The sequence below is a fragment of the Aedes aegypti genome, chromosome 1 (assembly GCF_002204515.2).
Source record: "Aedes aegypti strain LVP_AGWG chromosome 1, AaegL5.0 Primary Assembly, whole genome shotgun sequence".
Lineage (NCBI taxonomy): Eukaryota > Metazoa > Arthropoda > Insecta > Diptera > Culicidae > Aedes > Aedes aegypti.
In genome coordinates, this window is record NC_035107.1 from 142872654 (window position 1) to 142987400 (window position 114747).

Genomic DNA, 114747 nt, shown 5'->3' on the forward strand with positions numbered 1-114747 from the left:
TAATTCCATTAATTATGTAAGACAATTTTAGCGGCTTTTCAACCCCCCCTACCCCCATGGTAAGATTTTTTGTATGAAAATCAAAAATAATTTGTATAGCGCGTAAGAAATCTTCAACCCCCCCTTCCCCCCATAAACCCTTACGTAATTAATGGACCACCCCTATGTTGCTTCATCAACAAGAAATATTACAAATTTATCTAATTTAGTGAAGTTGTTAGCGAAAGAGAGGATCGATGGAGAGAAATCGCTCATGTCAGTTAGGCCCTATTAAAGTAACTGCACAGAATTATGTATGCTTATATGTAGCATACTATCTACATCTACTTTTTCTAGTGTCAATGCAAATCCAAATGATTTTCATTGAATCGAAGTCATGAGATGAATAAGCAACGCTAGTAAATTTAAAAGACGGCTTACTTCGTTTTTAAAATATCGAATATTTAGGCTTATAGAGGTCTCCAAGCAAACTGCCACGAATACCAACGCACAATCAATTTTACAATGTCGATTTCCTCAGAATGAAAACGTATCGACGTTTGTTTGACGTCATTGAGCTTTCGGTCAACGTCAGTCCAACAAGGAAGTGGATGTTTTGCAGCAATTCTGTTTATATTTGTATTCTCACAGCAAACAAAAGCAATGTTGTGACAGTTCTCACAGCAAACAAAGAAAATTTTGTCAACATTGCACTACAGTGGGGATTCGCTCGTTGGAGCTCCGCTACATGGAATGACTCGATGGTTGGATGTTCGCTGGTTGGAAAATATTCCAACTAAAAAGCACTCAAATGTCAAGAGTTGATGTCAAACTGACATTGACGTCTGAGCGCCGTTGCATTGAAGTCTCCATATATAGAACAAATGTGAATGTATATGTGCAAATCGTGACGATTGGCTCTCCAGCTGCTTGAGTATGGAACATTTTCACCAGCTGTCAGTTGTTCCAACTAACGGGTCGGATTCTCTAGATGGAAGGCAGTCGTGTTCCAACCAGCGAATTCCCGCTGTACTACGCAGGCCACTGGATTGGTCTATACACTGAAACAAGCGTTGAGTAATGAGAACCATGAACAAGTTCTTAAATTTACTATTTGGTCCCTCTCAATCCAACTGCATCGATAGCCGAGCGGTAAGCGTTCGCGCTTGACAATCACAAGATCCTCGGTTCGATTCTGGCTTGCTGCAAGTTTTAACCATGATATAATTTTTACTGTCGAAATGGTAAATACCATGGTAAAATTGAATGCACAAAATATTTGAAATAAATGCAAATTTAGTCTGCACAAATCAAGTGGCGTTGTGTATTTAATTTAACCCTCTAATATAGTTATTTCAACTGCAACGCTGTTCTCAGTGTATAGATAAATATATTTACACACTCCCAAGTAATCATGTCAATCTAGTACGTTGGATGCACATAAAAGAAGCGAGTTAAATGACGTGAATTTGAGACTTAAAGTGACATCATTTTCGCGTCAATTAACATGTAAAATTACATTTTTTGTTCAATACATCTTAAAGAACACATTTGTGTGTAGTTTTATCATTTATATCATGTGCCATGTGAATCACGTCCACAGAAATGTTCATTATTTTTAAGGGCGTACCTACAGAGTGCCAAGGCTAAGATCTCACAAATGTCCAGCCATTGTTGGGGATCCTGTACAATTCATTAGTAGAGCCTTCGGAACAATTCCACACTCCTGTCCGAACAAGGCACCCCCGCAGTTTTGGCATCTTCAACCATCTGTAGAACACTCGGTTCTGGAACAAAACTAGTTTGTATGCTGTTCCGGATACACGGATACGCCGGCTATTTGAACCTAATTAAATCATCACTTTTACTTTTATTTATTTATTTATTTATTTATTTGATTGATGATTTTAACTGACCTTCTGGTCTTATTAAAATGTTTTTCTTAAAGTATATAACAACGACTACATATTAGCTGATGATAATCAATTTTACAACACAGGCGATAAGATAAACACACATTCTTCAGAAGTTTTTAACAATGAGAAACATTACATAAATCAAATTAGCTGTGACTAGGTTTCCAGATGGCACGACGGTTTACAAATTCTCTATACCTTAGATATTTAGGCCAAGTTGAAGGTTGCAAAGCCAAGGATTTCCATTTTCTGTCCAAAGTAATTTTGAAGGATACACACTTAGATTTTTTCTCATTGTTCAGTAAATTATCTTACCGGAAACGTACTGTAAATAAATATTTAACTGAGGTTTCGGTAATGCAGACCAGATTTACCGAAAAACCTTAAATGTATAAAAAAAATCAAAACAATATTCCACGAGTTTTACCGAAATCGTCGTTTCATTACCGACAAAACTGTAAATCGTTTAGATTCGCCGTAGACTGTAAGTTTTTACCGTACTTCAGTTCAATATGCTCAATGCTTTACCGAACAAACGGTAATTTGAAAATTCTGAGGCCACCATGTTTGTGAAGTGCTAATCAACAAGATCAGATGAATAGCATCTGTTTTTTTAACTACAGCAGCGCGATTAGCGTCCGGTACGTGTTTTACGTAAGTTTGACCAGAGTGTTTCTATGAAGATGGAAATAAATGTTTTCGTTGTAGTATACAGCCGCCAATTTACGTTCCCGGATTGCAGCATCACGTTACGAGCACAACTACCCATGACGGAATCGCACCGGCAGCGGTTTTCTTCATAGGGGGTAAACAGCCAGGATTGTTGTCCGATGTCCTACCTGAGCCCGCTAACGGTGTTCAATGGCCTACTGTTCATCTAAAGGAAACAGCAGAATTCGCGAAATAAATTGATTCATTACATTTGATTCCAATATAAATTTCGTTGTTTTTTTTTTATAATTCTATTCTATTCTACCTGCTGTTACGAACAAAGCGTTCGGTAATTTATTTAACATTTCGTTCGGTAATGGATCAATGCACGAGTTCACTATTTTGACGTTTAAGCGGTGCCGAATTCACTCGTTGCCATGGTCACGTAAATAACACGGCACCGCTAAAACGTCAAATAGTCAACCCGTGCATAGGTCCATATTCTACGAACATACTGTAAATTTTTGACAGCTGTGTGTTGATTAAAGTTACAGATTATTCGGTAATTCTTAACTTTACCGAAAGCATTACCGAGCGCTCAGCGGTTTTTATTTCGGTAAAAAATTTACCGAAGTCGGTGATATTTTCTAAGTGTGTATGTAGTCTAATTCATGCAAGTTCTGGTTCGATACAAGCTTTTTTACCCTAAATTCATCATGATCATCCGTATTCAAACATTCGCATACAAGCTTGGAAATATCATCATCTGTTGTTACGATCAACGTTGGTTATAAACAAAGAGAACGTATCTCTGAAATCATTTCGAGCCTCAAATGTGCCTTTGTCGCTACTGCTCATAGATTCGCGCGCATTCGTTTCTTTGGTACCGTCAAACAGATGATCACTTCTCAATGAAGATAAAACAGGAGTGGATGCTGCTGGTGATTGATGATGGTTGTGCGCTCCCGGTTGTGAACGTTGAGATACCATAGTAGTGAGTACATCGATAACATCGTTCACTTTCGTCTTCAATTCCTCGATCTCGGCTTCGCATTTCGACTGATGAGTGCAGCAATCATGAGGTTTCACATCCTCAGCGCTGGCGTCACGAGTATTGCAGAAGTCCAACAAACATTCGTCACACATCCACAGGATGTTTTTGGAGAAAAGAGCGCTTATTGTTGCTTCTGACAAGTCCACACAAGCAGCATGGTAGCGTTTCGCACACCTTCCTTCGCAGATAGTGTAGCGCTCGTTCTTACGATCGATAGCAAATAAGCATTTGTTGCACTCCATTATTTTGATCGTGATCACTCACAAATGTATGAAATGGTGACTGTTGATTAAACGGAGCTCTGCAGTCAATTGTTGTCGACGTTTTAGGCTCAATTAAGGCTGATATTCTTCGTGCATTCATCACAATACTACAACTTTGATCAGCAATGCACATTGGGGAATTCCGAACCCAAAGGTGGAAAAAATTGATAAATTTCACAATAGAAAGATAAAAAATAAGTTTTATAGCTCATTCGAAAGGAAATTTTCTCAGGAATCGATTGGTGATGGTTTCATGAATGTGGGGCCACTCTGGGATAAGCTATGGTGCCCGTTTTGCCCCGATTCCTTGAAAATTTTAGATTTTCATGATGTTTTGAGTAAAACTATTTTATTGTGGAGATTATTTCCCATGAAATCCAACATTTCTAGTCCATTCAACAATGTTTCACAGAGAACGTTATAAAAAGATGGAAATTTAGGGGATTATGGGGCCAAATGTTCAATGAAGTATTTTTGAAGAGGAATTTTTGTTTTAAATTATTTCAACGTGTTTTTATATTGGAATAAATTCAAAAAAAGTCAAATAATCATGAATATAGCTTGCAGAAATATGTTGTAGTAAAATTTTTAGAATATGTATGATAATTATGTATGCTCTATGCAACATTTTGTGAATAATTTACCTTTTTATGTCACAAATTCCAAACATTTCCAAACGATGTGCGATAGTTTGGGTAAACGATATTGATCTAAATGATCGATTGCAGTTAGCCTCATTGATAGGAGATAGTGGGAGCATATAGTTTTTTGGCTATTTTTGCCCCAATTCCCCTAAACACGATTTCTTTCGTAATTAATTAAATTTTTTCTCCCAAATCAAATTTATTGTGTACTGAATTGTTTATTCTGTATCTGATACAATATTTATATCATAAAACATAGGAGATTTTGGGGATCTTTTACACATAAACAAAAAAATAACCAAAATAAAAAAATCAAAAATGAATCTATCAAGAAATCATCAGCCGTTTTTTCTGATTACAATAAATTACTCAGGATCAGGTTAGTTACTCAATCATTACTGTAGCAATTTCGTGAGAGCCAAATTGCATTTTACAAGCAATTATTCGGGGAATAATTTTGTCTTTTTATGGATATTTGGTATTCAATATTCTAATTGCCATCATACACTACAGAAAAAGTTATCATAAAAACGATAATGAAGTTGTTAATAATGCTCAATTCTAGATTTTTCCAAAATCGATCATTCATTTCATTAGTATAATTTATAGTTACTATGTTTGTTATGTTGCCTCTACATTTGCTGTTAACAGATTGCTTGTTGGTTGACATCAACGTTCCTCATGGTGAACCATACTTTGTTAATATTGTAAACAGTAATTATGGTTACATCTGTTTGACTGAATTTCACGCAAGAGCCTTCTAAAATGCATAACATGAAGAAATTTATATTAATTAAATCATTACGCGTGGTAAAAATGGACAAATTATGGGTGAAAATATGAAAAAAAAACACGAGCTCGGCTGGGATTTGAACCCAGGACTTTTGTATGCTAGACGAGTGCTTTACGGGCTCGGTAGCTTAGTTGGTAAAGCGCTCGTCTAGCATACAAGAGTCCTGGGTTCAAATCCCAGCCTAGCACGTGGATTTTTTCATAATTTCACCCATGATTTGTCCATCTTTACCACGCGTAATGAGTTAATTAATTTAATAATCATGCGGATTGGAATACCGAACAGCTCAATATAAGCGTCAATTTATTTTGAATTAAGCACTATTAACTACTACATCTTCAATCAAAATGTGCCATATTGAAATATATGGAAGACTTTGTTTGTTTATGATCACTTTTTCAGTAGTAGGTGCAGGCAGAGCTACTTGGGCACTTCCACGCAATTTTATTCCCAAAATGCAATTTTATTCTCATGAAATTTCTTCAGGTATGATTGTGTAACTAATTTAATTCTGAGTGATTTGTTTCAATCAGAAAAAAAACTGCAGATGGTTACTTAATGGATCCATTTTTGAGTGTTTTTATTTCTTATTTTTATTTATGTGTAAGATATCTGTTCAATTAATTATGAAATAAATCGTTTTTAGGGGAATTGGGGCAAACATAGCCAAAAAACTATATGCTCCCACCATCTCCTATCAATGAGGCTAACGGCAATCGATCATTTAGATCAATATCGTTTACCCCAACTATCGCACATCGTTTGGAAATGTTTGGAATTTGTGATATAAGAAGGTAAATTATTCACAATATGTTGCATAGAGCATAAATAATGATCATACATATTCTAAAAATTTTAATACAACATATATCTGCAAGCTATATTCATGATTATTAGACTATTTTAAAATTTATTTCATTATAAAACACTTCGAAAAAATTTAAAACAAAAATTCCTCTTCAAAAATACTTCATTGAACATTTGGCCCCATAATCCCCTAAATTTCCATCTTTTTATAACGTTCTCTGTGAAACATTGTTGAATGGACTAGAAATGATGGATTTCATGGGAAATAATCTCCACAATAAAACAGTTTTAATCAAAACAACATGAAAATCTAAAATTTTCAAGGAATCGGGGCAAAACGGGCACCATAGCTTATCCCAGAGTGGCCCCACATTCATGAAACCATCACCAATCGATTCCTGAGAAAATTTCGTTTCGAATGAGCTATAAAACTTATTTTTTATCTTTCTATTGTGAAAGTTATCAATTTTTTCCACCTTTGGGTTCGAATTTCCCCAATGTGCAATGATCGGTTTTAGATTTACACACAATTTATGCAGATGCAAAAACACAAATTTTAGCAGAAAAACTAGTAGAGTAAGTCAAACAAACAAACAGTCACAGAAGCAAGCCTGCCCAACCTACAAACTATTCTCAAATTTAATATTTGCAAAAAAAAATAAACATTTTTATCACTTTACAAAACTTAACTACTTCATAAAACATTTGCTAGGGACATAGTACCATCATCCGATTCTATTTCAAAGCATGTCCGTTTCCCCTTTGAGAGCTAACTTTACCTCTGAATTCTGCACCGCGTTGTTCTCTTTGTGCTTCTGTACGTGCCCGTTGCAATGTTCGTCTAGCCCGAAGAGAAATCGCTCGAAGATTTGCACTTGATTCGCACCACCAGTACATCGGCGGCATGTTCTCTCTAGGAGGGGCTTTTCTCGACACGGAAGCATCATACGCACAGCAACTAGCTCTTTACCGTTTAGGTTCAGAGTGTTCCGTTCGCGCCTCAGGGCGTGAATACCTTGCCGTCGAAGCGCGCTGTTTTTCAACCTCGGACCTGGGAGTTTCATCTCACTGCCCTCCGCCTGCCAAACATTATACTATAGCGTATCGCTTAATGATCGCTTTGAGTGTAGCCGTCATCAACGCGCCAATTCATGGTACCTAAAAGGTTTGGTCGATAATCGATTTTGCACTATTTCTGCGGAAGGAACTCACAGTACCCACATTTACCAGCTCTTCATTTAATGCGTCGAGGGATTCCTACAATAGTTGGCCTTTTTGGTTGATGCAGCGGCTATTCCACTCCACTGTCCATGCGTTAAAGTCACCAGCTATCACTACTAGCTGCCGATTAGCTAGTTCGGCTATCATCCTGTCAACCATGTGGGAAAATTCCTCAATCGAGCAACTTGGGAGCGCGTAACAACTGCAAAATAACACGTCGTTAATTTCTGCTATCGCAAAATCGTTATTTGAGATTAAGACTACTTTTTGGATTGGGTATCGTCCTGTCGTCCTTATAGCTGTTGTGTGCTCAGCCGGCTAACGGACCTTAAGTATACCCAAGTTCTTCGCTTTGTTGGCATCTGCAACCGGTATCCTAACTGCCGCCACCTGGGTGCCCTGCGGGCCATTTGAGAGATTTCCATGGATGGCCTTACGGGCTACGTCGATGTCACACTGATCTTTGAGGGCAGCCAAGACCTCCGCTACATCGATGATTTTATCCAGATTTTTACACTGGAGAGTCACTTCTGCAGTCAGGGATTTCACGTCAACATCATCGCCAAGTACTTCTTATGCTATTTGCTTATAGGCTACACCCTTTTGCTTTGCGTCCTTCTTTAAGGTGACACGGGAGACCTTGTTATTTTCCCTATCTTTTGTCTCACTCTAACAATTATCATCAAAACTTTGTGGAAGCAAATCTCGAGTTTTAGTGAACCGATGAAGCTGAAAATGTATTGGGTTGTGCTCTACATATATAGAATCATAGTGATACATTTTTCGCATCGATATATGGTGTAGTTCTTGAGATTTGCTTCTTCAAATGGATAGGGTGATTATGATGACGTCCCGTGCGGCCTTAAAACTAAAATCATTTCACCAATCCTAGTAAGCCTTTTGCTCCGCATATCTGCGCACAATGACGATAACTTCTCCGTGCTTCAGAATCTCGGCGTTATCCGCCACCTCCGTTCTGATAACGAGGCCCTCGTCTAAGTTCCTACGTTTCACTGTCTTCGGTTTATGATTCTCCTTGGTCGCTTTTTCCGGGGTTCTCTTTATTGCTATTGCGCCCGTGGCTCGTATGGAAGCGCTGCCTGTTCCGGGTTAACTAGTGGCTCTTTTTTCTTGGCCTCTCCACTGTTGTCATGTCCTCTTGATCGCGGAGCTTGGCTGATGGCAGCTTTTCCGATCAGGAGGACGACCGCGCAGGTCACTCTTTTCTTAGAAATCTTGCGCCTTTTTGCCACGTATTCATCATTGGAAGGTTATCTCTTTCGCAACGCGAATCGAATAATATCATCTGATATATGCGCATTTTCCTGGCACGATTTATTGTATTTTTTTACTTTTGCCTTGCCGAGTTGTTCCTTGGCTTTCTCGTAGTCCTGCTTTGCAGCTAAGACCGATTGCCGCAATTTTAGCAGACTTGTTTTCAAGTATATTGCCTTTGCTTTTGACAAACTCGATGATGACATCGAGTTGCTCAGCAGCCACCTGCATTTTCGGATCCATGGCCTTGATTATTACTGGGCAATCAATCACCTCACCTGTTGCACTGTAGTGGTCAGTACCTGCCGTCGTCTCAGTGTCTAGGCTTTTGCCCTCGCTGCTTTCACTTAAGTTGATGTTGGTCGCCTCCTTTTTTGGCGGGATCCTTAGCCGGTTACTGATGGGTCCAGAAGCCTCTCCTTCACATTCCGCTAGTTGTTTGTTTTGATGGATCATCTCTTATGGGTCCCCCTAAAAGCCGCTATCCATCTCCGCTGGAATAGTCGCCTTTGTGATCCCATGGTTATCTATGCAAGCCGGGAGGCCATACTATAAGGTATCAGAAGGCCGGCTAGAAGAGGGAATATCACATTAGTGAAATGAGAGCATGTAGCTCCATACCACAATGGGTTCAAACAGCGCCCTAATAAAGGCACTGCAAAACGCATGGGCGTAAAGAGAGCCTACAGCTCACTACCACAGCGGGTTGAGAAAAACTGAATGTCCTGAGAATTCAGGTTTCTGAAATCAGTTTCACTTGACAGTTACATATCAGATGATACTGTTGCGGGAGGTGTTGGCTATCATTTTCGGACCACGACAATAATGTTGGCATTCATCAGCTAAAAAGCTAAAAAATAAGGGGATTCATTTAACAGCGTAAATCGCTGCGTATGTCATATTGACTATTTAAAAATTTCATATACCGACAGCGAAACATTTCAAAATCTCGAAATTCAATGGTCTATCAATCGAAGAGCGCTTTGAATATCTAACAAATGTCAATAAGAACTCCAAACAAACAAACATTTTTCATTTTTTTTTCTCTTGAACGGTTGGGAAAAAATCTGAGAACAAATGAAAGGACGACACGAAACTGAGGCAAATAATGGTAACTAATGAGGAAGCTGAGGAAATTGGCAATGTATACAGAACATCACTATGTGGGACAATCATTATCTAATAGTTCCCCATTAACATTGGTCTTGAGATTTGAATGCAGTTTAACCCGTTTAACCGCGAACCTAGAACCTCATAGTATATGGGATTTGAACTAGGTTTGGTTTTACATTTGTCTATAAAGTTGTGTGATTCTTCATGATTAAACAAATTTGAAATCTAATCTAATCAGGAGAACCGTCAGGTAGCGTTCAAAGGCAAAAAAGAGCACATTGAGCTGCCTCTTCCCCACAGAGTAATAATACAAGATGATCCCGAGCTAGCTGCAGGTGCCCGACGGAAGTGATTTTTTCGAGAAGCACATTTGATCAAATCATGCTACCCATCAACCTTTTTTTGAAAACATTTTCATTAGCCAACAGCTTACCCTTGTTTGGATAATTTGCCTCCGTCTGAAAAAGAGGCGAAATGGTGAGTGCTTGTATTTTAATTATTTAAATTACCAAATTGATCCTGAAAAAAATCAAATCTATTTTGGGTTGGAACAACAACCTTTCAAATCAAATGATTGACGTTTACAGCGGGTAACTAGATCATTGATCTCATGTTTGACATTTGAAAAGGAATATTTCATTCGAAATATTTCGTAGTGGGAGATACGCAGAATTACATTTTACGCAGGTTTAAGTGAATACCCCTAATATGTTTATTTCTAAAACTATTCCTTCTAAATAGCCTACTTACAATTTCGGTGCCTTGTTAACATTTATCCAAGGGAAGATGATTGCTTCTATCGTGTGTAACAAACACCTCCACACCGGACAAACAATTTATCTTTGCACAAAGAATACCGATCAGTACTGATCGTTAGGATGTTCAAGGCAAAATTTAAGGTACGAAACTATTCGTAACAGATACGAAGTTCCATAATTGGAATCACAGCTATCACACACAAATGAATCATCACGCTGAGTATTTGCCATGCCAATGCTTTGACTTAAAGACTGCAATTCTGCTTTTACAGATCTGTTAAATAATTTGCCACTTTTGGGGATGGTTCGTCAACACGTGACTGATTCTGTTCGAGCAGAGCATTATGTCTAACACTTCTTCTCTAGCAGATACCATGAAGGTTGGGCAATTGCCTATGATAAGTAATCCAAGATCTGTACTACTTAAGTATTCGATCAGACTAGAGCTTCTCAAATTGATATCTGAACTGCTCCAGATGATGCGATGAGTATTAGCATCACTGCCCATAATCAGCAGAAGGGCTCTTCTTAGGCAATGTACGACAATTCGTTTAAAATCATCCGTTGGGGATGGTTCATCATGTGGTAAATACACCGAACGATAGACGTATTTCCTATTGTAATCACCAACAGAAACTTCAATTGTGATAGCACATTCATTTCTGGTTGTTAGCTCAGAAATGAGTGTAGCAAGGATTGCTTTATCAACGAGCACGTTTGCACGAGGCATGACAACCGAGTTCGCCATTTCAAGTTTACTGGAAGTAACAAAAACTGTGTCCACAAGGTTACCAAGATAGAAATTTTGCCTACGAATTTCACTTCGGCTGTAACATAGGATTGAGACTGAAGAAGGGCAGCCGATTATCTCGGAGAAACACAAGGTCACCTGCACCCTGCACCATTCAGTGTTGATAGATTCACACTCAAATCTCAATCAATACGCTCTCCCGTGAGAGCAAACTCATTAGAGATCTGCTTCGCAAATCTCACGCTTGAGATTTTGATGCAAAATTACGCAATCAACTCAAACCGTAAAAAAATATTCAGTCGCAAAACCCGTCAAAAATTAGTGAAACCCGAATGTTGTTGTTTACGTTAGAAAGGATCACTATAATTTTACCAGACCAACAAGAAACTATTGTCGTGTGTGAGTAAACTGTGGAAGTACGATACAATGAGTCAAAAAGGTGAGCCAACTCATCCATGATTTTTTGACTGCTGAGTTGCGTGATTGACAACCCGAGGAGGAAAGACTTAAGCGCTCGCACCGGCAATTTTCAGCAGACCCGAAATGCGCTTGATTTTACCATGTCTGTTGTCGAAATCAGATTGTTGTAAATTATTTCTGTCAAATGTACCAGAAATGTGGTGGGATGTACCGTAAACATAGTAAATTGGTCTGAAATTCCATGGTAGTTTCAAGAATGGGCGTAGTCAGCTACAAAAGTAATTTTTACCACAGAATTTTTAACACATATTCATACACTCAAAAAAATCCAAACGTCATTGCTAACGTTTGGATTTTTTTGAGTGTATGAATATGTGTTAAATGAATGAATTGTTGAACATCTATACAAATAAAAATGGAATGGTGTTTTGTATGTCACGAAATAACTTGAGAACGAGTTAACGGATTTACCTGATTCTTTCACAGGTAGGCTCTCGAAGTGTTCCGACGTGTTAGTGTGCATAAAAAGTCGAAGTGCTTCACGGAAAAATTAAGAAAAACAGGAGTAGAAAACTGACACTTTTTTCAATGGAATTTTGTTTCACGATATCAACCAGCCTACTTCGGGACAAAACAAGGTTTGTCGGGTCAACAGGGGTCAACTAGTATAAAATAAAATTGAGCTTAAATTTGAATCGATAAATTCAATCAAACTGATCACAAGGTTGTGCCTTTGCTCAGGGTTAATGAAGAAAGTGTTGTTGGATCTTTTCTCTATTCAGTGTAGTACAACACAGCTCCTAATAGCTATCTTCATTTATTGTACTCTACCACTTACTCCTCCTTAAAAGTAATCGAACCACTCTTGAAGTTATGAATATCTTCATGCCAAATGTCCTCGTCGGCATATAGGTCATTCTCTGACTCAAAATGCGTTGGAAAAGCCGGAGCTTCTTTGTACTTACGAAGAGGCAGGATTGTATCGTAGATATAAACTAAGCCATTGGTGTCTCCGGCAATATTGCTTCCCTGCACCCACATTACGTTGTACTTGGTGTTGATACGCCAGATTTTCAGGCCTCGCAAATTGCGCCATCGGTTACCCATATGACCGGGCATTTTGGTTCCGGGCCAGACACGAGCCTTCTCTCCGCCGGCACCGATGTTACCGGGTTTGCGGTGGGTTTTTGTCACACCATGAGACGCCGGCATTCCCTTGAAGCCGTGTCGTTTCACAACCCCTTGGAACCCGTGATCCACACTGAAAGAGCAAGAATAAACATGAAGAGAAATATTATAAGTAGTGTCTTGATTTTATTGACGGATTTTACGCCAACTCGCCTTCGCTGTTCGTAACACTTTCTCAGAATTTCATGAATATTTTTGGTGTAAAAACTCCACCAACTCTCCATATAGCTACTTCCTAATAAATAAACTTACGTTTTTCCTCGCACATCCACATAGTCACCGACTTTGAAGTGGGTAACGTTCAGGGGCGTTCCCGGCAACAGTTGCGCTTCCGGCGACACAATAAACCGACAGAGATGCTGTTTGGGCAAAACTCCCGAATCTTTGAACAGGCCACAGTACTCTTTGGTGAATATCGACGGATCCTGACTTTGGGCTCCGACCAGCAGGCAACCGTACGGATTTTTCCAGTTCTTCTTCTGCCTTGGTTCCAGGGGAGGATTGAACTCTGCCGGGGGTATGTACTTGACCACGTGGTTGTCGATGACCTGAAGTGCGATAGGAAATTTCAATTTTTGAGTTTCATTTTAATTTTTGAGTTACCAAACTATGAGATCCAAATCACAGAAAAACAAACTGAAAAGTTTAACACTTCAGTCGTCGCGCTATTGTATTTTGTACAACACAGATGAAAAAACTTCGCTTTTCGCATACAGCAGCAGCGTGGTGGTTCTGATGGTGGCAAACCGCGCGACGACTGGACGGAGAATTTGAGAGTAAAACTATTGTGAAAAAAATGTTCGATAAATGCTACTAAGGGGTCATGCACAAATTACGTCACGCTCTAAGGGGGGGAGGGGGTCAAGCCAAGCGTGACAAGCCATACAAAATTTTGGGAGGACTCATACAAAAAACGTGACAAAGGGGGGGGAGGGGGTCCAAAAAGTTGAAATTTAGCGTGACATAATTTGTGTACCATCCCTAACACTGTCTGGTCAAACAAATCAAGTCAAGAATTTCTAATAGGACCCCTGCAGAAATTTCTAGAATAATATCTGGAGAAAATCCCGGACGAATTTTTGGAGGAATAACTGAGAAAACCCTGAAGGAATTTCTAGAATAATTCCTGAAGAAAATTCTGGAAGAGTCGCAGAGTGAATCCCTGTATAAATTCCTTATTTCAGGTGAGAACTCCACCTGAAGGAAGAATTCCTGAAGGAATCCCATAAAACAGGATTGCCCGTTGGCCCGTTGACTATTGTACCAATCCGAAGTTAGAACATACCAAGACTATTTGGTCGTTGTTCAGACAGACTGGACTAAGTGCTTTTTTATGGTTTCAGAAAAACCTACTCCAGGCATTCGAAATATCAAAATATTTGCATTGTTTGTTGTAAAAATGGTACTTTTCTATTTGATAATACATCTGTATGAAAATAGCATCGAAAAATTCCGAATTGATGGTGCTCTAATAACGTATTTTTAGACCTTCAAAATATCATCTAGTTCGGTCAGTCTGAACACCGACCATTTAATTTTCAATTTAGTTGTAAAGCCATAAAAACAAATGATCCAATTTATTCTTAAATCCTGATCCTCCCCAGGAAAAGAGCTAGTGCGAGCCTTGGGTTGCCAGTTTTTGCTTCAGATAATTATCCACCTTTACTTTCCTGGCGGACCAGCTTCTGGCTTCATTACGGTGTCGCTCAGATACCGGAGGAAGCTCTGCCGGCTGCCGGCCACGGACCTAAGGATCTGGTTGGCCTGTATTTCGATACAGGCTTCCGATCAGTCGTTCCTGGTTCTTTCTAAGAAACAGATGGCCCTTCTGCCAATACTGTTAGCCAATTTGTATCGAAAAGGTAAGACTCCGGCTTCGGCACAGGCCGAGTCGGCTGGCGTAGAAGGCAGATGTCCGAAGATTATCCGGATCGCGTTGTTGTAGATTCCCCCTAGGTTGCTGATCAGTTCGTCGAAGCGTTGACCCGTTATTTCGATCCCGTAAAGCAATCGGCTGTTAACGATTGCGTCGGCAACTCGGTTTCTGGACGTTCGATCGCTTCTTTTCCTTTTTCCGGATATCAGCCTCAGCAAGTTGATTTGAGACTTGCATGCCGATCGGGCATTATCAAAGTGGGCTTTGAAGGAAGGGTGTCGATCGAGGGTAATGCCAACGATCTTAACGGTTTTCTTGTTTGGCATGGCAGTTACTGTTGACCGTGAACGGCTTTTTCGGTGGTTGGTGTTTTGAATTGCAGATGTGTAGTCTTGCGCATTTGGTTGCTGAGATTTCAAAGCCCACATTGTTTGCCCATTTGGCGACTGCATTTACGGCTGCCTGCAATTTTCGCCTGACCATCTTCGGGTGTACCGACCCCTGTGGCTAGCAGCAAAATGTCGTCGGCGTATACCAGTACGTATGCACCTTTCGGCAAGGATTGGAGGACACTATTCATTCCCACCAGCAGGCTTGATAATGCTCATCAACATCATGAGTTCAGTGAAATACTCTAGAGCAGCGTGCTGCCTTTGCTTCTTTGTGAGGGAGCGAAAAAATGCTAAGCAGAGAGGCAACGAAAAATGAGCGAGGAAGATGCAGCACAAAACACAACGGCCTCTGCATCGTTTTGATTTTGCATGGGATTTTGACGTTTACTGGCCTTGTTGTATACAAATTTTATGAAAGAGTGAACGAGAAGGAATGGTTTTTGTGCAGAGCCCCACAGAGTAAAAATCAATCAAAAGAAGGGTGCACTCACAACTCCCCGAGGACTGTTTGTTTGGGCGGCAGACTCAAAAGGTGAGCATCGCAACAAGAGAGAGAGAGTACCTGAAAAAATCCTCGCGTTTTCTTGCACTCTCACTCAAATCGCTTGAGGATCTGTATTGAAAATTTTGAGTTCAGTTTTTTCTTCTCAGAAAAACGGCAAATTCGCCTCCTCTTTGCCTCGCAGAGGATTTTCTATCAAGCCTGCCCACCAGAAAGAGCGTAACGGCGATAACCGATCCCTGTGGAACACCGGTTTCTTCGGGGATTTCTTTGGATTGATGATTCCCGATGCTGACCCGGAAACGACGGTTGGTAAGACTATTTTTCACGAATCTGGCAAGATTCCCAGTAACATCCCCGGGGTCCAGGCTCAGTTGTAGGCCTTGGCCAAGTCCAGGGAGGTCATTTCAACGTGTTCATTTCTTTCTAATGCCCCATTGAGAACATCCCCAAGAGCCGCGAAATAGGTTCCGGTGCCGAAACCTGTCCGGAAAGCGTGTTGAAACTGGTTGTCCAGAAGATCGTTTTTCTCGAGCTACTCCACCAGCCTGCGATTTGCCATGCAATCCATCATTTTTGCCAAACAGCTTGTTAAAGCTATTGGGCGAAAATCGCTGGGATCGTAATTTTTACCACAAGGCTTTGGAATGGGCACTACCAGGCTGTATTTCCAGCTGTAGGGTAGGGTACCAGCTAACCATTCGCTGTTGATTAGATCTAGTGCCTTGCTTTCCTATCGGGGGTAATTTTTTCAACTTCGGATAGCCAATTTGGTCCGGACCAGCGGATTTTCCTTTGCCCTTGCTGAGGGCAAAGAGGAGTTCGTCCATCGAAAACTTGTTAAAGTTCTGAATGGGGAAACCTGGCACTTGTGTCATAGCCAAAGCGGCATTGGTGGGTTGGTGTTTTATTTTATTTTTTTTTGAAAGTCGAGCGGGTATCGATGAAAGGACGAAAGGTTTCCAAAGTAATCGGCCAGGACATCAGCAACAACGATTGGATCCCGGGTCGTCTGGTTACCGGATTTGAGGACTAGACCTCTGATTTGGCGCTTACCCTGGATGGCATTCATCCTACTCCATAATTCCGCGGAGGACTGGTTATCGTTGATTTCGCAAAGGAAACTGGTCCACGATTTTTGCTTGGCTTCACGGATGATAAACTTGCATCTGTTGTTCGCGTATCGCTATTTTTCCATCGCGGCAATTTTCTACGGGTGGTCGGCCGGTAGTCGTCTGGCTACGCGGAGTGCTTTGCGTCTTGCTTTGACTGCTTTCTTTGTAATTTCAGACCACCAACAAAGGGTCCTTCGCCCGGGGGTGGGATTAGTCCTCGGAATGGCCGCCGTAGCGGCCTCGATGATGCTTTTCTAGAATTGATCGATAGACGACGGAGGAGAAGACTCCAGAATTTCCTCCACTCTGTCTTGGAAGATTTCTCTAGTGGCTTGGTCATAGAGCCAGCGAGGTCGACGGGAGGTTTCTGGCGGTGATGAGTTAGGTTGGATCCATATTGGGAAGTGAAGTGATCGCTCCCCAACAGATCGTTGTCCACGGACCCAAGCAGCTGATCGATGATGTTGTGGGACGCTAGCGAGATGTCAATGGATGTTTCTACGCGACCACGGATGAAGGTTTTACAGCCATCATTCAGGACGCATAATCCTGTTTCGGTTGCGTTTTCAAAAATCGTGGAACCTTTGGCGATGTTAATGTCACTGTCCCAGGTAGTATGGTGACCGTTGCGTCTCCAAGGATAATCTTTGGATCAGGTATCTTATCGAATGTATCGATCAGTCGGTTCTTTAGGTTAGCTAATTTACCGTTGGGAAGGTGTAAGCTGACGATTGCCATCAGGAAAGGCCACGAAATTTTAATAGCTGCAATGAGTAGATCGGTGTCCAATTGTAAAACCTCGTAACGAATTTCGTTAATAGTCCCTAACGCAACCGAGTGGTAGAAATTGGACCCTCGAATTGCGGGCCAGGAGTACTTTTTTCCCAATCTGCTGTTCGTAATATCTACAGAGGCTGCAAAGCGATGACGTGTTGATTTACCAACATTTCCAGGTCCAACAAATTGTTGAGAAAACCGTTTATGTTTCACTGGAGAATCAGCCGAGCGTTTCGATTGACATTAGGATGCGAGTGCGTACTAGAGTGGGTCTAAGAGAGGCTTGAAGAAGGGGAAAGTGCAAAGATGCATCTTCCATCTGCGTTTGGGTTGTTACCTGTCTAGGATCCTATTTCGCCTGCCGAGTGTTGAGGTCGGTTCAACCGTTCAAGTCCCCATACAGCTTCTGGTCGGCTGTCGCCCCAACTACTCGTGACCCCCAGGTTGCAGTTGGAATTAAAATCAACGTCGGCAAGGCAAGTTGTCGGGACGTACCACCTAGGTTGGAGTGCATAGGGTGCCCAAAAAGGTCGACAGCCGAACTTGCTCTGTTGGTAGAACAACAAGGAGCCAATAAAGCGCCGGGGCCCAGCGAAGAAGCGATAAAACTATCGTAATTTTCGCTGTTGGTGAGGCAGTCTCAGGGGAGTTTTCTGATTTTGCTTGTTTGGTTTGGTTCGACAGTCGACCTAGGTCCTTCATCAGTGGGCGACACCGAATCCTTGGAGAAGGTGCCCAAAGATGCGTTGACGTGTGAAGTGAATTTGAAAGTTTTTCAGAGATTTTTTTTATTCGAATAGCCGAAGCGGAAGCAAATGGGGAAAAAAACTTTCACATTTGCGACCATCTTCCGGCTTTCGCAAGAAAAAATCCCTGAAAACTACCCATCTTACCAACGGCAAGCTGTTTGCTGCCGCGCGGGAGATGATTGACAGTTCCGTTTTCATCGATCCCCGCACAGCCGAAGGCCAATACGTCGGGTACTCACAGAATGAGCATACACAGAATTTTTACTCAGTCAGCCAGTTTTGCATTGGTTGCCTCATTCGGTGTAGTTTGTACACATGCGCTGCGTGGTGCTGGCTTAGCGTGTGAGCTGCTGTGTTAGATGGGTCTATCGAATCGAGAGCTCAAATTTAAAAAGTCAATTAAATATAACGGCAACGGTCACGTCCTTACGATGAAGACAAGGAATGTTAGTTAGACAACCTTTGTTATTAGTAGAGTTAGGAAAAGTTCTGAGATTCACACTACAGTAGGCAAGCATAGCAAATCACAGTCAGCGAGGGAGGTACAGATACTACATACGAAATTTGATACAAAGTTTTTCCAAACTGCAAGATCTAATATCTAAATCTAATATCTAATTCCAATTTACATTGATTATGTTTTAATTGCTTGATAATCATTCCCTTTCTTTTTTTAGGTTTCCTCTAGATCGCCGCTATACCTTTTGAGCTGTAGGCCAAATCTTTCAAACAATATAGTGCGGTGCAAAACTTCCGAAAATGAAATGAAAATCAGTCAAGGAATTGTTGTCTGGAAAATTGAATATAATTTGTCGTGAAAATTGAAATCTCTACTACTGTGCAATTTGCAACAAATATTGTGAGAACATCTTCCTGGATTTTATGATAATATTACCTACAATTAAAATCGTGTTTAATATTACGTTGGACTCTAGCTTTGGATTCTAAGAACAAATCTTTCAAATCTGTGAGAATGATTTCCAGGATTTTGCAATAATTCTAGGATCTCGCCAAATAACTTAAATAAAGCTTCGAGTTTTGTAAGAATACTGTAGAGGATTTTGCGAAAATCTTCAGACTTAAGTAACAATTCTTCCTAAGATAAACTTTTCATCAGAACATTGTCCAAAATTATAATCTACAATCCTGTCATGGAATCTGTAAGGATGTAGTCCAAGATTTTATCATAATCCTACGCAGAAATATGTGAAAACTATGCTTTGAACTTTGTGAGAATTACGGCATGAAGACATGCTGCGTAAATTCCTTCCAGGATTGTATGAATGTGATAAAACTTTTAACATGATTCTTTGAGACTTCCTCCTATGACTTAGTGAGGATATGTTTGTTCAATGTTTTTGAAAATTTGTGAGTCTTGGTCTTGCGAAATTCGAAAAGCTAAGCCGGGTCTTTTAAATATCTTCCTTCAAGTTGTTGTGAGGTATGTATGGTAAACCAACTTCATCCTCATCAACTTATTCAAGCCTAAAATAAAATAAAGAATTGTTCATAATTAAATTTAACTTGAGAAATATTACAATAACAAATCATGATTATTTCCGCAAATCAAAAAAAAAAAAAAACTTTGTTTGGCAGAAAGAAGAAAACAATGAAATACGACTGTTCGTCACGGCATGCTGAGGATATATTTCCAAGTTTCAGTTCAGTGGTGGAAGTCAGCTTCTGTCAAATATTTTATAGCATATTGATTTTATGGCGAGCGTAAAAAACTGGATAACCGCATTGTACGCCGAACAAATGTTTGTCTCCCAACCCTGCAGGAACAAGTGATGCGACCAAAGGATCAAACACTACTCATATAAAATCCAAACCCATAAATTCCAAACAAAAAACAGGCTTGTGATAAAATTTTCTTACGAGTTTCTTGTTTCGGATGAACTTCTTGGCTAAAATTAATTGAAAATTGTAGACGAATTTCTTTGAAAATTCGTGGGACAAATTTCAGATGAAATTCCTGTCAGAATCCAAAAAAGGGTTCTCTTGGGAAATTTCTAACAGAAGTACTGTGAAATTGAACCTTTCCGTCCTCATAATAGTTCCAAAGCGCCATTAATTCGTAGCAAACTCAATCATATGATTGTTGTGCACTAGTAATTAGAGAATAATTCTCTGAGTATGACAAAAGTCAAGATTTCAACTGAATATCTCAATAAATCATCGAATTATTGAAAACAGTCATGTTACTATCGATAACTTGTAAAATTCTTGGAATCATAGAAGAATTTCTTACTAAATTCCTAAATGAAGTCAAAGCGTTAGTCATTGATGAGTTTATGAAAAATTGAAAGTTTGCCTTTAAAAAAAAATGTTAAGGTTCTTTCTGAAGGTAGAAGATTAGAGCACGAGCATAGATGACCGTACAATCTGTACTTGTAAATAGGACCCCAAACATTCGACAATAACGGCCACATCCTTACGGTCATCGGCGAAGGGAAGGAATGTTAGTGTGACATCCATTGTTTCTAGAGACCGAGATCAGCTGGGGAGGAGGAATCATAGCTGCATGATCAGGATTAACCTTGGTAAATGATGCGATTCATGCAACCACAGTTCAAAAGTCACCTAGACGTCAGTACTTTAAAGACAACGTGAACAAGTCGACACTTTTAGCGTCGAACCATTCAAAGGTTTAATGATAAAAAGGATAAAAATCATGTAATAGGGAACATTCCTACTGTTGTCATGATAAAAATCCTTTAATCATATATAATATAAAATAAAAGCACGAAACGAGCTCACCAAATTGATCATCCATCCTTGACTGAGCCGTAAGCTACTTTAAACATTAAACTAAATAGCTAAACCTGATATTTATCTATTATAAACTAACATTTACCTGAAGCAAAGTGGTCCTAATTTTGGTGCCATCCTTCATCCACAGCGGGTACTGCCCTATCTTCCGGGCGATCACTCCGGTTCTTTTCAAGCCCGGTCGCCACTGCACTGCCGGCAATTCCTCAGTACGGATCAAAGACTGGTTCGACTGATCGAACGTTAGCACTCCCTTTATCAGGGCAGGAGGACCGAATTTGTCGTGCAGCACCTCCTTCACAAAGGAGGTATTCTCCGGGGTGAGCATTTCATCATGAACCTGCAACAAGACCAGGTTTCCAATGCAATCTGTTCAAAATTAATATTAACTAAATAAAAAGGGACTCACCGTTCGTTCCTTTCTGACAAACCAAATCGGGTTTCGTAACCGAGGTCGATTGAGATAGTTTTTGTTGCGTGTTTGATTCAGGCTGAAAAAAAAGCTGGTTTAAGTTTGATTTGTCGGAAATATACGACCAACGATTAAGCTTACCCAGTCAGGAACGTTGTTTGCCGGAAGAGGCGCGCAGTCAAAAGACCTGAATTAAGCATTTCTGAGAGTAAAATTCAGAAAATAAAATTTAATTTTCTACAATGTTCAACATGCGGCTTCGGCAACTGGGACGACGATGGATGGAAAGCAAAACAAGAATCGTTTTGACGATTTCAATTGGTACACACTCGCTTCGGCTAACTCAAATTTGAGTAATTTCAACCCACAATTATAATTTCTTATTAAACGCTACACGCTCTGAGTAGAGGGTTTATTCACAAATTTCTGATGCTGAAAATAGTGATTCTTGATATCAACTCACTCCTTCGTAACGCATTTTGTATGAATATTCTTTTCGAATTATGTGTGAGCTGTAAGGGTTCGTTCAAATATTACGTAACGCTACAGGGGGAGGGAGGGGGTCTTACATGATGTTACGGTCCATACAAAAATTTAAAATTTTCCATACAAAAGTTGTTACGAGGGGGAGGGAGGAAGTCTAAAATTGGCAAATTTTGCGTTACGTAATATTTGAATGAACCCTAACATCCTTACGAAACCCACTTAGGTTATGAAATTTTTGAATGGACCCAAATAAAAATAATAACCAGTTCCGCTTACCGTTGCCGTTCCGCTATTATTGCGTTCGGGCCTTAATACTATTAATAAGCGGTTTCTACACCACCGCTTAGGCCTTAAACCTGGTTTAATTTATGGGTAAACGTGGTTTACGGCTTAAGCAAGGGTGAAGAAATTGGCCCAAAGTCATACACTGGTGTGAAAACGTCGTAAATAATCGAATAAAACGTGTATCATTTTGTCTTTTTTGTGAGAAACAATAGAAACTCCCTAGTTTTGTGACCGCGAGCTGATTTCATGCTAAAATTAAGCGATTTACACGGCAAAAAATTGTTGACAAGAGGATTCATTTTTAAACAGTTCTAGCTAGAAGACAGTGTTGTGAAAAACTCAATTTCTCATAACTCACGCTTGGGATTTTTCATGCGTGTGTTGTTAATCACGCAACTCAGGAGTCAAAAAATCATGGATGAGGTGGCTCACCTTTTTGACTCATTGTCTCGTATTTCCACAATTTACTCACACATGGCAATAATTTCTTGTTAGTCTGATAAGATTATAGTAATCCTTTCTAACGTAAACAACAACATTCGGGTTTCACAAGTTTTTGACGGGTTTTGAGACTGAATCATATATTTACGGTCTGAGTTGATTGAGTGATTTTGCATTCAAAATCTCAAGCATGAGATTTGCGAAGCAGATCTCTGGTGAGTTTGCTTTCACGGGAAGAGCGTATTGATTGAAATTTGAGTGTCTATCAACACTGTTAGATGACAGGTTATGATTCTTCTTTTTTTTTTTCAAATCATTTATTTGGTAGGCTCATTTGTTTTCTAAAAACTCTACGGAGCCGAATATCTTTACAGAACAATTTGTTATTCTAAAAAAAAATCATACTAAATTATCAATAGCGGGTCTTGCGAGCGACCTTGGTTTTTGGCCCGGCACCTGTACTGGAACCCGAACCAGAACGTGAAGCCGCAAACTCGGCCCGCCGTTGGGTTGCTTTTTGAGTTCAGCATCGCTCGTGGATTGCTTTGGCCACTTCTCCCAGTTTTTTCCATACTTTCTTTCCGCCGGCGCTCTTTTTTCCGAATCAGCTCCTGTGTCACATACGGATTGCTCTATCTGTTCCGTTTCTAATTCTTCCGTGGATTGGTCGATGTACTCTTCTTCTTCTTCCTCTTCTTCAAGGACTTCGATTATGTCCTCCTCCAATGCTTCCGACATCTCCAATGCTTTTGATGTACTTGCTTCTCCAGACACAACGTCAGCATATGAACAAGTTCCAGAATTTCCATGTTTCCTCTTATCCTTGTTGTTTTCGGCTTTGCCGTTGTGGGCAAGAGTCCTGCGGTGTCCCAATTCTCGACACAGGAAACACGTGTCCTTCAGACCTTCATAGAAAATCCTCCCTTTCCTATGACCAACATCGATTGATGGTGGGATATTCGTTTTAACGACCATGTACACTCCACGCACTCCTGTGTACATGTGGTCGAGGCAAGGTCCGACGGAAACTTCTCTCGGACCACATACTCAATAGTACCAAACTTTCCGAGCACCGACGACAAACTATCGTCCGGCAGTTCAGGTGGCAAATCAAACACACGGACGTATTGTGTATTTGCACCCGCTGTCGACATCCTCACCGTTACTGCTTTTCCGTTCGCATAAACGAATTGCCGTGGATCCACATTCTTGCGCAGTGATTCCGTCATAGCCTCTTTCGACGTAAATTTGATGAACAGCGAACGGTCTTGCGCTGTTTTATACGCAGTTTCCATTGACATCAAGTCCGTGTCCAGCTGCTTTAGGAAAGATGCTACTTCCACCCATGATGGTTGTGGACAACCCACCGGAAAGCGAAACTGAACGGTATTGATTACTTTTTCACTCATGCTGTTTGTACAGCACAAAAAAGCACCGCGATAGGTGTAGCAACAGTGAACGACCGTGAAACAAAGCGCACTTGGAAACTCTGCTAATAATAAACGAGAAACCGATCAAGAGGGAACACAAAACTTGCGTCCGTGCTCGACGACGGCAACGAGAGAACTGATGATGATTCTTCTTAATTTTCTCTTAACCGTATGAAAGATACCGGAAAGCTATTTACGTCGATTTAAAAAAGTAATCGAGAATAGGGTCCTAAAGCCCTGTCCAAATTTTAGCAAATGTCAAATAGGAACAACCCCAGGGTGAAAAAGATAAGCCCCTGTGGCGTTTTTGCCAGGGTGGTTGTACAGCTGTCAACTACAAACAAAGCTCGCCTAACAATCATCTCTCGGGCGGGTCGGCCCAAACAGCATCATCTCTCACGCGGGCCGACCCAAACAGCACAGGTCGAAACGCGGGCCATGCCACGCAGCAGATGCTGATGCATTTCAACACTCAAACAGCGGGATGTCTAGCAGCGTTTTGATCCAAACGAATACACCCACAAAACATGAACGGTAGGCGCACCTCGTTGCGTATACCCCCCCTGGTTTTTGCCGACTCAGTGAATGTCAAACATGATCTAAAGTGTCAAGGGTCAAATCTGAACCTATTTTTTAAATTAAATTTTAAATTTGATATAATCGTTATTTGAACAGGAAAAAACTGCTAAAGTGGTTGCAAGAACATGCTCTTTCGTCTTATAAAATTAAAACAAGATTTCATTAAAAATTTTAAGACCCTATTGATAATATTCTTAACTTTTTAATGTAGAGGACTTGAATCATAGAAAAATTGATCTCCGTGTGAAGAAGTTGAGTGGTTTTGTTGAAGAATTTCTATGAAAAGTCGAGCGTTCGGAATTTGAGGCAAAACAGTACTCATGAAAATTTGCAATGAATAATCTGTTTGTAACTCACATTTCAAGGATTTATGATCCGCTTCAAATAAGTGTGCAAAGCATGAAACGATAAACAAATCTCACAAATCCCAACAACAACAAATAAGTGAAACACGCCGAATATTCCTATTGGAATAGTCTTATCAGTTTACTCCGAAGCTCTTTCTCACAGATACGCAAATCTTTCGTAACGAAAAGTTTTCCAGATTTTCAAATAAACTGCAAAGCAACATTACAACTAACTTGCTTCCACTATCAGTATGGCAACCATAGCCCCAATCACGAAGATATCCCCCAGATTGATTCGGATACTGGGCTGCAACCCGGGACCCATGACCCTGCAGGGTACCAACACCTACATCATCGGTACCGGAAAGCGGTAAGTCATCCATCATAGGGGTTGAGAGAGAATGATACCAATATCAGGGCTGGTGAAGGTCTTTGTTAAGAGACTTGGACACTATTCCAATGCAAGTCTCTGAAATTATATTTCTCTTTATAATAAGGCTCAATAATCCATCATTCAATCATCGAAAACTAAAATCAGTTTTTCATTTAAATATAAAGAAATCCTTATGAAAATCTATCATTTAATTATAGATAGTAAGTGCAATGTAATGATGGATTTTCATGAATATTGCTACGATTGTGAGCGAAAAAAATGGTTTGAACAATTTGAAAAACGATGATGGTTATTTTTCTCATAAATCTTGGTTCAGAATTTTTAGGAGGCTCACAAGAAACCGTTACGCGATTATTTTTCAGGAATTTCTTCTCAGATTCTAGAAGGAAAAGCCTCCGGAATTCTTCTAGTGATTTCACTAGATATTTTTTTGGCATCCTTCCATAAGTTTCTTCAGAACATATCCTTTGAATTCGTCCAGAAATGTTTCAAAAGGTGTTTAGAGGAATTTCTCAAGTATTTGCGCTTTGGAAAATTCAAGGCAGCTATCTCTAGTAATTCCTCCTAAAGATAAAAAAAAATCCTCCAGGTTTTTCCCCCTATGTAGCAGCCCTAGTAGTTACTCTATCAAATTCCTAAAGGAGTTCTGTCTTGAAAATTTCCAAAGGTTTATTCAATAGTTTTTGCAAAGCTGGTAGCGACTGAGTGTCTTAAAAATAGGAGCTTTAGAGTTCTCTTGCCTGATGAAAGAAACCGAGAAGCAGCCAAACCAAGAAAACAAAACGAAACCTAACAGGGTTCAGGCAGAAGATTCATTTCATTTATTTAGTTAACATCTAGACAAATAACACTGAATCAACAATTTCACGCCACAATACTCGGTTCGTGGCCGCATCTCTCCATCCTCGGTTCTGCCCCACGCTCGTCAAATCGATACGCACTTGATCCGCTCACCTGTCCGGCATTCTTGCAACATGCCCTGCCCATCGTATCCTTCCAGCTTTAGCCACCTTCTGGATACTGGGTTCGCCGTAGAGTTGAGCGAGCTCGTGGTTCATCCGTTTTCCGCCACACACCGTTTTCCTGCACACCGCCGAAGATCGTCCTAAGCAACCGACGTTCGAAGACTCCAAGTGCTTTCAGGCCCTCCTCGAGCATCGTCCACGTTTCATGCCCGTAGAGGACTACCGGCCTTATGAGCGTTTTGTACATGGTACATTTGGTGCGGGCGTGAATCTTTTTTGACCGCAGCTTCTTGTGGAGGCCATAGTAGGCCCGACTTCCACTGATGATGCGCCTCCGTATTTCACGGCTAACGTTATTGTCAGCCGTCAGCAAGGATCCAAGGTAGACGAACTCGTCGACCACCTCGAACGTATCCCCGTCTATCGTAACACTGCTACCTAGGCGAGCCCTGTCGCGCTCGGCCCCACCAGCTAGCATGTACTTTGTCTTGGTCCACTCACCATCAGCTCAACTTTTGCTGCCTCGCGTTTCAGGCTGGTGTACAGATTTGCACTTTTTTTTAATGTTCGGCCGACAATGTCCATATCATCCGCGAAGCAAACAAATTGACTGGATCTCGTAAAAACCGTAAACCGGCTGTTAATCCCGGCTCTCCGCATAACACCTTCTAGCGCAATACTGAACAACAGGCACGAGAGTCCATCACCTTGTCGTAGTCTCCGGCGGGATCCAAACGAACTGGAGAGTTCGCCTGAAACCTTCGCACAATTATGCACACCTTCCATCGTCGCTCTTATCTGTCTCGTGAGCTTCACGATAAAGCTGTTGTCGTCCATGATTTGCCATAGCTCTACGCGGTCGATACTATCGTATGCTGCCATGAAATCGATGATAAGGTGATGCGTCGAGACCTGCTATTCACGACATTTTTTTGAGGATTTGCCGTATAGTAAAGATTTGGTCCGTTGTCGATCGGGCGTCAACGAAGCCGGTTTGATAACTTGCCACGAACTCGTTTACTACAGGTGACAGATGACGGAAGATAATCTGGGATAATACTTTGTAGACCGCATTTAGAATGGTGATCACTCGGAAGTTTTCACAATCTTACTTGTCGCCTTTCTTGTAGATGAGGCATATTACCCCTTCCTTCCACTCCTCCGGTAGCTGTTCTGTTTCCCAAATTATGCCTATCAGCCGGTGCAGACAAATGGCCAGCCTCTCCGGGCTCATCTTTATGAGTTCAGCACCGATACCATCATTACCAGCAGCTTTATTGTTCCTTGAGCTGGTGAATGGCATCCTCCCTCAATGTGGGGGCTGGTTGGTTTCCATCGCCTGCAGTACTGACGAAGGCATTTCCTCCGTTGTCCCGTCCTTCATTGCCTGTGCTCTCAGCGCCATTCAGGTGTTCGTCGAAGTGCTGCTTCCACCTTTTGAACACCTCAGGCTCGTCCGTCAGAATGCTCTCATCCTTATCCCTGAACACTCGGCTCGCGGCACAATGCCGTTGCGGGAAGCGATAGAACTTCTGATAGAACTTACATGTTTCTTGCGACCGGTACAGCTGTTCCATTTCCTCGCACTCCGTCGCTTCCAGGCTGCCTTTTTTTTTCTCCCGAAAGAGGTTGGTCTGCTGTTGCCGTTTCCGTCTATAACGTTCTACGTTCTGTCGGGTCCCTTGCTGTATCATGACCGCCCGCGATGCATTCTTGCATCTGTCTACATTGCTCGTCGAAACAATCGTTCCGTCGACTCCGTCCCACACAGAGGACTGACACGACTGTCATCCTGCATACATTTCGGCTCTTCCTCACATCATTTTTGGTCCTCCGCGTTTTGGTACCCACTTTCTGGTCGGTTTGCCCTAACGTGCTCCTTATTTTAGAGTTTACGGTCCATGTGCTGCTAGTGCTAGTTTCTGGCAATTAAATATAGTGCGTTCAATCGTCGTATTTGATGACGATTTTCCTCTTTTCAACATTTTGTTAAATGTTTTACGCATCAGTGAGGTATCATTGATGTCTCCTATCCAAAATATCATATGTTTTGTCAGTCCCAAAATATTCAAAACAAAAACATTGGACGCCATGTTAAATCTATGTTGGGCTCATTTCATCCCCCTGGTCCCACATACTCGACATTTCTCTCAGCTGCATTGTTGATGGCTGCTTTTAACGACGTTCTCCAGCAGTCCTCAAGAGGAGCTTCATCCAGCTCACCCTCTTCCGGTAATGCAGCCTCGAGGTGCTGCGCGTATGTAGCTGCGACATCCGATTGTTTAAGGTGATTATAGAACGAAGCCACACCTCAAATTTTCAAGAGCGCAAGGCTTAAGAACCAAACAGCGCTTCGCGTTGAAAATTTATCCCCTGGTTTACCAACCAGCAAGCAAGTAATTTGATTAATTTTCAGCGCGAACTGTTGTCAGATTCTCCAGTCTTGTGCACTTGAAAATTCAAAGTTTAGCTTCGTTTTATAATCACCTTAAGCAGCTCTAGGTCATCCCGGGGCGGCCGTCGGTACCGTACGTTGTTAACGATGGAGTTTTGAGCGCAGTTTAACCATCACCAGCTAGATAGTGGTCAGAGTCGATAGGTCCTGACGTCGATAATGTCGGAGAAGTACCGGCCATCAATCAGAACGTGGTCGATTTGTGATTCTGTCTGCTGTGATGATCTCCAGATGTATCGGTATGGAAAGCTGTGCTGGAAGTAGGTGCTACGAACAGTTTTGTGAAAAATTCAATTTCTCATCACTCACGCTTGAGTTGTCAGTCACGCAACTCAGCAGTCAAAATATCATGGATGAGTTGGCTCACCTTTTTGACTCATTGTCTCGTATTTCCCCAGTTTACTCACACACGACAATAATTTCTTGTTAGTCTGGTAAAATTATAATAATCCTTTCTAACGTAAACAACAACACTTGGGTTTCACGTGTATTTAACGGGTTTTGCGACTGAAATATTTTTTACGGTTTGAGTTGATTGAGTGATTTTGCATCAAAATCTCAAGCGTGAGATTTGCGAAGCAGATCTCTAATGAATTTGCTCTCACGGGAGAGCGTTTCGATTGAGATTTGAGTGTGGGTCTATCAACACTGGCTACGAATGGCCATATTCTTGGAGGCGGCGAAATCAATTAGTCGTAAGCCGTTTTCGTTCGTCAGCCGATGGACTCATCCTCCTGGCCAACTTGAGCGTTTAGATCTCCTATGACGATTTTGGCGTTGTGGCTTGGACAGCTGTCGTACTCGCGTTCGAGCTGCGCGTAAAAAAGCGTCTTTCATCATCAGTGCGGTACTCCAATCTACTTTTAAATCTCTCTATTGAGATTCTGCTCAGAGGAATACATTGAAAAGAGTAACAATGTATGTTGGAAACCAGTAGCGCGGGCTTTCAAGACTTCTTTGAGAAAATATCAAAGAATTATTGAAGATTTTTTTTGTAGGAACCTTAGAAGAAATTTTTGGAGCAATTGCTGAAGATAGTATTAGAGAAATCCTTTGTAGAAGTTTTATATAAATTCAGTAAGGCAATTTAGTAGGAAATCGCTAATAAATTTTTTAGGCATGTATGGACAACTTATTGATTGAATTTTTGAAAATGTTTTGACTTGAAGGATGTTCCAGTGAAATAGATGGATGAATCATTGGATAAAATTTTAGAGGAATTTTTACTTTCTTGAAAAATTTCATAATGAATTTTTGGAGGAATTCTGATGATTTCGAAATGATATTCGGAGCAATTCCATTTTTGTTGTTTTGGGTAAATATGGGTAAATCCTTGGTTATCCTAAACAATTTTTTTTTTCGAAAATTTCCTCAAGAAAATTCGTCGAACTTCTTTAGAAATTTCCAGAGTAATATCTAAACATTTTATCTGAAATTTTTCTGTTCAAATTCCTAGAGTAAATCATGAAAAAAACACATACAGTAATACAAAATTACAAAAATGTCTTCGATCTTTGAGAAATGTCTGGTATGCTATGAATATTTTTTTCAGCATTTATCCGATCAATATAAATTATATAATATTTAAAAAAACAAGCCAGTCTTCTAAGAATTATGTTATTTTTCTGTTGTTTTCCACTCATGAAAATATCGTTAATCCCTCTACCGGCAGCTTCATTTTTTACCGCAAAAGCAAAATTTGAATCGCTATAAACTTTTTATTTCTCGATATTTTTGCACCATGTTTTCACAGGTCCTCAAAAACTCTTCTAGTTTCAGAATCTGTGTTTACTCCTTGAGGGACCGACGCGTAGCCGTAAGCCACTTAAATTTCACAGGCTACAGAATTTTTATCGTATTCGAATTTTCACTCTTCGGAACAATACAATAATGAGAGTGAAAAATGAAGCAATTTGGTGAAGCCGTCTTTGAGAAATGAGCATTTTGGTGTCTGGTACCACGCTAACCAAATAAAGAAATTGAAATGAATGCTCAACCGATTTGTATGATTTTTTTTCAGAGTAGCTCTTTATTACCTGTCGTTATATAGTCCACATTTTATTTATTTATTTATTTATTTATTGATAAATTGGCCAAAAACAAAATGGTCGCCAAAGATACTTTGTATGGAGAATGTCGGTCCCTCAAGGAACATCGGAATATCTTCAAAACCAGATCACCAATGATTAATATCGACACGGAAGAGTTGTTTGATAACTTGTGAAAAAATGGTGAAAAAATATTGAGAAACAAAAAACTTATCACGATTAAGGGTTAAAAAAGGGATTAAAACGCTTGAAAACAATAGAATTTCCCAAACTCAAAACCGACCAAAATGTCGCTCAAAAATAAGCTTAATTAGATCTCTTAGCGTTTGAGTCCCTCAAATAACGTACCTTTCAATTTCCAGTTTAGGATTAAAACATATTTGCCAACGTTTGTCCTATCCATTGTTTCGAACGTGGACGCGCCTTTGTTGGAAACTCAAAGTGTTTTAATTTTACAGTCAAGGCTTTATGTAGAATGCTTTTTCTATATCTAGCAAGACCAGAAGAATAGCTTTCAGATTTGTTGAAACGAATCAAATTTTCGAAATCCGAACTGTTCATTGGTAAAGAATTGAATTTTCGTCATTCTGTTCAAAATGACCTTTTCAAAAAGTTTACTGATGGACGAAAGTGAATTGATTGGACGATACCTAGAAGCTTGTGCAGGATGTTTGTCCGGTTTTAAAATTGATACAACCATGGCATTTTTTTTTCATTTTTCAGGAAATTATGCCAATTGAAAACATTTGTTAAATATATCTAGCAAGAGTGGTAAACTAACTTATGTTGATCTTCTTTTTCCATCAGTCGCATTCTATTGGACGCAGGCGATGAAAACGTCCCCGAGTACATAGGACACCTGAAGAAGGTGATATCCGATGAGCGGATTTTGATTAATGATATCATCGTGTCACACTGGCATCACGACCACATCGGAGGAGTGGACGAGGTGCTAGATATCATCGAGAATAAAGGTAAGTGTTTAATAATTAAACTGCATAATTTCAAAAATAGGGGCCCAAATAGCCGTAGCGGTAAACGCGCAGCTATTCAGCAAGACCAAGCTGAGGGGCGTGGGTTCGAATCCCGGTCGAGGATCTTTTCGGGTTGGAAATTGGAAATCTCGACACCCCTGGGCATAGAGTATCATCGCACCTGCCACACGATATGCGAATGCAAAAAACACACGTAGACTAGCATACGCTCGCCATACACAGTTTGTTTTTGTTTTCCTCAAAGAAACTTGCACACACTTTCCAGACTTATCAAAATGCATATGGAAATATTACCCAATTTGAAATATTTACACCCGGTTTCTGGGTGTTTTTCTAAACTGAGTACATATTGTTTTCCTCTAAGGTTCACAACTACATCTACACTAGGGCATTCATACCATTGGGCGTGATAACCACTATAACTGTGGAAGTGCTCATAAGAACACTAAGCTGATGAGCAGACTCTGTCCCAGTTGGGATGTAACGCCAGAAAGAAGAAGAAGAAGAATTTCAAAAATCTTTAGCTATTAGTAAAGAAACGTCTGATTGTAAACATGTTTGAACTGGTAATATGAATGTTATAATAAATTTGGAATCAGATCAAACCTTTAAGGTGAAACATCTCGGAATCCAAAGATGGCCGGCACAATGGCCGACTTCTCCCCCTACTCACGTTTTCAAAGGCACAAAACTGGAGAAATAGTTGGCAAACGTTCCTGATCTTCTTATTTTAAGAGTTCTGCTAGTGCACAAAGCCAAAATAAAAAGTGCACTGTTGTGGGATGCTTTCTTTGCGAGATTTGTGGCCTTGAAGTTTTAGTGCAATCTTAGAAATTGATTCTGTGATAGCTTGAATTAAGTACGTCCACTCTCTGTAGGTGCATACAATAATCTGAATTTATTATTTCCAAATCTAATCAAAGCCTACTAATACACAACGATAGCACAGATTCCAAACTGTTTCACCTTAAGAACACTGTTAGCGATAACAAGAATTTTAAGATTTTCGCATGCTTCATACAAAATCAACCAAATTACCTAATCTTTTCCCGAGCAAATATTCAATTTGAGTTATTTACCGAAAATATCAAAAAAATTCTGGAAAAAATATTAAATTTTATTCAAACCAAGCCTTCAAGAGTTCTCGATTTTTCCGTCTCTTACCCCATTTGCACAACTGACTAAATGAAAAAAACTGTTGATTAGTTAAGCAGAACGAATGTAAAAGTAATAAGAATTAGTATGATTCTCATGCCAAAAGGATGTCGCTAGCCATTACAACAATCAGTTGTAATCTGCCAGTTACTGGAGTACCATCAGAATTCTCACATGTGTGCATAATTTTTTTTTACATTTAGGTTTTCTTATTTCGGCATTATACAGAGCATTTCTTTTCTGTTTCTTGAATACTAAACTCTTATGTCTTAGATTCCTGCAAGGTTTGGAAATTCCCCAGGGCCGATGCTCCGGACGGTACCATACGGAACGCCAACATCAACCACCTGAAGCACGGTCAAAAGTTCAACATAGAAGGAGCGACACTAGAAGTGCTGCACACCCCGGGTCACACCACAGACCATGTCGTATTGGTGTTGCACGAAGACAACTCGCTTTTCAGTGCAGACTGTATCCTGGGCGAGGGAAGCACGGTCTTCGAAGACCTGTACGAGTACACGAAGAGCTTGCAGGCCATTCAGGATGCGAAACCATCGGTTATCTATCCCGGTCACGGTAACATTATTCTGGTGAGTGTTCATGTTCCACACGAATCCAATAAATACGCGTATTTCAACTTTTGGTAATTCGCAAATGTCCCCTTTCAGGATCCGGTGGAACGCATCGCCCAGTACATTAGTCACCGCAATCAACGGGAGTCGCAAATCATGTCGGTATTCGAACAACAACCAAGCACTCTGTTCGACGAGATGGACCTCGTTAAGGAAATCTATAAGGATACCCCGGAACACCTGTGGAAAGCAGCAGCCTACAACGTTAGTCATCATTTGCGGAAGCTTCACATTGAAAAGAAAATTACTCAAGATGGTGACAGGTGGAAGCTGGTTCCGCAAGCGTCACTCTAACAATGATTTATCTGAAACATTAGTTGTTATGTGGTTGTATTATTTTGTTGCTGGTATAATGTAGAACCTTTGATGAGCTTAAATATATACAATTTCAGTTTACACCCTGCACATAATTTGAACATTTAAAAAGAAAATTTACACCATCAGTGAAAGATTTTTTTGTTTGATGAAATTCGACTTGGGCGGGAATCGAGCCCTCATTCCGTACCAAAGAATGCTTAAATGACAGACGCCGTTTTGGCCATTCCTCAGCCTAGTGACAAAATCCACAAAAGCAGGAAGTTTTTCAGCCAAGTTTTTCCAGGATTCATTATATAGCTTTTTATTCCTTTATCATTCTGTATCATTTCAAACATTAAATACATTAATTTCTCAGATCTAGCTGGTCTTTGTTAAGCTATTATTAACATTTTGTCAAAGACACATTTGCCGTAGTAGTTCAAAAATTTTACAGGTGAATTTAATTACCCGGCTTATTAGGGACTCGTTTTGTTATAAACTTAACCTAAATATATAAACACTCTGTTTGTGTCCGCATATTATCCGTATAAACTTTGAACTTTTTCCAATATAATTCCTACATAGTTCACTATTTTGAACTATTATATTCTCAAGCACACCCCATGACTCGCTTTGTTTAACTTTGTCTGTGGTTCAACTGTCTGACGTCACTAACCGCACGACCATGAAGCCCACAGATTTGTTTGAAGACCCGAAGAATGTACTTTAATTTAATATAAAACTACCAATTTGTCTTTGTATATCTTTGTATTTTTTAACACTTCAGTAGTCACGCTATTGTATTTTGTACAACACTGGTGAAAAAAGCTCGCCTTTCGCTCACAACAGCAGCGTGGTGGTTCTGACGGTGGCGAACCGCGCGACGACTGGAAGGTTAAGAACTATGATCAAAAATTAATAAATGATTTACTTGGATTGCATACGGAAAAGTTGTAGATCTAGGTAAAACCTACAACTTTGCTGAAGGCAGCATACCGTTAACTTTAAAATCTTGTGAGTTACAGGCGAATTTCTTGTTTTTAAGTGTATTAACTCAAGAGCGGTCGCGCATTCAGCCATCACCAGCGCCATCTCGCTCAAGCTGTGTATGAAAAGCGGGCTGTTTTCAAGGTACGTGTACTCAGTACACGCATGCGACCGATCTTGGGCTAATGAAGTGTATTTTCTCAATTTACAAAAATCACGTTCTCACAGTTTTTGCAGAAAAAGTTTCCTAATGTGTGGTTTTTCGAATACTGCTAAAAAATATCGAACCAACTCTACGAGTTATGGACGTCTAAAGATTTCATAGTTTTTCAAATAAATTAGCTTATAACTTCAAAATCACAAGCATTACAGACTTGCAATGTTCAGCTAAAATGTGTAAGTTAGACCAACATAACTGATTTTTCTGGTCCACCCTAAGTTAAAACTTTCAGAATTAATTTATTTAGTTCAAATGAAGAGCAATAGCAGAAGTGTCTTCGACAACGTTGTCGTCAAAAGAAAAGGCTTGAGTTAAAATTTGAACTTAAATAAGGGGCACCCTATTCAACTTTTTCCTTGAACGATACAAAACTCAATTGCAAATATAACTTCTCTAAAGATATCGAACGTCTAAAATCGACGAGAACAGAGAAAACACTTTTTTCCTTACTAAATTGTCGATTCGGACCATTGTGCAATGTTCTCACAGGTAATTTAAATTCCACCCCTTTTCTTCCTACAGGAATTTTTCGTGGAATAACTTACGAAGCAATTCCAACGGAAAAAAAATATTTGATGAGTGCTATTCAGGATATTTCTCAATTTAATACCCTGAAAGTCCTAGTTGTGTTTTCCTCTTTTAGAAACCCTTCTAGGATTGATTTGGTATTGACTGACTCAGTCAACTTTGAAGCCAACAGGTTAATCATGCTTTGACTCTGATCATGTCCCTATTTCATTTCAAATATCCTATGAAGCGATTCTCAATCCTATCAGCTCCACTTTCAATTATTTACGAGCCGACTGGAATACATGACTGCACTTAGATCCAATTCAATAAGAAATGGGACTTTCCGCCTACTCTCGAAGTGCACATTTTAGCAGCTCTTATATTATTGATCAATAACTGCGCCGGCCAAGTCTTTACAGTTAGGGGGGTCCGTATCCGCCTTGATGTTCCGCTTTCGCTTCATAAGCGGAAGGTCATGGGTTCGATTTCTAGCCCCTCCACAAAAAACCTGTCCAGCCATCAGAAGACGCCGCACGGAGGACCGTTGTTTGGGGAGCAAATCCATCCTCCATCAGTATCAGATGGTGACTGAGACAAACTGACCTTCTTCGCAGGCAGCTAACTTCAAAGGACTCAGGAACACGGCAAAACGAACCACCGCAAGAGCAATGGACTATGGCTTATATGGAAATCGATTGGACTAACAGCAGATCACTCTCCTACCTGATCGGTGTGAGAGTAAAAGAGTAGAAGAGAGTGAAAGTAGATGTAAATATAGATTAGTTGAAAATAGATCTGTATCGATAAAGAAGATACAGATTGACTATGATTCCGGCACAGTGGTGGCCACGAGTACAAAGTGCCTTCAAATTCTCCACAACCATCACGGAAAGGGTGTTAGTGAGAGATAAAAAAGATCTGCGAATCACCTGCGATCCATGGACAAGGAAGAAAAATATTACTCTTACCTAAAATTAGTTTTGAATTATTGTATCGCGGTGATAAGATATTGGTAAAAGATAAAAAAAGTACGTTGGCATACATAATGTCGAGCTTTTCAAAAGTTGTTTTTAGTACTTACTTGATACTTGATGGGCTACAATTCGCTACGATGAATCTGCGCCGAATGGATGAGTCTTCTACACTGGGCTCGGTCCTGGGCCAATCGCTTCTAGTCGCCCTGAACGTTAAGTGCCCTAAAGTCCTCATCAACTGCAAAAAGCCATCGTGTGCACGGTCTACCACGAAGTCGGCGGCATCGTCCGGGTTCTCTGTTCAATTTTATCTTTGCTTGTCGTTCTTCCGGCATACGGGCAACGTGATCAGCCCAACGCAGCATGCCGTGTTTAATGCGCTTGACAATATCCACCTCTTTATACACTTGGTACAACTCGTGATTCATGCGACGCCGCCAGATGCCGTTTTCTAGTTTACCGCCGAGTATGGTTCGCAGCACTTTACGTTCAAACACCCCGAAAGCTCTCCGGCCGACTACCTTCAACGCCTATGATTCATGACCATATAGGACAACCAGAAGGATCAGTGTCTTGTATAACGCGAGTTTTGTTTTCGTTTGCAGGCTACGGGACTTCAGCTGGTTACGGAGCCCGTAGAAAGCCCGACTCGCAGCTGCCATACGTCTTTTCACCTCGCGGGTAACATCATTATCATCGTATATCACTAGTGTTCCAAGATAAACAAATTCTTCGACCACTTCAAACTTTTCACCACATAGCACCATTTCGCTACCACTAACACGTCCGGACCCACGTTGACCACCAGCTATCATGTACTTCGTTTTTGTAGTGTTAATCGTGAGCCCGATCCTCGCTGTCTCCCTCTTGAAAGGCACGAACGCCTCTTCGCGTGTGCTAATGTGGTACCGCTTCTCTGCACACCGAATCTCCTGATAGCACCTTCGAGCACTGTGTTAAGGCCGCACGGGACGTCATTATAATCATCCTATCCATTTGAAGAAGCAGATCTCAAGTACCACTCCATATATGGATGTGAAAAATTTATCACTATATTCTATATATGTGGTGCACAATCGATTCAGCTTCATCGGTTCACTAAAACTCGAGATTTGCTTCGGCAAAGTTTTGATGATAATTGTTAGAGTGAGACAAAAGATAGGGAAAATAACACGGTCTCCCGTGTCCCCTTAAACAGCAAGTTAGAAAGAGAGTCACCCTGTTTCAATCCATCTAAGGTTACGAACGATGACGAAATCTCGTCCACCACTCACACACTTGATTTCGATCCATCAAGCGTTGCAGGAATCAGTCTAATCAGCTTTGCCGGAAAGCCATGTTCGGACATAATTTGCCATAACTCGTTTCTCTTCACTTAGTCGTACGCTGCTTTGAAATCAATAAACAGATGATGAGTCTGCAAGTTGTACTCCCGGATTTTATCTAGAATTTGACGCAGGGTATTCATCGTTGATCGGCCCTCTCGAAAACCAGCTTGGTATTCGCCGACAAAGGACTCCTCATACGGTCTCAATCTGTTGAACAGAATTCCAGACATGATTTTGTACGCCGAATTAAGGAATCCCTCGATAATTGGCGCACTCCAGTCGATGCCTTTTCTTGTACAAAGGGCAAATGAGACCTTCCAACCAACTAGTAGGTTCCCATATCCTCCAAATGATACGGTGGAGGAGTTCGTGCAGCTGCTCACTTCCGTGTTTGAGAAGTTCGGCCGGAAGCACGCCCAGGTAACCATTAAGCACTGTTATAAGCGGAATATGAGCCATTTAACGGCATTTCAGTGCCTACTAGCTTCATAAAACATTTTCAAATGCTAATAGGCACTGTGACCCTCAGGCACTGATATTGGTCTTATATGGGTATATAACGCTTTTTTTAGTGCTTGTAAGCCCTGTGTAAATAAGCTGTTCAAACGACTGTCAATGCTGTTCAACGGCCTATTGTCATGACGTTTGCAAACCAAAACAAAAATTAAGCGGGATTGCGAAGCCAAAAGAAATTTCATATCGCGCTCGCACCTACGAAAAATATCGTAGGCAGCTGGCAACGCATGAGAAAATATAGTGAAACACATTTATCTGCCTCTTTTTCTCACACCCAAGACAATGCAAATAATGTATCCACGAATGCATCTTCGAAGTCCCGAAAAACTTTCAGAACGAATCTGCGGTGGAAGACGTTGCCATGAATGCTTTGATATATGCTGCATTGCTGCACTATTATGATGCTGGAGATTTTTAGTTATAAATCAAAATATGTACTAAATCGATTGTAAAGGTTTGGGAAGGGGTGGAGGGGGGTTGGTTTGTTGGATGATTGGCGGTTAGTTTTTCTGTGGATTTAGCTTTCGCCGCCCTGGTATGTGGTAATAAACATCTAGACGCATTCCATCAGGACCTCGCCGGCATAACCAGCATTGCTCATGATTTAGCAGGAAAAATATACACATGCCGCTGCAATGTTAACTCTTTCAAATACGATGTTAAACCTACGAAATCACTTGTGCATCAATGGAGCAGATGGGAAAACGACGAGCATTACCGATAAGAACACCGACAACTGCAGTTTGAGCCTGGATCACGCAGCAAAAAATACATCCCAGAGGAAAGCATGAGAAACAGAAACATTTTTTTTTTCTTTTTTTGCCGCTTGCTATAAAATTTTGACATCTCTCATTTTAGTGACTCGGTACGAATAGGCTGTTTATCAGCCGAATAATTCGCCAAAAATGGCTTTTTAACAACCCTTAATTATGATATAGATCCTGTTAGCCCTGTTGGCTATGCCTTTTATTCGACTATAGAACCGAGTTGGTGCTAGTTTTTACGGCTTATTGGTTACTTGGGCGTCTTTCCCTGCAGCCTTGTTGTTCTTCAGCCCATTTATAGCTTTCTTTGCCTCATCTTGCGTTGGATATTCCACAGCCTGTCCATCGTCATCGATTTGGATTCTGTTACCAGATCCACTTCCGCAATCTCCGTTTAACGATGACTCGAAGCACTCTTTCCACCTGGCGGCCACCATTGCTTTATCCGTCAGCAAGTTTCCTTCAATGCCGTTGCGGGAGACGGCGCTGTTTTTCTCCGCACACCATTGACGGATTCGTAGAACCGTCGCATGTCATTCTGTTCCATAGCTTCTTGCGCCTGAGTAATTACTGCCTCTTCATGCTCCTTTTTCTTTCTGCGATGGATCCGTTTTTTCGGCTGCCCTTGCTTCCTTGTACCGCTCTCTGCTCGTACGGGTACCAGACACCAGCATCCGGCTTCTAGCCAAGTTCTACTCGTTCGTAATTCTCTGGCACTCCTCGTCGAACCAACCGTTCCTTGGTCTTCGTTGAACAGTACCTACCACTTCTCGCGCTACTGTGCTGGCCGCTCCGTGGACTGGCTCCTACAGATCGCTGAGGTTGACGCTTTCGTTGATTTCGCTAATCCGATCGTCCAGCTTTTGATGGTAGTCCGCTACTACACCATCCGCTGACAGGCGCTGCATATTGAAACGCATTGATTTTCGATTCCTAGAACTCGAAACGGTTGATAATTGCGCTCGAATTTTGCTTACAACGAGATTGTGGTCTGAGTCGATATTAGAACCCCTGAAAGTTCTAACATTGATGACCGTTGTCGGCCGTCTACCAGACCATGGTCGATTTGGTTGCAAAGTTCGCCATTTAGGTGTTGTGCCGTGTTTTGGGCATTCTCTATATGTCTTGTCGATACATTCGTAAAACGCGTCCTTCACGTCATCTGGTTTGTCGTTAGTCAGTGCATAGACGTTGATCGGGTTGTAGTGGAAGAACTTGCTCCGAATCCTCAATACGCAGATCCGCTCGTTGATCGACCTTCACCTAATAACGCGTTTCATCTGCTTCCCGATCACTATGAAACCGACTCCGTGTTCAGCTTTATCGCCACCGCTGCGATAGATGTATTTGAATGCGGTGTTAGCGACGGGGTCTACAGCTCTGAATTCACGTTCTACAGATCTTAGCCAACGCACTTCCTGAATAGCAGCCACGCTGCCATCTTAGTGTAGCTGACGTGATACAGCATTTCATACTCAATCGTGTTTACCTCAGTTTGATGTTAATTCGATCCGTGTCCGTGCTGATCTATATGGGTTGGCTTCTACCACAACGTTTGATACATACGACAGATTATTTGCTCACTCGTGATGGTGTTGTTGTTAGTACACGAAAAGGAAGAAAGAAAGCTATAAGTATCAGGATTGAACAGGAATTATCGAGTTATTATTGAATTACGTTTGACTACATCGCTGATTATAGTCAACGACATCAAAAACTTTGTGTTGACTATTGATCTAGTTTTTCTCAATCCCGTAGGTCAGTATTGCTATAGGTCCTTTGTAACATGCTTATTGGTATTTATACTAATGATTTTGGTCAGTTTGTTTTATTCATTCATTCATATTCAAATCTGCTCTCACCTGTTTTCATTTAAATCGTCGTAAATGAATTTCTATGTGTTAGAAACTATACTATCTATTTATTATAATATTGCGAGAATGAAGTTATTGTAGTTTTATGATACCAACATAATAGATGTGGTTTTCAATTATGATTCTAATAAAAGAAGCATGACAAATTAACATTTGTGTCACATTCTACTCGATGGATCCTTAGCCATTCTCCTCATTAGTCAAGATTATAACCATTTAAACAAAATCTATCCTATCTGCATCAAAGCGTGGCTACGGCTCCTGTTGTCCCGATGCCTGGTAACAGGATGGCCGTTAGATCACATGCGTAAGATTGATGCGTCTATGCCAGATGGTTGATGACACGGCATTAAACAAATATATCCTGATGTGATACTACCACGACTGGACATGTCTTTGGTTCCCATATTAGTGATAATGGGGTAAGCCCACCCATCGCGTCAAGATTACACGTCCTACCCAAGTAACCAGTAAGCACGACAATGCGGCACGGTAACATCATTATATGCGCATATAGGGCAATCATTTAATGCATGTTAGTTGTTAGTGTTGAGAAAAGTCAGTTGTTTTCGCCAGGGCGAATATCTTGTGCTTTCGCGTACGCAGCCTTTGCGTTCGCGTATGCGGCCAAGCGGCTGGTACACGAGGTAAATAAATGAATGAATGAAAATGGATAACTCGAATAGTATGCAAAAATATAATAATATGATTCTACTATCTGACTAATTCATTTTGATGGTTTTTATTCTTTTGAGGGATTGCCGTTGCCACACTTTGATCCTTGTTTTATGATGATGAACATTCCTCATTTTGCGTCTAGAACCTGCGACACCCATATTGTTAAAGTCTTGCTCCTTTGCTCCTTCGACCACATAAGATGAATATTATTGGGAAGAAAAGTGACCAATTTAAAACCATCACTTTTCCCTGTCATAAAACCTGCGATTGTAGTAGTGAGAAGATTTATTTTTGGCTCCCTCTTACCACTATATGCAAGCACAAAGCACGTGGAATATCTGTCAAAATACTGGAGGGCATTTAAACATGCCCTTTATGCAAATATAGAGCTAATATAGTGCATATTTAATGCCTGTATGCATCAGGCTTAGAAGCATTAATGATGCAGTAATAGGGTTTCTACGCAGTAGAAGTGCTATTATTGGGCGTGTAAGCATTTGTAGTGCTATTACAATGCATGTATGCATCTATGATGCTGATTAGGGCTTATTATTAGTGCTTATGGTTAGGGGAGGGAATTAGTAACCTATCTTATATTGAACATGAATATCTATCTTCTCGCACTCGTATAATGCAAACTGGACGCGAATAATCTTGATTCCGTCACTTGCTCCAAAAGAACATGCAACAGAATAAAAACACACACACACTACTCTTTTCAATTAAGAAACAACCATTTTGAAAATAAAGTCAAAAGGCTCAAAGCCCTTTTGAAATTAATCTAATATTGAAATAAAAACAAAGTCCATACCGACATTGAAAGAGGGAGACAAAATATTACCAACTTATTGCGAATAGCAGTTTGAAAACACGCACAATTTTATTTAAGGACTCACTAGTGCAATTGAAAATCAAGTTACTCAGGATGTTGAAAGTAATCAATCAAGAGAAAAATTTATATATTAATATGAATATAAAAGCCCCTGGCAATGATGGAATTTTTTACATCAAATGTTAGAACATAATAAATGTCAACAGAAAAAATACATAATTCTTAGAAGACTGTTCACTGACACCCCTTTGCTTCTGGCTCCCTCATTTTCACGCCAGTGGTTACCACAAGACTAAGAAAGATTTTTGTCATTACAGGGTTAGTAGCGATTGAGTGCTTTAACAATAGGAAATCAGTGACCTCATGTCTGAAGAAAGTGACCTAAAAGGAACCAAAAAGAGGCCGAATAGAGACCAAACATGAACCAACAAAACAAAACGAAACCTAATAAGAGCCAAGAGATAAGAGTTTGATTCTTCAAAGCTTCAGACAATTTCGCTTGGAATTTTATCAGCTATTTATTCAGATTTCCTCGGGAGAAATTTCGTAGAAATCTTTAGAAGATGTCCTAAAGTAGCAACTGAAGAATTCGGTTGAAGGATCATTGATAAAAAGTATCTGGTGGAAATTCTAGGATAGTTTTGAGAAAAAATCGAAGTAATACATGAGAAAATTACATGATTACATTTTTCTGGAGCATCCATTGAAAAATATCTGAAAGAATTTATGGGAGAATTGGTAGAGAAATATTTGGAAGAATTTCTGGAGAGATTCCTGTAGGAGAGCCTGAAATAATTCTAAATAAAATCCCTATGTTAATTCCTGAAGCTTTTCCTCGGAAATCTGATACGAAATTCTTGAAGAGCCAGTTGAACTCGTTATCTGTTGTCTCTGAAGGTTTCTCTGTAGCCTATGCAATTTTGTATCTGGAATCAATGCAGAATAAGGAAAGTAGAGACTTTAGAGAAAATTTTGGTTAAAATAGAGACTTTGAAGACTGAAGACTTGCATTACAATAGGAACCAAGTCTCTTAAAAGAAACCTGCTACCAGCCCTGTCTCTAGGATCAATCATTGATTCAACTTGTGTTATCATTCATATTAAAATATATAAGTATCCTTGAGATTTATATCCTTTTTAACTCAACTTCATTCAACAAATTTGACAAAAATTGATCGAACTACTTGTCTTTACAACCAGTGAGGCTTTTCTTCCTAGATAACAAATTGTTAAACAGCAAAAATGTGTGAATTTATGTAGTTTTTTTACTTTGCACCGAAGTGACCCAACTAATCCCGAAATTTTCAGAAGAAACTGGCGATTTTTGAAAAATGTATCATTGAGCAGAAACTTTATCAAATATATCACTAGAATTTCTTCAACAAATCTGCAAAAAGAAAGCTTTCAGAAAACTGTCATAATCTGCTCTTAATATTTTTATGAATGATGTCACAAAACATTCCTGGGAACGTGATCAAATCGTTTTTCAGGAACTAATTAAAAACTACTTCCAGAACCCTCTATGGCAGTTCTGAATCAGCGAAAAAACTTTTAGAGAGTGTGCTCTGGGAGTGCTATAAGCATTCCCTTGAAAATTGTCAAGAGATTCAGCATTTACTTTGACAAATTATATCAAGCGTGATCACACGCTCTGAAATCGTTAGCTCCATTAATCCATTACTTAATCCATATACTCTTCAAGAATCGTCTGATTAATTACTATGGATGTTCCAGAAACTGCTTAAGAATTGCTTCCAGGAATGCTCATGGAAATTTGTCGCAGGACATATACAGGGATGGTCGTAGATATTTTTAAGAAACCATCCATTGATTCATTCAGAAGATAGAGGATAGAGGACTGCTTCATTTGTTTTTCTAACGTTTAAAGTAATTTCTTGTAAAAAATAGTTTGATTTAATTTTACAGCTTTTTTGCTTTTCAAGAATCGTGGGTAGGACAATCCTTTGACTGTCCTACTCAGGTGTTTTTATGCGTAGTACATGTCACCCCTGTCCCGCGCCACTGGTTGGCATATTTTTGTGATTCATAAAAAAATGCCAATTTTGGAACAGGACAAAATGCGATAGAGTACATGTCGAATAAAATTGTCAATAGTTTTAGAGAAAAATCGTTGCCATTTTCTATTGCTAAGTGAAAAAACACTGACAAAATTGTTATGGCAAATGAAATGTAATATGTTTTCAACAAAATGGTTAGGGGAAATTCCTCTATGCCTGGACACTTTTTGTTTTTTGATAATATCTCAGAATCTACATTAGTTTTACCGTTAATTTTTGTACAGTATAAAAATATCACATTTCATTCATTTATTTAGTTAACATCTACACAGATAACACTGAATCAACAATTTCACGCCACAATACTCGGTTCGTGGCCGCATCTCTCCATCCTCGGTTCTGCCCCACGCTCGCCAAATATCACATTATTTTAAGTAAAAACTCACATGAGAACAAAAATAAACCTTTACAATTAATTTTTATGATGGATTACATTATGTACCAAAAATGGTGTGCTCTGAAATGTGTCCTCTATGGCCGGACACTATGTCCTCTATGCTCGGACACTATAATTTTCACCATCAAAGTTTACACCATACCCATAGAAAGGCCAAGGGGTGCTTCGTATGTCAACACATGCTTTTTTTTCTATCTTTATTAACGAGATTTTTAGCCCTGGGCTAGTTCATCTTGGGACCAACGGCTTTACTTCCCTTCCGAAGGAAGTCATCACTATAACTTTTTACGTCATAGGTGACTATTTTGGGGATGGGATTCGATCCCAGGTCCTCGGCGTGAGAGGCAAGTGTTCTAACCACTACACCAGGTCCGTCCCCTGTCAGCACATGCCTTGTGGGTTCAATCTTTGCATGATGTACAGCGTATGGAGAATATTAGCGAGATCATAGGTCAGTTCCATAAACTCCTTGATCAGCGCCATAGATCGATTCGCCATATGCCGCCGTCTATGTTGTATAAGCGGTTGCTCGTATTCAGATGAAAATGTCTTCGAGAATTCAACGCGTTTATAGTTCTTCACAATTTCTTTGTCAGCTCGAAGGTTGAAGTGTGCTCTTATGTACAATCAAGTCTCCCTTACTCGACCTCCGTATCTCAATATCTAGTTAGAGAACCATAATAAAATTTGATGTTCATGGCTACCTGGATGGTCCCTTGAATCGCAGTTATGCACTGTTGCAGTATTCTGTAATACGATATCGATGGTCCCTTCATTATCGAATTATGGCGAGATGATTGTACATCATATCTTGTGGCTGCTTCTCGTGCGCTCATTTGCCTTAAAAGCATCATGTTTACAACACTTTATAAGGCCTCCAAGGACCGAAAATTTTGTTGTTTATGCTTTATTTTTGTTGCTGTTTGTTTTTTGCACCCTACATTTATGAAAAAGCGAATTATAAATTAGATCCCAGTTATTAGGCTAACATTTTCACTGTCCGGTCATAGAGGACAAGAGATGTCCGGCCATAGAGGACTTGCAATGGTTTACAAAAAAGGTTGCTTTCCTTTGAAATTCTACATTGTGATTGATGCAAAACTTACTGAAGTCAACGAACGGAGACAATTCAGCTTAAATTATAAGAATCATTTGTGGCTACACTTGTATGAAATTTTATCGTTTCACATTTTTTTTTTTGGTAGATTGTATCAGAGTGAAACTTTTAACAGCTATTGTTTGTTTACGTTTAGAAATGAAAACGTCATAGTTTGTATACACCGCAAAAATATGTTTTGTTATAATCCTGGAATACTAAAATCTTAATATCATTATTCGTTTTTGGAAAATTCAAACTGTCCGGGCATAGAGGACTTCCCCCTATAATTGACTAACACAAATGTTCTGTCCTAGGTGTTATGTTTGAAATGATACTAATAAAAAATGAAGGAACGGCTCCAAAAGAGTATCGAGAAAAGATCAGTAGGTATAAAAGTTGCAGTGAAAAGTATTAAGAACAGCACGAGGGTACACGGAGTACAAGACGAGCTCAGAACCCGACCATAAGTAAATTTCACCCAGGTCCGAATAATTCCAACTGGCAATGTTTATCCTGAGTAAACTCGAACGCACAATTCATGCGCTTATTTTCACTACTATAACCGATGTCTACCTACATCCATTCAGTTTTGCCTACTCACAATATTGACCGCTAATTTCTCGGTCAGTCTTAAGTTGACCGGCCGCGAATCCTAACACGTGGTGTCGAGCAGCCAACCATGCCAGTGCAATTTCGCTTTGACCTAGAAGAACCCGTGCTGTGATTCAGAATAAACATTGTGCTTGAAAATGCGCTAAAAGATTCAGTTGATGTAAACACCACGCGATATTATTAAAAAAAATGGAGAAGCCAAAAAAGTGTGATTCGGAGACTAAGATTGATTCCGCCAAGAAATCCGGTAGTTTATCAAGCGCGCACCGTGAGTCAACGTCGACAGCTTTGCCGGAAAGTGCCCCGACATCACGACCGCAGAGAAGTACCACCACGCGACGAGCTCACCAAATTGATTCCGCGCCATTGCCAGTTACAGATTCGAGGGTACGTATACAGTATTGGACAAAACATTTGCAACTTTTTCGATTTCCATACGAAACTGTCAGTTTGTGTAGGCTAGATATCAGTTATTTATGAACCGATTTGAATGGAATTTTCATAGTTCTTCAGACATAACTTGAATTTAAATCAAAAATATAAAGATAAGCAATGAGGGCGGAATAAAATGGTATAAACTCAAATCTAGTTTTTTGATTCTCTTCAACATGCAGCGAACTGGACTATCGAATTTCATACATTTTGCCTTATGAAAAGTGGAACGATTATTGCAATACGAACGCTTTATGTATCGTTTTAGCATCAGTCCACATCAAGGTGTCGACAGGCGCGTGGTGTACGCTCGGGCCTATCGATCGCATGGTTCTTGGTTCGATTCCAGGTTGCCGCGATAACGTTTTTTTGTTTTCAAATTCTGGTTTCATAAGGCAAATTTATGAATTTCAATCCGATTTCTTGCGGCGAATTTTCATAAGGGGTTCCTATGTTTATCGATAATTTATTTGCCTGAGTGAATGAATTTTAACACATATTTTTGAGCGATTTTTCCAATAACAAGTTCGAGCAATACTGGCTTGACTAATATAGTGATTTTTTCGACAAATTTTATTGATTAATATAACTCAAGATATTGAAGGAATATTATCATGGTAAGGTCTGCAAAATTATATAGATTTCGACAACATAAACAAGTTTGCCAAAGACAGTTATCGAGTAGGGCTTTAATATTTTTAGATTTTTTGTTAACAAACTCACTTTAATCAAGTCGTTATTATGCGGTCTTTCAATTTACGTCTGATGTGCTATGAAAATTTCATTCAAATCGGCTCATAAATAACTGAAATCTTGCCTACCACAGTTGATCATTTTGTATGCAAACACGAAAAAGTTGCAAAATTTTTGTCCAATACTGTATGTTAAGGGTGGAAGATCGCAAAAACTAACCGTATTCTTGTTACCTTTTATTGCTGCTCTAAATTATTTTCCCAATTGCACGCAAAACTAGATAGAATGTTGTGTTTTACTTATCCCAGATCATCTAAAAATATTTTACGACCTTTTGGCGGCTCATATAAACAATTTATATTAACAATTGATAGGTGATGTGCGCCGTAGGAGTGAATTCCAACTTTCCAATCGTTCACTGTTTCGGGTTAGTGTAAACAGTTTTGGGTACGGTTGGGGAAAAAATGTCGTCTTTGCGAATGTTGAGCCAAGGAATAAACGAATAATTTATAACTTTATTTTGTAGAGTATAGTATAGTGACGATATCGATAATTAGCGGGTCGCAATTATCGTTACGATAACCGATATAGGTTCTCGGTACCAATAATTGTTATGTACCAGTAGATTGGACTATGGAATAAAACGTTTATTTTTCGATTGAACGACATGCGCTATTTTTGATCGATAGAACGCCTCTAGTTTAGTCGGTTTGCCAAATTTCAGCTTTGTATTTTATCAAAAAGTCATATAAATAATTAAGTTTTCGTAAAAAAAATCAGCTCCCTTGCACCAGTAGTTTCCGCCGTTTACCAGTAGTGGACCAACTGATGGAAGCCTTTTTTCAAATATATGTATACAAATGAAGAAATGTCCCAGCTTCATTCGAAAGATTTTAGTTGCTGAGGGAAAAATGCTAAACCTGTATAAAAACCAACTCTTTTGTATAAAATCTCTTGTATAATTTTCGAACGTCTACACACTTAAACGGAATCCCCGAGAACCCAACAGCTGATATCACGGTAATAATTTGACGATTCTCGGTAAAACTCGGTATTTCCAGGAGCGAGTGATAGCTGACAAGTATCGCAAAGCTGTTAGACATCATTCTCGAAAGTGTCGCAATAGTGGTAGACGCTGCCTTCTTCTTTTTCTTGGCAGCCTGCTTCTCAGCTTTGTGCTTTTATGAACACTTCCACAGTTATTAACTGAGAGCTTTCTGTGCCAAACTTGCCATTTTCGCATTCGTATATCGTGTGGCAGGTACGATTATACTTTATGCCCAGAGAAGTCAAGGAAATTTCCATTACTCCTGCATCTTGTTCGACAGGGACTTTAATATCTTCTTTGGACAGTCCATAAACCACGTGGTCATTAATCGGGTTAACAGAGCTCTGACCAAAAACTACGGATCATAAAATGTGTGTGGATGGAAGACCACGAGAGGGTAGGAGGTCTGGAAATCCAAAAAACTGACTACGTGGTTTATGGACAGCCTCTTCATGTTACATTATATAACGGTTCTCCGACATTACCCGGAAAACCATTACCCGGAATGCAATTTACCGGAAGACCATTACCCGGAAAACCATTTACCGGAATGAACCATTTACCGGAAAACCATTACCCGGAAGGACCATTTACCGGAAAAAATTATATCTCCATTTCTCGACTTTTTTCATTAACGTCCTTTAAACCGGTTTATGGTCATTCATGTCAGTATGTTGACTTCAAAATATTTAAAATGACCACCAAGGATAAGGTTCTTAGTTAAACATGCACCAGAGAGGAGTCTAAGATATCTTTATACTTGATCATGTCAATATGCACCATCTTCATATATTTGCATTTCATAAATAATTCACCCTTCTTTTAAAAATAAGCTGTTCTTTCAACTTATCTTTTAAGCTTGTCTTGGCTGAACTGGCTTTATTTGGCTACAATTATGTAACTTTACGTTTAATATTCGACCGTCGATGTCCAAATGTTAATATATAAGCAATGATTAGAATTTTTAATACTTCTTGCCGAGTGTCAATTCGCCGAATGGCATTTCCGCAAACGTCATTCAACCGATTGTAAATCCCCGGTGTATTCCTTTTTCTAGAATGACCCATTTCGGGTCATCTGATATTCACCCTTCTTTATTTGGTTGGCGGTTCTTTCGAGTTCCACCGATCTCGGCATTTTTGGCAAAATGTGCTTAGTCGAAAATGACCAAATGTCCCTACTCTCAATCACCAAGGCTTTCTTAGTTTTTGTCTTGATTTTTTATCTTTCCCCAAACCATAAAGCTGACATGAGAATTGAACTTCTGTATGTTGCTTCCCTCGCAAGATAAGTGTTTTTTTTATATTTTGGTCAATATTAAAATTGGATTCTGATCTATTCTAACGTGAAGTAATAAGAAAACTATCATAACTCCAAACATTTTTAAATGCTGAGATGTTCCATTTACTCAAATAAAACCTACCTTATTTGTTAGGCTTTTTTCGATTTCGATGTATAATGATGGTACCTTCCAAGTGGTCTCGGACATAAAAGAAAATTAATAATTATTTTCATTCTTTCTATCCTTGCCTGCAATATTTAGTTTTAAAGCCTAAATTTGAAGACATAGTTTTCCGATCTATATAAGGCGATTCTTTTCTAATTAGGTTGCCAATAAAATTACATGTTCAATCAAATTTTGGTACCGTGATATTCGTTCATAGTTTAAGGTTTACGATGCGGCAAAGTGAAGTTATTCAGTAAGATCAAGCTGAGGTTGGCAGAATTGAATACCGCCGGTTCAAAATTATTTCTGGATGACAAATTTGACAACGTTTCAGAGCTAGAGTACTTACATACTTGTCAAACTATGAACGAATGCAAAAATGGTCGGTTGACATAGGCTCTCAGCTATTAACTGTAGAAATGCTCCTAGATAGAACAGCTGAGAAGCAGGTTTTGTCCCAGGTGAGTCGTAACGCTAGCAAGAAGATCAACATATTTGGTCCAAAGCTGTTTTGAGATGTCTTTTGAAATAGTGTTTATGGAAACCGAGGGAGTCGAGAATGTCCATGGTTAGCGTGACATAATTTGTGCTGCGCATCAATGAAAGATCGTCGAAAATGGAAGATTTGGCTTTCCGGGTAATGGTGCATTCCGGTAAATGATACATTCCGGTAAATGGTCTTCCGGTAAATTGCATTCCGGGTAATGGTATTCCGGGTAATGGTATAGAATCTATATAACAATTGGTATGTGAACTTCTTGAAATATTTTTATTTTATTGACGTACAAGGGGGTCAGGGGCCAAGTCTCCAGCATAAGTTTGAAAACTCATACCGTCCATAATATACCGGTGGATTTCTTTGGATTCCCACGATAACAATCTCCATGGACCTTCCGAGAAACTCAATGGCAATGATCACTGTACGCCATGTGTGGCATTCAGGACATCTCAACAAAACTGACGATGAACAACAAAAAATGAATCCGAAAGAGCGACAAAAACAACAGTTACAAAAATAACACATCCGTTATTTTTTGATATAATATACAATTTTATTTTGTCTTTTGAATGCCGTCAAAAGATATTTTTTATGTTTGCTCCAATCAGAGATATTCAGCTCTAAATCGGTCAAAGAGATACAAAAAAAACTTTTTTTTCGCAAAGTTGCTTGAAATTGAATGGTCTACAGTTTTGATGAAGCATGTATAGTATAATTTCTACAAACAAGAAAGTTAGTTACACAATTTCTATGAAAATGTGGTCCACCCTAATTTTAAATAACACCAAACTAAAGACTTTACTAATACAAACAGCTTTGTAGAAGACCGTTTTCGTCTAATGTTTCATTCTAAAGCTCGAAATCCATCTTTCCGCGTAAAACTGATTCCTGGACCATAATGCAATGGCCGCACAGGATTTCGATCGGCCGAAATCGTGAACTTAATTCTGTAGCACCTTTAACCCGTATAGGCCTGAGTGAAAGCAAAATCACTGAAACCCTCACCGCTCAGAGAATTCTTAACGGGTTCATATGATTTTTTGTCAGTTCACTGGCCCACATATCCTGTTTTTAGAAGTGGCCAGAGGAACTCGGAAATATTCCTGTGGCCGGAGTTATTCCGATGGGTCACTGGGTCAAGTCGGGTAAAAAAGGGCTATTTTTTGGGACATGTCAAGTTACCTCTATTTATTTGCAATGGCAATCATTTTAATTTGCATAAATCATTAAGATCGGATATTTAAAATTATAAATGAAGAGTTTTGCACCGTTTAAAATATACCAGATGTGGCCATTCGAACGTAATGCCCGGAAGAACCGGCTATAGATTTGTTGGATACTAAACCGTTTCAGTTCTCGGAAAGTAGAAATCAAACGTAATTGTGCACTAAAATGCGTACCCATAAGCTTATCAAAGATGTTCAGATACAAATTGGCCACTTTGTCGTAAGTTTGAAGCGTCCCGGGACCCGAAAATGGTCATTTGTGGGATTTATCAAATACAAAACTCATAGTTATCCAATTCAATCGTTTCTCAAAAGGTTTACACTGATGAAATTTTCTTGAAATTCCGTCATGAAGTGGCCACATTATAACCGATTCCGTAAATTATCTGTGACTTGAAATTTGCCTACCTCCAGGGGCACAAACACACAATACCTCTCTCACCCGACCTGACCCAGTGATCCATCGGAATAACTCCGACCACAGGAATATTTCCGCGTTCCTCTGTCCACTTCCAGAAACTAGATATGTGTGCCAGTATACTGACAAAAAATCATTTGAATCCATTAAGAATTCGCTGAGCGGTGAGGGTTTTAGAATTTTTGCTTCCACTCAGGCCTATACGGGTTAAACGTGATTTTTTCGGAATGGTGTCTTCGGACGAAAATTTTCTAAAAATATAGCGCATATATTGACGGTAAATGTTAGTTCGCAACTTTGCCACGGGTGGCGCTGCGAAAATATTTTTTTTTTAAATGACGATCTTTAAATATGATGTCTTCGGCAAAGTTGTAGATAATTGAAATACAAACAACTTTGCCAAAGACACCTAGTGTGTATTCAGCCGCATTTCCAAAATACGGGAGTATTTTATGAACGACCCCCTAAAACTAGTTTTTCTCGTATATTTTGAAAATGCGAAGTTTCCGGTAGCAACAATGTTCTACAAAATTGTGTAAACAGTCAAAATGATTTTTTTTTTAATTTCTTTATTAGTATCATTCCAAACATTGCATTCATTTCTTATATCTAGGTGTTCTGTGTTATTAGACAACACTATCATCCTAATTTGGTAAAACAAATTTAAGATTTAATTAACATTTTGTTAACAACATATTACATTTCATTTGCCGTAGCAGTTCAGATTTTTTACAGGTGAGTAGATTTCACCTGTTTATAAGAGAAAAAAAACGCTTTGAATATACTTAACCTAACTTAACCTAAACATATAACGCATTAATCGTGGCAATCGAAGATAGTAACGATTTTTGCCTGAAATTATTTATTATTTTATTTGACATTTGTTCCAATGTTTCAACATTGGATATTCTATGTAACTCATTGGTACTATACCAGGGAGGAAGTCTCAGAATCATTTTCAAAATTTTATTTTGAATTCTCTGCAGAGCTTTCTTCCTGGTATTACAACAGCTAGTCCATATAGGTACAGCATACAACATGGCTGGCCTGAAAATTTGTTTGAATATCAAAAGCTTGTTCGTAAGACAAAGTTTTGATTTTCTATAAATAAGGGGATAGAGACATTTTACATATTTATTACATTTGGCTTGAATGCCCTCAATGTGATTTTTGAAAGTTAAATTCTTATCTAGCATGAGCCCTAGATACTTAACTTCATCTGACCAATTTATTGGAACCCCTCTCATCATAACATGTCTACTTGAAGGTTTCAAATAAAGAGCTTTTGGTTTATGTGGTAATATTATTAGTTGAGTTTTGGAAGCATTAGGAGAAATCTTCCATTTCTGCAAGTATGAAGAAAAAATATCCAAACTTTTCTCGCATAACCTGTGATCTCGCCCTAAAAGCCATTGGTAACCGAGTGTGTAGCTTGTTGTCACCGAGCAAACGAATGGATTCACACGTTATTCAACAATGCTACGATGAAGAGAAGATCCTCCTCTATCTCCCAGTGGTGAAAATTTTCATCCTGGTCCATTCATTTGCTTAAAAACAACGAGCTACACACTCGGTTACCAATGGCTTTTAGGGCGAGATCACAAGTTATGCGAGTTTTTTGCAATCGACTACAGATGACACGCAGGCTTCGTTCTTTGGCGGAGAGGCCTGTGTCATCCGCAAACAAAGAGTTTTGACATCCCTGAGGTAACTCAGGTAAGTCAGATGTGAAAATATTGTATAATATTGGTCCCAAAATGCTGCCTTGAGGAACACCAGCTCTTACAGGAAGTCTTTCAGATCTGGAGTTCTGATAATTAACCTGAAGTGTACGATTTGACAGATAACTTTGAATTATTCTAACAATGTATGTTGGAAAATTAAAGTTTTTTAATTTTACAATCAAACCTTCATGCCAAACACTGTCGAATGCTTTTTCTATGTCCAGAAGAGCAAGACCAGTAGAATAGCCTTCAGATTTGTTGGAACGGATCAAATTTGTTACACGTAAAAGTTGATGAGTGGTCGAATGTCCATGGCGGAATCCGAACTGTTCATTGACAAAAATTTTCGTTGATGTGAGCCATCATTCTGTTCAAAATAACCTTTTCAAAAAATTTACTGATGGAGGAAAGCAAACTGATTGGATGATAGCTAGAAGCTTCTGCAGGATTTTTATCTGGTTTTAAAATTGGAACAACCTTAGCATTTTTCCATTTGTCAGGAAAATATGCTAATTGAAAACATTTGTTAAATATATCAACTAGAAATGATACACACTTAGAACAAAGTACCGACTTCGGTAATTCGTTTACCGAAATCTCAACAGCTGAGCGGTCGGTAATTGGTTCGGTAAACGAAAAAATTACCAAAACGTCTGTAAATTGGAGTAGAAGCGGCAGCTGTCAAATTTACAGACTAATCGGTAACATTTACCGAAAAAAAGTGTGTGGTCTGTAATATATTTTACCGAAAAAACTGTATTTTTATTGTAGAAATCATAAATTACCGATAGAATTGTAATTTTCAATTTTATTCCATATGTTCATTTAGAATGAAAAACGCAAAAGTATCACAGTTACTATTTTATTATAGTATTTCTTTTAATGTCACTGATTAAAAATTCACTTATTCTGCCTCTCAGGTTCCATGTCCGCTCAGTTAGTTGCTTCTTGTTAACGACCCTGAAGCAATAAAAAATCCGGAACTAACATCCGTCCATCTGCTCTATTTTCTCGCCATCTGAAATATTTGGTTTTGTTTATGTATAAAAGGAAACTGATTTTATTTCTTTCCTACCTGACTACATGGCCGCTTCTATTTTGCACAATATTTTCTTTGTGAATTATGTAAAATCTCCATCAGCACACAACTTATTACGGGGCAGATAAATTTAACTGGAACACAAGAGCTCGCAAGAGTAACATGGCGGACTTGACGTTTCTTGATGCCATTTTACCGATCTCGGTAATGAACGGGTTCGTTTACCGAAAATCAGTTAATAATTTCACCGACTTTGGTAATTTAGCTGATTTACAGACTGATCGGTGAGATATTTCACCGTGTTCGTTAAACGTGTCAGAAATCGCTGACGTTCCGTATTTCGATTTACAGATGTCGGTAATCAGGCTAGGAAATACCGATTAATCTGTAAATTTTTTGATTACAGATTTATTCCGGTAATTTATTTTACCGAACACTGGCGGTCTGTTTAAGTGTGTAAGCTACTTTCTGGAAGTTTCTTGATGAGGATGTAGAAAATTCCATCATCACCAGGAGCTTTCATGTTTTTTAATTTTTTAATAATAGTTCTCACTTCTTCCAAATCAGTCTCACAGGCATTTTCGAAAACGATTGATTGAGAATATTTTCGAACTCCTGAGTAACTTCATTTTCAATTGGACTAGTAAGTCTTAAATTAAAATTGTGCGCACTTTCAAACTGCATAGCAAGTTTTTGAGCTTTTTCGCAATTAGTTAGTAATAATTTGTTTTCGTCTTTCAATGCCGGTATTGGCTTCTTAGGTTTTTTCAAGATTTTAGATAATTTTCAAAAGGGCTTAGAGCCAGGGTCCAATTGAGAAATTTTATTTTCAAAATTTTTGTTTCTTAATTGAGCAAAACGTTTCTTGATTTCTTTCTGCAAATCCTGCCATATAATTTTCATAGCAGGATCACGAGTGCGTTGAAATTGCCTTCTCCTCACGTTTTTAAGACGGATCAAGAGTTTAAGATCATCGTCTATAATCACGGATTCAAATTTTACTTCACATTTTGGAATTGCAATGCTCCGGGCTTCAACAATGGAATTTGTTAAAGTTTCAAGAGCATTGTCAATATCAAGTTTAGTTTCTAAAGAAATGTTAACATCAAGATTAGAGTCAATAAATGTTTCATATATATTCCAGTCGGCTCGTAAATAATTGAAAGTGGAGCTGATAGAATTGAGAATCGCTTCTTGGGATATTTGAAATGTAACAGGGACATGATCAGAATCAAAATCAGCATGAGTAATCAGTTGGCTACAAAGATGACTAGAGTCGGTTAAGACCAAATCAATCGTAGATGGATTTCTAGAAGAGGAAAAACATGTGGGGCTATCAGGGTATTGAATTGAGAAATATCCTGAAGAGCACTCATCAAATAAAATTCTGCCGTTGGAATTACTTTGAGAATTATTCCATGACCGATGTTTGGCATTAAAGTCACCAATGACAAAAAATTTTGACTTATTGCGAGTCAATTTACGCAAGTCAGTTTGGAGCAAATTAACTTGCTGTCCAGAGCATTGAAAAGGCAAATAGGCAGCTATGAAAGTATATTTACCAAACTGTGTTTCAACAGAAACACCTAAAGTTTCAAAAACTTTAGTTTCAAATGATGAAAACAGTTGATGTTTTATACGCCTATGAATGATGATTGCAACTCCCCCACATGCCCCATCAAGTCGATCATTACGATAAACAAAAAAGTTAGGATCTCTTTTGAGTTTAGATCCAGGTTTCAAATACGTTTCGGTTATAACTGCTATATGCACGTTATTAACCGTAAAAAAATTAAACAGCTCGTCCTTTTTACCATTCAGAGAACGAGCATTCCAATTTATAATATTTAAATTATTATTTGGATCCATTAGAAAAACGTAATCCAATAACAATTTGATTTGTAAATTTTACACCTACTTGGACTGCTTCAGTCATAGTGGTGGCTTTGAACATTGCATCAATCATTAGATTCAATTGTTCAGTTAGAAAATTAAAATCAGAGGCAGACATGTCATGTGATTTCCCATTAGAATTTCCGGTAGACGAAGATGCGGAGTTACCTGTGGCGGTAGGGTTTTTTCCATTTGATTTGAAACAAGTAGAATGGGTACCCATGGATCGAACAGGGGAGGAGTTCGAATTTTTTCAGTTTTGTCGTCATAAGTAAAAAAATTGTGCTTCTTCTCTTCAAGATGTTTGAGAAGAAGTTCGCGATCTTTAAGAGTTTCCGGCAAAACGCGACAGTCTCCTTTCTTTGCGATTTGGAAGGACACCTTGATTCCCTTGAGTTCAAGATCTCCTGCCTAAATCCCGCAAATTCGGAACAACTGACCACGATAGGTGGCACTCTTTGCTTCCTCACTTGAATCAAAGAGCCTGGGCTAGAGGCTGCTTCGATTTGGTGTTCGGAAAATTTGTCTAGAGCATCGAACTGATTGCTCATTTCAATACAATTATTCATTTCACCCTTGGAAGAAAGCTCGCATTCCGGAGAAGCGTCCTTTCTTCCATTCTTGCCACGTTTAGTGACAGTTTTAAATCCCACTTTTTTGGAAGGAAGTTGTGAATTCAGAGATTCACCCTTCCTTTTATTTGTTGTTGCAACCATGTTTAGTGAATAAGAAGACGTGACCTTCGAGAGGTTTTTTCCCAAGACGGTGTCCAAGAAGGATTACCACCGCTAGCTTTCGCCAACGGGTCCAACGAAAAATCGAAGGCACGGGTCCAAACAAGGATCGTAAAGGGATCAATAGTAGAAAAAAGTACTAAAAAGTACTGTTTTAGTAGCACTGAAAAGTACTGTTTTGAATTTCAGCACTGAAAAGTACTGTTTTTGTAGCACTGAAAAGTACTGTTTTATTGCTTTAGGTAGTTTTTAAGAAAACTTCCAAGAGCAGAGAGAAATCGTGAACGCACAGCACGAAGGTACGATGCGCACTTAGTCAAAATGAATCATTCTCTAGAAGACACTAAGTTTCAAAAGATCAAGGAAAAGCAGTTATAACCATTTAAGTGCAAAAATCAGTCATTTTTGGGGTCCGTGTATTTATTCGGGTGGCAGGTGGTGGCAGATGAAACCTAGTAGGATTCATAATACATTATAAGTAGTTGTAAATGTCGATAGTGTCATTATTATCCACGAGTATCCCTTTTACTTAGAGGAAGTTTCATCAATGACTCTTAGTTATATCAATGAGTACTTAGTTATATGATGGGTAGAGGGCTATGTGGCTCCATACTTCTACTTTTTCTTCTTCTTGACACATTCTTCATCATTACGCACAACCAATAGGTTCCAAATACATTATTGAAGAAAGTTCTCAATCTCGAGAAATGACGCTTTACGAAATGACTCGCGCTACAACTATTTTTCACTTGAGATTTTTGCGTTTTTTCGTACATCCCAAGTAACCAAATAGCACTTTAATTCGCTCTACGTGCTAGCGTTATACAGCGGATACGCTTAATTGGTCGAATAATTGCACTATAAGACCAAAAAGATGAATTAGCAGGCTAGTGTTTACTTGAGATAGACACTATACACGTGCAAGCACGATGCGATGAGTAGCAAATTAACCTTCGGGCTGTCGCGCTGTTGTACTTTGTATAACAGTTGTGATTTATATGCTATCATTTTGCAACAAAGATATCTATCGACACCAAACCAAAATGTAATCTTCAAGATTCATCTTAAGAACAATACTCGACAGTTTTTATTTACAGTATGGCCCTTTATAATACGGTTAAATCAACAAATTAACATGGAAGTCGCATAATCGCATTAAAAATCACGTTTAAAGGTGCTACAGAATTAAGTTCACGATTTCGGCCGATCGAAATACTGTGGGCCGGGCCTGAACGCGATATGTGGAAGCAGGCTGTAGCGGAAGAGCTGCAGCACATGAAGAAAATTCCACATGGGAGGTTGTTCGTTTGCCGTCAAACAAGAAGGATATTATTGGCTGCAAATGGATTTTCAAGAAGAAGATGGACGATACAGTGATACCTCCATGAGTCGATGTTCCATGACTCGATACTCGGGCGGCCCGCAAGCAACCATGCGTCACCCTTTCGTCGACAAAAACCGAATATGTGACACTTTCCGAAGCCAGCCGCGAGCTGATGAGGTTGCTCAAGCTAATGAAGGACATTGGCGAAAATATGCCCGCCCCGTTAGTCATCAACAAGCACAACCAGAGCTGCATAGCAATGCTAAAATCCACTGATGATATCAAACAGACGAAATATACCGACACTCGTTTCAATTACGCAAAAGAGTTGGTGAACGATGGTGTGATGGACATCCGATATTACCCCAGCGACACAATGGTGGCCGATGGTTTTATGTTTTTTTTGGAGAAGATGCGATGGAAAATTGGTCTACAGCCCGCCGAGCTTGAGAAGGAGTAATGGAGATCGGAGCAACTCGGTGGTTGTAAAACCAAAGGTTTTTATTATCAGAAGTCATGTTTATATGTTTGCAGGTTAAATTCAATGTCTTTTGGGGCTTATCCATCAACAACAAAATTCATTTTGATTGATTCCTACTTTTTGGTACCTTTATTCAAATTATGCTTATTCTATTCCAGTATTAATATTCAAGATGTCGAACATACAAATTTATCGAACAGTTTTGAATTGAAACAAATTGTGTAGGGCTGGCAGCAGGTCTTTCTCTAGAAACTCCCAAAAATTCTTCCATCGATTTTTCAAAGGATACTTAGAGGATTTTCTCCAGCATTCCTACAGGAAATCCTTGAGCGATCTAACGATATTCCCTCCAGTAATTTCTTCAACGATATCCCGATATCAACGATAATTATTTTCCAAAGACTATACTAGAAGTTCCCCAAATATTTTTAACTTATCCTTCAAACAAGTTCTCCAGTTTTTACTTTAGGAGATTTTATCAGAGGCGACTCGTAACCTCGCTTTTTACCTGTTCTACAAGTCTAAAAATAAATAATTCGGCACAATTGGATTATTAAGCAAACAGTAAATTATTGGAACCGTCATTTCTAACAGATCTTTTCTTCATAGATGCAAATTTGTTGCTGAAATTCGAGAATTCTATTCGTGGAACAGGTGGATTTGAGGTTAGGGAATCGCCACTGGATTTTATAAAGATTTTTTTTAAGGATATTATGAACGTAAATCCCGGAAGACATACTCAAATCGATGGAAGAATCACAGGAAAATTCTTGGTTACTTAAAACATTCTTGAAAACATCTAGGAGAATCTTTAGTGAAATTTCTGATGGAATCTTAAAGGCTACCCACTATAATTCGCAATCCGTGCTAAAATAAGGCTTGTACAGAGCTGACATGCCCTACAGCAACCGTATAACAGCCCTATAAGCCACAAAAGGTGAATTAGCGGGCTAATGGTTACTTGGGCATTTCTATGATTATCGTTGGAAAAATCCAGATTATATTTTTTAGACATCCGAAATAAAATTCTTGGATGGATCCCTTGGGAAATTTCTTGGAGGAATTCCACGGAAAATAATTACTTAATGTTCTGCTGGAGAAAGCTTCGGAATAATCTGTGAATCTTTGGGAAAATACCTAAATTCTAACGTAATTTCTAGAGAAAATCATGGAAAAATACAAACAGTAATACGAGTAGTAATACCATCGTAATGTCACGAGGAATTACAAACAAAAAAGAAATGAAGAGAAAAGAAGGCGCTTAAACAGTATCAGCCCTGCAGTGTTATCGATAGTCGAAAGCTTCAAAATTAATATTTAAATAATAAAGTTCTATTACTTGATCTGCAGAACAATAAATTGCATTCGAACCTAGCCTTTATACTTCGAAACGAAAGCTTTCGTTACATTTGGAAAAGTCACGTTAGAAAATCGTTAGGAATTCAGACAAACTGCACTATACTTGTTTATCCAAATCATTTCTGAATATTCTTGTTTCTCATGAAGTCTACAAAATCACATTTGGAATGTTCTAATATTTTGTTTTACTAATTTCATTTGACTTTATTTACATAAATTTCGACCATTACTCTGGATTCCTTAAAATAAAATGAAACCTTTCAAATCATATGATGCGATTAAAAAAGTAGTACATACTTTGCATTGATTCTAATTATTCGTAAAACTTTAACTACAAACATGTTTGGCAAGATTTGTGACGGCCCCCAAAATGTGAGCCATGGCCTACTCGGCCCCCCCGTAAATGCAGCCCTGATCAAAGAAGAAGTAGACATTATAATATCATAAAACAAAAATTATAGTTTAGTTCTCAAATAAAAATAAACTTACTCAAAAATAAAATTTTTCCAATTTATTTTAGGAAGAGCGAAAGGCCAATGGAAGGTTCATAGCAGTATGTGTTGCGTTGTTCCTCATATTTCTCGGGATATATCACGCATGGCTCCGGCGAACAGCCGTTGTTGCAGGAGTTATAGTTCCGGTTCTTATCATGCTGCTCTACACCGCTTGGGTTCTCTATTCTGCCAAACGACACAAACGGAAAATGATGATGGTAAGATTATATTATTTAAATCCGTGAACTAAAAAAGCAACATCCATAACCCTTTCAGCTTAGAAATGCAGCATCTCTGAATTCCGTTAACGGCCTGGAGAAAGATTCCGTTTCTTCACATCTAGATGGTCCACAGAAGGCTAAGGAAAATCTCCAGAGCTCTTCGGTCGTCAGCAATTCACAGAAAACTGGCTCTGTGAGGTACTCAAACATCAACGAAATAGCATCTACCTCAACGCGAAGTCATTCAAAGGACGTGAATCTTCGAAAGCATGAACAACATGATAAAACTAGAACCAATGCAGCGCATAAGCCACTGTCAAAGGTACTGCCACGACAGCAATCGTCGATAACTCCAACCAGCTTGAAAGAAATCACGCAACAACGGCGACTGTCCCTGGACCCGCATATGGCTCACATCATTGTCAAGAATGAACTGGATAAGGATAGGCATGGTAGTCTGCGGAGTGTGGAGAATACGAAGAACACTAAGAAGTCGAAAAGCAATAAGGAAAAAGTGGGTTTTGCTATTTAGTAGTTTATTATTTGCATAATAAAAATGATGGTATTATTGATGCATTTTTATTACGTTGTGACGGCAGAGTCTAGGTGTGAAAACAACGGGATGTCCAGAACACCGACAAAAAAAATAAATTCGCGAACTAGGATTACGTTTCGTTAAGAACTCTAATCTAATTCCTCTACAAACCGCTGAATTGTATCGATCGATAGCCCTTCCTAGTATGCTTGACTAAGGGCCAAGTACTCTGTCTCCATTTATGACTAGAGGGTTTGGTCCAAAAATTGAGATAGGGCTTCAGGACCCTATCGTAACAAAACTGATTTCAGCATTGGAATAAGTTATTTTTTTCCGAATGTGAACTTTGGACAGCAAGATTTATGAGGATATAGAACAGTTCTTACAAATATTCAAACTCCAAGAAAAATTGCTGCTTCCTTCAAAAGTGATACTTTCAAGAACTGCCACATTAAATCCTGCAGCAAAGTCAAATGCAACGCAGCCGGTCGTTCGTCATACAATCATATTTAACTCAACTGAGACGGGGTGCAATCAGTACATGGAGTACGTCTCTGGAACAACCTTCTCTTGAAGCGGCAGCTAAACCCTACATTGCACAGTTTTAGACAATCTCTGTAATGTAACATACATTGCTACAAGTCGGACTAGACTATCCGGAGTATCGACTTTTTTTTCGCTCCGGATAATCGAACCCTCCGAATAATCCGGATAATCGAGTCCGACCTGAATAACAACCCAATGTAATTTTCTAAACAATAGAAGAAAATATATCCTGAAGTTAAACAACAACCTCACCTAAGCATAATATGTGAAAGGTTTAGGTATTCTCTAATAAACTTTCAAAAGTTGAAAAAAATTGCCACGGTATACCTATTCTAATTTCAAGCTGACGCGATCGTTAAGGTGAAACATCTCGGAATCCAAAGATGGCCGGCACAATGGCCGACTTGTGCCCCTACTCACGTTTTCAAAGAGAGAGATTGTTGAGAAATTGTTGACAAACGTTTCTGATCTTTTTATTTTAAGCTTTCTGTTAGTGTACAAAGCTAAAATAAGAAGGGCACGGTTGTTGGATGCTTTTTTCGCTAGATTTGTGCCTTTGAAGTTTTAGTGCAATCTTAGAAGTTGATTCCAAACTGTTTCACCTTAAGGCCAAAAGAGGATTCTTCAAAATGCAGTCGTGGGCCGCATGCGTACGTTGGACAGCCCTGCTTTAATAGTTTAACAGATACCAATCTAGAACGTGTTTGAATTCATTATCATTATATTATACCTGTTTTAGCTAGATTCATGCTTTCGCTTCATCCCTTCAGTCCTCCGATTATGCTTTTCGATTTGATACTGCACTAATACGTGATCGATGTCGCCGCCAATGTCGAGTGGATTATTTTGCTTCAACTTGCCATCCAACAGTTCGGGATGTGTTTGCCAAAACTTATCGCCAATCATATCGTCGAAAAGGGGCACTATTAGCGATAGCGACTTATTGTCGGCCACGGCTGTCTTCTTTTTGAGTAGCACGGTACCTTTCCGGAACATGGCCGGCTCGTTGTTATAGTTGATGTTGAACTCACTGAACAACAGTTCGTTCTTATCGCTGGACAATGTTCCTCTCAGTCGGTTTTCTGCCTGCAAATACAAATCGATTGTTAGAAGTAATTCGAGGATAAAGCAATCGCAGGGTGACCATCCATCTATTAAAGATCACGAACTTGTTCTCAAACATCATGAAGAGAAGAAGCACTTTTTTTTACTTATGACGACAAAACTATAAGTCACCTGAAGATATCAAAAATGGAATAAATGATTTACTTGGATTTTCCCCAGTCCAAGTAATCATTATGAAAAAGAGAACCCAATCTGGCATTGTTCGGAAAGGGTTTTCTCTAGAACATTATTTAGTTTACTTTAACAAAAAAGATTTAAATAATATTAAAGCTTTAGAAAAAGCTAGACTTATGTTCGATGTCCGTGTGACATGGGAACATTTCTAGAAACCTGGAGGAAATTTCCAGAATCCCACTCAGTGCCGTCAGTGCCAAAAGTGGGGTCATGCTACAAAAATTGCCGCATGGATGCTAAATGCATGATTTGCGGAGGTTCTTCTCATGCTTAGGAATCTGTCCAGTGAAGGAAGATACCGATAAGCTCATATGCGCGAATTGCGGGGGCAATCATAAGTCAATTTTTGGGATTGCCCTTCGCGCAAGAGAGTCATAGAGGCTCATGCCAGGCAGATGAAAGATAATATCCGTGACGATAACGATCGTTTCCGGAATTTGCCTGGTAGAGTATCGAACAATACTCATTTTTCAGTTAACTATCGCTTGATTAGGAACCATACCCATCAGGAAGATCATAATCATGCTCATTCACAAACTAATTTTAATCCGTCGGGTAGCCGTTCGAATCTTTTATTTTCGAATGTATCCACCCACGGAAAATCCTTTGCCGATATCGTAGCAGGTAATTTGAACTCCTCCCCTATTCGTACTATGAGTACCCATTCTACTTGTTTCAAATCAAATGGAAAAAAACCCTACCGCCACAGGTAACTCCTACTCCGCCTCTTCGTCTACTGAAAATTGTAACGGAAAATCATCAAATATGCCCACTGCAAGTGATATGTCTGCCTCTGATTTTAATTTTCTAACTGAACAATTGAATATAATGATTGATGCAATGTTCAAAGCCACAACAAAGTCCAAGTTGGTGTAAAATTTACTAATAAAATTGTTATTGGATTACGTTTTTCTAATGGATCCAAATAATAATTTAAATATTTTAAATTGGAATGCTCGTTCTTTGAATGGTAAAGAGGACGAGCTGTTTAATTTTCTTACAGTTAATAACGTGCATATAGCAGTTATTACCGAAACGTATTTAAAACCTGGATCTTAACTCAAAAGAGATCCTATTTTGTTTATCGTAATGATCGACTTGATGGGGCATGTGGGGAAGTTACAATCATCATTCATAGGCATATAAAACATAAACTGTTTTCGTCATTTGAAACTAAAGTTTTTGAAACTTTAGGTGTTTCAGTTGAAACACAGCTTGGTAAATATACTTTCATAGCTGCCTATTTGCCTTTTCAATGCTCTGGACAGCAAGTTAATTTGATCCAAACTGACTTGCGAAATTTGACTCGCTATAAGTCAAAATTTTTTGTCATTGGTGACTTTAATTCCAAACATCGGTCATGGAATACTTCTCAAAGTAATTTCAACGGCAGAATTTTATTCGATGAGTGTAAAAGATCCCCATAATCTCCTATGTTTTAGGATTTAAATACTGTATCAACTACTGAATAAACAATTTAGTACATAATAATTTTAATTCGGAGATATCTGTTCAATTAATTATGAAAGAAATCGTTTTTAGGGGAATTGGGGCAAAAATAGCCAAAAAACTATATGCTCCCACTATCTCCTATCAATGAGGCTAACGACAATCGATCATTTAGATCAATATCGTTTACCCAAACCATCTCACATCGTTTGGAAATGTTTGGAATTTGTGATATAAGAAGGTAAACTATCTACAATATGTTGCATAGAGCATAAATAATGATCATACATATTCTAAAAATTTTAATGCAACTTATTTCTGCAAGCTATATTCATAATTATTAGACTATTTTAAAATTTATTTCAATATAAAAACACGTTGAAAAAATTTAAAACAAAAATTCCTCTTCAAAAATATTTCATTGTACATTTGGCCCCATAATCCCCTAAATTTCCATCTTTTTATAACGTTCTCTGTGAAACATTGTTGAATGGACTAGAAATGATGGATTTCATGGGAAATAATCTCCACAATAAAACAGTTTTACTCAAAACAACATGAAAATCTAATATTTTCAAGGAATTGGGCCAAAACGGGCACCATAGCTTATCCCAGAGTGGCCCCACATTGGTGAAACCATCACCAATCGATTCCAGAGAAAATTTCCTTTCGAATGAGCTACATAACTTATTTTTTATCTTTCTATTGTGGAAGTTATCAATTTTTTCCACCTTTGGGTTCGGAATTCCCCAATGTGGACTGTATGCCAAACGGCATCATGCCAAACGGCATTATGCCAAACGGTATTATGCCAAACGGCATTATGCCAAACGGGGTAGACCCATATGAAACGTATATTTACTTTAATCTTGATATTAGCATCTCTTTACAAACAAAACTTGATATTGACAATGCTCTTGAAACTTTGACAAATTCCATTGTTGAAGCAATTCCAAAATGTGAAATTTGCATCCGTGATTATAGACGATGATCTAAAACTCTGGATCCGTCTTAAAAACGTGTGGAGAAGGCAATATCAACGCACTTGGGTTCCTGCTATGAAAATTATATGGCAGGATTTGCAGAAAGAAATCAAGAAACGTTTTCCACAATTAAGCCTGATTCGCTGCTGACAAGTAATTTCTCGGCCTATCTTGATGCATGGGAAATTTCTGCAAGGAATCGCTCAAGAATGCGCTTTTTTCTGATCGCAGTACGCAGTTGAAAAGAACTGTCAGTTCAAATGGGAGCCGCTGTAGAAAATTTCTGCAAGGAATCGACGAGAAATTTCTTTAGCGATTCCTTTTCAGTAGCAAATTAGGCTTTAAGGAACAAAAATTTTAAAAATAGAATTTCTCAATTGGATTCTGGCTCTAAGCCCTTTTGGAAATTATCTAAAATTTTGAAAAAAAAAACTGAGAAGCTAATACCGGCGTTGAAAGAGGAAAACAAATTATTACTAATTGCGAAAAAGCTCAAAAGCTTGCTAGTAGTGCAATTGAAAATCAGGTTATTCAGGACTTTGAAGATATTCTCAATCAAGAAAAAATAAGAAGAGAAATATGTGGGATCTTAGTAGTCCATGATAAATAGTTTGACAAAAAATCATTGTTAGTTACACCACCAAACGGACAATTTACATCTCTACAGTGGCCGTTACTAAAAACTAACCCGCTACCAGACCTGTGAATGGACGCCCTGATTCAATCCGGATATCCTAAACTTACCTCTGCATTCGTCAAGCCGGACGCCACCAGGTTCCAGAAAGCCGTATTATACAGGTTATTGATGTGGACATCGGCCTGTCGCCAGCTCAGGTAATCCCGCAGGTTCTGATCGGTGGGATACAGGACGGCCCGGGCATCGAAAACCGGCGGATATTTCAACGGTACCGTATCTTTGAAAATGTACCCCCAATTGAAGATGTACGCCGAGGTGAATAGGCTGGCCACGTAACTAACCAATTTGTCCCGTCGCCTCTCGTACACCATGCTGTCCCGTTTGAATACAAACGAGTATTCGTCGCTTTGGCCATAGGCAATCACGATTTCGTTGAATTCCTGCATCACGTTGACCGCGGCCAGGCTCATCAGGTTCAGTCCCCGGTTGTCATTCGGCTTTTCGAATCCGTGCACGTCGCAAAACTTGTGGAAGCCTTTCCCATCGACGCGAACCACGATCCAGCAGTTTCTCAGCAGGGTGTCCGATTGTTCAAAACTTTTCACGTACTCGAAGCGACTTTTTGCCATTTTCGATACAGAAAATTCGCGTATTTTACGAGCAAAGCCGGCGGGAACTGTTTTGATTAGCGAATTCCACATGATCTAAATATCATCGCACCGGACACTGTTTTGAAGTTTGAACATCACGTCACGGCCAGGCGTCTTTCATCGCCGCATGATGTTTTGCTACACAGGTAGGCATTTTGTTTTGGGTGGGTATAATAACCAGCGCACAGAAGAAATCCCCACTCGTTGTCAAAAATATTTTGATTCTTCGTGAAAAAAGAAACGAAAAAAAACAGCTCCATTTCTGCAAATCCCATTTTGTCTATTATTTCCGTAATTTGAAGGTATTTTCTCAAAGATTTTACCATAATTTTAATCAGCAATGACTGATTGAAGTGACGGAAGAAAAGTGAAGTGTTAAAATGATCAATTTCTTCTACAACAGGAAAACCCTCTAGCCAAGCATCGAACACGGGCAGCAAGAGGTAAACAAAGCATAAAATGGATCCCATAATCGACTGGCAAATATCACGGCACGACATCAAATCCCGGGGCCAGTATCTGCTGGAAACGGGAAAGTGGGCTGATTGCCACTTTCTGGTCGGCCAGGAACCGAACCACCAGATGCTGGCCGGACACAAGCTGATTTTGGCCATGGCCTCGCCCGTATTCGAAGCCATGTTCTACGGAGGCTTGGCAGAGAAGAATGATCCGATTCCGATACTGGACATCGATCCGTCCGCATTTAAATCATTGCTAGAGTAAGTATACCGAAAATCAGTGTGCCCACTAAGTCATGGTCTGAAAATTGACTAGAAGAATTTGGACATAATGTAGTCATGCATACCATTCAAGTAGTATGTATATCAGTGGCTACCAACCTTCTTGAATTTGCGACTCTCTTTAAAGTTCGACACACATCTCGCGAACTAAAAAAAAAGATGTTTATGGAATCAATGTTTATACAAACCTGCCGATATTCACAAAATGATTGTAAGGGTTCTTTTTTATTTTATCTTATCATTTATTTAGCAGGCTCAAGCGCTCTTAGGCATTACGGAGCCGGATTATATTAATTTGATTTACAAAATCATATTTGCTTCTTATGGAACTAGGTTAGTTTTGGGGAACCGTAAAACTCGCGGTTTGGCCGAGGTTAAGGATTACAATCATTTTTGGAAGAAATGTGAATTTTAGGTTTACTCGTTGATCTTCAACAGCAGCATATTGTAGTGGCGTTATTGGTGCTGATTGGTGCGATTAAATTGTCTGAAACTTGTCAGTAAGATGCAATTATATAAGGGAGAATTCATGCACAACATGTTGACTAGGTTTTGAAAAACTAATGTCAATATGTTTTTTTTCTACCATATATATTCAGAAAACTGTTATTTTTGGGTACTGTGGAGAATAAACCATGATCAAACAATGTTTAAACTCAATTTAATCTTATGTGCATGTTCGAAAAACTTGAACAGAATAAAATCAGCTCTCAAATAGTGGTAAAAGCAAGTGGTTTTGATTTTCCACACGCTAGTTATGATGTTTCAAATCCTGAAATCCTGATTTTACGTGACAAAATAAACTTCTGGTCAAAATTTTAGTCAATTTGGAGAAAATTTAGATGCGCTTCAAATCAATTATGTGTTTTTGGACTATTTTCAAGGTTTAAAAACTCGAAACTACTGAACGGAACATTAAAACTTATCGGAAATACCTCTACATAGTTGTTTATTCAATTCTACGAACTTTTGTCGAACACGGTTTTGGGATTAGAGCAAGTTTAAACATAGTTTGTTTGAGGTTTGTGCTTCAAGGTTCTAGAGAATCACTATTTTTGGGGAGTGTTCTCCCTGAAAAACATACCTGTATGAAAATTTTGGATTTTGAATTTCCAGAACATGATGACTATGCATTTCTAAAACTCAATCTCAAAAGTTTAAAGATACCTTTTATCTTACGAAAATAAAATATAAAAAAAAATATATATATAAAATAGTTAATTAGGAAACTTTCGTAAATCCGCTCTTGATGAGCCAAGAACACTACCATGAGCTTCAGGGAATGTAAAAAATGAACACGTTAGCACTGCCTTTTCTCAGTCGATGATGATGATTGTTTTCAAATCGTTCTGAGCATATCTTCTGCGCGTTACCGCCGCCGCTGGATGTGGATTTAAAATTAGCGCCGCAATATTGTAATTTATTGCCTTAAGCAACATGTAAGCTATTGATGTTCAATGAATTTATAAATATATTACAGTGATACCTCCACGAGTCGATGTTCCATGACTCGATATCGACTCATGGAACCATACTAAAAACATATTTTCATGGTTACTATGATGGTACCTAGAAGCAGCTTTCCAAAGAATTGCTGTTGCATGACTCGATATTTCCATGAGTCGATGGTCCCTTCAATATCGACTCATTGAGGTTTCACTGTATGTTTGATTCCCGTTGACGAGGGCCTGAAAAAAATAATGTCGATGGGTGTTTTATATACCATGTATATTGAGAAAACTGTAATTTCTGTGTACTGTGGAGAACAAATTTGGATCAAACAATGTTAAAACTCAATTTAATTTTTTTAGCGTGTTCGACAAACTTTAACAGAATATAATTAGCTTTCAAATAGTGATCATTGCAAGTGGTTTTGATTTTTCACATGCTAGTTATGATTTTTCAAACCTTGAAATAAGCCCAAAAACACATTTTTAACTTGAAGCATATTGAAATCTTCATTGAATGAGCTGAAAATTTGACCAGACTTTGTTCTTAGCATGAGAATTCAGAATATTGCTTGACCGGTAGATTTCCACACATTTTTTTCAAATATGAACAGGTCTAATGGACACGTTGTTAGAAGTGGGAACGATGACATCTTAAGAACCGCCCTTCTTCTTCTTCTTTCTGGCGTTACGTCCCCACTGGGACAAAGCCTGCTTCTCAGCTTAGTGTTCTTATGAGCACTTCCACAGTTATTAACTGAGAGCTTACTATGCCAATGACCATTTTTTTGCATGCGTATATCGTGTGGAAAGTACGAAGATACTCTATGCCCTGGGAAGTCGAGAAAATTTCCAACCCGAAAAGATTCTCGACTGGTGGGATTCGAACCCACGACCCTCAGCTTGGTCTTGCTGAATAGCTGCGCGTTTACCGTCACGGCTATCTGGGCCCCTAAGAACCGCCCTACGCTATAAAATAGCAAGAAAGAAAAAAAATCGGTAGACCGACGCATACATGGAAAACATCGATACGGCAGGACATAGAAAGAAGTGGGATTCCGATAGAAGTGTGGCAAGAGAGAGCTACAGACAAAAGAGCAATGGACGAGGAAACAAAAAAAATATACGAAATGCTTCAAGAAACCAACGAAGACGACACGTGTAGCGATGATGAAGGCAATAGAACGGATGATGAAATATAACCCTCTGACTGCGAAGGATTCTCAAGCGACGACTCTTCCGTATTGGAAGGAATGAAAGATGCATAAAAAAAAGAAGAAACAAATACCGTAAAACGGAGTAACTTTGATAGTTTTTTTCGAAGAAAACTTGAATATTTATGCATGATGTTTCAAAGAATTATAATTTATATTTTTTAAACAAGCACTAGTATCCTAACTATCGATTGCAGTTGATTGATTGCCTCAAGATTTATTTTGAATGGATATATATATATATTTTTTCATATAATCCAAAGTCGGCTTTCTATTTTGGGGTAACTTTGATAATGTAGTATAAATCGAACATAATTGAATGAATTCGTAATATTTATAGGGCACTGCATACTGCTAGGCGTTTAAAATTGCATGGAAATTTCTGACTTAGATTACAAAAATGGTCTCAAATTTTAAAAATGGCTTTCGCTAAGAGATTAGAGTCCGAATTCATGTTCTACTACAAATAGGCTGTCAAGGATATGCAGAGGCGCGTGATCGGGTGTTGGCCGATCAATGAGAGAATGTGCAAGTTGAGACTCAAAGGTCGGTTCTTCAACTTCAGCATAATAAACGTGCACAGCTCTCACTCCGGAAGCACTGATGATGATAAAGACGTTTTTTACGCGCAGCTCGAACGCGAGTACGACAGCTGCCCAAGCCACGACGTCAAAATCATCATAGGAGATCTAAACGCTCAGGTTGGCCAGGAGGAGGAGTTCATACCGACGATTGGAAAGTTCAGCGCCCACCGGCTGACGAACGAAAACTGCCTACGACTAATTTATTTCGCCGCCTCCAAGAATATGGCCATTCGTAGCACCTACTTCCAGCACAGCCTTCCATATCGATACACCTGGAGATCACCACAGCAGACAGAATCACAAATCGACTACGTTCTGATTGTTCACGCACAACGCGAACGGTGTGCAACATTTCAACCCTGATCAGTTTAGTCATCGTTTTCACCCTGTTGTTGATCCTGCCTATGTAATCCATTCCCCCCTATTCCCATTCATGTAAATAACCTCGAGTCGCCGCGAGTATTTCGGCTACTACCACTAACAAACACCCTTTCCTACCTGAACCACACACACTACTTCACGCAACCCTATCGACAAACTTGAGCTCTCCATCATCACACCACCCGGACCACCGATTGCAGCATCCAGTACATAAGACAGTGGAAATTTCCCACCGAAGCCATTTCACTGTGCATGCAATGAGTCCTTCTACCTGCAGCCTACTTAAGGAGCTTGCGTGCACAGATATATTCATTCAGTATTTAGCCGTTGCATGGCACGCGAATAAACCGTCGTAGTTCGAAAACCGATATCAAAAGTGTTTCCCTCACCGAAAGCAGCCCAACCTAGTAGTCCTTTTCAGGACTGTTGTTAAGAAATCATATTCACAGTCTGAGCTATCGACATCCCAGGCATTCCTTCAGGAGAAGGAATTGGCCGATCATCCCTGGCATTCCGAAGAGAAATTGGCCACCGAAGCAGGGATCCTTCAACCGAAAGGATTGCCCTCGTCATCTACTGTCCGTGATCGGACACTGATTGATGGACTCCGACATAATCGACATCAGGACCTATCGTGGCGCTAACATCGACTCTGACCACTACCTGGTGATGGTCAAACTGCGCCCAAAACTCTCCGTCGTTAACAACGTACGGTACCGACGACCGCCCCGGTATGACCTAAAGCGACTTAAGCAACCGGATGTCGCAGTGCATACGCGCAGCACCTTGAGGCTGCATTACCGGAAGAGGATGAGCTGGATTAAGCCCCTCTTGAGGACTGCTGGAGAACAGTGAGAGCAGCCATCAACGATGCAGCTGAGAGCAACGTCGGGTACGTGGGACGGAGCCGACGGAACGATTGGTTCGACGAGGAATGTAGGCAGATTTTGGAGAAGAAAGCAGCGCGGGCGGTCATGCTGCAAACCAACCAGCCCCCACTTTGAGGGAGGTTAAGGATGCCATTCACCAGCTCAAGAACAATAAAGCTGCTGGTAAGGATGGTATCGGAGCTGAACTCATAAAGATGGGCCCGGAGAGGCTGGCCATTTGTCTGCACCGGCTGATAGGCACAATCTGGGAAACAGAACAGCTACCGGAGGAGTGGAAGGAAGGGGTAATATGTCCCATCTACAAGAAAGGCGACAAGTTAGATTGTGAGAACTTTCGAGCGAATACCATTCTAAATACGGCCTACAAAGTATTATCCCAGATCATCTTCCGTCGTCTATCACCTATAGTAAGCGAGTTCGTGGGAAGTTATCAAGCCGGCTTCTGTGACGGCCGATCGACAACGGACCAGATCTTTACTGTACGGCAAATCCTCCAAAAATGTCGTGAATACCAGGTCCCAACGCATCACCTCTTCATCGATTTTAAGGCGGCATACGATAGTATCTACCGCGTAGAGCTATGGAAAATCATGGACGAGAACAGCTTTCCCGGGAAGCTCACGAGACTGATAGGAGCGACGATGGAAGGTGTGCAAAATTGTGTTAAGGTTTCAGGCGAACATTCCAGTTCGTTTGGATCCCACCGGGGACTACGACAAGGTGATGGATTTTCGTGCCTGTTGTTCAATATTGCGCTAGAAGGTGTTATGCGGAGAGCCGGGCTTAACAGCCGGGGTACGATTTTTAAAAGATCCAGTCAATTTGTTTGCTTCGCGGATGATATAGACATCGTCGGCCGAACATTTGAAAAGGTGGCAGACCTGTACACCCGCCTGAAACGCGAGGCAGCGAAAGTTGGACTGGTGGTGAATGCGTCCAAAGTACATGCTAGCTGGTGGGGCCGAGCGCGACAGGACTCGCCTAGGTAGCAGTGTTACGATAGACGGGTATACGTTCGAGGTGGTCGACGAGTTTGTCTACGTTGACCTCCACAAGAAGCTACGGTCAAACAAGATTCACACCCGCACCAAATGTACCATGTACAAAACGCTCATAAGGCCGGTAGTCCTCTACGGGCCTGAAACGTGGACGATGCTCAAGGAGGACTTGCAAGCACTTGGAGTATTCGAACGTCGGATGCTTAGGACGATCTTTGGCGGTGTGCAGGAAAACGGTGTGTGGCGGCGAAGGATGAACCACGAGCTCGCCCAACACTACGGCGAACCCAGTATCCAGAAGGTGGCTAAAGCTAGAAGTATACGATGGGCAAGGTATGTTGCAAGAATGCCGGACAGCAACCCTGCAGAGATGGTGTTCGCTTCGGATACGGTTGGTACCAGAAGGCGTGGAGCGCAGCGAGCTAGGTGGGCGGATCAACTGCGTATCGATTTGGCGAGCGTGGGGCAGAACCGAAGATGGAGAGATGCGGCCACGAACCGAGTTTTGTGGCGTGAAATTGTTGATTCAGTGTTGTCTGTTTAGATGTTAACTAAATAAATGAAAAAAAAATGCGGATTGGATTACCGAACAGCTCAATATAAGCGTTAATTTACGCTACATCTGCTTCCCAATCACTATACATCCAACTCCACGTTCTGCTCTGTCGCCGCCACTGTAGTAGATGTGATACTTGAATGAATTGTTGGCGATGGGATCCACTGCTCGGAATTCACATTCTTCGGTTTTGGGTTCATTCAAAGTTCTCATGTTCCAAGATTTGACTTTCCAATCGTTGTCTTTTATTCGTTACTGTAAAATCAAACCGGGCCCAGATAGCCGTAGCGGTAAACGCTCAGCTATTCAGCATGACCATGCTGAGGGTCGTGGGTTCGGATCCCGCTGGTCGAGGATCCTTTCGTAAAGAACATTTTCTCAATTCCCAGGGCATAGAGTATCTTCGTACCTGCCACACGATATACACATGCAAAAATGGTCAATCGGCAAAGGAAGCTCTCAGTTAATAACTGTGGAAGCGCTCGTAAGAACACTAATGTGAGAAGCAGGCTTTGCACCAGTTGGGACGTAATGCCTGAAAGAAGAAGAAGAAAATCAAACCGATTGCTCTACTTTCTTAGTTGGTGAAGAGTCTTCGATAGACCACATAATCAGGGTTGCGCTTCTTACATCGTGCTAGAGAGGCTGCCCCTTCAGTGCTGACACGATTCAGCATTGTTTATTCTTTACATAAGGACCCCGGTCATGTCCATCACAACCATTCACCTAAATCAGGGCTTTGGATCTGTAGCTCTGGTTCTCAATAGTTTCAAGTTCTTTCGTACATGCTGCTATGGAAAGCTGTCATGCGCTAGCGGTGATGTACTTTTGATAATGTTTACGTGCTAATGTTGAACTCGTAGTTAAAATGTTTGGCCATCATCAATTTATTATTATTTATCAGAATCCTAAATAATTTATTGAAAAACTTTTATAAGACCGCCCGCCACAAACAAAAAGGTCTCATCTTGCCCGCCTAGCCCCAAATCAATTAGATTCGCATTATGAAACACTACATATACGTTTTTTTCTTCATTTTGGCACATCTTCCTTAACTCGGGAATTTATTTTTCAAGTTCGAATGGCCACTCTGTAAAATGCGTTGTTAAACTTTGTTCATACATTCCATTACTCCTTTTTTAGGTACATCTACACGGATAAGATCAGCATTAATTCGGTAGACAGAGCTTGTGAGCTATGCTATGGCGCCAAGAAGTACATGTTACCTCACGTTGTTGAGCAGTGCATAACGTTTCTGTGGTCCGACCTTTGCCCGAAAAACGTCTGCCGGGCCTATGAATTTGCCAAGCTGTTTGAGGAGCCCCGTTTGATGGAGAAGTGCTTGCAGATAATGTGCACCAAAACTATAGATGTGGTCCAAGACTCGAGTTTTGAAGACGTCGAACTCAGTACGATCATTACGATCCTCGATCAGGACGTTTTGAACATCGATTCCGAATTGAATTTATTCTGGGCAATTAATAAGTATGCCGAAAAGCATGGATTATGTGCCAGTCGCAATTCCGATTCGAGTCAGTCCAATAACGACCAAGATCCAGTAGATTCACCGCAATCACCCCCAACCGTGGACGTAGAAGCTGGTCCTTCGAACGTCCAGCGGGCTGTAGGCAATCCCAGTATGCCTTTGGGAAATGATCAACAAGCTGCCCCAATCCCATTGATTAATACCAATCGGCAGCAAGAGCTGCCCACAATACGAGATGCCATACGGCGAATTCGATTCCTTTCGCTGAATCCGCAACAATTTGCGGAAGGTCCGGCTCGAACTAATCTTCTGACACAATCGGAAGCATTTGCCATCTTGATGAACATTTCGACATCCAACAGTTGCTATCCGATGCCCGAAGGGTTCACCACAAACAAGAATCCAAGAAACGCGTTCTCGGATTCAACCCCTGCTAGTCCCATGGCAGGACCGAGTGGCAATGCCCCTCCCATGGGACACCGGCCTGGTACTTCGGGTGGTCCAAGTGGACTATTCACACAACATGTTCCTCCACCGCAACCAGCACCGTTACCATCGCAAACCGTTCCTGCTCCTGCACCGGCACCTGTCCCAGCAGCACATCCCGGCAGCCCTCAGAGCCCGGATTTTTATCCGGATTATCTAGATGAGCTGCGTGCTAATGATTCAAACTACGACCGCAAATACTATTGTCGTCGAATCATGCGGCAACAGACGGAGTGCTTGAATACCTCTGTTCTGGATTGTTCGTTGACCTTCATCGTGGATCGATCGGTCTGTATCACGGGAATTGAAGTCCCCAGCCAAGTTCAGGGTTCGTCCATCGTGGGTAACGATCGATACTCCGAGCTACTGTATGCCCATCTGCTGGATGCACACGGTTCTCGCCTCACCTACACGCACTGCAATCAACGTGTGCAATACAATTCAATGCTGGAGATTGCCTTTGATCGACCCGTCTTCATACAGCGGCACAAAATGTACAAGATTGGCGTCGTGTTCAACAAGGTCGGATGGTATCCGGTAAGCCAGTCCGTGGCAAAGGTCAACTGCGATAACGTCTGCTTCACGTTCTGCGTCGGGTCGCAGTCGGAATCGGTCCGGGATGGCCTGATCCGAACCATCGTATTCACTTACACGCGAGATGGAATTGCTTATCCTTGAACGAAGGAATATGATGTAAGTACTTTTTATCTCAATAGCTTCATGGTAAACATTTTCATAGAATGAACCACATTATTATAATCAAACTTTTAACTATATTCATCGTTAATCGCATATTTCTAACATTCGCTCTAAATACCATTCGCATTTTTCCAAAGAAAACTTTGATGATTCTGTAATTATTATTTTACAAATTAGTAATTTTGATTCCTAATTAAGGCGAAGTAGGCCGTCATTGAAATTTGTACGCGTCGTTGATGATTGTTGGTAATTCATCTCGCGATTTCGAATCAAAGAAAATCAGTTGGTTTTGCACTGACACAGCTGTAAAAGTATCAGCATACTTTATGCATGTTAGCGCTTACAGTGAAACATTTTCAAGTCAATATAAACTATCAAGTCTGAGTTTTTTTATCACTTTGAAATGCAAGCTGAAAAGTCATCATTGTTGCCAAAACGAATGACGGGCTACTTAGCCTTAAAGCTTAAATGAAGCTCTCATCTTCCATTCATAAATTAAGCATCAGACACAAAAACATCAAGTCATGCTCATACATAATTAGCAAACTTTGTTGACCTCTGAAACGCAAGCTTCTTTCCATACCTATTTGTACGAGTTTTTTTTTTGATTCAGCAGAAATGTGTATTTTATTTCATACCTTTCACACTCTTCCTACTAACCTAATATGTATCTGCAATTATATGAATTTAGTTTAGGCACATAAAAACGTAGATTTTACATCACTTGGAAAAATAAAGTATGAGCAAACAAGTGAAGCGCAGTCATTTGGAAAGAAATCCATTAAAAATAAGTCAAAGGCAGAACTGGTAGTAGGTCTCTAAAAAGTCGTCATTTTCAGTTGAAGTCTCTTTTTCGATCCAAATGGTCTCTAAATTAACTTTCCTTGGGTGAATCCAAGTGCGAAATTTAATAAAACACTTTCAGAGATTCTACGAAACTATTCCACAGGTCGTTCTGGAATTTCGTCTTAAATTCAACCAGTACTACTATCTCCAGTAACTTCCATAGGTATTATTCTCTGAAAATTCTCCCAGTCCTAGAGAGACTCTTCCAGAATTTTCTCAAAAGATCAAATAATCCATAAAGGTTTATTCCAAGGCATTAGAATATTTTTATTATTGATTTTTCCATAAAAACCTTCAGGAATTCCTCCGTCGATTTTTTTTCATTTCGTTTCCAGACATGTTAAAGGACATCTATTCAAAAATTTCATCCACGGTTTTCACAAGAATCGCTTTGAAACTCCTCCGCAAATTCCTCCATTAATTCGAATTCCTCTATTAATTTGATCAAGAATTCCACATATATTTTTGCCATTTTAAATATTTTAAATGGATTCTTCTACAGTTCCTTCAAGGTTTCGTAATAGCAAATACCATCAGTGCACCAGATTTTTATCCGCTCATGCCCCTATTTCCGCTCACTAGTGTAAACATTGATTTTTCGTGTCAAAAATCAACATTTTTCTCACGGATATATTCTAGCAATATTAACAACTTTCAAATGAAGTCGTCTGACATTATTTTCATTTGATAAAATAATTCCTAATATTGAAAACATAAGACCTCGTGAGCGGTTATTGGGCCACTAGGAATTTGTGTGTGTTCCAATAACCGCTCATGCGAAAAATTGAACAAAATTTTAAAGAAATGTAGATTTTAGTATACAGCCTTCTTTATTGCATTAGTAGAAATGGTTTGACCACAGAAAATATCAGGATAAATAACGAAATCTGAAATTATGCATTTTTCTAGTAAGTTCGTCACGAAATCTGTTTACGGTGAGCGGAAATAGGAACACTTACAAGCAGTAACAAACGCAATTAAATATTTTTTTATAAAAGTTTTTCAAATTCTTTTTATTTTGCCGCTGATTACCTATATTTGGAGCTACACTGTGACATAAAAATAGTATTGATCGACACAATAGTTATTTTATAATAAACATTTGGACACATAACTTCCCTTAAATGAGCGGAATATGGAGCACTGATGGTACTACAACAATTAATTATTCTTCGGATCATTCCCTCACAAATTTCTCACGAGATTTTGTCTAATAATTGTCAAAAAAATCCTTCAGTAAATCTTTTCTAATTATATTGGTTATTTTATCAAAAATTGCAATTTATCGAGTCCATGTGTGCTTTTGGAGATCATTTTTCCTCCCTATTTCTTCGGGGAGGGGCCTGTACATATACCGTGTACCCCCGCTAATGGGCTTCATAGCCGTGCGGTTAGCGGCGTCAGTCGTTAAGGCGTATTGTGCTACGGAGTGTGGGTTCGATTCCCGCCCCAGTCGGAGAAAACTTTTCGTCAAACGAAAAAATCTTCACTGGTCCACTGGTCGTTCCGTGTGTCCGTTGTCTAATGTTAGTTATGTTCAGTTTGTGCGGCTTATGGCTGAAGACGGTGTAAATTGTCTTTTTTTTATTTGAACGGTAGCTCGTGCAAACCATCGGTGTTCATTTTCAAATTGAACCTCTGGTTACCCTACGAACCACAGAAAATCGTTTTTCTGGATACATTTTTCCCTGTTTTGTTTTGTTTTCTTTCTGCATTCTGCTCCACGGTGTCCCATTTCACTTTACAACGTTCCATTAGCTAAATGACGTTTGAACCATTTTTAATCTAAACGATGTGCAAATTAGCGGGGTACAAATTAAAAAGTGTTCAGATTAAAAGCGGCCAAACCAACGGGGGTACCTGGTAGCACTCAACACATGTAGCAGAAGTAGTCTAGGCAAACTGCTTTTTCTAGCCGACTTAAACAATGTTACAATGTTACCAACCTCGGCAGGGCTAATCCTTTGTAGCCAGCTCTTGGTCGGCGCGCCATAAGCGCTACAATTCTAGCATATGAGTGACAGCCGTAGTTACTGCATTCCAGCATTCGCCATCCGCACACATTCTGTCTATTATTGCTGTTTGCATTTGAGATGCAAATCTTTATTAAACTTCCTCCAAATGCGGTAACACAAAACAATCGAAGGACACATAGCAACGATTCTAGAAATCACCGCCGCCCTAGCAAGAAACATTTATCATTGACACCGCATTTCTTGTGAAATATCTTATCGCATTTGGTGTTCCCGCATTTGATACATAATTGCGAAATTCAGTCCTAGCTGCAAAGCAAAGGAGAACACTAAGTCGTGTCAGATTACAGTGTTTTCCTTCACAGGCAACGCGATTATCTTCTACTTCTTGGCATTACGGGCTCACTGGGACAGAGCCTGGTTTTCAGCTTAGTGTTCAATGAGCACTTCCACAGTTATTAACTGAGAGCTTTCTTTGCCATTTGTTGCCATTTTCGCATTCATATATCGTGTGGAATGTACGATTATACTCTATGCCCAGGGAAGTCAAAGAAATTTCTATTACGAAAATATCCTGGACCGACCGGGAATCGAACCCAGACACCTTCAGCATGACTTTGCTTTGTTGCCGCGGACTCTAACCTCTCGGCTAAGGAAGGTCCTATCTGATGATATTATTCGATAGGCGATGCAAAAGACGGTACCTTCTGAAGATGGATACGTGGCGAAAAGATGTATGGTTGCTAAGGAAAAAGTGACCTACGCTGCTCTGCCCATAACTGCAAAACAGTCACATTCGACATTTTTGACAAATTGGAGTTAATACCATGGAGAGTCATCAAATGATAAATACTTTCGATCAACTTACTGAAATCTGTGAGATTGTTCTAGACAATTCGAAAAAAATACCAAGTTTTTTTATAATCGCATAACAGTCACATTGAGATTATACATGAGCCTCATAATGTAATAGCAATGAAATTGCTATCAGAATTATTTTCTGACAATTCACCTAGTATGCGACATGAGTTGTGCAAAATATCAGCCTCAAATAAGCACTTTTGAGTTCCTGGTAATTTTTAGAAATTTTAGTTTCCTCCCATACTGCCATAAAATGCACACTTTTAATTCCATTTACTCCATGCCTACTTTTTTCGAATGTTACAAATATGCAGTTATGGGCACAATCTGTCTTTCAGAGCGGAAAAGCTGGCACGAACCAAGCTTTGCGATCAACAGGACATGGCAGCAGTGGAGAGGCCAACACTAAGCCTAAAGCCAAGAAAGTCAAGAAAAAAGAGCCACGGGATAGCCCGGGGGCTTTCCTTAGCCGAGTAGTTAGAGTCCGCGGCTACAAAGCACAGCCATGCTGAAGGTGTCTGGGTTCGATTCCCGGTCGATCCAGAATCTTTTCGAAATTGAAATATAATCGAACCTGCTACACGATATACAAATGCGAAAATGGCAACTTTGGCAAAGAAAGCTCTCAGTTAATAACTGTGGAAGTGCTCATAAGAACACTAAGCTGAGAAGCAGGCTCTGTTCCACTACGGGCGCAAGGCAACAGCAACACGTGGATACGAGTCGTAAAAAAGAAAGGCGAAAACAGAAAACGGAGTCCGATGAAAATGCTAAACCGGAAACAGCGAAACGTAGGAATTTAGGCGAGACCCTCGTTATTAATGCCAAATGTCGGATTGGTATAAAAGAAACCATGGAAGTGAACTTCCACCTGACGAAATTTATGTCAGGACATGATTGTATAGGCAGTAACTGCATAGATTCGGACACGCAGAATCTCACCATTCCGAGTATCCTGTAACAAGCCACCGGCCTGATATTCAATACTTACTCAGGCACAAGAATCCATGGAATAATGTTTAATGGGCGATTAATAAGCTGAAGAATAACTGCTGGGAAGTACGGTATTGCGGATATGCTTCTCGGAGTAAGCAGCATTCCTCTCTGATTAATCATTCACAATCGGTTCGGACAATCAATAAACAAAACAAACATGATGTTTTACGGAAAGTGAACACATTTTATTTCTATTTCATTATGGAAGTATGTTTGATGATTGTGGTCGAAAATATAAGCGAGGTGATTTTCGTTAATGTGTTTATAATCTTTTGTTTCTTGAGAATGTTTTAAATAAATGCATCATTTGGGAATAATGCGTATAAATTGATACCAATTATACACCGTATGAATCCTTCTTCTAGTTCAAATTAAGCACTAGTTCTAATTTGCCCCAAAATAGCACAATCATCAAACAAACAGTTATGGAGTGGCTTTAAGTATAGCTATTGATTATTGTGGATAGTCTGTGTGATAGATGTTGGTATATCTGTTTGGTCTAGTGCTATGTTTGCATGTGTTCTGTTTCACTACGTTACGTACACGAATTTTAGGAGGTCGTTTCCTTTTTTTCGCGTTTGTTAAAATTCCATAAAAAGTCGAATTGCACAATTTTTTTTGTTACATCCATGTTTTACATTCCGTACATTGTTTATATCTAATCCGAACGCTTTGCTTTATTCGTTTTTGGGTTTTGATTTTAGTGTACCGTTTGAAAAGCTACGACACATATTTTATTGGTTCATATTACATACTGTATTAACGTATTCGGGATTGTGGAAAAGGTCGTTCCTTTATTTTATACGTTCATGTGACAATAGGTCAGTCATTTTGAGGATGAAGTATGAGCTTGAAGGTACAGAAGTACAACAAACACATACTTTTGAAAATTTTTATTAATATGTTTTACTGGTTTAATGTATGGGATCAAAGGCATTCACTCCCGGTGAAAAGTTTGAACATACCATAAACAAATATGGCACTTTGTATGCTTATATATCAACAGGTATTGCGAACAGTGTATAAAATGTATAGGTCTCATTTCAAAGAAAAGTTTGTAATGTATTTTTGGAGGGCGTTTCCAATCTTTTCACCGATGGAAGATACTAATCAAGTAACCACATGATACATTAGATTACCTCGTCTTCTAATATAGTGCTATTACAGAGCTGATATGCTGCATATGCTTGTAGTGCTAGTGGTTACTTGATTAAGCCTTTGAATTATCTGAATTGCGTTGCCGATGTATCGCATAGCGAAAACAGTTAATTATTGATGCTATGCATTGAATTATAAAAGTATCTGTTATTATCATTGCAGACCCTTCGAAATGGGGGTTATCTAGGATAATCTCGCGCTGTTTGCATAAAGGATAAATCGATGAATATTGCAACACTTTGAAACTTGCGTGATATTCTTCATACTTAGGGACTGTCCATTAATTATGTAAGGGTTTATGGAGGGAGGGGGGGTTTGAGATTTCTTACGGGCCATACAATTTATTTTTAATTTTTATACAAAAAATCTTACCATGGGGGGAGGGGGGTTGAAAAACCCCGAAAATTGTCTTACGTAATTAATGGATCGCCCCTTACTAACTTTTGATGGCGGTACGTCATTGCTGCCCCATTCCTTTCTTCGATCGTACCACACTTCCGCTCCACTTAGTCAAATCACCTAGCTCGTTGCGCCACTCTTCGTCTTGTACCGGTTATATTCGAGGGGAACACTTTTTTGCGGGAATGTAGTCTGGCATTCTCACAACGAGCCCCGCCTATTGTACCCTTCCAGCTTTGCCGACTTCCTGAATACTGGGTTCATCGTAGAGTTGCGCACACTCGTGGTTCATTCTTCTCCTCCATATGCCGATTTCATCTACTCCGCAAAAGATCGTCCTAAACACACGTCGTTCAAAAACACCTAGCGCTTGCAGATCCTCTTCCAACATTGACCGGTCTTATCAGTGGCTTGTGCATTGTACATTTAGGTGAAGTTTACCAGCTCGTGACTTGTAGAGTTAGTAGTAGAGCTCAATTGTGTAGTTATCAGTGAGATTCCGGTTGACATGGAAGGAAAGCAGCAAACCGTTCTCAAAACTAAGACTTATTGTACGAGTGACGTGAGATGAGAATTGTCGGTCTCGTATAGTGAGGTGACAATTGTCGACTTGAGTGAAGTGATTCTTCATTTGATTTGCACGGCGAATTATACGTGATCTTGAGTTGCAAAGCTGCTTTAGATATCGTATCATGGTTTGTTTTTCAAGTTACCGAGCGTTTGATTCGATAGCAAAACAACATCTACAGCAAGCGAAATTTGATCATCAGAAAGCAGTTTGTCTGAGAATTTTGAGGAAAATAATCATCAAGGTATTGATCGAACGGAGTTCAAGGCAGTTAGGTAGATGCGGCAGTATTATGTTCAGAATCGCCAAAAACTTTTCGGATGTGTATGGCCTGAAGCCGCTATATTGCTCGATCGCTAGAGTATTGCTCTGCCGTTTGCAGTCCACGTCATAACAATGGAGTAGACCGAATAGAGTCAATCCAACGCCGCTTTCTTCGCTTTGTGTTTCATAGGTTTTCTTGGACCCTATCGACTTCCAAGCTATGATAGCCGTTGTCAACTGATCAACCTTGAACCTTTGCGAGTCCGTAGGAATGTCGGCTCGGTTATTGACGATGTAATACAAGACAGCATCAAATGTGAAGTTGGAAGTTAATGTTGGACCTTTTACTTAAACTAATCCTAAAATTTAACCATCTTATGTAAGATGTAATAAATATAGACGCGTTATCAATGAATCTAAAGTGTCACAATAATTATCGAGTCAACCTAAATAGCTACCAGAATAGCTTCATCGACGGTCGATAGATATGGATTAGATCTTTGCATGCGCTTGGTTAATACACAGGTGGATGGTACGTAATTTCATGGAAACTGTTGATTTATGTTTTCGCTATGTAACAAAACACCGTCACACGGTATTGATTTCGTATAGAATGGCATAGTCTTACAAACTCCTATCAGAGCAAGTCTAGTTATCGTTCCGTCTACGACGAAACAGGATTAGATTATTTAGTTTTTCGCTTCTTGTTGCTGCAAACGACTCTCTTCTGCTTGGCAGGGGCTTGTCGTGGAGCGCTGATCGATTGCTGGACTGGGTGGTTGCCACTGGTAAGGGCGCCGCTACCGCTGGCCAATTGCGACTGCAGCTGCTGGTGTTGATGCTGCTGCTGTTGCAATTGACCAGGGTCTTGCTGCGTGTGTTACCAGTGGTAAACCGGAAATCAGTAAGTCTGCAACGGATCGGCGTCTTGCTCAGAGACATCAATCTGAATAGCTTGATAGTCCTTCAGCATGTTGCGCAGGATTTCTCTGAATATCGGTAGATATCCTCGCTCCGAATTGCTGTGGTTCAGCAAAATCACGTGAATGTTCTGATGATTCGCGTCTAGAACATCATGATGAAACATTTCTCCTGAAATCGAGCGAAACAAAAATATTAGAGTCTGCATCCATAAATCAACTCATTCTCAACAAACCTGTAATGTAAAGATCAGCCTTGACTCCCTTCAGTACGCTGGTACCCGATCCAGCACAAACGGCGAATGTTCGAATAGGTGACTCCAAGTTCCTGTTGACCGCTACGGCAACTTTCAAGTCTTTCAATTTCGTATATGCTTTGATTCTGTCGATGGCTGCACCGAGGGTTAGTTCCCCTTGGATGACGCAAAGTCTTCCGGCACCGATCGACGGATTAGACAAATTCTCCAAAACGGGTTGTGCACTGGCCAACGGTAGGGCAGAAGCTAACCAATCGTTAACTCCGTTAGTGACGCTGTCCCAGCTGGTGTGCGGTGAATACAATGCGATTTTGTTCTCCAGGCAAATCGATACAATACGCTCCTTCCATGACTTCTGTGTGATCCTCTTAAGAGGAGCAAAGATCGGAGGATGATAGGATATAATCATATCGGACCCTCTTGCCATGGCTTCACTCATTACATTCTCGGTGAGATCGTTGGTTAACAGAATTTTGTTAACATTCCTGTAAAACATTCTATTAGTGATCTACGAATTTCCTTAACTAAACAAATTTGTTCTCAGATTCGAGTGTTAGCTGGCTTTTTTTAAAGTTGCACGTGGACATTCTATTCATTATGCCTTGAATCATCCTTCGCCGCCCTATAAACTTACCGCTTGGTGAATGGTTCAATCAGTAATCCCACGTTGTCCCATTTTTCCGCCAGATTTTCCGGAGCGAACTCATTGAGCTTCTCCACAACTACGGATAGTGCCACGCCGGCCATTTTGCGAATAACTTGATAGTTAGAACAAACTTTGGCTCGATTCTGAACGTTGGAGATGCAACCACTGGGTTTATACAAGTTGAACATTCACGAGGCTGTTTATGACGTACATCAGTAGGTGTCGCCGGCTCTGTAATGATAAAAGAAATATATTTACACATTAGAGTCTCTCACCACGAGATGTATAGGGATGGAGCATTTCGACGGAAGATCGTATGGTGATCGAAAGGTGGAATCAGCAATTCGGTGAACACCTGAAACCTGCCAAGAGCGATAACACAGGAGATGGTCAACACCCTCGATTAAATAACTCAAGAACGGATTACACCCACAAAACGCTACATGTACCAGATCATCTTTCGTGGCTCAGACGTTCGGAGCATAAGGCAAACTAAGATCGGTGAAATGGTCATAGTCATAAGAAAGTTAAAGGGAACAGCTCATAAGCAATTGGCAAACTAAGTGTATGGTGATGAGACTGAAGTGTAAATTCTGACTACATGAGCGACTCTCCAGCCTAGAAATCTACTGATTTCGACGTGGCCGGTATGCTCATACAACTCAAAAAGGACCCACAGGACACCAAGATGACGGCGATGAGGCTGTCGATTGCAGATGCCAAAAAAGTGATAAACTTGAGCATACTCAAGGTAACCTGGTCGGAATGCCCGCTGAATATACAGCAGCCTTTACGTTGAATATACAGCAGGAGTTTGATTCAGGTGCTTCTGGAAGGGCCATTAGGCGTGGATATGCAATGGCATCGACAGAAAGAAGGTACGTAGAAGATGCAGAAGTGAAGGCCAAAAGACGATGGATGATAAGTAAATTGCTAAGTGCCTAATATGTGCCGACAGACCAGATCACGGAAAAACTGAGCACTATGGTCCTCCGAACATCTAGGGGGAATGGTCCTCCGGAAATCTAGGGGGTTGGTTTCAGGCCCTGCTAGCCAGCCGTAAAAAAATCAAGCAACGAATAATCAACGAGAGAATACGAACCGGAACAATCGGTGAAGACCACAGCAACGTAAAGAGACTAGCGATTGGAAGCTCGGTACGTGGAACTGTAAATCTCTCAACTTCATCGAAAGCACACGCATACTCGCCGATGTGCTGAAGGACCGCGGATTCGGCATCGTAGCTTTGCAACGTTTAGAGGTAACCGTACCATCTACCAGAACTACGGCAGCACACACGAGCTGGTAACAGCTTTTATAGTGATGGGTGATATGCAGAGGCGCGTGATCGGGTGGTGGCCGATCAATGAGAGAATGTGCAAGTTAAGGCTCAAAGGCCGGTTCTTCAATATCAGCATAATGAACGTGCACAGCCCTCACTCCGGAAGCACTGATGATGAGAAAGACGCTTTTTAAGCGCAGCTCGTCAGGACCTAACGTGGCCTTCCTTAGTCGAGTGGTTAGAGTCCGCGGCTACGAAGCAAAGCCATGTTGAAGGTGTCTGGGTTCGATTCCTGGTTGGTTCAGGATATTTTCGTAATGAAAATTTCCTTGACTTCCCTGGGCATAGGGTATCATCGTACCTGCCACACGATATACGAATGCGAAAATGGCAACTTTGGCAAAAAAAGCTCTCAGTTAATAACTGTGGAAGTGCTCATAAGAACACTACAGTGAGTAGCAGGTTTTGTCCCAGTGGGGACGTTAATGCCAAAAAGAAGAAGACCTATCGTGGCGCTAAGATCGTCTCTGACCACTATCTGGTGATGGTTAAACCACAGACAAACATACGTAACTCTCTAATTATTTTCATTGTACAGCAGAATAGCGCCCAATTCTGCTGGCGAACAGTGAAGGCAGCCATCAACAATGCAGCTGAGAGCAACGTCGGGTACGTGGGACGGAGTCGACGGAACGATTGGTTCGACAAGGGATGTAGGCAGATTCTGGAGGAGAAGAACGCAGCGCGGGCGGTTTATTGTAGTCTTGAAGAACTGCGGTTTGAGATACAGAATCTCTCCAAAAGTTATAAAGCTAATTTTCCAGTCCGTCTTCCAGCAATCCTCAAAGAGTTTTTCCAAATTTTCTCCCATGAATTGCTACAAAAAGTTCTTCAATTGGTTATACTACGACATCTATTACGAATTCTTCCAGGAATTCCTGAATAAACCAAGGATTTCTCATGAAGTTCCCTCCAAAATTTTCCCAATGATTCATCCAGAGATTAGTCCTTCAGTTTTTCCAAACATTTATCCGAGTAATTTATCCAAGGGTTCTGCAAAAGTGTATTTAGTTTTATTAGTAAGATGCATCTCTAGAGAGATAACTAATTTTTTGGAGTAATTTAATGGGTTAACGAGTTCTCAATGGTATCTTGACCGAATCATTAAACGAACTCTTGAAAAATTCTTCAGAATAACGTCAGAAGGAAAATTTTGCCTAACACTTTTTGAAATATCTCAATCATGAAGAAATATCATACAGAATAAGAAGAAATTCCTTTGTTTTTTTTTATATATCCTTAAGGCTCAAATGCAATGATAGTTGAACGGCAACGGAAGCGGAACTGGTTCGGCCAGAATGGATCACACCATCTCGACTGAGGGTCCTGTCTGGCTTATTTTTCCTGTTTGGTCTTTTATTGAATTTTGTCTGTATTTATCAGGTCTCTTAAAGGTAAAGATGAATCGGAGCCAAAATTCAAATTTTCACGAACACGAATCTGGAGAACGAAACATCCGTTTGACCAGGGTGACCAGTGCACCGGGAAATCGGGAAAACCGGGAAAAAGCCGGGAATTTCGAATCACCGGGAGAAAACCTGGAAATATACGGGAATTTTGATTAGCACCGGGAAAATTTTGCATACCAAGTAATGTTTTAACCAGCACGATCCCGAATCAGATAATGTAGCTGGGTGGACAATTAAATTCGACAATCGGTCAAAACGGCAAGACAAATTTAGTCCTAAATACTGTAAATGAGATGAATTTGTGAATATGAAATTGTATTGTAAAATTATTGATCTTTATTCTGACACCTGACACGAATGCACCTGTTTGGTGTAAAGTGTCGTTAATAAAAAAAGCACGATCTAAACTTTAGTGGATTTTAACAAAATCTTCTAAATTCGAATCATAAGTTATTCAATAGAGTTAAGAATATATTCTTTATAAATATGTTACTACTTGCTCTAATCCAGTAAATAATTAGCCAGCAAATTAAAAACTTGTAATAAAGGAATATCTTGCGAAAAGTTTTCCAAATAGTTTTATGAAGCATTTTATGTTGAAAACTACAATGTTTGGATGTTATAAATTTCTCTAAGCAAGCTTGCAATTGACTAAGATAAAATTAAATGCGTTTACAACCTAAGACATTCATGGAAGATTTGCCATTCGCTTCTTGTTTGAGCTTGGTAAAACTAGTATAAAATTCTAATTCATTTCAGAATTATGACTGTTATTTGTCGGAAATAATTGCCCTGAGAAAATGTTCTAGATTTGTGGGGATAAAACATAACAAAAAATTCTATGCTGATGACCATGGAATGAAATGTTGAACAATTGATAAATTCATTTTTATGTCTACCAAATCTGTTACCGTTTAAAATTTAAACTAAGATGCATTCAAAGATTGACTCAATCTCATAATATAAACAAGGGTCAAACTTTTTTCAACACTGAACTTTTTCATAACAAATTCCACGATTACTTAAAGAGACCGTCGGAAAATATCGTTTCATAGACCAAACTGGAATTTATCAGAATCAGTATAAACCCAGAAAATTTGAGTGCGCAGCAAAATATCTGATATCCGTCCACCCTAATAGAAATGCTTTGGTCTATAACTAAAAAAATAAGTACGAGTTTAGTTTAAGTCGTTTGATATGGTAAAAAATTGATATGGTAAATAATGTTTCCTAGCATATCATTAAACCGGAAATATTTTCGAAATACCGGGAAAAAAACCGGGAGAAAACCGGGAATTTGAAATTGACTTTTCACTGGCCACCCTGGTTTGAGCTGAAAATCTTATCAATTGGTCACCTTCAGCTAGTGATCAATCGATTAAGTTTTCAGCTTAAATGGATGTTTGGTTCTCCAGATCCGTGCTCTTGAAAATTGGAAGTTTGGCTTCGATTCATCTTCACCTTAAAGTTCCTATTACTAGGACACTAAGTTCCTACCAGCCCTGAGTGATAGACGTAAGGCTCTAGTAAGAATCGATTATTTGTCAAAAAAGAAAAAGCAGTTTTCTTCGTATTGATTAACAAAAAAGAAAAAGCAGAACGTCCGTTTATCATAGTTGACAAAATGAAGAAACTGATTTTTATGATTCCTATTCATTCGAATGCTCAAAATTATTTTATTTCTGTATTTCTGTAGTGCACAATCCAATAAATGTTTAGCTTCATCGGTCCACTAACACTGGAAATTTGCTTCCGCAAAGTTTTTACGATAATTATTAGAATGGGACAAATCACATAGGGAAAATCAAGGCGGATCTCTTATATCTGTATATTACAACGCAGGGTAACACGGGGACCCTAATATTCTTATTCCGATATCGAGTCGCACAAATTTTGGGTGACAGCTTTTTTAAAAGTTAATTGTGACGATTAAAATAAAATTGGCACTAAAAAACATAAAGTTGTTGGTAGAACCGACACAATTGTTCTGGAATTTTCAATACAGTCCTTACCATACAAAATTAGGCCACCCTATTGATAATTTTATGTGAACATTTTGTTAGGTACACTCAAAAAAATCCAAACGTCAAGGCTACGTGAAAAATCACGTAGAACCTTGAAAATGAATTTTTCGAGAATTTACCTGACCAACGTAACAATCATCGGCACATGGCTCGAATTGAACTGAGCCATCTGTAGTTCTTACTGAGGTTCCCTATTGCCATGACGTGAAAATCCCGTACATAGTCTTCATTCATTCTGACAGTTGAATGCTGTGTTCATTCTGTCCCCTTATCATTCGTTTGTCAGTATTTGTTGACGATTGAAACGGAAGGATCAGAACTATCACAAACTGTTGTAAAAAGTTTATTCTTGGCGAAAAATGCATGTAAGTAAATGTTTAAATTGTGAATACCTATATGAGTTATGCTAATATGTACTGATTTCGTAAATTCTGTTTTCGTTTCTAGCTATAAAAATATCTAAATCGTAGATCAGCATCATCAGCGGAATCTGTAGTCAGTTGCAGGGCACCAATCGCGACTCACGCGCAAGTGACCCAAACCCGCTCGCAACTTTTTAAATTCCTCATCAAGCAGTGCCAATCCGTACAATCCATGTTCTCCAAACAACAGATTTGTAGATCCAGTGTACCGCCTATGTGAAATAAAAAGCTTTGCAGATCATCCCGACTATTGAGCTCAACAAGCATTGAATGAAGGTACTACCTCCTACGCAACGGCTGCTCCTGGGGCTGGCCAGAACATGACGATGTGAGAAGCAAGATTGAAGGGTCATGTGTCATAAATGTAAACATTTTTTATGTTGTAGTTTATTTCACGTTATTGTTTTTGAATAAAGATGTAATCATTTTAGGAATAGTTTTATTTATTTCAACGCATCTAAATTTGGAACAAGTGTAGTGTAACGTAATGTGTATCTAAATGTTTAATACAATACACTGGAAATTCACCTGTACTTCACAGATACAATTTGTGAAACGTACGAAAAAAAACACGTAGCAACTACCGGATGCATCAGTGCAAACGAAGAAGTTCAGTAGTTCATGCGTTCATTCATGATTACTTTTGATTAACGTAAGAGCTACGTGAAAAGTGCGATGGAAAAAAACTACGTATGTTTTCACGTAGCCTTGACGTTTGGATTATTTTGAGTGTATTTTATAATTCTTATTTTATCCGATTTCCAGTAATTGAAGCATATTTAATATATACTCTATAAATGCCAGGTATTGTCCAGGTATGCAAGCTTTATATTCGTAAGGTTTTTGGTACCGTACGGTACCAAAAACATCATTTAAACTATTTGACACCCGGAATATTGAAATAAATTATTTAAAAAATCAAATCATTATATGTAGAATGATAACACAAAATACATTGCAATAGGATTGTCAAATTTGAAAATAGCAAAATCGCATTTTTTTAATTATTAAAACATTAAAAATAGTGATGAGACATAATTTTTTCAACACTATTCTCAATCACAAAAAAGTTCACATCAAACCGTAAAATTTAGGTGACGTTGTATCTACACATATAATATACTCACATTACCACTATCCAGAAGCCTTTTCCCAAGATTTTTATGTCAATTTAAATCACTTTTTTCCAAATTTTCACCGCCTTGACCATTTGCACGATTTGCACAATTATTCTTTGTTTTTTGCAATTTTTATTTTCGCATTTTTTCCGACTTTTGACAGATGTCAGACACGCTTCGAAAAGAGGGAAAAGATTTGCATGATTACAACCTCGGGGAGGGGAGATCTGGGTATCGAATAGAAATAGCGGTTCAGTTTTGTTTGAATTGACCGTTCTAACCGGTTCACTGAAGATGAAGTCTCTACATAAGGTACCGTGGGGCAAGTGGGTAATGGATTTCGCATAGTTGGGATTCTTCAAAATCTAGAGACCTTAAATTAAAAACAAATGAGATCGTGTATATTTTTTAGCTTGACTCCCACCAAATCTAAGCATTATAATGAAATTGATTTTTATGTAAAATTGAAGAAAAAAGTACAGAAAAAGTTTTTGAAAAGCGTCGCCTTACTTTTCACGTGCTCCACAGGTGGGGCAAGTGAAAAGTTTATCGTTTAGAACAATAAATTCAAAAACTAACAGTTACATTCACGATTTTTATTACCTTTAACATTTGTTAAGGCGTTCCAATGAACAATAACATAAGTAACAGGCAAATAAAGTAAATGTTATTCTTGTGGGGATTGCTCATCAAACCTTCCGGTCCGCCTCATAGTTACGTACTATTTGGTGCTGGGTGTAGTTCTTGTTTTTCCAGCTGTATTGAAAAGCATGAGCCATAGTCTTTGGCATACAATCGGATCTATCTTTAGCAGAAAAGAACCGAAATGTCTATCGACGACCGGTGATTGCTAGCAGATATAGTGGAGAGCTTGTCTTGAAACGTTCATCGCTTTAAGCTAGTTGAAAAACTGAATACACTGATTGCCTGTCGATCAGAGCCGAACTAGGCATAGATCGTATACATACATCTGAATCTACATGTCTCCGATGTATTACATCGTTCCAGGTGGGAGTTATCTGATATGTGAATATGGTACCATAACAGAATTTGTATTGCGTGAAGTTAAGACACAGCAGAGTATTGGGTACATAGGACCAAGTCCCTGCCGGGTGGCGCGAAACTGATGAGCGATAGACAATAGAATCAACAACACTGTCATAAGGGATAGTAAGCATGTGACTATTGTCGAAACTATGATTAGGAGGCAAATCAACATCCCAAGATCAAATTTTTGTTACAACCCAATGTAGGTATTATTAAATTAGGCTGTAGAAAATGATAAATATCTGATCACTTAGGAACCTTGCAACAGGTAATAAATGCTCGTAGTCTGTTTTCTTCGAATACACATGTATAAATTGTTAAAATTGCCGAATCATACGCGGAATTTATTAAACGGATCATGAAATTAGGACTGAAATCATAATGATGATAGATTATCAACTTTCCTTTCGTCTTGCTATTTGTTACCGTTAGAATCACCAAACTGATTGGTTTCCCACTACTTACACCAATACAACAGCACGAAAACTGAAGTATTATAATCGCGCGTTGGAACTTTCAATATCCATATATTACATCAATAGTGAATTCTTGTATGTAGCCAGTATAAATAACAGAATCATCAACTTCTTGAACATTCTTTAACTGAAAACAGGATGCTTGTTTTATCAAACATGCTCAATCTGCACCTAAAATCTCGGATCCAAATAGTTTTCTAAATAAAAATTGTGTCTAAATAAAACGTGTAGGCCAACAAAACATAATTGAGTAGGAGTTTACAAGTTACTTAGCACATGAAAAGCAGTTTAAATTAATCTATTACTAGATCAACACTAATGCTCACATTTTTATATTCTCACTTCATCATGGTCCTCATTGCTCGAGCGGAGACGAACACCCTGGAGATGGAAAAAATCGACAGCGCTACGATAAGGAAACGTAACAGATGAGAAACTATCGATACATTTATCAATTATAAAACCCCGTTTTAATGTTAACACTTTGTTTCTGTTTTTTCTGTTTTTTTCGTTTCAGCAATCAAATAACCGAACCAACTCTACTATCTTTTCATTTCTTCTTCGTTATACTTATAGTCCTTCTGGCACTGAACCGAGTGGTGCACCTTCCGCTTTCTTACTGGTGCTGTTTTTCCTGTACATTTGGCATAGTGTCGGAGGTGGTGTACTGTATTTGCTATACAACGCGCTACTTTCGATATTGTGCTTGGCGTGTGGGGAAGCAGTACTAGTGGTGAAGCGGAGGGCGCCATTCGGTTTAGTGCCAGAGGGACTATATCTATTTAATGTATCTGAAGCTTGTGGGACCGCTTTAATTCCGGCGCCTGCTTGTGGAAGATCCCGGTGTGCTAAACGGTATAGGACATGTTAACGGGGGAGGCTTGGTAGGTCCTCACCCAGCCCGTGTCTAGATGGGCGGATAATTGTCTGCCAGGGTGTGGATTGAGCAATTACAATTACAATTACAATTACAATTTACGTCCAGTGAATATTCAAGCTTTTACCTTAGCTTGGTGATTTCAAATAGAAGCAATACCGTGCACCCCCGCTAATTGGAACGGTGCCTCATGCAAACCATCGCACTATGGTTCGAAGGCGGTCAAAACCTCAAAAATCAAAGTTGTTTTCTCCGAACGGTATTATTTTCCCCGACTTTCTTAACATATTGGGGGTTGAAATCCAAAGTTTGAAGCAGATTCATTGAATTTTGAATTTTATACAATTCTTTGAGTTGACCGTGGACATGATTTTTAACGAAAATTAATAATTGCGATCCATAATTCGAGCTCAAACCGCAATGGTATCTTCAGAGAAGTTGTTTGTAGATACATAAAGTACAGCTGAATTGAATAAAAATTTTCATTGAATTTATACAAAGTAACTTAGACAAAACATTCTTCAAAAAACATATGATTTTTTATGAAAGTACCCTAAGACATTAGTAGCCCACAAATGCCCGCGATGAGAATAAGTTCGTTTGAAAGCTAAAAACAAGAGCTTTAAGGTAGGTATGTATGTTAGTAAGTAAGTATGAAAACAGACTAAGGCTGTCCATTAACCCCCTCGTGGCCATTCGTCCGTACGAAAATTTTAAAATTTTTGTGTGGACCGTGATCATAGGCCTGAAACCCCCCTTTCCCTCAATAAATGTCCACGTGGTTTCTGTAAACTTGACAATCATGCTGAAACTGATAGAATAGATGATAGGTACTTGCATTGAGGAAGGGTTAGATCTGAGATATTTATCGATAAATTTGCATGACCTTTCACAATTTTTCAGACTTCACATGAATTGCAACATATATTGTTGAGTGATTTTTTTCTAATCACAAGTTAACCATAGTGATTTTTTTTACAAATTTGAATAATAGGCATAGTAAAAAATAAAATAGTAAATTTATACGAGATGAGAAAATTTGCTTACGATGGTTTTTGTGTAGAGCTCCATATTTTTGGATAAATCGTTTATAATTTTTCGTCTAAAATTTCACTTTAGTCAAGTTGATTTTACTATTGAAGTTGCGCTTGGAAAAATTACTCAAAAATATATGTTGAAATTTAAGTTTGTAAAAATTTCATTTCCATCCGTCGGTAAATAACTTAGAACGGGTCTACCCCGTTTGGCATAATGCCATTTGGCATACAGTCGTTTGGCATAAAGTCGTTTGGCATAACAGTCGTTTGGCATAATAGTCGTTTGGCATAATGGTCGTTTGGCATAATTTGAAAAAGGAAGATACTGCAGTGGTACAGTCATATGCCGTACCATAAGAAACGTCATAAAATTCCATGTTCCTTTATTTTTTCAAATGACATCGAATAACTTAGGCGTTCACGCAGAGAACTAACAACGATTCAAAACAATAATTATTCTTGTTGTTTTCAATAAGCTTTTTCAGTTTGTTGTAAATCAACAAATTGTGCTGAAACAGCAATGACTTTTATCAAAACAAATAAAAATATTGTTGGATTTGCTGGCAGCATTTTCAATTTGATTTTTGTTGAAACAACAAAATCAAATCTTTATTTCAAATCATAGAGTTATTTGTTTCAGTTACTTTTATTGTTATTTGAAACGAAAATTTAACTCAGTGTGTAAGGCAGTGTGTGGCCCGCCATTTTATTTCGCGCTGTAAACGGAGTGTAAGAAAAAATGGCTGACGCGGAAGAGTTCATCGAAGAACTCGATGTGGAAAAAAATATCCGTGGAGGAAGTCGAGCTGATAGAAGTGCTCAACAGTTTTAGAATTACTGAAGCTATTATTGAAGCCCTTCTTGGTAAGTTTTAACCATTCTTTTATAGAATTTCAATTCTCATCAGCCTTTTTTCGTGATTGCAGTTAATTCTTACACGATTGAAACGCTTAAAGTGATTCAGCGGCAAGAAATCGAGCTGCTGATTCTACCCCCGTCGATTGCGGAGTGGACCAAATTCATTCATACATTGGATATTTGGAGAACAGCGCAGGTACTTATGCCATTTTCAATCTTTAATTATTTTTGTTGACATAAAACTATTTTTAGGGGCTACCAAAAGTCCAAAAAATTCCAGCAAGTGGCAGCAGCTCTGCTTCGGTGCAAAATACCATTGTAAAGCCTTCTGAACCAAGGATCACGTGGGATTCATGCACGGCCACCTATTTGCTGAAAAACTCGTCGGAGGCACAAGCCATCATACGAAAATACAGCCAAACACCGTTTCTCTCAAGATCCGACAAAATGTATCACCCACTGAATTTTAAAATATACGGTGTTAGAAGTTATGATCGTTTTTCTTAATTTCAAAATAAGAGCAAAATAAAATTTAGCGGGGTGGAGGGGGAGCAGATCTGGGATCAATAAAATCTTTATTTATTTCTAATAAAAACATTTTCAAATTAAAAACCAAGTGTGATTTATTTTAAAAATGTTATGTTTTATTTTAAAGCAAAAATATTGTTATTTCGAAAGAAAAAAATATTGAATCAAAAATTAATTTTGTTGAACCGCATTGGACCCAGCTGTCAAATTCAACAATTAATATTTTTAAACTGAACTGCTTATAGTTATTAAAACAATGAAAGGATATTATAAGCCGGCAAATAATACAGAAAAATGGTTGAAATGATACAGATTTTTGTTGATATTAAAAATGTTTTCGCTGCGTGTTGGATATATTTTTGTTAAAGATGCGCCATAATATCCTGGACTTAATGACCCCGGAAGTCATGTATGATGCAATTACAAAAGAGCTTTATTGGATATTGGTTTCCTTGAAAAATGATAATTAGAAGTATGTCCTATCACTAACTGACAACGGAATGTACGATCGTGAGCAGTTTATACACACCCCTTTGCTTGATGGAAGGAATCAAATGATCAAATTCAATGTTTTTCACAATTATGCCAAACGGCTATTATGCCAAATGGCGATTATGCCAAACGACCGTTATGCCAAATGGCATTATGCCAAACAGCTATTATGCCAAACGACTGTATGCCAAACGGCATTATGCCATGCGGCATTATGCCAAACGGGGTAGACCCCTTAGAACTAGCCTGACCAAGTTGACCATTTTGCCAAATATATGATTTCAGCTATTTTAAAGAGAGTTTGAGGTTTTGGCCGACATTTGTTCTAGATCGAACCATTGTGCATCGGGGTTCATTTGAATTTTAATTTGAACATCTAGTCACCCTAGAAACGTGTTTCTGGTTACCTCTTTCACTGTTTTGTTTTGATTCTGCGTTCCGTTCTACAGTGTTCCATTTCACTTTACTCCGTTCCATGAGCTAAATGACGTTTGACCCATTTTTAATGTGAACGATGTGCAAATTAGCGGGGTACAGATTAAAAAGTGTTCAGATTAAATGTGGTCAAACCAACGGGGGTACCCGGTATGTATCCTCAAATAGATTCTTCAACTTACGCAAGGAATAGAATAGTTTGCGACAAATAAATTTATTCAATGAAAAAAAGGGCAGTCGTACACAGCCTCAATTGGCTCAACTGTCGTTCATTACGTTCTTAACGGTAAATTCATAAATTTCCTTATTGATCGACTTCAAATGTTGTATCTCCTTCTTCAGCTTAATAATTTCGTCTTGTTGATTGGATAAATTTCCTCCACTGGAGGCACTGCCGGATCTGGAGCCATCAAAGCCCTTGAAGACATTCAGATCGCGGACATTGTCTTTCACTTCAACTTCCAAAACCAAATCATCGATCTTCTCGCTGGGGTACACCATTTTTTGAAACGGCTGGAATATGGGATTCAATTTGACTTCCTGGTCGAACATTGCCTTAGGCGTTAGCATGAATTGCGCATTTGTGACTATGCCCTTATGGGGGATAACTCGTAACTGTTGGCGGCTTTTCGTGTGCCATAGGAACACATTTTCGTCCGCTCCACCAGAAAGCAGGGTCTCTCCGTCTATCGAAACCGAGAGGCAAGTAACGGCTTTTTTGTGTCCCAAGAAGACATTCTTTTGCTGCTGCTTGCGATCCATGTGATACTCCTTGGTACGTGGCGGGGACAAAAGGCTGAAACTGTAGATTGGCCCTTCATTGGTACCGACAAACACGTTCGACTCCAGCGTGTCCATCGTTACGGAAGACAGAGGCTCCTGGAAAACCAAATTCAAAAGCATAGAGCCTGATGCTAAATCGTAAACTTTGCAGGAACGATCGACAGAAACGGAACAGAACAGTGCTTTCATGCCTCCTTTCCCAACGTACAAATCCGTAACCGGGAGTGCATGATCGGAGAATGAATACAGTGCATTAAGCGACTGCTTTTGGAACACCCGAATAACATGGGACAAACTCCACACCAGCACCATTCCATCTTGACCTGCGCTAATGAAATGTGTTCCATCATCCGTAAATCGAAGCACGTTCACTGCCTGATAGTGCCGAGAAATCGTAGCCAGCATAGCGCCAGTGGCCAGCTGATAGACGTTGATGGTTTCCTGTACGGCTACGACGCAATAACAACCATCCGGTGAAACTGCAACTGCTGTAGGCCGCCCCGGAAGAATAAACCTAGTACTTATGGCTTCGTGTCTGTTGATTGGCCAAATGTGTAGCATCGGTTTGACCATGTTTCCCGTCAAAATGTATTGATTGGATATGTTGGCCAGAGTGTGAGCCCCCGGAGCACCACCGCCTTTGTACGAAATCAGATGTGTCCCCGTGCGAACGTCCCAAACGCAACAGCTCCATAGTTGATCACTGGAATCACTAGTTATGGCAACTTCTACACAATCGGACATTTTCCCTTCTTTTAAAATAGGATATTGGCCGATCCAAATGATTTTATTTCAAACTAAGAGCACGTTTCACTAAACAAAAATCAAAATCAGACTGTTCGAAGCAGTTCGGTTCAAGCGACACCGAGTGTGATCATTGTTTACATTTTTTCGAACTTACCAGGGTTGTGTTTCAAAAGCGCTATTCGATGGAAAGCCTTTTCGCGTCTACACGGAAATGAATTTCGTAATTTGTTTATTCTTACGATAACTGTTAGTTTACACTTTAGTAGTTAGTAAACTTTGAGGAAACTACATAGGGTAACGTATATAACTTGGACATGCATATAATTTGGACAGTGGTGAAGAATCTATGTACGGGAAATCATGAATTGCATTATTAATACACTATGCTACTTATTATGGACCGATGCACGAGTTCACTATTTGACGTTTGAGCGGTGCCGTGTTATTTATGGAACCATGGCAACCAGTGAATTCGGCACCGCTCAAACGTCATATTAGTGAACTCGTGCATCGGTCCATTGCGCTGTTCACACCAAATCGAACCGCACACTTTGAAAGTGTGACGGCAAAGTGCAACCTTGCGATCTGACAGCATTTTGACAAAGAGAAATGTCATGAAAAGCCACGTGCTACCAATTTTGCCTTTAAGCGAAGTATGCACTTCAACAGAAAAGTAATCGCCTATCTCAATGCGTGGGAAATTTCTTGAAAGAAATGCTCAAGAAAAGCATTTTTCTTTGATCGCAGTACGCAGTTGAACAGAAAAGTCATTTCAAATGGAGCTCACTGTAGGAAATTTCTTGACCATTTCTTGAGCAGAAATTTTTACTTTTCTTGAGTGGAGCAGCATACCTAGCTTTAGCTTTCAATGTTTTGTTTTGGTTTTTGATCCTCCACCACCACCAAAGGGCGAGCAAGGTTGCCAGTTATGCAATATTTTTCATTAATTCCATTGAAAAAGTTAATATTCGAATGAATTTGTTAAATAGTTATCGGCAACCACCTCCGAGCAAGAAAATAAGTGTGATCAACGAAATGCACCGAAAATCCATATTTCAAAGCAATCTGCAATATTGATGATCATTTTCATAACAATTACAAATTGGCTTCAAAAATATCAAAATTGTATCAACAGAACATCTGTGAAACCTACGAATGCAAGAGGTTCCCGACCAACCAGTCCTCCGATTTCTTTACAGATCTTTGTCCAACGATAGCGAATGTTGTTTGAAACACGACTGCGTTGATGACATTTGATAGCTGCTTTCTTCAATCATCATCCATCATTCAAAAAGCAAAGCTACTATGTTCAATTTTGTAACATGTCAGCAATTGCGCCATTTGGCAGCAGCTCTAAATGCAGGGGAATGGGGAATGACGTATTTCCGACGATTTTTCACAATTTATCTGTAATTCGGATACAAAAATGATGTACTACAATAATGTTCAGAAATGACAAAGGAATGATACTACGGTTGAACTTTTATGACTAGGCATGAGGTTAAGAATCTTGTAGAACAAAAACTGTAGGGAAATGTATGTTGTACAGGTACTTTAATGAACAGAAATCATTTTTATGAGGTCAAAACCATCTCTAATCGGCATACAGTGTTCTCAAAAGTTGTTAAGTCCTAATAATATGTTCAACTAGTGGTATTTATTTTGATTTTCGTTTTTCCAAATTCTCGTTAGAATTTTTTGAATGTAAAAAATAGCCAAAAAACACAAATTCGACTTGAGGCACCTCCTAATTTTCTCCAAATTGGATGAAAATTTGTCTGGTAGTTTGTTTTAGTATTGCAACTAGGACTAGGGGGTGACTGGTTGAATCCCAGAAATTTTGATTTTTGTGAAACTGTATAATGAGTATAAAAGGCATAAATCAGAAGATGTCCAAAATAGATTATGGTTTTTGTTCAGTTGATATAATTTGGTCATCTGATGAAACACACTGAATTGTCGTATGCATGCATACTTGCAGGCGTATTCCGTGGATCTGATAATATTTGCTTGCATTAAATTAAATTATTGATTATCACTAATGTACACATCCAATAAGCGAAAAATTATATAAGTCACATGTAAACTCTTAAAACTTCATTATATGAGCGTCTTTTTTATGGATATTGAGATAATGCCCCTGTCCAAATTATATTCACATGAGAGTGTCCAAAATATATATTTGGTGTCCGAAATGTATAACAGACAGGCCGCTGAAAAACGCTTTCTTGGCAGCTAATGCTACAGTTTGTAAGCTTTTTCTACCAGAAACGCAAAGTTCAATGAGACATTAAGCATATAAGTAACATTACGTAAAAAAAATATTAGTCTTTAATGCAGTTAAACGATCGCCATTTCCAGACACATGCTTAGCTTGTCCAAAATACATAATTTACCCTATTGAACACTTGTTTTTAATGAGCCTATGTATGCTATAAAACGTTTGACTTTTACTGTGCGCTCTGTTTTCAAGTTGCCCGTGAGAGAGAGCGAGACAACACCAACACACGTCGCACAGTAAAAGTCACGAGAACAAAAGAATTTATGGCACGTACAAAGGCTCATTATGAATCGTGGTTTACGGCTAACCAGCCGAGTAGAAGTTTAACAACTACCGAAAAGCTAAACATTACATATACTTTGCAATTAGATTAAATGGACAAATTGGGTTTTCGGCGGCATAAAAATGCTGATTTATCTCTCACAGCAATTTTCGGCGGTAAGTATCCTTGCGATTTTATCCGAACAAAGCGAAAATAGATAATTGCACATTTCCGCAGCTGTGAGAAGTTTGTTTTCTCTTTCTCCGATCAATGGAGAACTTTTCCTGTATCCATCGCCTCAAGCAGCAGTTGCTTTTATGCACCAAATTAACCACTCCTTTCGTCAAGTTGGTGTGGTAGCATGGTTAGCATGCACGCATCGCGGTTGTTTTTAGCAATGTTCTAGGTTCGAATCCCGTCGCCGGCACTAGTTTTTGTTTATCCACATAGTGATAATTCTCGGGAGCAGTTGGTGAGCGATAATATGATGGAGTGAAAAAGAAATTATCCCCAGAGTGGAATGATTTTCGGTTATCCTCCATCGTAGCTCCAGGGAAAATTAGTGTGAGCGATAAAAGATGTTCACGTGAGGAAGCGAAAAAAGCATTCTCCTTACGTGCGAAAAATCGTTGATTTCGAATCATTGATACGAAAATTCAGAACCCTGGACTGATCTGATGGTTTTTCTCTGCTTGAGGCGAAGTGCGAGGTTACGGATTCTAAAAGATTGCACTGACGACATTTCATTGATGGTGAAACGGTACTCAAGTGCTGGAGCACGTTTTAGTTGACACAACTATGCATTTTTGTGCCTGTCAAACTATTGGCGTAACCTCTATCACGCATTTCACGGTTGTCGAAAATGACTACAATGGTTGGAGTAATGGTTCTGTCCGACCATTTCGATGGCTTACCTTGGAGACGGAAACAGCTTTTTACATTGGAAATACCTTCATAGATTTTGAGAAAATTAAGTACGTCTTCCACGATGCATCGCACGTTTTCACCTTCGCAGAACGGGATTTTGTTTATTGCAAGCCTACAGCAGTTTGCCAACTGGGAGCAGGTGATTACATGTTTTGCCCCCGATTCAATAACTTCGAGTTTTACTTCGATATCGTTGAGTAGAGCTGATTAGGCTTGGCATTTGGTATCACGTTGCTCCTGGTTGTTGACCAGGCTGCGGATTCTATCGATTTTTGCTGTTGCATCGCAGCATGTCAAGTTCCGCTAGCAACTTTCCGAGTTGTGTGGACAGATCTTGTACTGTTTGGACAAGCTTCACAATCACATCGCTCTCTGCAGCTAAAGTCGATTGTCGATTGGAGCTAGAGCATCGCTGATACGGACGCAGCAGAAATGATACCAAACGGTGCACTCATCACAGCTGATCCATTTTACTTGCTTAGCTTTTTTCTCTTTTTTCGTTTTTCCCCGCACAGGAGGCTCGGCAAATCCGCATAGGCCACACTTCTCTTCATTACCCATATTGTAGGGGAAGTGGTGGAAAAATGAACAGGGGTGGTAAAATGAACACCGTGCCTTTTACCGAGATTAATTTTCATCAGGCACGTATGATTTAGAGCATAAATAGGAGTGTTTGGGTTGATACACAAGTCAATTGAAGTGAAAACATCAACGAAAACTAAGATATTGGAAAACCACGTTTGAAAATTAGAACTGAAGTAACTTTTGGCTTGGAGGTCTTGAGGTTTTTCAGTGATGTGAATATCGTTATGATATGATGTGAAATCTGTTAACTGTAAATTTCTTTTTGAATGGGTTACACTCATTAATGGATATATTTTCGGGAATGCAATGAAAATTTTCAAAAATATTTGTTTTGCTCACGATTTCTGCATGATGTGCATTTTACCCAGAGTTGCTTGTTGTCACTATCAACGCTTGAAATTTGCTGATTTGTACAGGCCGACTGCGATACAATTCGGAACAATCTACATTATATCAACATCACGCTGTCTACTCCATCACAAGTGCATTGATGGCGATAGACTATGGATATCACTGATGGGTTAAGTTTAGCCTTAAATTAAGCAGTTAAAATGGCCATTTATCAGTACGATATTTTTGACAGTGTTGCAGATAGGTTGAAACTATTTATTGGTCACTGAAAAACAGTAAGTGCATGGATAATCACCACGTGATCAGTCATTCCACAGTGATTATGATCTAGAGTGCGATGTCGCATCACTGCTGTTGGTTGTCAAATCAAAGTGATATTGATAGCTCGCAAGTGATAGTGATAGTTTTAGACCATCAGCCATCAGCTGATATGATTGATATTAAGCAACTCTGATTTTACCACCAACAGCTGTTCATTTTACCCACATCTTCTTCTTATTTCTGGCGTTACGTCCCAACTGGGACAAATCCTGCTTCTCAGATTGTGTTCTTATGAGCAATTCCACAGTTATTAACTGAGAGCTTTCTTTGCCGATTGACCATTTTTGCATGTGTATAACGTGTGGCACGTACGAAGATACTCCATGCCCTGGGAATCGAGAAAATTTCCTTTACGAAAAGATCCTCGACCAGCGGGATTCGAACCCACGACCCTCAGCATGGTCATACTGAATAGCTGCGCGTTTACCGCTACGGCTATCTGGGCTTTACCGACATAGTGCAGGTAAAATGAACATTTGCATAATTTTTTGCTAGCGATAAAAATATGTGAAAATTTAGCTATTTTAGTCTGAATTCGTGCCGCGGCTATAGATAAGATCGCTATTTTTGATGTTGTGCGATAGAACTATACAAATTCATCGTTTTTCTATCAGCAACAAGATGATATGCCTAAGGTGTTCATTTTACCACCCCTTCCCCTAATATGTAAACACTACGCTGCCGATTTTATGCTGTTTTCTGCTTCGATAGCATATCAACACCGTACAAAGTTCACTTTGAGGATAGGTCGAATTGGAAAAAAATAGTATTCAACTTTTTATAAAGTGCAACGAACAAAACAGAAGGAACTTCACTTGTTTCGGATACCGTTGATAATAAGACGTGTTTGGAGACTACCAGAGATAGGAAAAAACATATGAAATAGTGTGTTGTGCGCCGTGGTTCTTTGATTTGGAGAAAGGCTTTCTTTTCATAAGATCGGTATCTGAATTGAGAAGGGCTTATATTAAAGGAGGTGTTTAGCTCAGAGGCTGATATATCTGGCCACTTTTTTCAAATGGGCGAAATTGACAACGAAATCAAAATGATAAATCTACAAATTAAATTTCCCAACAGTTTATCAATTCTCTATTTCTTATAATACCTATTTTTAACCCTCATTTCTGTGATTCGTGTTCTCCGTAAGGTGTTTTATCAGTTAACCTAGTTTAAAACATATTGGTTTAAATTTTGTATTAAAATTTTGAGGAAAATATGGTAACGTCTATTTCTGAACATCGTTTGTGATTGCGCCCTTCTGTATAATCGCCATTTGTCAAATCCAGAGTCTATGAACGGAGAGTTGCGTGAAGAGTGAAACCAAATCTACCTATCGAACTGTCAAACCGTCTATCTATCGAGCAGATCAGCAAAACAGATAGGGGTTATTTTCGAAGACGAGGAAGAACAATCATTGAAACAAGTCTCTTCGCGCAACTCTCCATTGATAGACTCTGGTCAAATCATAAATCCAATTGCGCCCCAAAATTTCAAATTTTGGTCCATAAATGAATCTTGACACTTTTGATCATGTTTGACGTTCACTTGGTCGACAAAAACACCACAGGGCTTTTAGTTTTAACACTGGGGATGTTCCTATCTGACATTTCGGAATGGACACGGAAAACACAATAAAACCAAAATTTGAGTTTAAGGCATAGGGGTGTGACAAAATCTAAATAAACATACAAAAATGTTTTTTGAATTTAAACAAACGAAAAACATTGAAAAGTTGAGTAAACATGTGTGCTGCCACCTCGAAGTAGAAACAGGGATTCGCAGATCTTTTAGCTGTCCAATGTAGTTTATTGACGATGCTTTAAAGCTAAAATGTATAATCGGTTAACAAATGTCCACATAATCTATTTTCATACCAACATCTTACAATTCTGGTAACCCTTTTCAGCCTTAACTACTTAACCGAGTCAACAGATAGCTATTCCAAAACCCTGTGGACTAAATATAAAAGTTAATGGAATGGTGTAATAGCTAATAGAAACATTACTCACAATTAGACAGCTATTTCCAGTCGCTTTGTGTACTTTAGTCAATAAGTTCAATAGCTTTAAGTTCATTAACCTGAAAGTTCACGTAGGTTTAATATTTTAGATAGTAATTCATTATACTGACTTTTTAGGCACTTATAGCTGCCTCGGTTCCTCAGCATTACTGTCTGAACGAATATCTATAAATGCTAGCTTTGAAACAGATCTACGAAAAGTTCCGGTACATGTCCGAACTACTGCTTGTCTGACTCGGCCATCTTTTCCTGGGAACACTTCTGTTACCATTCCGCGAATCCAGCGATTTCTAACACTTCCGTCCACGATGAAGACGATATCACCTACTTCTATCGGTTTTGTTTCCGCGAACCAAGTCCGTTTTGAATTGAACTTCTGCATCTCTTCCTTGGACGCCTTGTGTGCGTATCCTTTTCCCTGGTAATCCGTTATTTGCGTCTCCAATTTCGAGAGCAATTCCGGATTGGACTTCAGTCGACGATGTAGACAGGATAATCTTCTCTGAACCATAACGTAACTTGGCGGGAATTGCACATCGTCAGTACGCCACAGCAACCCAGTCTCAAAGTGAACATCTTCCCGTTGAACTGTCGTCTTTTCAAGTATCTCTCTTGCACGGCGGTCTTCATTTCCCTCGAGTGTACGTTGAGCTGTAATACCAAAGACAAATTGGGTCCTAAAATTTTTAATGAAATCTTGTTTTTATTTAATAACACGAAAAAGCATGTAACTGTTACTACTTTAGCAATTTTTCCCGCTCAAATAATGGCTATAACATGTTTAAACTTTAATTTAAAAATTTGGTCCATAAATGAACCTTGACACTTTTGATCATGTTTGACGTTCGCTTAGTCGACAAAAACACCACAGGGGTTTTAGTTCGACCACTGGGGTTGTTCCTATCTGACATTTCGTAAGGGGCACGGAAAACAAAATACACCCAAAATTTGAGTTTAAGCCAAAGGATGTGACAAAATCTAAAAAAATGTTTTATGGGCTTAAACCAACGGAAAACATTAGAAAATTGAGTAAACATGTGTTTTTGGTCTAAATTTAAGCGTTTGACACCAAAATTGGGACAGGGCTTTAGGAGCCTATTAAAGACCCCCATGTTCCATGCAGTTGCCCAAAATTTTATGGCTCATAAGGTAATCTAGAATGCCGTTCAAAGTGTACTGCGATCTGTCAAACTTGGGTACCTTTTGTACTACCGAGGGACCAAATGCAGTACTAGAAGTGGTACCCAATCTGAGCCCGAGTGTGACGGACCTGGTAATACCCATACTTTCTTCGGAAAAGAAATTTTTTACTAACTCATGGACTCCTTGTAGTTCCATGCATTCACAAATGTGGAACGATGGCGATACATTCACATTCGCTGGATCTCCTACGCAGCCGAATACAGTCCAGCCCAATTTGGTTTTCGTAGCGACAGGTTCTCGTGCACCACGCTCCCTTCTTCGCAAGGAAAGAGAGAGATGAATGTTGTCCATCCCAATCAAAATTTTTGGAACCGCTTGCTCGTAGTCCTTGATCAGAAGCCCTTCCAGCTGTAGCTGTACTGAAGATTCTGCGTCGGTAGAGCCAAACCTTCCACAGTGCGAACATCGTCCAACTCGAACTTCGTATCACTTGATGAACCAGAGATTTGCAAGCTAACTTGCTGTGATGCTGCTTTTCGTCGCTTTATGTTTGCCGTCCAGGTAAGGCACAGCGGACGTATCTCTCCGACGATGTTCAGCTGATCTGCGATGTCGGCATCCATCAGGGTCAATTGCGAACCCTCATCGAGAAATGCGAATGTTGATATCTGCGTTTCCTTCCCATAAAGCGTGACCGGGATAATGCGAAATAGGATCGTACTCTGTAGTTGGCGATGCACAGAGACGACCGCCGGTGCACTGGCTCCGGAACGTGAAGGCTCCTCAGGCTGACCATGATGTAACAACGTATTATGCCCTTTAGAACAACCCCCAACTTCACACACTTTGTTGGATTTACAAGACCACTTGCCGTGCGGCACCAAACAAATTTTACAAAGTTGTTGCGTACTGACTAATTTCCAACGTTCCCCGACAGTTAAAGTCTTAAATCTAGGACAGTCCCTAATTCTGTGCTTCAAGCTTTGACAAACATAGCACGGCCTGACTTTATCGTCTACTAGCTTACCTCCGACGGTCCCTGACTTACGAACATCCGGTAAGGAATGCGTGTTCATGAATACCTTCTCCTTGGGACGCTGCCTATCGCTTCGGTTGGCTCGGTGGACGTCCTGGTCGCTGAACTGCGTAACATCGCTGGCTGCTGAAGTTATAGCCATTATATAGTCGCTGAAGGATCCTAAATCGACGAATCCGGCACGCTGCTTGTGGAGTGCCCAGTCTAGACGGGTGTTTGCCGGTAGCTTTTCGACCAGCTCGCTCAGCAGTGACGGGTTCATCAGATGGGCCTGCTGGTTTGCTCCTTTCAGATGTCCTACAAGATTTTGCACGGTGATGCCGAAGTTGACCAATGTTTCCAGCCGTTCTGCCTTCGGTGCTGGCACATTCCGCACCTTGTTCAACATGGTCTGCAGTAGTCGGTCAGGACACCCGAAAAGCGTCTCTAATGTTGCCATTACTTGAGGAACCGACGAAGGCAACAACAAATTACTGCGGACGGCTTCTAATGCACTGCCTTTGAGGCATCTTTGCAGCCTCATGAGGTTTTCAGCATCTGAGTAACCACACATCGCTGTTGAGTTCCGATAGCTACTTACGAATAGCGGCCAGTCCTCAGGATTCCCAGTGAACACCGGAAGCTCTTTCGGGACCACTTGTCTAGCCGCCAGCTGCTGCTGGAACTGGCCCCATACAACTTGGGATTGATCGGGTTGAAACGGTTGCGTACCGAGGAGCGGGTTACGATTTATCTCAGAGTGGTGGAACCCGGGCTGCGAATTAGTTTGCTGTTCCCCTGGTGCATATTGAACATTTTGTGGGTCAGATATCGGATTCCGGATTGGTGGATACGGGATCGTACTCCGATAAGGTGGTCCATTTTGACGGATTGTCGAAAACAAAACTGATGGCTTATTGGGAGGCCATGCTGTCGTTTGTTGCAATAGGGTCCTAAAGGCCTGTCCCAATTTTAGTTCCAAACGCTTAAGTTTAGGTCAAAAACACATGTTTACTCAATTTTTTAATGTTTTTCTTTTGTTTAAGCCCAAAAAATATTTTTCTTAGATTTTGTCACACTTCTTGGCTTAAACTCAAATTTTGGGTGTATTTTGCTTTCCGTGTCCCTTCCGAAATGTCAGATAGGAACAACCCCAGTGTTAAAACTATATGCCCTGTAGTGTTTTTGTCGATTAAGCGAACGTCAAACATGATCAAAAGTGTCAAGGTTCATTTATGGACCCAATTTTTAAATTAAAGTTTAAATATGATATAGCCGTTATTTGAGTGGGAAAAATTGCTAAAATAGTTGCAGTAACATACTCTTTCGTGTCATTAAATAAAAACAAAATTTCATTAAACATTTCAGGACCCAATTGTTGCTGATCCGATTGGGAAACCAAGCATGGCATCGCTTGAGAAACCGGATGATGCTCCGATTGCTGAGGATGGTTGCAAATTAGCTTCAAATTCGGTTGACACGATTGTGTCTCTGGGTGCGATACGGCTATTTTACTTTTCGGTTGTATAGGAACATTCTGCATTTGCCAGAATGATTCCGGTGGTCCCATATGGTTTTTCTGGTTCGGAGTCGATGTATTCGTGGCCTGCTTCAGGGACACCGGTTCTTTCGGTACGGCGCCTTGAGATTTACCAGCTTTATCGCCCAACGATGTTAGTGGTGTTGCCAAATTCTTCGCTCCATTTACACCCTTGTCAGTTGATTTGGCTGGTGGTTCATCTAAGCCTTCTTTTTTCTTCGCTTGATCGGTTTGGCTGCTGCGATCGGCCAGCATGCCAGCGTGGTCCATTATCCACCTATTGACTTTGTCCTTGCTGCTCACTCGACTCCTACGACTCTTGATGCTCTCGTCGTCATCTTCGCTCGCCTCTGCAATCAGCAGAGCGTATTTCTCATCTCGAAATTTTTTCTCCATGGCCGCTTTCTCAAGCAAGACCTTTTCTTGGCGCTCTTTTTCTAACTGCTGTCGCTCTATCATCAGCTTTTCTTCGGCCTTACGCTCCTCCTCAATCTTCATCAATTGAAGCTGAATCCTTATCGACCGATTGCTTTGACCGGATTTACTGGACTTACTGGATTTTGACACGTCATCAACGACTATGGCAGAGGCACATTTGCTGCATGACCAACATCTATCCCGGATACCGTCGTCAACCGAAGCGCATGAAAAATGGTACCGATCCTTACAGGCATCGCAGGCTACCAAGTTTTCTTCCCGATCCGGTTTATTACAGGCAATGCAATTCTGCAGATCCGTATTTGATGCCATCGCAAACTATCTCTCCGATGATTCTTCTCGAAGTCCGTGTTCGACCGTCGTATTGGTCAGAATTCTTTAAAGATTGTTGCCACCTCGAAGTAGAAACAGGGATTCGCAGATCTTTTAGCTGTCCAATGTAGTTTATTGACGATGCTTTAAAGCTAAAATGTATAATCGGTTAACAAATGTCCACATAATCTATTTTCATACCAACATCTTACAATTCTGGTAACCCTTTTCAGCCTTAGGGCCTGTTCATAAATTTCATAACGCTGAAGGGGGTGGGTGGGTGTCCTCAAAATGTTACAGCTCATACAAAATTTATAAAACATTCATAAAAAATGCGTTACGAGGGGGTGGGTGGGTATCGAAAATGACCATTTTTAGCGTTATGAAATTTGTGAATGAACCCTTAACTACTCCGAGTCAACAAATAGCTATTCCAAAACCCTGTGGACTAAATATAAAAGTTAATGGAATGGTGTAATAGCTAATAGAAACCTTACTCACAATTAGACAGCTATTTCCAGTCGCTTTGTGTACTTTGATCAATAAGTTCAATAGCTTTAAGTTATTTAACCTGAAAGTTCACGTAGGTTTAATATTTTAGATAGTAATTCATTATACTGACTTTTTAGGCACTTACAACGTTAATTAATTGCTTTTGATTATAAATACCATAAATACCGATAGATATAAAATATTATTTGTAATTGCGAAAACTCAATTTATCCAACAAAAACTTCATGCATGGCATGGTTCTAGATAAATACTACCTACACGGCATTCTGTCGACTCATCTCCCTCTGACAGTTACCTATCGTTCTTCACATTCATGTCATCTTTCAATTCGACAACCTCATTGACACCGAGTGATCGTTTCTGTGCGACAGTCGTAGCAGGTTTAGCAATGTGTGCTACGCTCCTGCTTACAATGTGTTTTTGACCTGAACTAAACCGTTTGGCACTAAAATTGGGACAGGGCTTTAGGACCCTATTAAAGGCTTAAATAAACTGAGGAAATCAATATTCTTAGCTGGTAAAATCACCGCGCCACTCTCATCCAACAGGAACAACCCGCTAAGGTACACTAGCCGGTGTCAGTAGTAGCCGAACATCCCATCGTCGATTGGATACCGCCAGAATCTTTGCAAACAACTTCAACAGAAGTTATGTTTTCCTTACAGTAAAGAACATTAACATTCCTTCTGAGCCTCGTCCACCGCCGAAGGATGGGCCGGTATTCCGTTTTTGCTGCTACTATCGTTTATATCGGCAGATATCGCACAGGATTACCTGCGACGGATACTTAGACGGGGACAATTTTCGAAACTCTACAGTATCGGAGGTATGTTCTCATTTCTTTTAAATCTGGTGCAGCGTGAAATGTGAGAAATTGAATGAGGGACTACGTTGTATCAATATGATTGCCAAACTATTATCAAGCCGACAGGTGCAAATATGATACTAAAACATTCCAACATAATTCCTCTCAAAGTAACACGGTTCCTACATCTATGTTTTGGGATATGCATGTTATCGTACCAAACAAACATTAAGTATTGTTCGTTTAGTTGAGGAATAGATTCTCGTGCACATTTTCAACGTGGAAAAATAAATACTCACACGTCAGATTATATGGAACTTTCAGAGAAGCGCGCACCTTGCATTCAATGTGCAATCCAACATAATGCGTTACATGTGGGTTACTTGTTGGTTTTGTTGCCTACGACGCCATCCAATATATGGCAAACATGGTGGGAGAATATTTTGGTGTGACTAAATTATTTAGGTGTGAGTCTATTAGAGGGCAAAATCCTCAATAACTGATGTAATAAATTATGGCATAATTTTTCTGAAAACAAGCTCAAAATTTAAAAAGAGCCTTAAATTGAAAGTAGACTTTAGATAAGCCCTTTTGTCATCGTTGGAAAGGGGCGAAATTTCACGCTAAGCGAAACCCTTTCAAAATTCAATTACAGTCAACTTTTGTTCGTTGCACTAAACCTGTAGCCCACTTAGTGAAAGACTTTCACTAATCGGGCTGAGTTTCGAGCTGTCAAATATCATAGAACAAAAGAAAATCAAAGCTACCAATGTTGATAAATTGCCTCTTATGTCAGAAATTGACGTTTACCTTCGTTTTAGGTGGGCTATAGCCCAACTAACGGGAGCCCGATTAAAACGTAGCCCACCTAAAGATAGTGCAACGAACGAAATTTGACTGTACGCCCAATTGTTTTTTTTTATAATTTACTACACGTAAAGTAAAACAATGATGTTTTGTGGTTTTTCTTGCAAGTACGATACAAAAGGATGCCAGCCCAACCTTTAACTTAAATTTGTTTATTTTTGTTAGTTTCGCCACTTTGAAAACATGTCCACACGGAGAAATATTTTTACTTAATTTTTGAGTTTACTTTACCCAAAATTAAGTATATCGATTATAGTTTCAACCCAAAATCTCTCGGTTTTCTCTTTCTCCCACACGAATGTTGTCAAAAATAGAGAGAGCTGCATCTACCCAATGGGGGTACTTTGGCCCAATAAGCCAAATTTGGGTAAATGCAACTTTTCTTATGTTTGGGTCGAAAGAACTCAATTTTGAGTTAAATCAACCCAAAATTGAGTATATTTTTCTTATGGAATTAAAGCCAAACTACCTAGTGGGGACCTTGGAAATTTAGCCAAAATTGAGTTATTGGGCTCAACTACGGAATTGCGTTGAAACAACCCAAAATTGAGTTGAATTCCGTTGCATATGAAAAAAATGGTTATCAGCTTTAACCGTGCATGCCAGAAAGCCTTTTTGTAAACCCTGCGATTCGATTTCGAACATTGTTCGAAAAGCGTCTCACTGTCAGTTTTGCGAATGACATTTCTTTGGAGTAGTTTTCCATTTTCTTTCTGCTGAACCGCTGTGATTCTTGTACGAGTGCTTGGAAGAGAGTAAGTGTTGTCTATGAGTCGAAAAATTACATAATCGCGCTTATTTCAATAATTTAGTTATCCGTCCAATAAATTTGCAGGTTCCATCTTTGTGTGTTATTTTCGAGGGAACTGTAAATCGCAAAAAAATCCATCAAAATGTCCGACCCAGTCGCACGTCCGATGAAATTCCCGTACACCTTCTCGGCCCAGATTGCTCAGTTCCCGTTCCAGCACTATTTCAAGAATCAGTGGATCTGGCGCTACTATTTCATCGCGTTCGGTGTGTCCATTCCGCTGTTCTACAAAATCAGCAAATTGGGTAAGAATCGATAATTTTCCGGATCGGTTTAAATTACTCAAAAATGCCTAACCTTGAAAACGTATCTTCCAGCCAACTCCCCCGGAAATGTTGCCAAATGGGCCGAATCGAAGCGCAAGGAACACGCTGAACATCATTAGGAATGAAGAATAAAAAATTGGAAAATATCTACAGCATAAATGCCATCATGCTACCCGTAATGGATTAGGATAGAAGATATTTAACTCCGTAAACAACCATTGAAGAGCTACAATACATGTTGGAAATGAAACTGTATTTGGCTTATATTCATTATATCCGATTTTCCTTTTTTTGCATGTTAAGCTTGTGCAAATTTAATTTCTCAACTTTTAAATTATTATACTGTTAACTCTTCCTTACTCGGTATTTCGTATCTCGATATCGAGTT

General features: G+C 39.6%; 8 protein-coding genes and 1 long non-coding RNA gene across 12 annotated transcripts; 5 read left to right on the top strand and 4 right to left on the bottom strand.

Moving 5' to 3' along the window:
- Nucleotides 1-12443: 12443 nt before the first annotated feature.
- Nucleotides 12444-21728, bottom strand: LOC5577257 (39S ribosomal protein L3, mitochondrial). Its single transcript, XM_001656310.2, has 5 exons — nucleotides 21570-21728; nucleotides 21426-21507; nucleotides 21102-21356; nucleotides 13086-13381; nucleotides 12444-12906 (listed from the first exon to the last, which is right to left on the bottom strand). Exons 1-5 carry the CDS (start codon nucleotides 21626-21628, stop codon nucleotides 12480-12482), a joined length of 1119 nt encoding a protein of 372 aa, XP_001656360.1. The 5' UTR covers nucleotides 21629-21728; the 3' UTR covers nucleotides 12444-12479.
- Nucleotides 21729-25104: 3376 nt separating this feature from the next.
- Nucleotides 25105-34036, top strand: LOC5577258 (beta-lactamase-like protein 2 homolog). The gene is made up of 4 exons (XM_001656311.2): nucleotides 25105-25366; nucleotides 31666-31832; nucleotides 33282-33598; nucleotides 33677-34036. The coding sequence occupies exons 1-4, from the start codon at nucleotides 25248-25250 to the stop codon at nucleotides 33932-33934; spliced, it is 861 nt and encodes a 286-aa protein (XP_001656361.1). The 5' UTR covers nucleotides 25105-25247; the 3' UTR covers nucleotides 33935-34036.
- Nucleotides 34037-46804: 12768 nt separating this feature from the next.
- Nucleotides 46805-62410, top strand: LOC110677824. Its single transcript, XM_021849395.1, has 3 exons — nucleotides 46805-47193; nucleotides 61644-61835; nucleotides 61894-62410. The coding sequence occupies exons 1-3, from the start codon at nucleotides 46996-46998 to the stop codon at nucleotides 62368-62370; spliced, it is 867 nt and encodes a 288-aa protein (XP_021705087.1). The 5' UTR covers nucleotides 46805-46995; the 3' UTR covers nucleotides 62371-62410.
- Nucleotides 61625-68024, bottom strand: LOC5579197 (probable tRNA(His) guanylyltransferase). Of its 3 annotated transcripts, none has more exons than XM_021849373.1 (3): nucleotides 67395-68024; nucleotides 63650-64005; nucleotides 61625-61803 (listed from the first exon to the last, which is right to left on the bottom strand). In XM_021849373.1, exons 1-2 carry the CDS (start codon nucleotides 67986-67988, stop codon nucleotides 63655-63657), a joined length of 945 nt encoding a protein of 314 aa, XP_021705065.1. In that variant the 5' UTR covers nucleotides 67989-68024; the 3' UTR covers nucleotides 61625-61803; nucleotides 63650-63654. The 3 variants fall into 3 exon arrangements, with proteins under 3 accessions (XP_021705065.1, XP_001657323.2, XP_021705077.1); XM_001657273.2 differs by lacking the exon at nucleotides 61625-61803 and adding an exon at nucleotides 63395-63587; XM_021849385.1 differs by lacking the exon at nucleotides 61625-61803 and adding an exon at nucleotides 63461-63584.
- Nucleotides 68025-68126: 102 nt separating this feature from the next.
- Nucleotides 68127-78170, top strand: LOC23687855. The gene is made up of 3 exons (XM_011495471.2): nucleotides 68127-68239; nucleotides 68341-68656; nucleotides 75892-78170. Exons 2-3 carry the CDS (start codon nucleotides 68397-68399, stop codon nucleotides 77396-77398), a joined length of 1767 nt encoding a protein of 588 aa, XP_011493773.2. The 5' UTR covers nucleotides 68127-68239; nucleotides 68341-68396; the 3' UTR covers nucleotides 77399-78170.
- A 6631-nt stretch (nucleotides 78171-84801) lies between these two features.
- Nucleotides 84802-92809, bottom strand: LOC5579201 (NIF3-like protein 1). The gene is made up of 4 exons (XM_001657274.2): nucleotides 92632-92809; nucleotides 86296-86538; nucleotides 85641-86146; nucleotides 84802-85576 (listed from the first exon to the last, which is right to left on the bottom strand). Exons 2-4 carry the CDS (start codon nucleotides 86493-86495, stop codon nucleotides 85386-85388), a joined length of 897 nt encoding a protein of 298 aa, XP_001657324.1. The 5' UTR covers nucleotides 86496-86538; nucleotides 92632-92809; the 3' UTR covers nucleotides 84802-85385.
- A 3260-nt stretch (nucleotides 92810-96069) lies between these two features.
- LOC110677828 lies at nucleotides 96070-97995 on the top strand. Its single transcript, XR_002501220.1, has 2 exons — nucleotides 96070-97113; nucleotides 97170-97995. It is a non-coding gene; the product is annotated as an uncharacterized LOC110677828 (long non-coding RNA).
- Nucleotides 97996-98567: 572 nt separating this feature from the next.
- On the bottom strand, nucleotides 98568-100034 carry LOC5579196 (WD repeat-containing protein 18). Its single transcript, XM_001657275.2, has one exon. It carries the CDS (start codon nucleotides 99897-99899, stop codon nucleotides 98631-98633), a length of 1269 nt encoding a protein of 422 aa, XP_001657325.2. The 5' UTR covers nucleotides 99900-100034; the 3' UTR covers nucleotides 98568-98630.
- Nucleotides 100035-113893: 13859 nt separating this feature from the next.
- Nucleotides 113894-114614, top strand: LOC5579199. 2 transcript variants are annotated; one of them, XM_001657276.2, is made up of 3 exons: nucleotides 113894-114037; nucleotides 114118-114338; nucleotides 114411-114614. In XM_001657276.2, exons 2-3 carry the CDS (start codon nucleotides 114176-114178, stop codon nucleotides 114476-114478), a joined length of 231 nt encoding a protein of 76 aa, XP_001657326.1. In that variant the 5' UTR covers nucleotides 113894-114037; nucleotides 114118-114175; the 3' UTR covers nucleotides 114479-114614. The 2 variants fall into 2 exon arrangements, with proteins under 2 accessions (XP_001657326.1, XP_021705121.1); XM_021849429.1 differs by having other exon boundaries at nucleotides 113955-114037; nucleotides 114095-114338.
- The last annotated feature ends 133 nt before the right edge of the window (nucleotides 114615-114747 follow it).

What these genes read in the sequence shown, in the direction of transcription:
- LOC5577257 (XM_001656310.2), bottom strand. Translation starts at nt 21,628, where the DNA reads ATGCTTAATTCAGGTCTTTTGACTGCGCGCCTCTTCCGGCAAACAACG. An exon ending in TTGTCAGAAAGGAACGAACG is followed by an intron (nt 21,357 to 21,425) that starts GTGAGTCCCTTT and finishes GTCTTGTTGCAG; the next exon opens with GTTCATGATGAAATGCTCAC. An exon ending in TTAGGACCACTTTGCTTCAG is followed by an intron (nt 13,382 to 21,101) that starts GTAAATGTTAGT and finishes ATCGCACTTCAG; the next exon opens with GTCATCGACAACCACGTGGT.
- LOC5577258 (XM_001656311.2), top strand. Translation starts at nt 25,248, where the DNA reads ATGGCAACCATAGCCCCAATCACGAAGATATCCCCCAGATTGATTCGG. An exon ending in ATCATCGGTACCGGAAAGCG is followed by an intron (nt 25,367 to 31,665) that starts GTAAGTCATCCA and finishes TTTTTCCATCAG; the next exon opens with TCGCATTCTATTGGACGCAG. An exon ending in AGATATCATCGAGAATAAAG is followed by an intron (nt 31,833 to 33,281) that starts GTAAGTGTTTAA and finishes CTTATGTCTTAG; the next exon opens with ATTCCTGCAAGGTTTGGAAA.
- LOC110677824 (XM_021849395.1), top strand. Translation starts at nt 46,996, where the DNA reads ATGGAGAAGCCAAAAAAGTGTGATTCGGAGACTAAGATTGATTCCGCC. An exon ending in TGCCAGTTACAGATTCGAGG is followed by an intron (nt 47,194 to 61,643) that starts GTACGTATACAG and finishes AATTTATTTTAG; the next exon opens with GAAGAGCGAAAGGCCAATGG. An exon ending in ACAAACGGAAAATGATGATG is followed by an intron (nt 61,836 to 61,893) that starts GTAAGATTATAT and finishes TAACCCTTTCAG; the next exon opens with CTTAGAAATGCAGCATCTCT.
- LOC5579197 (XM_021849373.1), bottom strand. Translation starts at nt 67,988, where the DNA reads ATGTGGAATTCGCTAATCAAAACAGTTCCCGCCGGCTTTGCTCGTAAA. An exon ending in CCGGCTTGACGAATGCAGAG is followed by an intron (nt 64,006 to 67,394) that starts GTAAGTTTAGGA and finishes TTGTATTTGCAG; the next exon opens with GCAGAAAACCGACTGAGAGG.
- LOC23687855 (XM_011495471.2), top strand. Translation starts at nt 68,397, where the DNA reads ATGGATCCCATAATCGACTGGCAAATATCACGGCACGACATCAAATCC. An exon ending in GCATTTAAATCATTGCTAGA is followed by an intron (nt 68,657 to 75,891) that starts GTAAGTATACCG and finishes CTCCTTTTTTAG; the next exon opens with GTACATCTACACGGATAAGA.
- LOC5579201 (XM_001657274.2), bottom strand. Translation starts at nt 86,495, where the DNA reads ATGTTCAACTTGTATAAACCCAGTGGTTGCATCTCCAACGTTCAGAAT. An exon ending in ATTGAACCATTCACCAAGCG is followed by an intron (nt 86,147 to 86,295) that starts GTAAGTTTATAG and finishes AATGTTTTACAG; the next exon opens with GAATGTTAACAAAATTCTGT. An exon ending in GGCTGATCTTTACATTACAG is followed by an intron (nt 85,577 to 85,640) that starts GTTTGTTGAGAA and finishes GCTCGATTTCAG; the next exon opens with GAGAAATGTTTCATCATGAT.
- LOC5579196 (XM_001657275.2), bottom strand. Translation starts at nt 99,899, where the DNA reads ATGTCCGATTGTGTAGAAGTTGCCATAACTAGTGATTCCAGTGATCAA.
- LOC5579199 (XM_001657276.2), top strand. Translation starts at nt 114,176, where the DNA reads ATGTCCGACCCAGTCGCACGTCCGATGAAATTCCCGTACACCTTCTCG. An exon ending in CTACAAAATCAGCAAATTGG is followed by an intron (nt 114,339 to 114,410) that starts GTAAGAATCGAT and finishes CGTATCTTCCAG; the next exon opens with CCAACTCCCCCGGAAATGTT.